The 117,514-nt window shown below is 36.3% G+C and overlaps 5 protein-coding genes across 6 annotated transcripts in view; 2 read left to right on the forward strand and 3 right to left on the reverse strand.

The window, feature by feature from the left end:
• LOC137404229 (neurocan core protein-like) overlaps nt 1-12,014 on the forward strand; it is a 25,394-nt gene extending 13,380 nt beyond the window's left edge. For both annotated transcript variants that reach the window (XM_068090393.1, XM_068090392.1), the window contains 7 exons: nt 1,833-1,952; nt 4,232-4,360; nt 6,771-6,935; nt 7,100-7,159; nt 8,645-8,726; nt 10,353-10,549; nt 11,192-12,014. In XM_068090393.1, coding sequence (XP_067946494.1) covers nt 1,833-1,952; nt 4,232-4,360; nt 6,771-6,935; nt 7,100-7,159; nt 8,645-8,726; nt 10,353-10,549; nt 11,192-11,484 — 1,046 coding nt within the window. In that variant the 3' untranslated portion in view covers nt 11,485-12,014. The remainder of the gene's footprint in view (nt 1-1,832; nt 1,953-4,231; nt 4,361-6,770; nt 6,936-7,099; nt 7,160-8,644; nt 8,727-10,352; nt 10,550-11,191) is intronic.
• A 35,342-nt stretch (nt 12,015-47,356) lies between these two features.
• Nucleotides 47,357-48,133, reverse strand: LOC137405262 (apolipoprotein A-IV-like). Its single transcript, XM_068091489.1, has one exon. It carries the CDS (start codon nt 48,131-48,133, stop codon nt 47,357-47,359), a length of 777 nt encoding a protein of 258 aa, XP_067947590.1.
• A 12,866-nt stretch (nt 48,134-60,999) lies between these two features.
• LOC137405263 (homeobox-like protein HDP1) lies at nt 61,000-62,327 on the reverse strand. The gene is made up of 2 exons (XM_068091490.1): nt 62,324-62,327; nt 61,000-62,237 (listed from the first exon to the last, which is right to left on the reverse strand). Exons 1-2 carry the CDS (start codon nt 62,325-62,327, stop codon nt 61,000-61,002), a joined length of 1,242 nt encoding a protein of 413 aa, XP_067947591.1.
• Nucleotides 62,328-62,498: 171 nt separating this feature from the next.
• On the forward strand, nt 62,499-106,151 carry LOC137405264 (polycystin-1-like protein 2). Its single transcript, XM_068091491.1, has 38 exons — nt 62,499-62,541; nt 62,690-62,911; nt 64,110-64,283; nt 66,515-66,625; nt 70,210-70,388; nt 71,625-71,732; nt 74,016-74,379; nt 75,744-75,968; nt 76,173-76,300; nt 78,604-78,733; nt 80,386-80,478; nt 80,620-80,807; nt 81,285-81,452; nt 84,398-84,552; nt 84,693-84,823; nt 84,917-85,023; nt 85,666-85,846; nt 85,962-86,119; nt 87,524-87,611; nt 87,791-87,947; nt 88,744-88,876; nt 89,819-89,933; nt 90,262-90,398; nt 91,709-91,849; nt 92,084-92,242; nt 93,114-93,299; nt 93,976-94,196; nt 94,276-94,462; nt 94,595-94,766; nt 94,869-94,982; nt 100,111-100,256; nt 100,646-100,781; nt 100,908-101,071; nt 102,022-102,180; nt 104,174-104,429; nt 104,756-104,913; nt 105,246-105,360; nt 105,686-106,151. The coding sequence occupies exons 1-38, from the start codon at nt 62,499-62,501 to the stop codon at nt 105,847-105,849; spliced, it is 5,973 nt and encodes a 1,990-aa protein (XP_067947592.1). The 3' UTR covers nt 105,850-106,151.
• Nucleotides 106,152-106,269: 118 nt separating this feature from the next.
• Nucleotides 106,270-115,487, reverse strand: LOC137404370 (transmembrane protein 272-like). Its single transcript, XM_068090566.1, has 6 exons — nt 115,358-115,487; nt 115,044-115,172; nt 109,605-109,724; nt 109,197-109,256; nt 108,860-109,111; nt 106,270-106,837 (listed from the first exon to the last, which is right to left on the reverse strand). Exons 1-6 carry the CDS (start codon nt 115,404-115,406, stop codon nt 106,635-106,637), a joined length of 813 nt encoding a protein of 270 aa, XP_067946667.1. The 5' UTR covers nt 115,407-115,487; the 3' UTR covers nt 106,270-106,634.
• Nucleotides 115,488-117,514: the final 2,027 nt, after the last annotated feature.

Below are 117,514 nucleotides of genomic sequence, written 5' to 3' on the forward strand. Positions count from 1 at the left end.
ATCCCCTTATCCCCCACTGCAATTCTCTATCCCCTTATCCCACACTGCAACTCTCTATCCCCTTATCCCGCACTGCAATTCTCTATCCCCTTATCCCACATTGCAATTCTCTATCCCCTTATCCCACACTGCAACTCTCTATCCCCTTATCCCGCACTGCAATTCTCTATCCCCTTATCCCACATTGCAACTCTCTATCCCCTTATCCCACACTGCAACTCTCTATCCCCTTATCCCACATTGCAATTCTCTATCCCCTTATCCCGCACTGCAATTCTCTATCCCCTTATCCCACATTGCAATTCTCTATCCCCTTATCCCACACTGCAATTCTCTATCCCCTTATCCCCCACTGCAATTCTCTATCCCCTTATCCCACACTGCAACTCTCTATCCCCTTATCCCGCACTGCAATTCTCTATCCCCTTATCCCCCACTGCAATTCTCTATCCCCTTATCCCACACTGCAACTCTCTATCCCCTTATCCCGCACTGCAATTCTCTATCCCCTTATCCCACATTGCAATTCTCTATCCCCTTATCCCACACTGCAACTCTCTATCCCCTTATCCCGCACTGCAATTCTCTATCCCCTTATCCCACATTGCAACTCTCTATCCCCTTATCCCACACTGCAACTCTCTATCCCCTTATCCCACATTGCAATTCTCTATCCCCTTATCCCGCACTGCAATTCTCTTAATTTCTCACTTGTTTCTGCTACTTTTTAAATTCATAAAATAATAACGCCGCAAGTATGTATGCAACCTTCATGAACCTTTGATCGTCTTGTATTTATTTGGAGTTATCCCCCTTAGCGTGAGGTAACTGTAAGGGCATTGAATGATGCAAGTTCCTGTTAATCATGTTTGCCATTGTTCAGTTGCATTTTACAAAGCTAAGCACTTCTTCAGAGTTGCTATATAGACTTGAGTTTCGCATCAAATTTTCTTTGCGGATAAAAGTTCTGCCATAGTCTACAATTTCGAGTTCCACAGCTATGCGGTTATAAATCCATCACTTCCTGTGGCGCTATCCTCAAATCATTTAGTTTTGCTACCCAATATTCGGTGGTTGAACAAGTCACTCTCTCACGTATGTCTGGCTAGACCAAGTAAGATCCATTAACCTAGAACTAGTAAGAACCATGAAGTTCACTGTACTGATTGGTACTGAACTAGTTACCTACTAGTTGTGCTCCAATTAGCATGGCATGAAGATCAGATAAGGCTTCATGATGATACTGTATTAAGATTACTCGAGCAGGCTGTTGGCTGAAGTTAGCCACAGCATTGTAGCAGGTAGTTTACTGCCTTTGTTTCATTTCTTATATTGACCAGATCGATTTTATATGAATACATTTAACTATATATGTGACAAACCAACTCCAGAATCCAGTACGTCTGACAATGAAAGCATTTAATTAATTACCTGCAGCATTAATGATGCCATTTGTGTGGTTGTTTGGTTTGTATCTATTTGGATGCATGTGTATTACCACTGCAACGGAGTTACCATAGGAAGGGTTTTTCATGTTCAGCTTATGTTCTTCTTATGCTAGAAGCATACGCCCCGCTCAGCGCAGGGTGTATGCTTCTAAGCATCAGTTATAAACTTATAATATTAGAATAATGTAATGAAGCCACAAAGTTCATTATGCTAGCTTATTATCTTTCTGACTCATAGTTGGTGTTTCAGCGTCCGGCTGGACAGGATATGTGATTGAATGATGCCTTTCAACATTCATCTAGTGCAATGCTGGCGCATGCCATGCACCATTATGTGTGCCAAATTACTTTCTCTGTGTGGTTACTTTTATGGTTACTTTACAGAATTGTGTCCACAGCAGCTGCAAGGTGAGGTGGAAGAATTCCAATGTAGATGTTATGAGTTCCTGAATTCTAAAACATACTGGGATAATAATATATGTGCCACGAATGGAGGCCACCTAGGTAATAGCATAACATCTATTCCGCTGATCTTTGTAACTGACAATTCAACTCTGTAAGCTATATCTGAAAAGAAAAAGCAAATTCAAAATTAATTATAATTGTATTTTATTGTATATTATATATACTATGTGCACAATTATTTGGCAATGTCCAGTGTGGCCGTATGGTGCAGATGTTACTTGCATCGCGCTACAAGCCAAATGTCACGAGTTCGACTCTAGAATGATGCCATCTTTTTTCACCACTTCTAGTTGTGCCTTCAGACAGACATGGCTCTCATTATAGTTAAGATCAACCTACTAGTGGTTATTTTTTCATCTCCCTTTATTATCAGAGCGTTCCTGCTTCAAAACTTCATTATTATTTTATTGCCATTTTTATCACCGAGGTTGGGTTGCAACTGGGGTTAACCTATTTTGGGATCTCGTGCGTGCGCAGTTTTAGGAGAATTATGGTAGTTTTCACATAGATTGAGTACATGAGGGTACGCTCTAACCGGTTCTATAAATGTATAAGAATATGCATTGACGAGGATCTTTCTGTGAAAGCATCAGCTCAAGTTCCTTATAAGTACACCTTTTAATGGTTTTATGCTGCAATAATCAAATTCTTGCCTCACAATAAAAGCGTTCAGTCTATGCTGAAAATGTGATGTTGGATTTGTTTGAAAGTCATTGATAGCATAATTACCATTCGGCCATATACAGCTCCTACAACGTAAATAAGCCATTCTTGAAATGTTTATGTTACAGGTATTTAACGATTTAAACAGTAAAATACGTGTAAATTGCCTAATCCGTTCTAAGATCTTCCTAAACTCAGCCCCTTTAGCCCTTCAAAATGGAAAACAAAACTAGACTTGGTGTTTTAATTTAATAACTACAGTAATTGTAGTATTATTGGTTTGTATCAACAACTTTTCTCATTTTTCTTATTACTTTCGCGTGGTTCATGGTCCATGATTACGGTAAAATTACAATAAGTTAAGGAGAGCGAATACTTTTCATGTCACTTTACATTGAGTTTTCACCATTTTTTTTCTAAACAGCAATGCCTATTCTTCAGAAGAGAAATAATAAAAACATTTTATACATCTAAAATAAGGCAAAACAAAAATATATTTTTGCTATCATAGCTGCGGTGTTTGTCCGTCCATCTATCCATCACCAGAGTTAGAGGCTAGGATAAAATATTCGTTTCAATGAGACAACTCGTGACATTCAGTTTGGTATATCGACACTCTAACATCTCCACCAATCGATCGCCTCTAAGTATTTGTAAATAATTGCGCGGCCACTTATTCTGTGTGATCTATCGACATGCTTAATGGTCTCTCATGGTGAACTAGACTGCCAGGGTACTAGCTTATATAATAGAGATAAACCCAGGCGTCGTTTTTTTGCCCAGGTGTGGCAAGAGAAAAAGCGATATTTTTAAGGCTAACTACTAGATTACCATTATTCAAATAGTATTTGTGAATTTTCACTGACATGACACTACGTTATATGGAATTTTTATGTAGTACGAAGCCAAAACTTCGCATGAACCCTTTACGTTATGGGTGTATACATTATAGTAGGTATATTTTTAGAAGCGTCTACTGTATTACTGAAAGTAACGTGTAAAGGTTAACTCTGTGTTTAGAAATATGCTTTTCGATATTTCGTCGCATGCACCCTTATAGGGTACGCGTAAAGAATTTGAAGGTATACTTAAAGTAGCTCATTGTCTACTAAGATGGGCTGATTTTTCTTGTCATAGTCAATTAACACCCCTGCTATAGATATAAGAGATGAAATCATAGAGCTCGTTGTATCAAACATGGCTACCATTATATTGGTAGATGAAATTCTAATAAACCGTTTGAACTTCTCGAATAAAGTGTATTGTTCACCTGGTTTTGGTCCTGATACGACATTTTGTAGTCTAATCATTATTTACTCGTACATAGAGTTGTTTAATCTGTTCATATAAAAAGGACAACCAGTCATCAACCATTTTCATCTCTTGGACTTTGCACACATTCCGGTATATTCTATACAATGCCACCTCAGGGAACTTTATATGGCACCCCTCATGAGCTATGTGTCATCAGTGCTCATACTTTGCACCAGCTTGTTACTTAACAACTTAATTTGTTACTTATCAACTTAATTTGTTACTTAACAACTTAATTTGTTACTTAACAACTTAATTTGTTACTTAACAACTTAATTTGTTACTTAACAACTTAATTTGTTACTTAACAAAACTGTAACCTTTGAGGATTAAATTTGCAGCAAAAATTGACACAAAAGAAGTTGACAGCTTCCTCCGGGATAGGTCACGAAAGTATTTCTCCAGTGAGCTGGGCGTCTGGATTGGGGCATTTAGAGAAACCGAGGAAGATGAATTCTTCTGGACAGATGGTAGGTCTGTTAAAGTTGTCTCATGTCAGAACATCCTTTGCAGTTATGAGTGCTTTAGGATTGTCTTCGCATACGGGATGAAATTATTCGCGGAGTTAAATTTCGCGAAAAATGTCTTTTCATGCATACTCGCGGACTAATTTATTTGCGGATGAACACATTCGCGAATAAATTAATCCCTGAATGCAGCTAGCAATAGAGTAAAACCTTCACATGCTTATACCATGTGTTTAGGTTTCTACTTAGCAGGGAAATTTATGTTGATCATGCTAATCTATAAATTTCTGGTTGCATCCAGAGGTTTTCATGAATATTCATCGATTTGGAAGCCTTTGGTCAACCAACAACTTGGGGTAAGTTATGAATTTTTTCAACTTAAAGAGCTGCAGGAGATATTTTTGCGATGACCATGCCGTGCCGAATTCCGAATAACTTGCGACAACCTTAAATAATTTTGTAAAGAAGTGTGATGCATTGGCAATGGCCTTAACTCAAAGCCCCGGCGATGGTTTTAACAGTTTCGAACTCATCTACGTTTACTAACTCCGCTTAGCGGCTGGTTTTTAATTTGAGGTTGTAGTAGTTATGCTCCCTGCGTTAAAAAAACTATTTGCGGATTTTAATAATTCGTGGAATTGACTCTACGCGAATTATTAAATCCATCGAATAATTTCATCCTGTAGAGTTTTCGATAAACGATAAATGATTTGTAGAAGATGTCTTGGCAGTGACTAGGCGTATGCGTCTCAATACACCCTACAAGACCTTTGCTCGAGATCTTTGTAACTATTATATTAGTAGGGTATGACAACTGACTGCTATCCACATAACAGGCGCTCAATAAATGTCAAAATGTCTTCTTTTGATTCATAACACAGGTCCTCTATCAATCACATGAGTAATTACTGCGACAGCCACAAATAATTGAAAGCGGCGTGTGTGTATCTCCAACAGCGGGTCATCATGTATCATCATTCAATAATAAACATTACTTCTCATGCACTTTAGGGTATGCATAGGCAATTCAAAAGCACCATATCCCTGTATAGACCTAGGACTGCTCAAATTATATTTAAAGAAATCTGCGGCTAGGTCTGTAAGGAAAGACTCCGATTTTGGTGTTTGCGTTTGCCCTATTAATTTTACTGCCTCTCTTCCATGAAGTCATATAGAGCTATATATAGCCATATAGTTTCTTAAAAAACAAGTAAACATATTCGATATAACATGAAATTAAGTAATAATGACGGGTAGTATGAGTCGAATAACAACATTTGCTGGTAATAGAGATAAATTTGGTGTCAATAATACAGAGATTGTGAATGGTGTTGAGTAGTTGTCCTCCCATAGTTTTTTTCTTGTGAATCGAAGGTAGGTTAACAAAACAACCAAATGTAATGTTAGCACTCTCAGTCCATAATGCTGAATAGCGTGACAACTGAACGTCAAAGGTCATCACAGGTTGAGTGAGGCCGATTACTAGTCAAACCCTCATCTGTTTTCTCTCTAGTGAACCTGGTCCTTATATATGTTTTTTTGTAACTGATCGCTGGGCGTAATGGTAATAAATAGAAGCAATGGACTCGTCATACTTCAAGTTGTGCAGTGATTAGGTCTTGTAAGTGATTCTGTCGCTCCAATTGGTCAGTACAACTTTTGTGCTGATTTTTGAGGTATTGGAGTTTTCTGACACCTGCATTCTAGATGGTCTTTTAAACGTTTAACAAGTTAACTAATGAATAAGATTTGCAAATACCGAAAAGGCATTTGAATATTGCAGTTGTGACCCTAGCAACTTTGAGTGAACTTTAATCCTTCATCTGCACTTTCCAATACATGTATACACAAACATCTGATCACTCAGCCCATTATCTGCTCATGTAAACAGTGAGTCGTCAACATGTTGTTAGGATTAACTGCAATCAATGATTAGAGCCAAAAAGTGAGTGTTGAATTATCTGGCCGTGTAGGCTGTGTAATCGCATCGCTACATGTAGGTGATGTAATCCCGTTGTTCTAGGATAGTTAAAATGTGCTGTTCTGATTGGCCGACTCATTCCCGCTGTCCTGATTGGTCATCCATGATGCACGCCCAATGCATTTAATTTTTTGGGGCTTCCCTATTTGACATAGGTTTTGAACTTCGTTTTCTTCACATTGATACAGGATCTGTTTTTCAGAACCATTTGTATAATTTCTGTTATGTTTGGATGCATGGATTCATTTAAAAAATCAGACTGGCTAAAGTTAATTTTGAGTACACTAATTCTGCAAGCTCTCTCACCAATATGCCCATAGTGACAGAGAAATACACATTTGCTTCTTCACTATGGCCAAGTAGAAGTTGTCATCTCATGGCTGTTGTGCCACTAGGAGGGATTTCAGCTGATGATGTACATGTATGTTGTAGGAAGTCCATTAGAGTTTAGTAATTGGGCTGATGGAGAGCCCGACAGCATCATAGCTTTCTCTCAAAACTGTGTCTACCTAAAAGAACAGCATCTCTGGACATGGGCAACACTTCAATGCACTGCATTAGGATTGGGACCTCCGCTGCCCTCTATTTGTCAATACGGTACATGCGTACTCTTGTACATAAGCTTTTCTACTTGTCTTGTCAGCTTTTCGACTAGTTCACAATTTTGACATTTTTGAAGTTGTTCCCTCTTACATTGAGTTCATATTCCATGCTCTTTGCTAGCTGGCATAGACTTACCTCGCAATCTTTGCTTATTGCAGAAATAGATGACTGCGCTGTTGATGAAGTGATAAATGGAGGCGCAATAAACACTACAACACGTAAGATTCATTGAAAACTGTTTTTGTTCATTTTAGCCATAATGGCACCCGTCTAGTAAAACAAATTCTTTCTTGTAACTTTGTAAATCTTGAAGTCACAGTTTACTCTATAAGTACATTCAACAGTAACAGTAGGCTACAGTGAGCTTTCACTTTTTTACCAATAGTTCATTAGAATTTTTTTAGTTTTTATCAAATAAAAGCGATGCAACAGTTTATGCATACTCATGTTTCTTTTATCATTTTCAGTGTAAATTCTGTCTAGATTTGACATGTACTTAGCACAGCTGCAGATTTTATAATCGTAAATTTGTAATCGGTAACTTTTTATTAGTTCACAATTTACAGATTTCTAACATGAAGTACATGTTTATACATAAACGCTTAAAAATATTATCCTTCACATGATTATAAAAATTGAATATTTTGAATATGCTAGCCTAGCAGTAAAATCAAATGTATAGCATGCAGTGTCAATGTTATGAGTTTGTATAGCATGTGGTGTCAATGCCATGCGTGTGTATAGCATGTGGTGTCAATGCCATGCGTGTGTATAGCATGCGGTGTCAATGTCATGCGTGTGTATAGCATGCAGTGTCAATGCCATGCATGTGTATAGCATGTGGTGTCAATGCCATGCGTGAGTATAGCATGCAGTGTCCATGCCATGCATGTGTATAGCATGCAGTGTCAAAGCCAGCTGTGTAGCTAATGAAATATTGCTAATGAATTTCTAAATAACTCCTTAACATTAATCGTTTGCTAGCTTGTGGTAAGACGTAGCCGTCTTCTCTCAAACAAGTTATTTAGTGAAATCGAGCCAAGGAAGGCCAAAACAGATTTCTTTTTAGTTGTTATTTCAGGTCAAAGTTTTGCTTCTTATTAAAATTTGTATGCAGATCTTTTTAAATATTCAACACATCAATTTGAAAACTGTTCTTCTCACAGAAATGCTTTTCCAGTTTTGGAAATGCTCTAATGATATTTTCCCTGACCCTCATTATGGCATAAAACACAATGGAACTCATCAAGTCAATCGGCTGCGCTTTTGATCAGGCCTGTCTATTAATTTGTAGCAATGAAATGAATTCGAATTGTATGGTTTAGCAGTCTGAGGAGAGATTTACATTTGAAGCTGTAGAATTTATACCTTCAGTAAACTAATAGAGAGTTTAGACCTGGCGGAACTAACAGAACCGCGACGAAATGAAAAAAATTTAATGAAATAAAAGACACTCAGCGAAATCTCTAAGTTATACTGCAGAGTTGTTGGCTATTAAAGCAAAGATCTCTGACTACCCAGTAAAGCTACCAGGTTCCAACTCTAATAAAACAAAAGGATATTAGATTAATGTGAACTTAGTATTTATTCATTCTTCTCCATATACCGATCATCTCTCCGTTAAGCTTGCAACAACTTTTATTCCCATTTCTGTTTTGTCACTCCGTAGCGTGTGACTGAGACCCTCCGATTGTTTGTTGCAGTGATAGTCATCATTGTATGCGCTGGTATCGGAGCCATCTTATTGCTTCTTATTATTAGCTGCGCCATCATCAAGTGTAGAAGGTAAGTATCTGGAGACTTGGCCTTCCAACAAACAGTGTCAACACTGTTAACAAGCAGTGTTAACACTGTTAACAAGCAGTGTTAACACTGTTAACAAGCATTGTTAACACTGTTAACAAGCTGTGTTAACAAGCAGTGTTAACACTGTTAACAAGCAGGGTTAACAAGCAGCGTTAACACTGTTAACAAGCAGTGTTAACACCGTTAACAAGCAGCGTTAACACCGTTAACAAGCAGTGTTAACAGTTTGAAGCCTGAATCTGAGATCAGCCCTCGGGATGTGATTTTCTCATCGGATACTATGCCCTAAAAAACGCGGCTCCCTAGTTTTGTTTTTTTTCATTTCCCTACTTCTGGTTTAGGTAGGGTTACAACATCGTAGCCTCTTTGCGGGTAATATGTTTTTGGTGTTTCAAGTTAATTTGACTACTAATTCTTGAGATATCGTCGGAATATTGAGGACATTTCAAACTGACTGGGAAGAAAAGATGGCTACCGACAGGATATTAGTTTCTAATGACACACGGGCTCAACTCCTTGGTAATAAAAGATCTAAAATAGATAAAGTTAGAAAGCTTCTTAATCATCAGAAAAGGCGATAAAACTAGTTATTGTTCTTTTCATAAAAACTATTAAAAAAACTTTGTATTCACAACAAACATACACGCACTATCAGACTTGGTGTACAGTCATAATGCTGTTTTTTTCAGTTACCTTTAAAACTTTGAGAAAGTATAAACTAAGAACTATTCACTCTATTTATGTCTGTTTCTTTCATTGTTTTCTACAAGTTTAGAGATTGATTTAAAATAATTTCAAAAACTTTGTAAAAAAGAATTCAAAATGGTGTTCAGTTCAAAAGAAGTTGGGATATTTCAAGTGCTTTTCCAGTCGATGGACAATTGTTAATATGGTCTAGGATCAGGGGACCTGCCTGTATATACAAGGGTAGAATTTAAAGAGTTAAACATTCAAACAATATTGTGGAGCCACTCAAAGCTATTTTACCAATTGTATGTAGGAAAAAGGTTGGTTTATGAAAATTCTAGCTGGATGTCCGGCATTGCTCGGGTAAAAAAAAGGATTTGTACAGAAAATTTCCTTTTAATCAACTTTTTTTATTCTTACTTTTAAATGAAGGTGTTTGTTTATTTCTGCATACTGTGCTGTTTCTATTTACTCTGTCTATCTCTGTGTAATTCATACTATACCGGCTGCAGTGCCTACTGCAGATTTATGGTCTACTGATGGCAATAATCTTGTCGGCTATTGTTTGCGTATGGCATGCGTTTCTCTTCTGGTATGGCTTCAGGAATTTTTTTTCGGTATGGTTTCACGTATAATGCTAGCTAGTTTTTAACGTGGAGCCATAAAGGATTGGCATGTGTTCTAAGTATTTGCCCAATTTAATCTATGGTATAGCATTTGGTCAGTGTAGTGTACTGGATAAATGGCTGTTTGTAGAACTGGAGGTTGTGAGTTCGAATCCAGTTTGCAGCAGTTGTCTCATTCTTAAACTTTATTGCTATAGCTGGACAGACAGATGGACAAGCATTGAGATTTATATATATAGATTTGTATTTATAGTATAAACAGCAAATATTGCTCATGGTTGCGTTCTTACAGTCGGTACAAACGGTATCACAAAAGAAAGAGCCAACGGAGATCGGTGAGATACTATAGTCGTCCCCCCTCCACAGTCAGGCAATCTGTTGTGGAGCCACGTCTTCTTACTGAGACACACGAGCCCGAAGAAAATGATCTGAATGAAAAGCTTGTGCATGGAGCTGAGGCTGCTAAGGGTGATGAGCTCAACGTCAAAGGTATCCTATTGAGAGTGATGGTAACTGTTACAGTAGTAGTAACAGTGCTAGTAAGACTCATTCTGTGTCAGCAGTCTTACCAGGCTGCCAGTCAAAAGACGACCTTTGCATTAAAGATGAACTCACACTAATTTCTAGTAGATTTCATCAGAAAGTATCGACATTTTTCTATCATTTGCGATTGTTTTTGATGTTTGAGGTGATCTTAAAACCAGGATGTTTTAAGATTAAAAACGCCAAAATTTCATCGCAGTTAAAATGCTCCGATTAAACGAAAGTGCGATTATGATGTCTATAGCCTCAAAAAGACTCACAGAATAGAGACACGTAACGCTGCAACTTGAATAAAATATCCAATATCAACTAGTGACATCAATTTGGACATATTTTTATTTCGAGCGTGTTAGCCGCGATCAAGTTTTGTTGATTTTAATCTTGAAACGTCTTGGCAATCAGCTCACCTCAACCATCAAAAACAATCGCAAACGATAGAGAAATACTGAAATTTCTGATGAAATCTACCAAAACCTGGTGTAAATTCGTCTTCAAAGCAAGTTAGTGTTTATCTCTACTGGTTGTTGTTCTTCACTACAATCGTGTCTCTGTTTCTGCGCCTTTCAAAATGGTTTTTTGCTTTTGCAGGTTCAACATTACCAACAGCTAGCAGTATTGCTGCTGCCGCGACGAGCGGTCTTGTTGTGGATGTACATACAGGCAGGTCGACTGTCAAGCGTATCAACACACCTGCAGAGAGTAAAACTTTGCTGGAGGAGGCGGATGGCTCGTTGAAACCTGCAGACACCTTGGTTGATGCCGAGAAGGTATCTATATCATATAGCTTGGATTCCAATGAAGAGAATAGCGCAGTAACTTCGAATTTAGATAATATGAACAAACCCTCTAGCAACCCATCCAAGGATGTCACTTATAAGTAGGAGAGCTACTTGTTCGATATAAATGGCAGTGAGGCGTTATATTGTGCAAAACTGTTTGCCTGGTGCTCCATAAGCCTGCTGTCAATTGCTCATCTTATATAAATACAATTATGTTCATTTTGTTTCTTATCATATTTGCTTTTTTAATAGACTACACAGGCTTGTTTCATTAATCAAAGGCCTTCAGTATGTATTGTAGATATCCATATAGTTAGACAGCTGCTAATGAAACCTACGAAAGCTTTTACATGATATTTCTATCGTGTGATTATGTATGCAGATCTTCCATTTTTACAGTTAAATTTTTATTTTACTCGCCAAACAGGCTGTACAACTCAGTCTTTGATGACTTCCAGTTCTTGTGAGTCTCTTTAAAGTTCAAGCATTTGATTATGATTTTTGCTCGTGTACATTTTATGCATGTCTATGCACTTCTTGAATTAGTTTCTTAGTAAACCGAACTAGAATTGCTTCTGCTTTTCATGTAGCAGTCATACTTTATGGAAGCAAATATACCAGCTATCATACCATCTAACTTTGCTAGTATGTTAGTCTCTTCCTTCAATCGCATCAACTATCCTCTATCTTATTACGTATTAACTATGCCTGATCTTACTACATCAGTAAGGGTGTAGATTGTATATTTCACTGTAGAATAAATGGAAAATCAGTCATTCATGTCATTTGTTAGTTTAGTCATGTGTTGTCTTACACCTTTAACAAATGAATATTGGGGATATTTTAGTGAAAGGAAAAAGATTAAACACAGTTTGAAACTGATTAAAGTGTGCACCAACTTAACCTCAGTCCTCAAGTTTCTACAGATTAAATTGCCATAAAAGTATCTTCTAAATAATCATTATGATAAAGAAGACAATTCACAATTTTCTGAACCAGCTGTCATTCAGGTTGCTCATGTGAATATGAGAGCAACCATAACCATTAGCAAGGAGTAAGTTGGCTCACCGTCTAATCTAATCTAAAATTTTCTCACTACACCCTTCTAGAAAGAAGGAAAGGTGTGGGAACTCTTTTGTTACAAAAATTCTTTTGTCCGTTCTAGCATTGAGTGTCACCTAAGCTAGTAGTTTTTAGAATGTGGCAGCAATAAAAAATGATAGGCTAGTAAAGAAAAGCTAGAGGAATGTACTAGACCAGAGATTGCGCTACACCTTCGATTCTATTTTAGCATTGAGCTTGTCATTTGAATGCACCTGCCAACATTTCAAAGCATAAAACGTTCATTTAAAACTGGCTAATGATGGAATTACGTATTTAGTCAAAAATATAAAAGAGAATAACCCGCTAAGTTAAACAATTCTGTTAAACAACTTCAATGGACATAAAATTTCACTTATGTAATCAATGATTTAATAGAAAGCTGTACAGAAATTGGATTAGAGGTAGGCCTAATGAATTACATGACCATGTTCAACTGATAATAATTATTGATGTTTTTCGGTATGAATGGTTTGCTGACCACTTCGTTGCGTTGGCATTTCTGGCAGTGATAAAGGCAGAACAAACAACGAAGTCGAGCGAAGGCGAAAGCATTTTTATAATGAAATGATCTAGACCAATTAAGGTAGGTGATATATAGGTAATAAAAATATTAAAACAAATTTAACTCTAGCGATTGAAAACTTTCTAAAAGCTAACATGCCAAAAAACTAGTTCACTAAGCACAATATGACTGATTCCTCTGGTGTGCTGTAGATTCTTCGGTATATTTGGTGAATCAGAGTAAGCCGGTCAGATTTATCGTTCTAACATTTGCAACATAAATGAATCCAAATAAAATAGATATTCATTTTAAATAACGGCTTTCTAAAACAATTTTTAGCAACTCTTTATGTGCCAGCAATTAATAGTGTCTGTAATTATCAACGAATGGATCCAACGTTTACAACAGACCGATCCCAAAGTGTTCACAACTCAAAACTAATCTAATCTAAAATTTTCCCACTTCACCCTTCTAGAACGAAGGAAAGGCGTGGGAACTCTTTTATTACAAAAATTCTTTACTAAAAACCTCTCAGGTCTCGAGTTGTTCTCGGCCAAAAAGAATTAAAAAACGCATTTGTCCGGATTGTTGGCACAAACAGACCTGCTTTCTGTCGAGTGTTGTGGTGCTTAATAGTATTTTTAAAATCAGGGACCGTAAAGATCTTTTCCACTGCTTTTAAATAAAATGCACACCTAATATCTTTTCGCCGTTTAGCTAAACTCTCGATCCCTGTATTTGCTCTTATTTCTGTAAAACTGACTTGCCCCTTTAGTTTAAAAATGAACCTTGAAGCGGTGTTCTGTATTTTCTCAAATCTTTTGATATCTTTTTTCATAAACGGGTCCCATACCGTGCAACCGTACTCTAAAAGTGGCCTCACCAAAGAAAAATAAACAATCTGCCGAGTTTTTGTGTCAGCTTGCTTTAAAACTCTCCTTAGCGTATGTAATGTTCTATTAGCTTTGCTTATTATTTTTACATAGTGAATTTCCCATTTCAGGTTATTTTGCAACTCAATGCCAAGATATGGATGTGAATCAACATTGTCTAAACGTTGGTCACATAAAAAATAACTTGCTTTTGAATTCGACTCTCCAACTGAAAGAACAGCACATTTAGAAACATTAAAAGTCAATTGCCACTCATTAGAATACTTTTGGAGTACCCTAAGGTCTTGTTGCAATACCGCTTTGTTGACGCGGGAATTAAATAAAAGAGTATCGTCAGCAAACAGTCGGCATTTTGACACCATAAGGTCTGGCAAGTCATTAACGTACAATAAAAAAAGAAGGGGTCCCATAACTGACCCTTGGGGCACTCCTGAGTTAATTGGACAAAATGGAGAGTTGGCATCTTCCACGGAAACAAATTGCCTTCGGTCAAAAGAATGACTTGACTATTTTTATCAGATGGAATCATACCTCGATGAATCTCTCTGACAACGGTCAGATTGCTTTGAGCAATACAAGACTTTCACTAGATTGATGAAGCCTTTGATCATCCAAAGAAAGCATGGCGTCCGACTTGGTTATGTTCTACTCTTGATTATATAAGCATATCTTGAATATTTGAAAAAACTATTTGCTTATGACCTTATTGTTTGCTGATGTCATATGATACTCTAATTGACCTGGCGTAATATATTCTGTCTTCCCTAAAATGACACTCGGTTCTTGTGATAAATGAAGGAGGCCATCTAGAGATGGCAGCCATCTACAGGTGTCAGTGCGTGCCTGTGTAATTGATCCAGTTGCAAATAAAAGACCGAGCTATTAATTGATTTTTAACATTAATTGGCATTGTCTTAAGAGCTGACCGAATATTTGTTTATTCCATATAGTAGTGATATTGATGAGCCTAACCGTATAACATCTGATACGCTGAATGTTTGTACGCGTATTGGGAATATTCTGCATACGTTTGTCAAATCAAGGCATTTACAGTAGGTTCCTTTTGTATTTTCAACAAAAGAGAATTAACGTAAGATGTATTGATTCACTCTCTCCTCCTTTGGCAACGGGTTGTGGCTGTTAACATCATATTGCTGGAAGGCTTAAGAATGAGTGACACGTAATGACGAGTTACATAAACTTGTAGACACATTTTACTTGCAAGGTTTTCCGAGGTAAGTGTTAAAAAATCCAACAGTATTAAACATTGGTGAAATTGTTGGCTCAAGCTGTAATGTAATAGATCAGGACATTGATGCTATGAAGACAAAACTATGAGAGCTTTAATATGAGTCACATGAAGATAGCTTTTAAATCATTTTCTTTTTAAGTTTTGAATTTATATGAAGTGAAATTTTTATTGCTATGAAAAAGAAGAAATGCTGTAATTTTTATAATTCCTTTTATAGTAATGCTACTCAAAAAGAATTCAAAAGTGAGTAATACACAAATATTCCTTTTTTTCTTATTTAAACCTTGTATTTTCATTAAATTGTACATGTCAGCGAATGGGTAATCAATAATCCACATGTACATTCATTTTTACCTACCCTTTTTCTGTCACAAATTGATCTTTTGAAAATTCTCTGAATGAACCAAAATATTTGGCGGTCTCTGGGATAAGCTGCCCACTAATCATAATCGATGTTGCAGAGTTAAGAAAATTAACAATGACCTTCTTTAAACCTGTTATCAAGGTTCTCTAAAAGACCAGACTTCATCTAAAATTGGGCCGATAAAATATTTTCTGTTAGTTCTTGATATTCTTTGATACTAGTATGGAATCACTATTTATGACTTTTTGTCCTAAAAATTCTAGTAGCCCTTGCAGGTTTGTATGTGGTGGTTTGCAAAATTTTTTACCTCTACACCTTTTCATGAGCCCTTTAACTAGATAAAAATCAATATTTAAAATGCTTATCTCTGTCATCAGCATTTATTTTATATAGTTATAACATTATAGATACATATATAATATTGCATATTATTACATATGTTATAGCATTATATTGCCACATAATAGAAATCAGTTTTGATAATTATGTAATTGTTACACTTTTTAGCGTCTGCCACAAAAAACTTTTATTTAATAAAAACTTTATCTTGTGGAATAAAAATTTTGTGGTCAGTTATGTATGATCTACTATAATGTGACTTGTTAGAAATAGTGTGTGTGCAAAGTGAGATGCAGGAAACTTTAAAATTAACAATCAAAGTAACCAGAGTGATAAGCCAGTAAAAGTTACAATCTTCTTTTACAGTTTTGTATATGCACCGTTGTTGTACATTTTCTTGCAAGTATTGCTGCTGCACACTTTTGCGATACGCTGATGTTAGCCATGCTTTCTACAAATTTAGATAGTACAGACGCATAAAATCTACATATGCATTTTATTTTTTAACATCCCGGTATGCTTGTGTTTTCGTCATTGAGAAACCTCTCTGTACTGTCAAAATATCTTACATTTTAATTTACCTAAATTATAACATACTATTTATCTATAGCATAAGAGATAACACAATTATCTGTTAGAATATTGGACAATGGAAACGTGCAACAGACAAAAGAGCTTTTCACATTCAGCAATTGCTTTGGTTTTCTTCCTGTTGGTGAGTACATTTATATTTTTAGTACATTTGTAAAACATTCGATAGATAATGTTAAATATTTCTTTATTAGCTTTGTTTTTGGGTATTTTACACTCATCGTATTTTTCACTTCATAGCTGTAACGTTTCTAATATCGTTACCGGCTCCAATTTTGTTACCGTTTATCTTTTATCCGTTTAAGGCATTGCTTCTATAAAATACGTATTGCACTCAGATCTACTTCTCTTAAAAGATAATATAATATTGATGGAAACCTTCAAGTAGCTATCTAGTGGATATAAACAGCTGTTGTATTGTTTATAATTGGTTGTAGGTGGTAACAGTGGAAGTTGCACACTCCTATGATGTCAGCGTATGTAAGTGTCTATCAGGATGCAGTTCACAATCATTTTTTTCAGAAAAAATTTGTTTTACATATGGTGACACAAAAAACCTATAAATAAAAAGGTACTGCCATGCGGTGTCATAAATGCAAAAACAAAATTTATGCAAGGAAGGCATGAAACTTTTTAGTTTAGGTGTGAATATTACCTTTTTTTGAAAAAAGATTGAATGAATTAAAAATACAATTGATGAGTGCATCTTTTGGTAAATCATCTTTATATAGCGCTGATAAGCCATTAACTATTTTGTGTTCCAAAATGTGTTTACTGGATTTTTCACCGTTTTTCTTGAGAAAGCTTTGGTACAGCACAATTAAATATGCATGAAAATCTTACAGATCTCTTGCAAAATGCTATGTTGAAATGCTATGCTATGCGAGAATTTTATGTTTCTTTTGTAAGATACATAAGATTTGGAAATAATGTATTTAATTTTTTTATAGTCAGTGATGGTTGTCATAAATTTCCGACTAACCACTCATTCTACTACCAGCCACCGCAGAAGATGTCAACTGTTACTGTTGAACAGTGTCGTACGGACTGCAATCACCAAAAGTAAGGAGAATCAATAGATTATGTCTAGTCGACCAGTATGTGTCAACATTAGCAGATCTCTTTAATGACGAGCATGACAAAATTTTATTACAATTTATCAGAAACTAGGAATTTTTGCAGAAGTTGCAGCAAATACGCTGCAAATTGAGCGCAATAGCCGATATCAACTATAGCAATTAGTGATGTCATTTTGCACTTAATTTTCTTTAGAGCATTTTAACTGTGGTTTGACAAGTTTTGTCGATTTTAATCTTGAAACATCCTTAAAACAAGCTTAAAAATTCTGGCAGTCAGATCACCTCAAGCATTAAAAACAATCATAAATGATAAAAAAATACCGATACTCTCTGATAAAATCTACTGAAAATTTTTGAAAATTAATCTTTAATGACCATTTACCAGTTACTTGCATGCTAGAGTTACTTGTGTATACATGTGCCTGCATCGAAGCACATAATTAACTCAGTCATAGGATTAGCCAACAATAATTGTTAAGTGTTGGCCTTGAACTTGGTGAAAAGGTTTTAATACCACAGATAGCATATAAACTACTGGCTTTGACGGTGTTGCTTACATGCAAAGCATGACTGGAAGATACAGTACGTACCTGTGATTTTAGGTACGCTGCATTATGGCTAGGCAGTTTGTGCAGCTGTTTTGAGGAGATTCACACAACAGCTGAAAGTGATGCACTTTGCACGAACCCCTGTAATGGTAAGGGGACAGGTTTCTTTGCATAACCTTCTTCTTTGTTCATTACAAATTAACAGTAATGATTACGTTAGAAGAGAAACTTTTTATAGTTTTGTCCTAAAACACTAATTAGCTAGACTGTTTGTTGCATACACTTTAGTTTCAGAGACAAATTGTTGTTTCAAAGTTTCAAAACAGTGTAATATGGCCAATATCGAAGGAACATAAGCTAGGTTATCAGTCTTTCGCTATTTGGCTACTGTTAACTCATTCGCTACGGTTAACTGTTAACTCATTCGCTACGGTTAACTGTTAACTCAATCGCTACGGTAAGCCTTTATAACAGCCTGCGTATATCGTTCACTCTGCCGGAAAGCCTTGATGGCTTGCCTTAGTACCTTGACAAAAAACAGAGCAACCCAAAATGTCGCTGCAATGAATTTAGGATATTAGGTTATCATTTTGCCAACAAAGGGGGGCCAGTTAGATTTTTTAACTCAGAATTCACTGTATAATATCGTGGATTCGAGTTTTGTCTATTTTCGGTTTAGGATGGATGAAAAGAAAAATTGTAACCATCAACCTAAATGTATTTCTGTGAAATTCTTCAACATTGGGCCTCAAATATTTTTGATAACTGTATTTTTATATTAGAGAATTGGGGTCTGCATTTTGGTCAAACTGGAAAAATGATAGCGTTTTGTTTTTGTGCAAAATTTTCAGCTGATTCTCAAAAAACTTTAGATTAAAGCTATGACAGAAACGCTAGTTTTACTGGAAAATTACTGAGTGTACGTCAGCAAAAGTTTTTGGCATAGATTAATTTCATCAGCACAATCAGCAACAAATTGCGCAGTTAAGGAGTCAAGTCTACTTTATTTAAGGTCTACTTATTAAAAGAAGGGTTGACTGAAACGAATGAAGCTTCCTAGATTGTCTGCCTATGAATATGCTTTAATTTTTAGGATTAAAATTACCTATTTTTGCTCAAGAATCCCAATGACCGTATGATGATTTTTATATAGCACTTTACAGCACATAAGTGCTGCATATATGTGTATGTATGTGTATGTGATTTTATCAACTAGTAAAAGTATAAAATTAAGCAAAATAAATGAAAGCTTAGTTTCTGCTTGTTAAGGCATGATGAGGCCCACATGCGCAGTAGCACTGCAGCTAGTTGAAGGTGAGCCCACTAGTATTATATATGAATTATATATAATACTGTCTGCTAAAAGCATAACGTTATATCTACATTTATATGATATTAGATAAAGACTATAAAACAGCTATCATATTATTATGATGTAAGTTGCCTTGACCTTGAGAGATGTCTCAATGTGTTGTTCATAAATTTTAGTGAATATTGTCATACGTTCTTCGTTGCTATATAACATTCCTTGCCACATTAAACGCAACTTTATGATACAGAAATGTGTATCATACAAGATAGAATGGTTAAAGCTTTTTATACGGTATTGGGCATATTTTTGTAAAAACATGCAAATATTCTATGCAGGGAATGGTGGCCAACTGTGTGGAAGCGATGCCTACATGAATGTGTACAAGGCAGAGGTCAGCGATGAACGAATACCGAGTCAAATCGCTATCACAGACGGCCTAACCAATGGAAATGATCCTCTCGGTAAATTTGAACACTTCAATTTAATGACTAGAGCTTACACTGCAAAGAGACTGTTTGGGAGTTGTCACCCTAATTAGTTTGAGTATAATAAACTTTTTCAATTTTTTCCAGAAATGAACAGTTGGTACACGCATACCGCGACAGCAGAGGGAGACTTTGACACCCTCGAGACTCCATCACATCTATTGGAGATTTCTGACGGTAAGTTCGATTTGGTGTTGTATTGGCTGTTTGTATTGGCTGTTTGTATTGGCTGTTTGTATTGGCTGTTTGTATTGACTGTTGAAGCGCATTGAAAAATTATGGATGTAGGATATGGGTAGTAGGATATGTTGAAGGTTATGATTGGTTGATGCAGCTTTTTCAATCTTTATATCTACTTGTATGCTGACACTCTCATGTGCCATGAGCGATTGTCATGTGTAACAAGTATGTGTACAATTATTCTTAGTTCTGCAAAGGTGGTTGAGTGGCACAGATGGTAATGAGCTTGACCACTAATTGAAAGATCCAGGTTTGATTCCATATGAGATAATCTTTTTTCCCAACCAACCATCTTACGGCAGCATGGCTTTAAATAGACGAATGCAAATGGCTCTTATTATAGCAAAGATTATCTGCAACTTATTGGCTAATTATGGATTGCATTTTGCTGCGTTTTTTGGAGGAAAATTGTCCAATTGTATTTATAAATTAGGATGTTAGTTTATTTAACATGATTAGTGACTTCTATGCATTTGTTTAATGAGCAGCAATAAATTTACCCCTTTCACTTAAATTTAGCAATGAAATAGTCATAATCTAATACAAAAAGGATAGTTACTGGTCTTCCATAGACTAATTTTTATGGCACCGATTAAAAGCAGTGCGCAAGTTTTGACAGAATCTAATCAAAGATACTGTTCTGAGACATTTTCTAAATATGTTTGGCGCTTTTTGCCAACAATTTGTTTTTTGTCAGTTTTTTAAGAAACCAAAATGGTTGCTAGATAGCTTAAACACAATGATTCCTGTAGACTTAGTGAATCTTATGTTACAGGTAGTGGGCGACCCGTAGACCAAGGTATTCACTACGTTAGTGAGACTGGGGCCCTGAGCTTTACCCTATTCAAGTCGAGCCATCAGTATGAACTCTGGTACACTATCACCGATGCTGACTCGGTGTCTCTGCATTCTACCACTCTCGTACAGGTGTGCTTAAATCTTTTTGTAGAGCATCCATTTTTACACTTTATTATTTTGCTTTGAAGATAACTTTTCCGAAAGCGGCATAGAATTACTTTGTTTTTTCAAAAATGTAGCTAAAAGATTCAACCCTGATTTGGTCTCAAGTTTGTATTTGCATATGAATTGTGTGTGTGTGTGTGTGTGTGTGCCACAAGCACTTCTTGTGGTTTGGCTTGAGACAAATATGTAAAACTATCTACTGATGTACACTTTTCTCGATATAAAGTTTATAGGAGCTATGATGTCTATGTTGTTCAGTGTGCTACTGATGCAAACCCTATTGACTTTAATTTATACATAGAATCTTGGTTACGCTTACCAGCTTGCTTTATTGTGTTTATGTGGTATTAGCTAATAATAGAAATTTCTTGGCTAAGACACATGTATGTACATCTAGTTGTACGTGTTAATATTGTTATCTAATACTGCAGAACTATCCGTCTACAGTGTCTCTTGTACTGTATGTGTCTTCTCTTTAGACTAAAATGAAGATGAGGGACGTGATGGTAAAATGCCCTCAGTACGCTGCCGCCACTCATGAAATAGAGTGCACCGCTTCTGCCACTGGCAACAAAATGACACTTCGTCTTGACTTTGGAGACGGAACCCAGAGGACGATGAGTCTCGGAGGTAAATGATTATTGAATTAATTAAAATTTAATTAATAATGAAGCATTTAATTAATGAAGGCCTCCTACACCAACAACACCTCCTAATATTCCTCAGATATCTCTCCGCGTACTCTTGGTTATGATTATAGATGCCATAACAGAGACAGCGGGTTCTGTAAATGACTACGGACTACCCACAGCTACGGAAATCGTTGCCCATGATCTTTATTTCCTGCCCAACTCGGTCTTCAAGCATCGCGGCAAACTACTCGGTTTCAAATTTCATGCTGGAGACTTCCACACTGCTGTTGCCATTCAGGTGAGAAAATGTTAGGAAGTTGACATATAGTGGTGTTTGTTCTTGTTTCTTTGTTTCTAACATGGACGAAGATTGAGTGAGCAAATATGTAATATATTATTAATTAGACCTGTGCTAGCATTAGTAGCAGCTGTGACCTACTGGTCCAGAACTACAGAAACAAACAACAGGGCAAGGTTCAATTCTTAAAATAGACACTGATGGTGACAGGAATGATATTCAACCTTAAATTACTCTCTGCAACTTGGCATTCTCCATTCCTCGAGGTTCCTTTGCCACTGGACTCAGACATGTCATGCGAAAATCACACAACTGTTGTTTGAGCGACAGTTTTGTGATTTTTTCTTGAAAAACATTCACAACCTCTGTTCGCAGCTGGCTAAGCTGATATCATGCTCGATCCTTAAGGTTTGATCTTCAAGGTTTCCATCTTCGAGGGGTTGATCACACAGTATTAGGAAGATTTTAGATCTTTTAACCATTTATATCGGTATAATTAAACACTCTAAATAAAACAAAAACACGTGAAGGTCAGAGAAAAAGAATGTAAATAGCGACATTGCTATTAGCTGTTGGACTATGCCATGCGAATGTGGTCAGTTTTTGGATGAGTTTTAAAAGCCAGGCTTTGCCAATGATATCCGTAAAAAGGTGCACTTGATGTTAAAGGACTTCTTATGTATCTCTTAGAGCATATCAACATGGATAGACAACTCTAGAGAGTGTATATCCATCTGGTTGCGTTCCTGCAATACATTTATTACAACAATGTGAGCCGCTGATTGCTAGCGGATGAAAACCAAGCTTGGCCAGAAATTCGCTCTCCTATTGGCCTTGGATTCATTATCACATATCCTAATAATATCACATTAAATATTATTAGGAGTCAGATTTCGTATGAACATTTTGTTATTTTATTTATATTTTTTTAGCTTGCTCTGTTTTTTATTTTATACTGCAAGCCAGTTACTTGGCAGCTCAGTAATACAAAATATTACTTTGAATTTCATATTCTACTTCTAATAATTCTGGGTTTAAAAATGCATAACCTGTGGGTGCAAGATGAAAGCATAGAAATGTGCTTGTTACAGATCTTTCGACCTAGCTGTGACATGGAGACCACTAACACCTACTGTTACCATACTGACTCGTGTGTCAATGTTAACCATACTTGTGATGGTAACTTGGGCACACGATCTACTATGTGCGCATCAACACACGTTTGGAGCTTCTCTAGCCGAAGGTGTGTCGACAATGGAGGGGTTGGCCAGTACAACAATCGGCTCTGGGCAGGTTAGGAGTTATGGCTAAGGTGCAAGTAAACTGATAAACTCTTGCTTAATATTAATATTTCTTTGCTAAATTTTCTTACTTTAACAATATTCTTTGTGGGAGTTATTATTTGATTACTGCTATCTTAATAACATGCGGTAAAGAGCCTACTAGCCTTTGCTAGCCATATCACTAAGTACACACTACAACAGTTCCATTATCTTATTTTGTTTAAATGGTTTGAGAGGTTTTTGCGGCAGCAGTATAATGTCTGTTCTGACTTGTTCTTCAGAGATTGGAGGCGACTACTTTGAAATGGTGCATGAGTTCCTACCACACATTGTGCAGACGGGCTGGCAATCTCACGCCGACTATGAATGGTTTGAAATTTTACCAGGTAATATGACTTTTGTATAAGGCTGGTTAGCAACACTACTCAATTCCATATTTCTTGTCTTATATACTTCCATTATCTCTTCTTTACCTTTAGGCTAATATTGCACCATCAGCTGATGTGACACTCTCTTTGACCTCCTATATTGATTACTAATAACTTATGATTGGGGTCAATATTTGTACAGGACCTCAATTATGTATATCTAGTCTTCCATAAAATATGTACAATGCTAATCGATCCACTTATTGGGAAACAAAGTTTTTGTATGGGGATGTCTGGCATCGATGGTTAGATGGTGAAGTGGATGAATTATTCTCCTATTTGGTATGCTCTTAGAATGATAGGCAAATGTTCTCTCTATAGTCTTTGTTTCTGATCCTAAGAGTTTTTGTAGGATAGTCTAAACAGGTTTTATGTTAAGAAATTTGGTCTCAATTAATGATTTCTACTTACGTGAGCAGGTACTTATCTTGCTGAATTGATCAGTTGATCATTTGCTCCATCTTGTTTATTTGATTGCTGAACAGGTGCTCCATCTTGCTGGTTTGATCTGTTGAGAAGGGCTCAATCTTGTTTGTTTGATCAGTTGGGCAGGTGCTTCATCTTCTTAGTTTGATCTGTCGAGCAGGTGCTCCAACTTGTTGGTTTGATCTGTTGACCAGGTGCTCCATCTTGTTTCGTGTGATCTTTTCGAATATGAACACTGGTTAGAAGATTGTAATGTGGCAAAAAAAGTAAATTTTTATGGAGGTAGAAATGCACAACATTTCTTGAGTTATCAAAAACTCAAATGCTGTAGGGGACATGATTGGAGTAGTGCAAGATTCGGCGTCCGGCGCCATCAGCTATATCAACAGACAGCTTGGCACAAGAGGATACAGGGGTGTCCCTGCTGACCCATACAAACTTGCTTTCGCTTCACTGACTAGCGAGTTCACCACTGACTTTCTTCTTGAGGCTTACATATCTCGACCTGTAGACGTGATTGTGAAGAAAACTTTTGCATGTAAGTACGCATTCACTATACAATAGGTGTTATGATAATTATTACATTGTGCACATTTATAAAACATGTACATTAAGTGTTACGATAGTTATTATATTGTGTACATTTATAAATCATGTACATTAAGTGTTACGATAGTTATTATATTGTGTACACTTATAAAACATGTACATTAAGTGTTATTAACTTTTAATACTCGCATGTGATCATTACTGTTCTTTCCTTCTCTGTCTGGGTAACTTTTAATACTCGCATGTGATCGTTACTGTTCTTTTCTTCTCTACTTCTTGACTTCCTGTTTCCTGTTATTCTGATCCTTTCACCTTGGTTTGCGCTGTTCACCCGTATTCCTTCCTTTTGTTTACTCCCTGCTCACTTTACTCTCTCTTCAGTAACATACGTGAACAACCTAGTTCCTAATCTATGAACATTTTGCTTGCAGATGAGATTGATGAGGTGAATGTGACAGCGACTCTAACTTCAACCGAGCACGTCGGAATCGAGCTCTTCAACTACACCCATATAGACGTGCAAATCGGAATCTCCGGCGTCTACTTGATCAGTGGATATTCTGGTAAGACATTTAGGCTTCAGAGTATCATGAGCTGACAACTCTTTTAATATTTAAAGTTTATAAAACAAACATCCTATATTTGATGCTTATGCCTTGTTCATAAGTCTACAACTTTGATGTAAGTAATAGAATGGCCTTGAGAATCATTACGGTAACATCTAAATTTAAAAGTTTTGTTGAACTTCATGCATAGAAAAAATTAAATCAAATTGTACTACCAAATGCTTTTTTAGCTCCCAACTGCTATCTGAACTTACAGTACACTAGTACAGCCTTTACCATATTTTATTGACTGTACCTCTTGTTGTAGATGATACTTGTTATGGCTCTATGATGAAAGGTAAGATGTGGCATTTCTTAATTCAGACTTCCTTTAATGCACCTTGGTTATATTTCTATGTTTAGTTTCTACAGCTGAATCTACATTAAGTGAATGTATGAATCTATGAATTTATGCATTTATGAATTTGGTTGTACCAGTAATTTTATTTGTGTACTTATCTTTTTTCACAATAATCAAGGTTATCATTTCACTACTATCTAACTTGATGTACCCAACAGGTATGACAAACTTGTCACACCCATTTATAATCCCTCCCCATGAGGGCGAGCTACCGAGATACACTCTCAAATGGGATGATGGTACATACCGTCTGAAAACCAAAAGTCAAGATTTTAGTCATACCTTCTCCCGAGCTGGAGTCTACAATGTCACTGTCTATGCAATGAATGAAGTCAGCGACCAGATGAATTGGGTTAGTGAACTGCTGACTTCCTGTTATTATTGTTTTATTGTAAGGAATTATTCTGTAATGCATGGAAAAATGTGTCTGATGAAGTAATGAAAACTTTTGTACTATTCATCCAAAATTTTTACATAATTTTTGGCTTCAACCGTAATATAAAATGTCTTTTCAAACATCCGACACCTAGCAAACATCTTGTTTGGTTTATCAGACGACAATATCCATACAAGATAAGATTCAAGGATTGGCTCTCGACAAGGACTACTTCATCACAGCCTTGGACAATCAGTCGACCCTCTACATCTCAATAGACCAAGGAACTAATGTTACATATACAATCACAATCTATGACCTCACAGGCACTGAGTATGTTCTCTACCATGACTCGGACAATGCACTCGTGCCTGGAGAGCACTTTGGTAAGCTGATGATTGTCTCACAAGCTATGTATACTTATAGCTTCACTGCTCTTATCTGGATAACATTATCATCATCTATATATATATATATATATATATATATATATATATATATATGTATATATACATATATAAATACATATTTATATATATACATATATATATGTATATATATATGCATATATATATATTTATACATACATATATATATATATATATATACATATATATACATATAACTAACTAGAGTGTGGAATAGGTTAATTTTACTTATCTTTATTCCAGATTGATGTTTTATTCTGGGTCACGACAGGTCTGTTTCGTGCTGGTGCACTCTTCAGGTGACTTGTGTTGAAATTTCAACACAAGTCACCTGAAGAGTGCACCAGCACGAAACAGACCTGTCGTGACCCAGAATAAAACATCAATCTGGAATAAAGATAAGTAAAATTAACCTATTCCACACTCTAGTTAGTTATAACACTCCGCACTTTTTAGAGCGTAGAGTGCTGTTAGCAGTAGGCCTGACCACTTATCTATTATATATACATATATATACATATATATATATACATATATATAAAATTGTTTCCTCACCCCGGATACCCCGTATGGGTGGTAAATTCTGCTCTAACTCAGGTCTCCTACCAGAGACCTGGGAGTTTGAGCACTCGCCTCAAGATCTTAGCTGTTCCCAATAGCGCACTTTTTTGCAACTCACCTGAGTTGATTGTTGGTATTTGGGCAAGCCACATTTTATGCACCGGTGTTATTGCGCCCAGTGCCCCAATGACTACTGGGATTACAGTTGTTCTTACATTCCAGCATTTTTCAATCTCTTCTCCAAGAGGGAGATATTTCTCTACCTTTTCTTTTTCTTATATATATATAGGAAAAAAAAATATATATATATTTTATATATATATATATATGTAGACATATATATAAATATATATATTTATATATATGTAAATATATATATATTTATCCCATGACCAAACACGAGCGAAGCGATTGTTTAGGAGATTTATGATAAATGCATATGTGCACACAACTCACGAAAATTATTCATCATCACCGTCGCAAACCCTTATACCAAAATCTCATCAACAAATTTAACCATTTTTCAATGGAGTAATTAAGTATAATAACGATACAAAACACATATAAACCTATTTAAATATGTTACCAAGTCTTTATTATTTGTAGACAATATCCTAAACCTTACCCATCTGATTGGATTATACACAAATAGACAGATTAATTTGGCCTAAAATCGCAATAAAACACTTGAAAAGCTTTTTTTAATCATAATTAAAACCGGCCAACGATGCGCCAATAAAGCCGTGTGACAGATAGTAGAACTATTTAGCAGTGCGCATTTCACGAGAAAAACGTGCTCATTTCACCAGACTAGGGCATTGTTTAATTGTTGAAGGTTTCTAATATTTTTTCATTTTTAATATCTTGCAAAAATATTTAATTATAAGAATAATTATTCGATTTTATAAAATTATTATAATATTTAATTATAAGAGCATTTATTCGAAGGTTTCTGTAATAGACGTAGACCGTTTGAGGTGTAAACCGATTTACAGGTACGAAATTGTGGTACACAGTTTATCAGCCTATGTGTTTTTGTCCAAATACCGAAGGTTTCATTAAATTATCTAAAACATTAGCCAAATTTCTTTACATCTTATGTACAAGCTAGGGCCGAACTACAATGCCCCTTTATGACGAGAACATTTTTTTATTTTGCTCCATTTCCAGAAAACTTCCAGACGCGTGAACGCTCATACTTGCTTTCTGTTAAAGATCGCTATCAAAACCATTCTACATTCAACACAACCAACTTTGAAACTGTGTATATTACACAGCAGCTTGCCATTTTACTACTAATATTGCATTTCAGAGTTATAATGAACATATTTCCTTATTGCTGTTGTTAAATTACATACATTATAGTAGGTTAGGCCTACAGCTTTAATTAATATTTATTTTATTATTTTACTGAACTTATCTAACTTACACTGTATCTATATTTGTTAAAATTGTTAGTTGCACCTTTTTGAAGTTGTGATCCCTCAAATTTGTTTCATATCATCTCGAACAACTCTCATTTACACTATACTCTGTCAATTCGTGCTGACAACTACTTTGTCAACAACCAGCACTGCCATTTCTTTTTTCCGTTATCACTTATTCCATTATCAGGTCGTGGGCTGTATGACAGGGAATTTCTAGTATATACGTGTATATAAAGTATAAATAAAATATATTGTTTTATTTATATTTTATATATATTATTTTATATATATAAATATTTATGCATATAAATATATATATATGTATATGTATGAGTGCCTTGTGAGTGCTCGGCGTTGCGACAGATACTCACATTTATATATAAAAAATTGTTTCCTCACCCTGGTTAACCCATATGGGTGGTAATTTCTGCTCTAACTCGGGTCCATTCAACTAGTCTCAGTCTAAACTAAAGTCACTGGATGCACCCATGCGTTTTTACTATATGGTTGCTTGTTGAATTTTAAGTATTCGTATTTCTATCATTGATTATGTCTTACTACACTTACACGTGTGTAACGTGCCATTACTCCTATGCATATAAAGTTTATGTGTGCCAACAGATGAGGACAAATCCAGAGGTATAGTATTTAGAAGATAATTTCGAAGCTTCTCGTAAACTTATTTACTGCCAACTGCACATTTACGAGTCCAACGCTTATAGCGCCGTTATATTGCACAGATTTATCATCTCTTAGTCATTGTTTGCGAATCTTCATTTTGTTCATTTACCTACTTGACCTGGAAATATTACTTTTTTATCAATGCTATAGGTCTCAGCTAGACTTCATCTCAACATAGTACTATCAGTTGTGGTAAAGTTGTCCCTTTCACACAACAAAGTTATACTCTGACTGATGCAGCTTTTACCGTGTTTGTATTTATGGGAAACAGTTTGTTTGACTACGGGCAGCACCAGTTTGTAAGACTACTAAGATAGATTAACTATCCATCTCGGTACACCTTTTAGTTGTTTTATAACGGAGCTTTTACATTCCAGAGATTAAAGGAACTTAAAAAACTTTTTTTTGAGGAAAAATGCATTTTATTTAGAAAAAGCTGGTGTTTGACATGAAAGTTTTTTTATGTTTTGCCGCCAGGCTTCAATGCATACATCAACTACACGTTTGGAATGGCTGGCAATTGGACGATGAAGGTCGTAGCGGAGAACTGCATTAGCCGGAGTGAAGCTATTCTTTGGTTCAAGGTTGAAGTCCCTATCATTGGACTGGACATCATAGAGGTGCCCCCAATAGCTTATGGCAACTCCACCCTCATCTACTTCTCTATTGGTATGAATGACACTGTGATCAATTTCATCTGTCATTTCTATGCTACAACAATCATTATTTAGAATTTAAGATTCTTGAGATTTATGAGCTCCTCTAAGCATTGAAAATCATATGACTTCATAAGTTTACTTTGAACATTACGTTTTCTTACAGTGAACGGAACGGATATAACCTTTTGGTCTACATTTGATGGGCTGCCTACACGGGAGTGGGTGATGCACGAAGCAGGAATTGTTGGACACCAATGTAAGTGAAGCATCGGTTAAAGTACAACGAAGCCTTTTGATTTATGGGGTTTTCGCTCGATGGCCTATAGAAACCTGATTTGTACCAACTATTTGGCGGGGCCCCCAATCACAAACTATGGAGAGGCAAGGTCACACCGTAATAAATCATGGTTAGATTATGAACATAAAATGGTTCAACTCTTTATTCTGGCAACTTTCACCACTGAAGCATACACTTTGTTTTTATGACGATTAATTCACAAGTTTGCATCTTCCGCAAGATAAAAATGGCAAAAATCCAAGAGTCAAACGAGTTTTATTACTCTCAAATTTTGACCGAATATTTCATTCATGCGAAATATGAAAACGGTAGTTGCAAATGATGGTCAAAAAATGCTGCACAAGGTACGTATTACATCTATATATATATAACTCTCAAGTTTATTGTTCATCGTCATTCAGCATCTGTCCAGCTATAATAATGAAAATCTAAGATTTAACAATGCGCTACGTAATGGATTTGAACATAGGAAGTTTGCTACCACGAGTTTGTAAACTTGTGCACCGAACCACAAGGCTAAGCCGTTCTTGTCATTACCATGCTTTTACCATATACTCTGTATCCTTTTCGCGATTGCGCACGCTAAATGTGCACTTTTGTTATTGATAAATATTACCTTTTGCATTTGTTATTTTTTCAAGGTTTTGACAGGCTAATTTTTTCCCACAATTACCTATTTTTTTAATTTGTAATTTTCAAATGTGCCGTTGCACTCATATGTTTGGTTTTTCCTAAGGTTTGATTGCTAAATCTCTAAAGGCTAAATACTTTTCACGTAGACAATTGTGTTATCTCGAATAGGAATAGCCTCTACATTCTCTCTCCGTTTGGTTAGACAAAGTACCAGACAGGGGCAGTCTGATATCCCAATTTTAGGTTTGTAACAATATCGAGAGGTACCAGTATCATCGTATTCAATGTTTTGATAGATAGTTTTGATGGATTCAAAGTTTCTAGACAGCTTCTGTTGCTACAGTAAACTTTTTTACACACACGCTTCTATGCACTAATTATTATTATTATTATTATTATCAATTTAACATATTTGGAATTTTTATTTTGTTTTTGCAGTTCATATTAATTGTATCATTGCCAAACGATTTTTTATTGCAAAACAGTCTTTATTTAGCCATTACTTGCTAATTATTTCACAATGACATTTACACACTTACAGTTGTTTGATTTTTTTTATTTATTTACTTGCACAAAACATTTTTCTCTTGATATGAAGTTTAAAAGCTAGACCAATTTTGAAAACCTTTACAGTTGTTTTATTTTTCTCTTAATTTATTTAAACTGCACAAATCACTTTTCCTCATGATATGAAATTGAAAAGTTGGAATGGCAACCGTCATATGTTTAATAGAAATAAATTTGCTGTGCAAAGACTTTTTATTACTCGGGCAACGCTGGGCATTCACTAGTTTTAAATTTTTTCAGTAAATCAAGGTGTGCACAACTCCGAATGCACATCATCTATGTCATGAAAATTTAGTGATAGGCTACTGCATGGGGGTTGCTGTGGTCTTTCTTAAATGACAAAGTTTAAAATTCTAAACATGGTTATTTGTATTGCAGATAACGATGTCGGAGTCCTCAAGGCCACTCTCATATACAACCTCATGCATGACTGGATTATGGGCGGACGTATCGGGCCAGTGCCGATATCAGTGGCTGAGGCCGAAGAGTTTGGTCTAGGTGAGATGGTAACAAAACTGGCGTCTTTGGGTCAGTCTCCATTAGAAATGTTGGCTGGGCCTATGGATCCGGTGGTTCTCAGTGATGACAACAATTTCAGTTTGAATGACTCATCCCTGCTCAGCAGCCTGGAGGATATGGCAGCTGCTCAAAGAGAAAAGGCTTCAATTAGGTGAACAATATTATGCGGCTTCTGAGATTTGTATAATGGTGGCCATTTTAATAATAAGATCATTTTATTCTGGCCATTTTAATAATGAAGCTAGCACACAAATCAAGTTGTAAAATATCAGTGTTTTTGCACATTATGGTCCATACCTTTCCTAACAGGTTCTCCACGGCTGGCTCTGTATATTTCATCCTAAAAGCTGTCACAGGCATGGCAGGTTCTGTAGGTTTTGTTGCATAGTTGCTCTAACCTACACTCATGACATTTATCACAGGTGTCCACGAGATTTAGACGGTTGCTCATGGCATCACGGCATGGCTTTTATCATACCAGATGACTACAATGTCACTGGACCACATCTTCTCGAGCTATTTGCTGAAAACATCGTAGAGGTGAGGTTGTATCCATTTATATGTGCGACTGATTATGAGCATTTTTTATTTATAGCTAGAATAGTTGGCTATCTACCTGATCTTCAGATGTAAAACAAATGGTTAATGTTTATAATTTTATGATACTCAGGAAGGAGTGGTGAGTGCGAATACTACACTTTGGGTGGAATATATCATAGAGGGCCTGGTAATGCAAGCTAATGAGACATTTGTGAAGACAAATGATATGGTTTTGTTCAACGTGACTGTCTGGCAGCTGTCTCGAGCAAACACGTCCATCTATTATGGTGACTCACATGTAGACATGGAATGGAGATACGAAATGCTAACTAGTAAGTAATGATTTTGTCTTCTTTTATTTTGTATTCTTTACTTATTTTACTTTTATTGCCTTTTTTTAATTTTATTCTTGTGATAATTCCAAATAAATAGTTTGAATAAATTACTTTGACTCATGACCGTTATGAATTATTATATATATATTAATCATGAATTTGAACAAACTAATTTATTCAAATTAATTTACTCAAAATAATTTGAATAAATTGTTTTGTAATATTTATTTGAATAAGTTTTGATATTTTTTCATTAGTATCTGCATTCCATAACTATTCTGTTTTTTCTTGTTTTTATGTTCTACAATACTGCCATTTACTTTCATACGATATTTATTTTTTATTGTAATCATTTTTTCTCTTTCTCCCCATTTTTATTTCAAAACATCTCACTGTCTATTAATACAAGGTAAAAATCAGCCACACAAGTTATTGACTGAAAATGTTGAATATTTTTAGAACTGCCAAAATTGTTTAATAGTATCGAGAATTATAAATTATTTTAACCTTGTAGGCTAATAAAATGTTAATGACTCACCCTGTTTATCTCAAACTTTATTAAATTAATAAACAAAGTGTCATAATATTTATAATACGAGCAATGTTACTATTGTCTCAAGTGGCTTATTCTTTTTATATCTGTACGTATTGAGGATAGCTAAAAATCAATTAATTCAATAAATCAATTGGTTTTTTTTATTTTTCCAGATGACACCATTGAGTTCTACCATGCTTTCAACGAGTCGGGCAACTACACCGTAGAGGTGCATTCTGTGAATAACATATCTGAGTCAAAGGACTATGTCAACATGACCATACAAGATCCAGTGACTGCTGTCTATCTACGCACAAACTCTCCTGTTACGCGACCTTGGGAAAGAGGTGGAGTCGCTCAGTTTATGATTTACTGGGACCCAGATGAAGCTCTCATGCCAACTGGTATGGCTTTTAATTCAATCAGCTGCAAGATTTGCTTGAACTAGTTCTCAAATAGCCCCAATAGCATTCAACTGTTAAACTAAGCTTGTTACCTTCTCATGTTCAATGAGCTATCTTAACTAGCCTTTTCGCAACACTCTGTTATGACCCAAAACAAAAAGGTTCACCTTGTTATTGCTGCTAAAGCATTTCAACACCATCATAATTGGTCTATTTGTGTGTTTTTAATTCAAGCTTTTTTGAAGTTCCCAGAGTCCTTGAAACTCGACTAGCAACTTCAGTTCTTTAAATTAAGGCTCAAGTGTACTAAGGACTAAGTACTAGTGTACTAAGAACAATTTTATGTAACCAAAACTTTCAAGCAAAGTTGTAGTTCAACACGCATTTGACTGCTGATGATGTTTGTGAATAGTGTAATAATCTATTTTTGTAACTATCACAATAATAATATACAAATTGTTTCATACTATATTATTACAATTATTACAATAATCATATGCGAATAGTGTAACAACATCTTTCCACAGATGCCTTCATCTGGATATCATATGGAGTCGATAATCTTTACACCGACGAGTTTCTCGGCTTCGACAATGTTCGGCATAACTTAACCGTTAGTAGCGACGAATCCCTTCAGACTGAGTATGACTGGTAAGTGCCGATAAGTATAATACATATTTAGGAGTTAGCTCTCCTTGCTTTGTGAACAGAATCAACACTGAAAATGAACTTTGTAGGTTGCTAGAATTAGCATCTGATGACCCGACGGATCTGGGATATCTCGACGAGTCGGAAGAAACCAGGTGGTATCAGATAAATGCCTTTCAATCTCTCACCGAGTACACGTACTGGGACTATGGAGACTATAATGTATCTATCAACGTTTCTAACCTGGTCAGGTCAGTGCAGCCTTCTGGAGTTCTGCTTGTACTAAATACTTCACTGTCAGTGCAGCCTTCTGGAGTTCTGCTTGTACTAAATACTTCGCTGTCAGTGCAGCCTTCTGGAGTTCTGCTTGTACTAAATACTTCACTGATAGAGAAAAAGTTTTTGTAAAATCTGTTTAATGAATTTGAGATAGTTAAGAAAAATGTCAATTACTGTAGCTTTGTATTGTATAGCCTTTGGTGTTAAGAAAATGTCTTTACGTAGAACACTCGTAGTTTTCTGCAATTTTCACCGATTCTAAGTGTTTTCAAATTTGTTTTCGCCTAAATTTAAATACGTATGTTGGCTGAGTAAAAAATTACTACGTTGTCTTTATAAGTTCATTTGACTAAAAACAATTCTTTCGTAAAAATAGAATGAAGGTAACCTCAAGGTCACACTAATCTTATAAAAAAAACCTTTGTATGTTCCTTTATTTTATCTAACGTCTGCCTTTATTTTACCTCATCTGGTGTTATTATTGTTGCAGTCACAAAAAATGGGATTTTGTTTTGGTGGTGGATCAAGATGTTCTGGATCTGGACATTCAGTCAGATGTATACAACCTGACCTTTGGGTTTCACGCTCGGTTCGATGTGACAAGGAGATGGGGGTCAAGGATAAACCTTACATGGTCAGCATCAAGTAAAAGAAGTCAACATGGTTTTAGTACAGCCGGAGCATCAACATGCGATCGACATCACATACTAGAGCTGTTACTTTGTGTGCTTTATTATTCTTCGCTAGTACGCTAGGCAGTCCCAGACACTGTGAGAGATCGTCATGACTAATCAGGATGTTCATAATTATTCCGTGAAATGCTAAGGTGGCGAAGTAGTGAAGTGGTTAGTGAGCCGGTTTGTAAAAGGAAGGGTATGAGTTTGATTCCCTTGTGAGACAATTTTTGTTTTTAACGCTCTTAGCATGGTTTCGGACAGACGGAGGGACAGACTGAAACTGCCCTTATTATCATGAAGATTATTCTTCATTATTATTCATAATGCTGCTCTGCTCATGCAAGGTGATATTCATATCTAGTGCTAATGAATATGTTTTTGGTTTACAGGGACTACAGAGACAGCCACCCGAATGATACTGCACAGTACAAACCGGATGAAGAGAACTTCATGATTCACACCTTTGATGAAATCGGTGTCTTTTGGGTAAAAGTGATAGCGGAGAACAGTGTTGGTATTTCGACAGCAACGCTGCAAGAACCTATTATAGTGCAACATCCGGTCATAGGCTTCTCTTTAGAATGCTGTAAGTATGCTTTCTGTGGGCAGATCGTACGTCAAACAGACACGTGTTTGTCTCTCGTGAGGGTTTGTTGGAAAGCAGATGACAAATTTGAAGAATATACAGTGGTATGCGAAATAAACTCGACCCCTTTGTTGGAAAACTAATATTCTCATTTACAACATAGTTACCCATTGTGGATTTAGTCAATAGATATAAATGTATATGAATAGAAATAGACAAATAAAAATGTGTAGTGTGATTATATCTGTACATATTGTTATCTTCAACCGCTAAAAAGATTAAATATTCAGAATTTAGTCTATATAATCATTCAAAACATAATTTTACTGTTGTTTTGTTTACTTATTTGAAATCAGGGCAAAATGAGAATTCATTTAATATATAATTTATGGCTATTGACTAAATTCATAATGAGTAAAAATGTTGTAAATGGCAATTTTATTTCTCCAATGAAGTGGTCCAGTTTACTTCGCATACTAACACATACTAATAGTATCCGTTAGCATACTAACGCATACTAATAGTGTCTGTTAGTATACTAACGCATACTAACGCATTCTGTAGGTGTTAGTTGTCCGGGTAGACTTTACACTTACTCGAGTAGTTTTAATTACAATTTAACATTTTTTCATCATCATCTAAGCTTGACTTGAACTTTACAAGCCCTAGTAGTAAGCTTAAATGAATGTACATATTGCATGGTGCCTTGACAAGATTTCTAGCTCTGCTAGTATGTCTCTGTTGCAGCCTTGGAGATGGTACTTCTCGAGCATTCGAATTGGGCCACACCTGTTGATACCTATCTATTCCTCGACAAGAAATATCCATTGGCAACCAATGTCACAGCTGTTTTTCATCTTGACGTGAAAGATAAAGACCTGAGGCCAGTGGTGGTGGATTTGAATGAAGCATACGCCGCTTGTGACAAGTCAAGGGAGAATGCTACTCACTACCACATTCTGACTATCAACCATGTCTATGCCCTCGGTGCCAAGTAAGAGTTAATTATTTTCTCCCTAGTCGGGGGATTAATTAGACACCGACTCCTAGTGTCAACAGATGCCATGCGCTGCAAAAGCATGTCATGAGTGATTTGGTAATCCCATGAGTAAGATGATAATCCCTCCTCTTTCACGGGATTTGCAAAATAGAAACTAGGTTTTTTTAAGTGTGATCAATAATTTTGTGCATGCTTTTTTGTCATAAAGTATTTATGGTATGTTGAAAGCTCTTAAGAGGTTAAACACTCTCTTTTCAAGGCGATATCTCGGAGTTCAGCTGTTCAACCTCGTGTCAGATGAATTCTATAATGATACTCTCGACGTTTTTGATGACATCCATAACCTCACACTCGGCGTCTTTTCTGTTCTTCCCGAGCACGAGCTTCAGTATGAGGATGAGAAGATATGGCAATACGGTTTGTAGCAAGTTTGCTCTGAAAACAATGTATTTTCTTTCTGTAACTCCAGTTTTGATAGCACGCTATATCTTATATCGCTAGTTAGTAGTTACTAGTTACATTTAGAGTACAATCATAGTGTGCAGCTTAACATAAAGTTTATGCACGAAAGTGATTCACCAAGTAAAAACATTATTGATTTTATGAAAATGCTATTTAGCCTAGACAATAGTGCTTGGAGCACCATCAAACTACAGGTCTTGGCTACCTCGGCAAGTAAAGACAACTCCTAAGAATCAACTTGCTTCCTGTAGTCACATGAACAAGATGGTCGCCTTCCTACACATTGGAAGCGCAGAGGGCTGTGATAGGATTTTTTAATGTTAGAGGAGTGAGTATGTGGAGCTGAAATACACAGCAGAATGTCGTACTACTATATCGTGTACCTCGGTGCTCAATACAATATCGCTGAGGCACATTTTGCGACTTTATACATGCAGATTATGAAATGTGAAATTTATCCATTATTACTATAGAGTAAACTATTATTATAGTGTATGTCTATTACCTTATATGTGCATGGCTAATCGTGGTGCTTATATTTTACCCACAGTATAAATACCTTACTAAAATGTATACAATATGTATTACTGTTGTGTGTTATCTTATCCTATATATATGATATATATAATATAGTTGTTTTAGATGTTATATATATTTTATATATAATATATATTTATATGTATATATAAGCCACATATGTCTATACATAACTACAATGCAGTGTACATTATATTACATCAATGAACATGTATTATGTACATACTTATAGAGTTATGGATTATATTCGCATATACTAGTTTATTTACATCAGAGAGCAGCTGTAACCTTGTGAATCCATGGCCTATGCTACAACATTTGTTATGCTTTATATGTATACTAGCTGTGCTACCCGGCGTTGCCCGAGTGATAAAAAATGTTTTGGACAGAAAATTTGATTTTTATTTAACCTATAACAACATTTGCCATTCTAACTTTTAAACTACATATCATGAGAGAAATGTTTTGTGTGGTTGAAATAAATTAAGAGAAAAATAAAAACAACTGTAAAGGTTTTAAAACTTTGTCAAACAACCGTAACTTTCAAGCTGTTAATCAGGCACATTGCCAATGGAAAATTCTAGTAAGCTGCTTAATAAGATAGGCTTCTAATGGCAGTAAGCCATGACTTTACGTCTGCATTGTTGTCCAGCTACAACTATTCTAATAATTGCTATAGCCGGACAATCAATCCTACAAACATATGACAAACTTTGAGAAATATATATATAGAAGAAGCAGTGTTACAGTAGCTGTAACACTGCAAGCACACATGCAAAGGTATCGTAGCTGGGAAGTTGCAACTGCGCAGGGAGTAACTGGCAACTTAGTCTTGGATGAATGAAATTGAAAAAAATAAACGTGGTGTAAGTTAAAAGGATGAATTGGGCTGCATAAGCAGTTGACAATTGGAGTAATAAATACAATTAAAAATGAAGTAACAAAAAAAGGGATTGAGAAAAGTGTTAGGGAAAGAAAAGAGAAGGCCATGCAAAGTACGTGACGAGCCCATTTATTGTGTATCATTGCTGTAATCCCTGTACATGTATATCACAGGACATACTAAGTACGTGACGAGCCCATTTATTGTGTATCATTGTTGTAATCCCTGTACATGTATATCACAGGACATACTCCCTTGATGAATAGATTCCCTTTGGATGAGCTCATCGTTATCTATGCTAACATGTATCGGGGGTCCTTCATCGACTACATCTGGGACTTTGGTGACGGCACCACAAAAACTAACTACGAGACTGATATAGAGGGAAAATACTACTATGAAGTTGGTGAGTGCTTGTTCTTGAGTTCTCAAACCACAAGTGCTGACAAAATCATTCCTTCTCCATCTAATCATTTCTAACTAATTAACTAACTAACAGCCGCATTAAAAGAATAACTTATGAGTTATTTATATATAAGGTGCCCAACTGTCATTAGCGCAAGTTTGCTGTTGTAACCTTTCTATAATATGCTGAGAGTTGTCTCCTTTTTGTTTGTGTGGTAGAGGTCATTAGCCTCATGTGAGGTAGTAGTTGTTCTTGGACTAGTTCAATTGCTTGGGGTGTTTCATGAGGCTTCAATCCGGCTAAATAATAAAAAAAATCTTAGCTTACATCTGATCAGAGGCTTTATAAATATGAAGCAGGTCTTTGGTTTTTCAATTTTTTTATCAGATAACATAAGTTAATAAATGAGGAAGAGAGAAATATATATAAGGATAATAATAATAATATATAATAACGGTGTATATACAAAAGGGGAAAATGTCATTGTTGAAAGCAATAATGATTTGCTATTGGCTGTTTATTCATGGAATTGTAGTAGTTGGTAACTGAAGATAGTAAAACCACTCACAGCATGATTTATTGTAAACTCTCGAAGCTATTTAAGGGCATACAAAACTGCTACAAATAGTCATTTGTTTCTCAGATGTTTGAGATTCGATCAAGGTCATAGCCTGTCTCATAGCCAATCTCTAACTATGGACACTGTACACGTGATTGTAAATATTTGACTAACAAAAATTTTCTCAACCAATCTAACCAAGCAAGGTCATATGTTATTTTCAAGATATATAATATCTTTTGAAAATAGCATATGACCTTTAAATAACCGAAAAAGTTTGTCAAATATCAGTTTCAATGCCAATTTTAGAATATCCACCATACCATTTACACGTAGGTGTTGAAGCGATTGTACAAAAGTTATCAGTTGATGGGATAAGAGTACAAAGTAAAGTATACCTACATGATAAGAGTACAAAGTAAGGTATACATAATAGGAACGCGGAGCATCAGCTTACATTGGACAGCATGCATTTGAATCTGCTCTAGCACGGCTGTCTTGATCTTCTCCGAGTTGCAAAGGGCTGACCAATCGTCTGTCGGTACGCCAAGCTGCTCAGAAATTGCGATTAGGTTTTGGTAGTGAGGTACTACGATACAGACTATTTGGTGCTGGTTGACAATCACACACAGGTCATCGACAAAAGGAGAGGATTGGATTACTGATTCGACAATAGCTGAAAAGAAATATATGTTCTTTGTTAGATAATGTTATTGACCAAATAGCTATCCGTATCTTTAAACTAAGATATGCAAGTGCTCCTGGTCTTGATCAGTGAAAGTAAACTCTTCATCGTTTACTTATTTAGCATTTTCTAGTTAACTAATTATGTGGAATGAGATAAGTTATATTCCATTGGTGGAATAGCGCTGTGTTAAGCATATGATTGGTTAGAATAACACTGTCCTAAGCATATGATTGGTCAGAACAACACTGTCCTATGTATATGATTGGTCAGAATAACACTGTCCTAAGAATATGGCTGATCAGAATAACTCTGTTCTTTTAATATGATTAGTCAGAAAAACAATGCATATTCTGCTTACTTGGTGATACATACTCTTCTGTGCCCATTGCGATTATGCTATCTTTTCTTCCAAGGATAGTGAGAGAAGAATCCAACTGCAGACTGGCTATATCACGTGTCGCAAACCATCTTATGTATCCTCTTTGTAGAAACTCCTCTTCAGTTCTCTCTGGTTCTTTGTAGTATCCTAAAGCTACATTAGTCCCTCCGATCCATACCTCTCCTCGTGGGTGTGGGCTGTCTAATGTTTTGTATCCACCCTCTTCCCAGTCCATCAAGTTTATAAAGTTGCAAGGCAGTGGTCCCCCAACACGACCGACACTTAGATCATCCCAGTCAGTGATTGCGCACATGCCCGCTTCATTGAGACCATAACTCTGGAGAACCGGGCAGCAAAGGGTCAACCTAAGATATTCTTGGGTACTTGGATTCAGCGGTGCCATACCCGATATTATTTTTTGAAGGTTTCCTCCAAGAGTGTTTCGAAACTGCCTCATAATCAAAGTGTTGAGGAGGGGTGTGTTGGCACCGTGGTGAAGCCATCTCCTCTTGTATGAAATGCTAAACTCAAAGATGGTTTTGAGTAGTGTGTTACTGCTGTTGACAAACTGCCGTAGATTAGTATTTATTTTCTCCAAAACTGCTGGTGTGCTCAGCATTACTGGATGAAATGAGGAAAACATACGGATGAGTAGTAATTATGTTCAAAGACATGTACACATGCATTATGTATAAAGGGCGTTTAAATTTTCTATGCATACTTTCGGAGGATACGTGTGATGAAATATAAAAACAAAACTATCGTAAAACGGGATACTCAAGTATTAGCTTAGTTGTACAAGTATCCATAAACAAAGAGTTATTTTCTATATGCTTTGACCGAAACGATGATTACTCTATTGATGAATTATGAATCAATCTAATCAAACATTCTTAGCATACACCAAACTCATTTATGGTAAAGTAAGAATTGGTTGTTGTAGCCTAAAACAAAAAAAAACATGTATCTGAACTTATATACTGTCAACTGGATTTACCTGAGCTGGTTACAAGCTAGGCAAATACTACTGCATTTCTTCTACATTTATTAGGGGTATAATGTTAGAATTTGAATGCCTAACGTGTGGCTTGATCACTTAATTCCAGGGTGGGAATCCAAAAACACCCTAAATAATCTTTGCTCTTACAGTTCAAGTCGTCACATCAGAACTCTCACACGCAAGCAGACAAGATATCAAAGTTGAACAAGTCATTCGTTCTTTCTTACCAGAATCAATCTGAGCGTTTCTTTTGAACCAAAATTGTACTAACCATGAACTTACCGGTTGGTTTAAGTATGGATATGTCACTAGGAAATTCTTTAATAATCTCGGGTGGTCCACCGATGAGAGATGAAATATCGCTGTAACCAATTCTAACTCCCAAAAACGAGCAGCAGATCTCAGCCACGAGCTCGAGAATATGCGCGAGGGGCAGATGAGCTATGTACGTATCTCTAACTCTATAACAGACAGTCTTTGTTCATCTTTCTTTCTCTCTTCGATGTCCCTTCATGATACTGATTGAACAAGATCTCCAAGTGCATAGTTCACCAACAGGTTACAAACAAATACAATCTACTGATGACTAGACATGAAAATGAAAGTTGAAATGAACATTTAAAAAATCAGGCCCAAGCTGAGTCTCACTGCGGGGCAGTCCATTGGCTGATAAATGAATACATATATACTTACTTGTCTACAATTATTTCAAGAAAGTAATTACAGACTATTTATAAATCTAGTAGAAACAGGCTCTACTCAAATAAAATTCATGAACTGGTAAGAAAACAAATTTCTACCCAATGTTTATCTTTGCCATTAGGCCTGCACAAGATGATAGAATGTTACTGTGTGTCAGCATGACTCCTCTTGGTTTATCAGTGTCGCTGCCTGCACTGCTGTACATGATGACTGCCATCTGCTGTGGCATCACTCGCTCTTCCTCTTCTTTTTCTTTCTCTAGTATCCTTCCTCTTTCTATGGTCTCCTTATAACTGATCATGTTTACCACTCTTTCTAAACAATATGCAAGTCCTCCAGTAACATTGAGTGTCTAAACACAGCTAAATAACTCTTAATAGCTAACGTTGAAGCTAAATATGTTACCCAATGGCAAAAATTGACTGAAAGCAATTTTTAAATCTGATCCTAAGAAGGTTGCACAACCCAAAGTATTTTGAGCTTGGGTTCCAGTTTTTGTATTAAGCCTGTTTTAAAGTGGGAGCTCTGAGACAGTCATGAGGTATAAATTCGGATAAATATATATATAGGCCTATATATACATATATATATATATTGGCCTATATATATATGTATATATATACATATATATGTATATATATACATATATGTATATATGTATATATATACATATGCTCCTATATCTGTTGAGCACTCTTAGCAACACTTCGTTAAAATGGAACGTATTAGCTTTGACGAGTGAAGTTCCACTTATAAATATTTTATAATTTAGCTCTGATTTATCATTGAGCACTCTGTAACGAACTGTGCAGCGTCCACTTTGTCTATATGTATATATATATATATATATATATCAGGTTTATAGAGGTCTGATAGTGTAAGCTGTTTGTATTGTTTGCTCAAGTTTCTAGTGGATGTAGAAGATATTCTATTTTCATCTAGAAACTTCTAGAAAGTAGAATACTTCTACTGTTTTACCATTAAATTCATGAAAGTTCACACTTTGGTCATCTATAGCATCCTTTATCGTCACTATGGTGGTTACGTGGCTGAGCATTGGTAACAGAAGGAGAAGTTTAGGCACATACTCATCTGATGTTATTACGACAGCAACCTGTGAAAAAAATCCTATGTAAGTGTGTGTGTAAGTGTGCGTATTTGTCTCAGTAAGAGAAATAAAATGTTTGTATATGTGCTCATGAAAACTGATGCTGACCGAAAAATACATAAATAAAGTAAAAATGCAAAACTATAAAAATCATATTACATCTTGTTTTAATAGTAGGTAGCGTAAAACAAATGTTCAGTTAAAATTGTTTGTGCGTAGAAGTGCTGCTTTAAAACTTCGCAGACAGGAAGAGGTTACATTCATACCTCTGTCTGTTTTGCGATATACACGATGTCTGTATCGCTGAGTGTGGTGTAAAGAGTAACCAGAGTGATGCCTTTTCTAAAGCAAGCTTGAGCTGCCACAAACCACTCTGGACATGTTTCAGCAAAAATCATGACTTTCTCCCGTGTTTCTACTCCCAGAGAGTTCAGCCCTGAAATAACAGTTCCTACTTCTTTATTACACAAATATGTAATATGAATTATGTGCAGGCAACGCGAAACCAGCATTGTCTTTTCAATCATTACATTTCAAGTGTAGAAACTAGATTTACTCGTGTGGAGTAGTGAACCGGCTAGTTATAAGATGTTTAGAATATAAGAAAAATATAGCGGACCTGTAAAGATGATTTTAAACTTCCCTTGGGTTGGTGTGAGAGTAGTAACATCTGATTTACTACCTTACCATTTCCAAAACATGAGACCATCTCTTCTATGTCACTGTATGTGCTCCAGACATACTTTCCGACATGCTTAGTTCTTTTTGTTCTTATAACACTACTGACTTCTTGTTCTAAGGTACATTCTCTTCTTCCTGTGAAAGAGTGATCAAAGAAGTGCACAGTTTGCCTGGCTATTACTTCTGTTGATCCAGTTTTTTAAGAGATTAGGCTTGATAACCTATATCGGTTCCTATTGATAACCTATTGATAACCTATAAGTTAAGTATTTTACCTCTCAATAAAGTTTACCTAGTGCTGGCATATCCAGATGCTGCCTGACAGCCTTTTGAAAAAGCTCATCAAGAGTTGCGCAGTCTTCATCTGGCGTGCTCACCAAATCCACTTCTTCAATGCACCTCAATGGCCCTGTTGAATGCTCTCTATCAACACTAACTGCCTTCTGCCTGTCAACAAGTGTCATGAGCTGCAAAAGCATCTCATAAATGATTTGCTTGTAATAAAATCTTTGAAAAGTTGGTAATCTTACCTCTTTCGTAGGATTGCATTGATCCCACGATCAAACGAGCGGATGCGATGTTTGAGAGTTTTTATGATAAATGCATGTGCACACAACTTAAGATAATTATTCATCAATAATGAGACGAACCCTTGTCTTGAAATCTCATCAACAAATTTAACCATCGTTTTGTAGAGTCGTTAAAGTATAATAACGATACAAAACACATATAAGCCTATTTAAGTATATTACCAAGTCTTAGTATACCGTCGGCATTATCTTAAAACTTACCCATCTGATCGGATTATACACAAGTAGACAAATTAATTTGGCTGAAATTCTTCTCAAAACGCTTGACAAGCTTGGTTTAATAAAAGTTAAGACCGGAAATTGAAACGCCAAGCGACAGAGAATAGAATGATTAAGTCGTGCGCATTTCACGGAAAAAAATCGTGCACATTTCACCAGTCTATAGCATTGTCGAATTGCCGAAGGTTTCTGTAAGTAACGTAGGAGTACTGAAACCATTTCATTTCGTGAAAGTTTTATTTTTGCCGATTTCAAAGTAACTGACATTTCAGACACTCTTGAGTGCTTTGGTATTTTAACTGATGTCCAACGCAGTGTAAGTAAAGGAAAGGACAATGATTTTGTTTCTAACGATCCTTATGAAGTATTTACAATATTTAATTATAAGTTTGGATGACTACAGAACAATGACTACGTAGTACAGATTTTCTAAAAATCGATATAAATATCACAACTTTTTGATATTGCTAGCTATGACGTTTTGAAATGTAAACAAAATTGTGCATTGGTTTTATATTATTACTATATTGATAATATTGGTTATTCTAATAATATCAGTGCATTTTACTTCTAATATTGGCCAATATTGCATTTCTCCTATTGCAGGGGGTGAGATATAAACATATAATCTTTTCCTTTCATTATTGCTATTAGTTGTATATAATAACACCCAATACACTACAGCTACCATTGCAGTTATCCTATTGCACTGCAGTGCCATTTGACTGCTAATATTGCATTTCTCAACCATCAGTACTCTTTCTTTTTTTCCAATATCTCTTTGGTCGTGGGCTGTATGACAATGGAATTTCTAGTAGGTATTTCCACAAAATAGAAATTAGATTTTTTCAACTGTGAGCCATAAGTTTTTAACACTTCAGAACGTTTAAAATACTGTTTAAACTTTCGATTACTATAGATAAAAGCGCATATACATGTCCTTGTACATGCGGCATATATTATATACTAGTCGAATGCTTGGCGGTGCCTGGGTAATAAAATAATTATTTGATAAATTTAAGTAACTTCCCTGGAAAGCTAGATTTTTACTAAAATCATTACTATAACAATACCAGCGTTTTAGGGCTAAATATTCTTGAGGCATCCAGCATCAAGATAGCAAAATGATGAAAAGTGATATCAAGGTATTCTCAGAAGAGATTCTAGTTTTTCACTGGCATCAACTATCTCGTTGCTAGGGAGCTTTATATCAATATACTATGCGCTACCATTCATGCCAAATAAATGAGACAGACAACATATCACAGGGTAGTTGTATACAAATGAAGGCCACCGGAAACCCACGATGCAGCCAAGCTGCTATCATTGAAGCTGTCATCAAGAAAGGAGATTACTGAACACCAATATATATGTGACATCAACAAGTTGACAAACGGTGTAAGTGTGTAAGTTTGGTGTAAGTTTGTAAAAAAGCCGAAGTTTTTAATAAAACTAGGGTATTTAATAAAACCAGCTTTCTCTGAGAAGCAATATCTTATCTGGTATTCTTCAGAGACATTAAAGATCTGCGTGCATTTATACTGATCTCACAGAGACGCATCTGAGCTTTGCTCAAAATACAATGCTTGAGTTGGGTGGTGCATTCAGGCCCATTTCATATTTTCTAGGCCCTGACCCATCCAAGTTCAGGTTTCATTTCCCAAGCATTCAGGCCCATTTCAGGTTTCATTTCCCAAGCATTCAGGCCCATTTCAGTTTTCATTTCCCAAGCATTCAAGCCCATTTCAGGTTTCATTTCCCAAGCATTCAAGCCCATTCCAGGTTTCATTTCCCAAGCATTCAGGCCCATTTCAGGTTTCGTTTCCCAAGCATTCAGGCCCATTTCAGGTTTCATTTCCCAAGCATTCAGGCCCATTCCAGGTTTCATTTCCCAAGCAATCAAGCCCATTTCAGGTTTCATTTCCCAAGCATTCAAGCCCATTCCAGGTTTCATTTCCCAAGCATTCAGGCCCATTTCAGGTTTCATTTCCCAAGCATTCAGGCCCATTTCAGGTTTCATTTCCCAAGCATTCAAGCCCATTCCAGGTTTCATTTCCCAAGCATTCAGGCCCATTTCAGGTTTCATTTCCCAAGCATTCAGGCCCATTCCAGGTTTAATTTCCCAAGCATTCAAGCCCATTTCAGGTTTCATTTCCCAAGCATTCAAGCCCATTCCAGGTTTCATTTCCCAAGCATTCAGGCCCATTTCAGGTTTCATTTCCCAAGCATTCAGGCCCATTTCAGGTTTCATTTCCCAAGCATTCAGGCCCATTCCAGGTTTCATTTCCCAAGCATTCAAGCCCATTTCAGGTTTCATTTCCCAAGCATTCAAGCCCATTCCAGGTTTCATTTCTCAAGCATTCAGGCCCATTCCAGGTTTCATTTCCCAAGCATTCAGGCCCATTTCAGGTTTCATTTCCCAAGCATTCAAGCCCATTCCAGGTTTCATTTCCCAAGCATTCAGGCCCATTTCAGGTTTCATTTCCCAAGCATTCAGGCCCATTTCAGGTTTCATTTCCCAAGCATTCAGGCCCATTCCAGGTTTCATTTTCCAAGCATTCAGGCCCATTTCAGGTTTCATTTCCCAAGCATTCAGGCCCATTCCAGGTTTCATTTCCCAAGCATTCAAGCCCATTTCAGGTTTCATTTCCCAAGCATTCAAGCCCATGCCAGGTTTCATTTCCCAAGCATTCAGGCCCATTTCAGGTTTCATTTCCCAAGCATTCAGGCCCATTCCAGGTTTCATTTCCCAAGCATTCAAGCCCATTTCAGGTTTCATTTCCCAAGCATTCAAGCCCATTCCAGGTTTCATTTCCCAAGCATTCAGGCCCATTCCAGGTTTCATTTCCCAAGCATTCAAGCCCATTTCAGGTTTCATTTCCCAAGCATTCAAGCCCATTCCAGGTTTCATTTCCCAAGCATTCAGGCCCATTTCAGGTTTCATTTCCCAAGCATTCAGGCCCATTTCAGGTTTCATTTCCCAAGCATTCAGGCCCATTCCAGGTTTCATTTCCCAAGCATTCAAGCCCATTTCAGGTTTCATTTCCCAAGCATTCAGGCCCATTTCAGGTTTCATTTCCCAAGCATTCAGGCCCATTTCAGGTTTCATTTCCCAAGCATTCAGGCCCATTTCAGGTTTTTGAGATTATGTACATTGTGCATAAAAGTGCAAAGATTTGAATTTGAGCAGAAAAAGGTTGAGCTAAAGTAATACAAATCCAGCTGCCTAATTGACGTACATGGCTGACACGATACAACTCCATAAAACTATATTATTGATGACCTTTCTATTACGCTCACTCTATGAAATGTCTACACTAGCACTCATACTTCACTAACCTGCGTGAGAGCTCGAGAACTCTCCTCGGCTCCTGAATAAAATAGTAGGGTATGTATGTGAAGATGTCATAAATAAAGACGATTGTGTGTATAAGTGAGATGATTATGGTTTGCAGAAATCGCATGAGGAATGTCGTGAGCAGTCTGTGATACTAACTAGCTTAATGGCTGTATAAATAAATGTGTAATGCTCTGAGCAACATTGCGGGGAAGGCAACGTTTAACAATGCTCTTCTAGAAAAGGCCTGTAAGAAATAGGATGTTTTTTCTCATGCTTTGTATGCGGAAGTGACCGCCAAAATATTAATAAATGAATGGTTAAATTTATGAGTTGCTATACTTTGTATAAATATTAATTTATAGGTTGGTACACAGTCAAATTAAACGCCTCGAATCCCCTTTCAAAGGCTTATGCAGAGATAACCTTCGAGATACTAAGAGGAGTGGGACCTGTTTCCATCTTTACGCCAACACCTCTGACCAGAAACACCACTATTGAAATGACTGTTGACCCCGGCTGGATTGGCACGGATGCATGTTATTTTCTCGACTTTGGAGCAGAGATATATTATGGTATGCGTTACATTATCTGTTACCTGATGGTAGTGCTAACCACATGTGAGGTCTTCTATAAGCTGCTCAAACAATTACCTTTTCTATATTAAAACTAACAATCTGTATTTAGTGTAGTTTTTGTATTTAATATCAATTGTATTCATATGCGTTAACAAAGTTTTGAATATCTATAATTCTTTCAGCCAAGATTTCTTATTAGAGTAGAAGTTAAATTAATAGCTAATGAAAAATCTAAAGGTCTTGAGATAAATGCTGGTAAAATAAATGTGTAACTTCTTTTCATGGACCTGTTCGGCTTGTCCTTGACTTGTTCAGCTTGTCCTTCACTTGCTCAGCCTCCCATCGGTATATTTAGAGATTCATAGACCTGTTCAGCCTCTCATAGATATATTTAGTTACTCATAGACCTGTTCACCCTCTAATAGATATATTTAGCTATTCATAGACTTACTCAGCCTCTGATAGATATATTTAGCGATTCATAAACTTACTCAGCCTCTCATAAATATATTTAGTAATTTCGTATTACATATTTAGTATTTAGTAATTCATAGACCTACTGAGCCTCTCATAGATATATTTTGCAATTCATAGACCTGCTCAAACCTTCATTCACCTGATCAGCCTATCCTAAAAAGGTTTAATATATTTTTGTAGATGATATGCACTATTACTACTTCTTTGGTGATGAGTCCTACTGTGTCGATATGTACAGTAACCTGTACATGGCAGATGAACCTGAATACAGGTAAGTGATACCGACCCCGTGTCAGCTCAAGTCTTTCTAGAGGTAGGGCAGAACATAATGCTAGTTCAAGTTTTTATCGGGTTACTACTACTCCACTATGTTACCTTGCCAGACACGACTACGACTTTGATCAATTGGAAAAACGCCGGCTGCTGGATTTAACAGAAAATGCCAACTTCACTCTTGAGTTTAACTATGAAGAAATTGGAGTGTATAAGGCTACCATTGAAGCAAAGAACGAGGTAAAATTTGTCTACTTTAAACTTGTGCTATTGACTAATGGAATACTGTGTAGCATATTACCTTTTGCTGTGTTTGGAATACCCGCAAAAGGTAATATTAACTGCCTACTATTGACTAATGGAATACTGTGTAGCATACTAGCAAAAGGTAATATTAACTGCCTACTATTGACTAATATAATACTGTGTAGCATACTAGCAAAAAGAAATATTAACTGCCTACTATTGACTAATGGAATACTGTGTAGCATACTAGCAAAAGGTACTATTAACTGCCTACTATTGACTAATGGAATACTGTGTAGCATACTATCAAAAAGTAATATTAACTGCATGATATTGACTAATGGAATACTGTGTAGCATACTAGCAAAAAGTAATATTAACTGCCTACTATTGACTAATATAATACTGTGTAGCCCACTAGCAAAAGGTAATATTAACTGCCTACTATTGACTAATGGAATGCTGTGTAGCATACTAGCAAAAGGTAATAGTAGCTGCCTATTATTGACTAATGGAATACTATGTAGCATACTAGCAAAAGGTAATAGTAACTGCCTACTATTGACTAATACAACACTGTGTACTGCACCAGCAAAAGGTGTTAGTACTTTTCTACTATTGAACAATACAACACTGTGTTCTGCACCAGCAAAAGCTGTTAGTAACTGTCTACTATTGATGAATAAAACACTGTGTACTGCACCAGCAAAATGTGTTAGTACTTGTCTATTAGTGAATAATAAAACACTGTGTTTTGCACCAGCAAAAGGTGTTAGTACCTATCAGTGAAAAACGATTTATTTCAGTAAAGGCCTGCCTATAACATATTTTTATAGCATAAAGATTTGTTTCGTATTAATGGTAGAAAGTTGATTGTAGGTGTCACACACCAAGTACACTCTGTTTGTCGGAGTGACTAGGGGCCCTTGCGAATGGCCGTTGGTGGACTTGAGGATCAACAGCCAGTGTCTTCTAGAAGCATTGTGCGGAGAGTTCAGAGGAGAGCCTGTGAAACAACATTTTCGCTCAGAAATGTTAGAGGTTAAAGCAGCAATAACTGTCAACTGCTCTTCTACTAAGATATACCACCATACTTGGTGGGTAAGTACAAGGGTAAAGTTGAAGGAGCCATAGTTGTCAACTGCTCTCCTTCTGATATATATCACCATACTGGGTGGGTAAGTACAAGGGTAAAGTTGAAGGAGCCATAGATGTCAGCTACTCTCCTACTGATATATACCACCATACTTGGTGGGTAAGTACAAGGGTAAAGTTGAAGGAGCCATAGTTGTCAACTGCTCTCCTTCTGATATATATCACCATACTGGGTGGGTAAGTACAAGGGTAAAGTTGAAGGAGCCACAGATGTCAGCTACTCTCCTACTGATATATATCATCATACTTGGTGGGTAAGTACAAGGGTAAAGTTGAAGGAGCCATAGTTGTCAACTGCTCTCCTTCTGATATATATCACCATACTTGGTGGGTAAGTACAAGGGTAAAGTTGAAGGAGCCATAGTTGTCAACTGCTCTCCTTCTGGTATATATCACCATACTTGGTGGGTAAGTACAAGGGTAAAGTTGAAGGAGCCATAGATTCAACTACTCTCCTACTGATATATATCACCATACTTGGTGGGTAAGTACAAGGGTAAAGTTGAAGGAGCCATAGATTCAACTACTCTCCTACTGATATATATCATCATACTTGGTGGGTAAGTACAAGGGTAAAGTTGAAGTAGTCATAGATGTCAACTCCTATGCTATCACTTCACTTTATAAGCTGCAGAATAAAGATGAATAAATATGATACTCTGTCACTTGAGAGCCTGTGTATAATTAAGACTTATGATCTTCATTGACTAAAGTCTTTGATGTTATAGCTTGATGAAGTCGACCCCGTTACTGGTGACACTATCAGATCAGTAAAAAACACAGAGCTGGCGAACTCTCGAGGAGAGATTCCCCAGTTTTACAAGAATTCCTCAATTCCTTCAGTCGTTGTTCCTGGAAACCGTCTTACCTACGGTCTTTACAGATTCAGCCTTAACGTCAGTATGGATGGCGAGATTGGTATTGAGACGATTGACTTTGTTTACATCGAGATTGGTGAGTAAATAGAATGATTCAAATTTTAGCGATGCAGTAATTAAAGTTGCACCCTTTCAAAGCTTGGTTCACATAGCTGCCATCCATAATTGCTCCACATCTCCAGTGTTTGACTTATACTCTGTTTGACTTTACTAACATCTCTATCCATTTAAGATGAACCTACTCAAAATTTTAGTAGATGTTTGAGTTTATCTGACTGCCAAAATGTTTTAAAGACTAATTCAAGCGAAAGTGCGATTATGACATCTATAGTTGCACTTCGGCAAACAAGTCGATTGAATAGAACCACATAACATTGCAACTTGAACAGGGCACAACCTGAAGAGACAGGCAACCGCAATACTAATGATGTCATTTCGGCCCGTATTTTTTTCTGAGCCTTTTAACCGCCATCAAGTTTTGTCGATCTTAATCTTGAAACATTCTGGCCGTCAGATCCTCAAGATGATCTGACTGTCAGGATGTTTAAAGATTAAAATCGACAAAGCTTGATCGAGGTTAAACGCCCAGATCAAGTAAAAGTATGATTACAACGTCTATAGTTGCAAAGATAACGACGAAATAGAAACGCGTAACGATGTGGCTTGAACCCAGTAACCAATATCAACGATAGCGACAATGACAGTTAGTGACGTCATGTTCCACGTTATTTTTTCTGAAGCTGTTAACCATGGTCAAGTTTTGTCGATTTTAATCTTGAAACATCCTGGCAGTCAGATACCCTCAAGCATCAAAAATTGTATGCAAATGATAGAGAAATACCGACACTTTCTGATAAAATCTACACAAACTTTGTGTAAGTTCCCCTTCAACTACTCAACATTGGTTCATATGTTATTGACTACCCATTACATATTCCATGCTATAGTCAAGTCAGACATAAAGGCGGCTGTGGTGGGAGGCGTGAGCAGACGTAAGGGCTGGGGTAAAAATGTCACATTTGATGCAATATCCGAATCCTCTGACCCTGATTATCCTTCGGACAAGACAGGCTTTACGTGAGTACACTATACTTATCTAGCATCAAATTACTCATAGAGTAATTTCTACAAATGCAACACATTTTTCTAAGCAGAGCAAGCAAGGTTTCACTTATGTATTTCACACAAAGACAGAGGCAGCAATATTTGTTAACTACGTAATCAGTGAAATTCACAGCATGCTTTAGCACCTTCCTTTTTATTGCTGCTAGTTAAGATGACCCAAAATATTCTATGACTTCAACCTAAGTCTGCTAGTCATTTTCCATGTTGTTTTACTACATATTTGTAGTAGTTTGTCAAATTTCAGGCAATATTTTTTAGGTCAATTATTTTTAGGTCAATATTTTTAGTTCGATATTTTTTAGGTCAATATTTCTACAGTTCATGTATCTTTTGAATCTGAGCATATGCCTTCATTGATTTCTTTTTTGTTTTTGGAGTTGGTGGTACAGCAAGAGTTTGCTAAAGCCATCATTAGCCATCCTTTGCATGCGGCCTAACCATCTTAGATGGAATCCTACTATAATATCACTTTTAAATCTTGGTTAGCACAAGACAGAATATTATTGTTATATATCTTGTCGCGCCACTGCGTCACTCATCGGTCTCCGGATGTGTCTGAAGTTGTTTGTCGCTACTCTGTATATTGTCAACATTTTCACATCATATTTGAAGTGCTGCATCAACCCAGCTTTTTAGATTTCGCTCATAACTTTCATTAATATATGCCTAGTAGTCCATATAGTAGCTGATATTAATAGCCGAGTTGCATTGGTTTGTCTGTTGAAAAACTCTTTCATCAATGTGTCAGATGCTTAGAACATCACAGCCTAACAATGCATTTTCATCCGCAAACATTGTGTGAGATTTTTTATTTGACTCAACTAGTTAAAAGGCCTATTCAATGTCTCGTCTGTATTTACATACTTATCATACATCCTTAAAGGTGATATCAAGCGTAACAGTTAGGCATGATGAGAACAGTGTTAGTGTGAAGCCGCTTACCCTTGAATTACCTTTCCTTGCAATCCTTTGTGAAGGGCATCAGTCAGGGTTGTTAAGTATTCCGTCTAGCTAAATTTTTTTGGTAGTTTCCAGATGTCTCCCCATGACATCATATCGAGTGTCTGAGACCTAAACCTTCATTATCTTTGTAGATGTATTTGGCTGTGCAAGCGAGAAAATGAGAGCTGGCCAGTTTACAACGACGATTACTCGGTGGAGCTCATACCTTTTCAGGTTCTGCGTCCCTCTTACTACTATCCAGATGACTCCGGTGGTTGCTTCAGAGACTCTGTCAACTCTTCAGGTTTGTTCTTTATTTTGCTTTTTAGTCCCCCCCAATAATGATCTTAGTCTTTCAAGCTGTTTATTTTGGCTGAATAATATTTTTTTAAGTTTTCACTAGGCGAGTGAACGCCTCGCGTGATGACTTGCAACAAGGTATTTGTCTTTGAATTTGAGTAACGCATTATTATTATTATTATCATTATTATTATCATTATTATTATCATTATCATTATTATTATCATTATTATCATTACTGTTGTAAAGGTTTTTTTTCACAGTCCTGTGGTGGTAGGTGACTGGTTGTAGTCCATGTTGAGTCCGGGTCTTAACAAAAGGCCCAGGGATCCAACATCTTCCTCAACTCCACTAAGAGAGGACCTTCCTCAATATGTGAGCTGTTCCTAAGATGGCTGTCTTCTGTATAGTCTCAAAAGACATGTTCACTCCCACCTCCTCCAAGTATGCTATATGCCTCATTGATATTGTTCCGAGTGCACCAATTACTATTGGTATCACTTCGGTCTTCACCTTCCACAGTCTGTTTATCTCGAACCCAAGCTCTTTGTATTTACCAATCTTCTCATCTTCCTTCTGTACTACCCTTGTGTCTCCAGGTATTGCTATGTCTATGACCTGACATTGTTTGGTTTCTTTATTTATTAGTATCAGGTCAGGTCTTCTAACTTCAATAACCTTGTCTGTCTGCACATTGAAGTCCCATAGCAGCTTCACACTTTCTCGTTCTCCAATACAGCTTCTGCACGGTGGTCGTACCATTTTTCTGTGTGGGGCAACTCATGTTTCTTGCATATGCTCCAGTGCACTGCACTTGCCACTTTGTAATGCCGCCCTTTATATTCTGTCTGTGTGATCTTACTGCATTCGCTGACCATGGAGGAAACTGTTTCATCTTTCTGCTTGCACAATCTGCATTTCAGATCGTTTGTTGACTTTTCTATCTTGGCCTTCCTATAGTTGGTTCTTAATGCTTGATCCTGGGCAGCAATGATCAGGCTTTCAGTCTCTCGTTTGAGACATTCCCTCTTCATCCATTGCCATGTCTCCTTTGCAGCCTGATCCTCTGTCTGTCTTAGATGTTGCCCGTTCATTGGCTTATCATGCCAGTTTTGCTTTCGTTCAGTTTTCTGATGGTTGCTAAACTCTTGTCGTCCATCTTCACTGTTGGTATTTATGATCTTACCCGCTGTTCTTATAAATTCAACCGGGCTGCCTTCTGTGTACTTTTTCGGACTGTGACTTTCGTAATTTACAGTTTCCTCAACACTCATTAATCCTCTTCCTCCTTGGTCTCTTTCAATATATACTCTATCTACATCAGATCTTGGATAAAGATCTTTATGCATTGTCAACAGTTTCCGCGTCCTTCTGTCGAGTTGCTGTAACTCAGCCTTCGTCCACTGAATAATCCCTGCTCCCTATCTGTACAAGGACACAGCCCATGTATTATCATTATTATCATTATTATTATTATCATTATTATTATTATCATTATCATTATTATCATTATCATTATTATCATTACTGTTGTAAAGGTTTTTCTTCACAGTCGTGTGGTGGTAAGTGACTGGTTGTAGTCCATGTTGAGTCCGGGTCTTAACAAAAGGCCAAAGGATCCAACATCTTCCTCAACTCCACTAGTGTGGACCTTCCTCAAAATGTTAGCTGTTCCTAAGATGGCCGTCTTCTGTATAGTCTCAAAAGACATGTTCACTCTCACCTCCGCCAAGTATGCTACATGCCTCATTGATATTGTTCCAAGTGTACCAATTACTATTGGTATCACTTCGGTCTTCACCTTCCACAGTCTGTTTATCTCGAACCCAAGCTCTTTGTATTTACCAATCTTCTCATCTTCCTTCTGTACTACCCTTGTGTCTCCAGGTATTGCTATGTCTATGACCTGGCACAGGTTGGTTCCTTTATTTATTAGTATAAGGTCTGGTCTTCTAGCTTCAAAAACCTTGTCTGTTTGCACATTGAAGTCCCATAGCAGCTTGACTTTCTAGTTCTCCAATACAGCTTCTGCACGGTGGTCGTACCATTTTGCTGTGTGGGGCAACTCATGTTTCTTACATATGCTCCACTGCACTGCACTTGCCACTTTATCATGCTGCCCTTTATATTCTGTCTGTGCGATCTTACTGCATTCGCTGACTATGTGGGACACTGTTTCATCTTTCTGCTTGCACAATCTGCATTTCGGATCGTTTGTTGACTTTTCTATCTTGGCCTTCCTATAGTTGGTTCGTAACGCTTAATCCTGGGCAGCAATGATCAGGCTTTCAGTCTCTCGTTTGAGACATCCCCTCTTCATCCATTGCCATGTTTCCTTTGCAGCTTGATCTTCTGTCTGTCTTAGATGTTGTCCGTTCATTGGTTTATCCTGCCAGTTTTGCTTTCGTTCAGTTTTCTGATGATTTCTATACTCTTGTCGTCCATTTTCACTGTTGGTATTTATGATCCTACCTGCTGTTCTTATAAATTCGACTGGGCTGCCTTCTGTGTACTTTTTCAGACTGTGACATTCGTAATTCACAATTTCCTCAACACTCATTAATCCCCTTCCTCCTTGGTCTCTTTCAACATATACTCTATCTACATCAGATCTTGGATGAAGACCTTTATGCATTGTCATAATTATTATCATTATTATTATTATCATTATTATTATCATTATTATTATCTAACTTATTCTAGTGAGAGGAATTGCTTGAAGAAGAACTTACACAGAATTTTAGTAAATTTTATTAGAGAGTATCGGTATTTTTATATCATTTGCAACTTTTCTTTGCTGTTTGGGGTGGTTTGACTGACTGACGGAATTTCAAGATTCAAAGTGGCAAAACTTGGTCACAGTTAAAATGCTCAGAAAATGCTTACGAAAAGGCAAACAGAATTGAGACATGTAATGCTGCAACTTGAACGCAATAGTCGATATAAACTAGCACAATGATAACAACTAGTGATGTCATTTCGCATGCATTTTTCCTTCTGAGGCGTCAAACATAAAAAAATTGCGATTGATAGAAAAATGCCGAGCTTTCTGATAAATTCTTTCACAATTTTTTTGTAAGGTAATTTTTAAGTCAAACAATTATTAGCTCTTGTTTAACTGTTTATACTCTAGTGCATGCTCAACACCCGCACAGATGTCTGGATTGTTGAAGGCGCTGAAGGAATAAGGTTTTTTCACCAGAGTTTTAGTACTCATGAAAGTTTCTTGCATGTGAATTCATATTTCAGGGCGCTTTCCCATCCCGCCTTGGGGTACTCAAGATGAAGGAGGCTGTCGCTTCACTTATGACTTCTTCTATGCGTATGAAAATGAGAAAGTAGAGTTCAAGGTCATTGTTAAAAAGGACACTCGAATGAAAGAAGTGCACACATATGTAGATATAACAGAAGGAGATCCACCTGAGATAGACATTACATCCGAGGCGTAAGTCTACTAGCACTTACCTTCAATTGTACGTCTTCTTCATCTGTAAGTCTTTTTTAGCTATAAGTCTTCTTTAATCGTAAGTAAATTATAAATCTTCAATTATTTATAGGCAATGTTTGTCAAACTGCGGAGACAAGCTGAACTATGCAGCTAAATACACAGTAGAAGCCCGTGTGACAAATGGCCGAGTTGGTACCATTTACAGCTATGAGTAAGTCTACCTATATTGACAATAGATTACTAATGAATCTCACTTTGTCATTTGTTAGTCCGAATAAATGTTATGCGTTTTCATGATTTTTGGCTGATTACATCCAAGCTTCACACACATATACTGCCAGTTTGTTAAAGATATTTGATTTTAAAACTCTGTCTGGTTCCTGAGAACCATTCCCTTAAACGCACGCACATCCTCCTGATGAAAAATTCAAGAATGCTTTTTTACATGCAAAAAGAACAATTGCCTTCAATGAAAGCAGTGAAAGCGGGGTAGCAATTTGTCTTAAAAATCTACACGCGTTTTGTGGGCTATCTGATTTGAAATGAAAAAGTTCCAAAGGAACGGCTTGTCTATATTATATATGTAGACACTACATTAGTTTCTGCAGTCATAATGTCTTCATGACAGCTGCATAAAGCATTTGAAAACCATCATTCACACAGGTTTAGCGTGGTTTCTAAAAATCATAGAATTAACCCTCGTTCTAGGTCTGCCATGCTCTGTAATGAGTCAAACAAAATGTAGTCAGGTACAGAAGTCCCTCGATAGGAAGTGGATACTTGACAGTCTCTAAAACAATGAAAACAAAATTTTATGTACTGCAAGCAAATGACTTTCATATACAGTCAAACATGGATAACTCGCCTACGGATAGCTCGAACAGATGGTTAATTCGAACGGTTTCTTTGGTCCCTTCCCACGTAATGATAAATTGCTATAGATAACTCGAACTCAACACTGTTAACTCGAACTGTTTTTTTCCCAACGGCTACCGAAACGGTTGTTATCGCTTTAGAAAATCACTTTATTCCAAGCCGTAGAGGTAAACCTGAACTTTTCGTAATTCATAGGCATCGTTATTACCACCGTCGGCAAAATATTTTTGTCAACGACTTTTCTAAAGGTTTGATGAAATTTGATTTATACCAAACATCCGCTTAGCGATCGCCCTTCGGAAGTAAGGTAAAGTGAGGTAATCGTTGCATAAGCTTCAAGAAAAATCGGCTAAATTGATCATGGGTTGAAACGCTCACAAGAAAAAGATGTCTTTTCTTTTGAGCATTTCAACAACGATCAAGTTTTTCCGATGTCAATCTAAAAAACGTCCTGGCAATAACATCACCTCAAACAACAAACCAATCTCAAGTGATAGAAAAATCTCTATACTTTTTGATAAAAACGTTTACATTAGAAGCATTTAATTTGAAACAAGCCATTTGTGCTTTTGGTTTATGTTATAGTTTGTATATGTACATGTATCTACTAATAAATAAGTAAATACATGGACTTGTGACAGTGCTCTGATAACTTGAACGCTCTGATAATTCGAACACTTTCGCTCGGTCCCGTGAAGTTCGAGTTATCCATGTTTGACTGTATGTCAGTGGTTCATTTTTACCTGCAGATGGAATCTCGTCCAGTATGACGATGTTGGAGAGGATGTGAATCCTTACTTTGCTTACCAGTTTGCTCACCCTGAAAAAACGTTTGATAAAGAGAAATGGCGCAACTGTGCTGACTACAGTGACCTTACCCTAGAAGAAATTGAGTCAAAGCGAGCGGAAATCGGCCGGTTCATAGGTGAGTAGGTACATAGGTGAGTAGGTACATAAGTATGTAGGGGCTTAGGTACATAAGTACATTCATAAGTGCATAAGAAAGTAGGTACATAGGTGTGTAAGCGCATATGTACATAGGTACATAGGTATGTAGGCGCATATGTACATAGGTACATGGGTATGTAGGCGCATATGTACATAAGTACATGGGTAAGTAGGCACATATGTACATAAGTACATGGGTGTGTAGGCGCATAGATACATAGGTATGTAGGCGCATATGTACATAGATATGTAGGCGCATATGTACATAGGTGTGTAGGCGCATATATACATAGGTACATAGGTATGTAGGCACATATGTACATAGGTAAGTGGATGCAAGTACTGCTCACGCCATGCCTTCTGTTTGTAGTGTTCAATCGTTCAGTTTTAACGTTTGCTCACTTACTTTCAGATTTCTGCATGGCTGCTTCTACTGGATTAAACAGGCAAGCTATAACCATAGAGAAGAACCTGTTTACAGCTGCAGATGCTACTTCTACATTCTTTCTGTATGTGAAAGTGAACAGACCTCGCTCAACCACCTTTGGTTAGTAACAGTAATTATGGCTCCCAGCATACTTGTGTTGGCATAAAACAGCTCCTTACTCCGTCTTCCTCTTTTCCTTTATATCTTCTTTTTCCCTCACTGTCTTTCTTTTTCTCCCTGTCCTCTTTTTCCCCTTTCCTATCTTCCTTTTCCCCTCTCTATCCTCTTTTCCCCCTCTAATCCTCTTTTTTCCTCACTGTCTTTCTTGATCTCCCTGTCCTCTTTTTCCCTTTTCCTATCTTCCTTTTCCCCTATCTATCCTCTTTTCACTTCTCTATCCTCTTTTTCCCTCACTGTCTTTCTTTTTCTCCCTGTCCTCTTTTTCCCCTTTCCTATCTTCCTTCTCCCCTCTCTATCATCTTTTCCCCCTCTAATCCTCTTTTTTCCTCACTCTTTCTTGATCTCCCTGTCCTCTTTTTCCCCTTTACTATCTTCCATTTCCCCTCTCTATTCTTTTTCCCCTCTCTATCCTCTTTTTCCCTCACTCTCTTTCTTTCTCTCCTTGTCCTCTTTTTCCCCTTTCCTATCTTCTTTTTCCCCTCTATCCTCTTTTCCCCTCTCTATCCTCTTTTTCCCTCACTCTCTTTCTTTCTCTCCCTGTCCTCTTTTTCCCTTTTCCTATCTTCCTTTTCCCCCTATCTATCCTCTTTTCACTTCTCTATCCTCTTTTCCCCTCACTGTCTTTCTTTCTCTCCCTGTCCTTTTTTTCCCCTTTCCTATCTTCCATTTCTCCTCTCTATTCTCTTTTTCCCTCTCTATCCTCTTTTCCCCTCTCTATCCTCTTTTTTCCTTGCTGTCTTTCTATCTCTCCCTGTTCTTCTTTTCCCTCCTTATTTATTCATGCTCATGCATCATTTTTTGGCAACTCATGCGAATAATTTATGAGGAACAAAACTAGTTGGCTTGCAGATTTTTGCCATTTCCATCTTGTAGGTGACACAAAGTTGCGGATTAACAGCATTAACATAACCTAACTCATTAACAGCATTAACATAACCTAACTCATTAACAGCATTAACATAACCTAACTCATTTACAGCATTAACATAACCTAACTCATTAACAGCATTAACATAACCTAACTCATTTACAGCATTAACATAACCTAACTCATTAACAGCATTAACATAACCTAACTCATTAACAGCATTAACATAACCTAACTCATTAACAGCATTAAAATAACCTAACTCATTAACAGCATTAACATAACCTAACTCATTAACAGCATTAACATAACCTAACTCATTAACAGCATTAACATAACCTAACTCATTAACAGCATTAACATAACCTAACTCATTAACAACATTAACATAACCTAACTCATTTACAGCATTAACATAACCTAACTCATTAACAGCATTAACATAACCTAACTCATTAACAGCATTAACATAACCTAACTCATTAACAGCATTAACATAACCTAACTCATTTACAGCATTAACATAACCTAACTCATTAACAGCATTAACATAACCTAACTCATTTACAGCATTAACATAACCTAACTCATTAACAGCATTAACATAACCTAACTCATTAACAGCATTAACATAACCTAACTCATTAACAGCATTAACATAACCTAACTCATTTACAGCATTAACATAACCTAACTCATTAACAGCATTAACATAACCTAACTCATTTACAGCATTAACATAACCTAACTCATTAACAGCATTAACATAACCTAACTCATTTACAGCATTAACATAACCTAACTCATTAACATCATTAACATAACCTAACTCATTAACAGCATTAACATAACCTAACTCATTAACAGCATTAACATAACCTAACTCATTTACAGCATTAACATAACCTAACTCATTAACAGCATTAACATAACCTAACTCATTTACAGCATTAACATAACCTAACTCATTAACAGCATTAACATAACCTAACTCATTAACAGCATTAACATAACCTAACTCATTAACAGCATTAAAATAACCTAACTCATTAACAGCATTAACATAACCTAACTCATTAACAGCATTAACATAACCTAACTCATTAACAGCATTAACATAACCTAACTCATTAACAGCATTAACATAACCTAACTCATTAACAGCATTAACATAACCTAACTCATTAACAACATTAACATAACCTAACTCATTAACAGCATTAACATAACCTAACTCATTAACAGCATTAACATAACCTAACTCATCTCAGCACTCAGTTGCTGGGTTTGTCCTTCTCTCTATCTTACTCTAAATGTTATGGGTTTTTTAACATTTTCTGCCAAGCTGTCTGTCTGCATAACGCTCTTTATTGCTTCAATATAAATCATTTCCATCTATTAAAAACCTCTGTAAATTGTTAGTTTACTATTCTATAAATGCTAACTCTCACAGTTGAAGCGTATGCGCTAAAATGGCCCTGTACTAATCTGAGTTGCAGCAATTTACCGTAATGCCTCCATTTTACTGCCATAGCACTCTATTGTTCAGCCCTTTCCATATAATCGCAATTTATTAAAAGGTTTTACGGTGTTTCCTAGATTCTCTAGACAATGTTATTTTGTTTCAGGCGAAACATATAGAAGATTCAATGTCAATACTCCTCCTTCTGCTGGCGAATGTAAGCCAACTCCAGAAAATGGATCGGCCATTGTGACTAAATTTAACGTTCACTGCGATGTTCCATTTGAAGACGAGCACATGCCACTCTCGTATGAGGTGACATACGCTGCTTCCGATTGCTGCCTTGATGACCCATCAGCAGAACCTCTTTGGAAGTATTTTCACCGAGGTACATCCTAGTATTTACAATAGCATAGTTTATTACTATTGAGTGTGTGCCACTCAGTGGTAATAAACTGTATCATAGTTTCTACATTGTTTGGCTGATTTTGTCCAAAATTGACACACCTATGCTCCGTGCCTTTCGTCAGGGTGCCAAAATACTTAATTTCAAGACTTCATTAGTTTGCTGATAACCAGCCCTTGCAAAATACATATCTGATTAGAAACTCAAGACAAGTGCCTTCAATGAACATGTTCTGTAATGACCAATAACAGCTTACATTTGTTCTGTAATGACCAATAACAGCTTACGTTTGTTCTGTAATGACCAATAACAGCTTACGTTTGTTCTGTAATGACCGATGACAACTCATGTTTGTTCCGTTTTACTGTTTGATCAATTTATATTTGACATTAGTGTCATAGTGGTTCTGCTTTAAAGTTTGTCTAACTTGTTTGAGACCATTTTAAAAAGGTCAGTTCTTTCCTGCCATTGGCTATTATATATTGAGACTAGCTGTGCTACTCGGCGTTGCTCAGGTAATAAAAAAGTGTTTAATCGGAAACTTGATTCGTATTTAACATATAACAACATTTGCCATTCTAACTTTCCAACTACATATCATGAGAGAAGTGTTTTGTGTAATGAGAGTTGCCTGGCAGATTGCCAATGGAAAATTTTAGTGAGCTAACTAATGTCACTTACTTGCGCAGTCACGCCGCTTAGAATGCAAAGCTGTTGGGTATTTGCTCTAATATAATGACTTATATCGGCTAGCTTGCAACCCAATCTTGTTGGCCTAATGGGTACGATATCGGACTGGTGGATGGTTGGGCTGAGATCAATTCTTCTTTGGTACAGATTCCTTATTCCAAGATTTTAATAGCTATAGCCGGAGAGCCACACTTACACACATACTTTAAAATACGGTATAATTCTAATATAAAAATAATATATATATAGATATATTTGTTAATGCTGAAAAGTAACAATATGCCTATTACAGCTTGTTAATTTTAATAATTTTTTCAAAAGATTTAACAGCGGAGAAGGCAGTTTAATTTGCCTGGTCTAAACCAGATGCTTTAAAAGTAAAATCCAAGACATGTAAAATTTGTGTACCGCTACAATATTACTGGTAATGCCAAGATCAGCTGCTTGGCAATGTTTTTCAACACTGTCAGACCAACATGCTGTCTTGCAGGCGATAATCCATACTCCATCAATGGTGGTGTCTTATCTGAAGGAGATGCAAACAACGACTACATTCGTCTCCTCAGAATTAGATGCTTTGATTCAATTGGATCGTGGACAGATGTTTATACCTCTGTTTACGTAACGCCAGCATCACCGGAAGTGATTGCTGAACAGGCTGCATGTATGTACCTACTGTTCCATATTTTTTAAAATCTTGCATTCTCAGTACCTCACTGATTAAGTTCACAATATTATATCAGGCTATATCTTATCCGTACATCACGGTATATATTCACAGTATTATATCACTACTCTCTTCTGTACTGTAGATTATATCTTATCTGTACATCACCGTATATATTCACAGTATTATGTCACTTCTTTCTGCTATACTGTAGATTATATCTTATCCGTACATCACCGTATATATTCACAGTATTATATCACTACTCTCTTCTCTACTGTAGATTATATCTTATCAGTACATCACCGTATATATTCACAGTATTATATCACTACTCTCTTCTATACTGTAGATTATATCTTATCCGTACATCACCGTATATATTCACAGTATTATATCACTACTCTCTTCTCTACTGTAGATTATATCTTATCTGTACATCACCGTATATATTCACAGTATTATATCACTTCTCTCTTCTGTACTGTAGATTATATCTTATCTGTACATCACCGTATATATTCGCAGTATTATCTCACTACTCTCTTCTGTACTGTAGATTATAACTTATCCGTTCATCACCGTATATATTTGAAGTATTATATCACTACTGTCTTCTGTACTGTAGATTATATCTTATCCATACATCACGGTATATATTCACAGTATTATATCACTTCTCTTTTCTGTACTGTAGATTATATCTTATCATTACATCACCATATATATTCACAGTATTATATCACTACTCTCTTCTTTACTGTAGATTCCATCTTATCATTACATCACCGTATATATTCACAGTATTATATCACTACTCTCTTCTGTACTGTAGATTATATCTTATCAGTACATCACCGTATATATTCACAGTATTATATCACTACTCTCTTCTGTACTGTAGATTATATCTCCTCCGTACATCACCGTATATATTCACAGTATTATATCACTACTCTCTTCTATACTGTAGATTATATCTTATCCGTACATCACCGTATATATTCACAGTATTATATCACTACTCTCTTCTCTACTGTAGATTATATCTTATCTGTACATCACCGTATATATTTGAAGTATTATATCACTTCTCTCTTCTGTAATGTAGATTATATCTTATCCATACATCACGGTATATATTCACAGTATTATATCACTTCTCTCTTCTGTACTGTAGATTATATCTTATCATTACATCACCATATATATTCACAGTATTATATCACTACTCTCTTCTTTACTGTAGATTCCATCTTATCATTACATCACCGTATATATTCACAGTATTATATCACTACTCTCTTCTGTACTGTAGATTATATCTTATCTGTACATCACCGTATATATTCACAGTATTATATCACTACTCTCTTCTGTACTGTAGATTATATCTCCTCCGTACATCACCGTATATATTCACAGTATTATATCACTACTCTCTTCTATACTGTAGATTATATCTTATCCGTACATCACCGTATATATTCACAGTATTATATCACTACTCTCTTCTCTACTGTAGATTATATCTTATCTGTACATCACCGTATATATTCACAGTATTATATCACTACTCTCTTCTGTACTGTAGATTATATCTTATCAGTACATCACCGTATATATTTGAAGTATTATATCACTTCTCTCTTCTGTAATGTAGATTATATCTTATCCATACATCACGGTATATATTCACAGTATTATATCACTTCTCTCTTCTATACTGTAGATTATACCTTATCTGTACATCACTGTATATATTCACAGTATTATATCACTACTCTCTTCTGTACTGTAGATTATATCTTATCTGTACACCACTGTATATATTTGAAATATTATATCACTTCTCTCTTCTGTACTGTAGATTATATCTTATCCATACATCACGGTATATATTCACAGTATTATATCACTTCTCTCTTCTGTACTGTAGATTATATCTTATCAGTACATCACCGTATATATTCACAGTATTATATCACTACTCTCTTCTGTACTGTAGATTATATCTTATCTGTACATCACTGTATATATTCACAGTATTATATCACTTCTCTCTTCTGTACTGTAGATTATATCTTATCAGTACATCACCGTATATATTCACAGTATTATATCACTACTCTCTTCTGTACTGTAAATTATATATTATCCGTACATCACCGTATATATTCACAGTATTATCTCACTACTCTCTTCTCATTGTAATTCATGTGTTGCAGTGATGATGAGCAGTGCCGGAAGTGACCTGATGAGCAACCCAGAGATTGCCAATAATCAAATTATGGCTGTCTGCATCACGATGAATAAAGCTAAAAGCAATTGCACTGAATGTGAGTTTGTCTTTGATTTGTGACATTTAAAAATTAATAACCCTGTTGTATTGCTATTTTTTCTGTTTACCCATTTAGCATCAAACAATAGTTGCAACTCAATTTCATATAATTTTGTCAGTTAGTTAAATACCAATAAGGCTAATATCTGGAATGTCGGAAATGTTGTTTCCGAAAAGGTTGTACAACACTTTCTTTTACAAAGTTTCAATAAATGGTATTTCTCCTTTAGCTTTTAAGCCTTTACAAATTATGAATTTTTTTACTGACATGGTCAGATGGTAAATGTTAACTACATCCAATGGCTTGTAAGATTATTCAGGTATGTTCGTGCTAACAAGAAAGATTTCTAAACGCAAATTTACACATGTAAATCTGAGATGTTTCAAATTTATGTAGATGTAATTAGATTCAACAACAACATAATAAAACAGAAAACTACCTTATTTTCTATTTCGAACTCATAACATACATGTAGTTAAATTGTAGTTCTTAAGTTGTATTGTACGCGTTTATATGTATATAATTACAGTGAAACTCGGCTAACTCGCCCTCGGATAGCTCGAACACATGGTTAACTCGAACGGATTTGTTTGGTCCGTTCCCACGCAATGATAAATTGCTTTAAATAACTCGACCTTAACTTCGTTAACTCGAACAGTTTTTTGCCCAACGGCTACCGATACGGTTGTTATCGCTTTAGATTATCACTTTGTTCCAAACCATAGAGATAAACAACAACTTTTAGTAGTTCTTAGGCGTCATTATTACCACTATCGCCAAAATATTTCCAATAACGGCTTTTCTAAAGGTTTGCAAAAAATCAAATTTTAACAAACATCCTCTTGGGGATAGCCCTCCGCAAGTAAGGAGAAGCAAAGTAACCTTCAGATAAACTTTAAGAAAATTCGACAAAACTGGTTTTTGTTCAAACGCTCAAAAGAAAAATATGTTTCTTTTTCTGAGAGTTTCAACCGCGATCAGGTTTTGCCTATTTTAATCTGAAAATGTCCTGGCAGTCACATCACCGAAAACAAACAAACGAATCTCAAATAATAAAAGGAAAATATTTATACTTTCTGATAAAAATTGTTAAAACATTACATGAGAAGTCCCTTAACTTGCAACAAACAATCAATAGTTTTGATTTATATAAAGTTTGTATATATACACTGATAAATACACTAATACATGCACTTGTGACAGTGTTCTCATAACTTGAACGCTCTGATAACTCGAATACTTTTTCTCGGTCCCCTGAAGGTCGAGTTAACCGAGTTTCACTGTATATATATATAGAGACGAATTAGTCGTTTCATGGCAGGAAGTCAACTCTCCTTGGCAATGAGATTTATCTCTCTTGGCTGCTTTGTATATATACCTATATATATATATATGAATATATATAAAAGTTGTTTCCTCACCCCGGACACCCCGTATAGGTCGTAATTTCTGCTCTAACTCGGGTCTCCTACCAGAGACCTGGGAGTTTGAGCACTCGCCTCAAGATCTTAGCTGTTCCCAATAGCGCACTTTTCTGCAACTCACCTGAGTTGGTTGCTGTTGGTATTTGGGCAAGCCACATTTTATGCGCCAGTGTTTTTTGCGCCCAGTGCCCCAATGACTACTGGGATTACAGTTGTTCTTACATTCCAGCATTTTTCAATCTCTTCTCCAAGAGGGAGATATTTCTCTACCTTTTCTTTTTCTTTGCTGGCTATATTGTAGTCATTGGGTACTGCTATATCTATTATAGTAGCCCTCTTGTTCTCCTTGTCCACCACCACTATATCTGGTTGGTTTGCTAGGACATGCTTGTCAGTCCTCTTGGACTTCTACATGCAGTCAGCTGCATGTAGAAGTCCAAGAGGATCTTAACGCGGTCATTTTCATTGACCTTACCAGGAGCTTCCCACCAGTGTTATGGTTTATTAAGGCCATACTCATCACATAGACTTCTATACACAACACCTGCGACATGATTATGCCGCTCAGTGTATGCTTTTCCTGCTAGCTGCTTGCATCCACTGATGATGTGTTGGATGGTCTCAGGTGCATCTTTGCACAGTCTGCATCTAGGATCGTCTCTAGTGTGATAGATTTTTGTTTGGAGTTGCCTTGTTGGGAGCACTTGCTCCTGGGCTGCCATGATTAGCGACTCTGTATTGGTCGTTAGGTTTCCTTTGTTGAGCCACATATATGTCTGGTGAAGATCGCCAACCTTAGATATTTGTCGGTGGTAAGCACCATGAAGAGGTTTCGTGTGCCAGTCAATTTCCTCATCATCAGTGCGTAGGTCCGTTGTAATAGCAGCTGATTGAAATTAAGCTAGCAACTTATCTGAAGTGGCCATAGAGGCTGCATATGCTTCAATGCTTTGCTCCTCCTCTTTTACTGTCTGCTGTACACTTTTGAGTCCGCTACCGCTATCTTTCCTATCGAGATACAATCTAGTAGTATCAGATGTTGGGTGGAGTGCTCTATGCATGGTCAGCAAATGACGAGTTGCTATATCTGTTTTCTTGATAGCTTCCTCAGTCCACTTTATTATGCCTGCTGGATATCTTATTACTGGGAGTGCGTAGGTATTTATTGTCATGACTTGGTTCTTTGCATTGAGCTGGCTCCGTTATATATATATATATATACATGTATATATATATATATATTATATATATTGCTATTATAGGTAATTAACACCTTTTAATTCTTGACCAACATCTTTCCATAAACGTGAAGCCCTCTAACAGTGCAATAAAAATCTAGCTGAGACATAGCATGTAAGTATATTGATGCAAGGGTTTAGGAATTTTAATTCAAACTTGGAAGTAAAAGAAAATTATTTTCACGTGTATTGATATAGCCTGGTTTTTTATTAAAGAGGAAGGAAGTTTAGCGAAACCCGTCTTAACATTCGCGCTCTCGAAGGGGGTCAAGGACGACAAAACCTCGGTCATTAGCCGCGGTCTGTGGGCATACGTGGCTTGTTGGAGGATTATTTTTTCTTTCATGAGTCATCTGTTTTTTGAGCACAAGCTACGCGGCTTGAGCATGAGGACTTACGGTATATAGGTGTATATATAGGTATATATATAGGTATATATATAGGTATATATATAGGTATATATACAGGTGTATATATATATACATGTATAGGTATATATTTATATATAGATATATATGTAACTAGAGTGTTGGAATAGTTTAATGTTATTTATCTTTCTTCCAGATTGATGTTTTACTCTGTATATATATATAATGTTATATATATAATGTTATATATACATATATAAGTATAGAGTGTTATAAATAACTAGAGTGTTGGAATAGGTTAAAGTCACTTATCCAGGTTTTATATGTATAAACATATCCATATGTGTAAATACATATACATGTATGTATAAATATTCATATCGTATTACATTGTGTACAACTAATAATTCATATACCTTAATATTTTAGATGTTGTTTATGCTTATCATACTTGCAAGGCTGGTCAGATGTTCAATTGGTTTAGCATAGCTAAGTTAAAGTTGTTTACCCTTGCTTGGTGTCACAGCGACATGTACCCATTTGCACTATAGGTGACAAGAATGATTACGTTGGCCTAATCCCTGAAGATGGAGATGAAACACCCGAGGAGTATGCCGAAAGACTCTATCAACACTGTAAGACTGCGGAACTAGACTGTTGGCATGAAGTGCTGCGTAATAAGATGACTGTAAAGGAAGCCATGTTGGGAAACCTTAAAATAGATGAGCCGGTCAGCTAATACGCTTTATGTCTTTAATGTATCGTAAAGGTATCAACTTGACTAGTTAGTTGTCTGTAGTTGTCTGCTCTCTGACTGTTAGTTGTAGTGTTGGCTATCATTCTCCTCAGTCTGTAATCGTTTTAAGATCCATATCTCTGAGTGTTCTCTCTGTCTCATCACCAAGATTCATCAACCCGAAAGCTCTCGAGCCAGATCGGGATGCAATCTGGCTCGAGAGTTTGCATGGAGCCAATCGCAATTGCATCGCAATTGTGCGTTACTATAAGCTCGCTCTCGCTAGACTCCGCCTTGTATTCATACACTTTTTCCGTAAATAACTGCGAATCAACTCTTTACAATTTGCTGCCATAGTTTGGTTTAAAAATCTAACAAAATAAACTCTATGAATCTGAAAAAAGTGTTTTTAAATGGATGTGAGATGTAAAGAGCACCGGTGAGCAGAGCCGTACGCAAATGCTAGGGAATAAAAATGCGCAGGCAAGCGCATAGGCATTGAGCTTCATTAATTATTTTCCTTTTTCTATTATTCCTTAATCTGATTAAGTTTGTTACTCTCATACAATTTCAAATTATGCTTGATTCTTGTTTTTATTTCTTCCAAAACTCTATAAAAAAATTTGTACGAAGCAAACTTGGACAAATAACAAAAAAACATGGGAAGACAAAATGATGCAGATGTTTGCCGTAATTATTGTTTTCGTCATCACAGCTAATAGTTATGATGTCACAGTCTTCTTTCTCTACCTTTTTCTAAATCCGCTAAGTGAAAAATGGAAATCACAAAATAAATTTTAAATTTAATTAAAATTATATGAGAATTTGCCCTCAATGTGCCAGCTTGCAAAGATTGTGTAGAAATTTACAACAAATCAATTATTTGTGTATCTGTTGAATATATACACTGACGCTAAAGATTATACATTATATAATGAATAAGTGAAATATAAAATAATAATTTAATAGAAAATAAGTAATATTACTCGCTGCTTACTTTCACATTATTAATTTATTTTCACCATTAAAATAAAAGTTTTATTGCTTCTCGCGCAATATTTATATTTATTTATATTTAGTTTAATATAGTTTAATCACATTATATCAAGTTTTTGTTACAAAATGTCTTATTAAATGGCTTAAATTCTCTTTATCGTAAATCATTGCTCTTGAAGCTGCCCTCCAATCCTAATACTCAACTGCATGCGCTAATAAAAAACTGCATTGTAGAAAACGGTTGCTGGATGTGAGTTGAAGATGGCAACTCTGGTGGAGGTCACTGGGAATCCTGAAGAGCTGAGTGGAGATGCCCAAGATGAAGTGGCCAGCCAGTCGAAGGTAACATCTAATTACTTAGTTACCTTATGAGAAAACTTATGGAGCAGTGTGACTTGAAGTTGTGCGTGTCATATCAAATATGAGAAAATTATTAGAAAACTTGTTCATTAGTCTGAAAGTTTGACGTGCGCAATTTACGATGATATGCAAAAGTTTATTGCTGAGGCAAAACATTGTATGGCTGATCTGTAAGTTGGAACTAGAATTAGCCCCTCGCCAGCTGTTTTGCCACATAAATCAGTATGTGAACTAGTTAACCTCAGACATGGTTGTGCAAATATTATTAGCCTACTAGTGCACTTGCCAATCTTTATCACTGTGAGAGATTGTCATGAGTAGGCAGTACATGTGTAATGGCAGAGGGTAGTTTACCAGGGCCGTAAAAATAATAAATTTCTTAGCCAAACCAAAACAAGTCCGGCCATTGGGAGGAGCTCGAGTTATCTGCCAACCTTGGTTGGCTGGCAGGACAGCATCTCTAAGTTAGCCGGCCACTCTTTGGCACACAGGAAGAACCACCAGCAAGTCTGGTTGACCAGGTACACTGCGCTGCCGCACTCGGTCGTTTGATATATGCAGAAACAGAATTTTTAAAAAGCAGTCGAGGCAGTTTGAGGACGTTTTGACCATGGCAAATGGCCTTGCTAAAAAGTCGACGACCCTGCGTTTTGCTGAAAAAAGACCAGGAAACAGCGACAGCAGCAACAGAGAGCTTCCCGCAGGCCACACAGCAGCCTGACTTGTACGAGTCTAGGGGCACGCGACTCCCTTCCAAGAAAAGAGTAGCCAAGATGACGGCGCCGGTAGAGAACTTCTCTACCTTGTCAATTCAGCCTAAAAGCCGGGTGGAGAGACTAATCAGCGTTTGATATCGTTTGAAAATCAGAGTTCGTAGCGCACACGCTCTCTGCATGTACGTTCTTTGATTGTCATGCATGTATATTCATTTGCTGAATATATATATCATTGCCACTTAACACGCAGTAGCGTTATTTGACTATCTTGTGGAAGGTAAAGGGAACTAGCAGGCAGTTTCCTTTACACAATTATCCCATAAAGGGATAAGGTGAGTTGAGTGGTAGTATGCTTGCTTAAAGGTTCACTTGCAATTAAATTCACATTACAGTTATTTGGTATCATAAAATTCACCATGTTTTACTCTGTTGTGTTGTAGGTCCAAAATATATGTGTGATTACAAGCTCTTAAAAGCTAAAGAACGAATTGTTAATCGCAGCCACACGAGACCGCCGTAGTTTGGATTCTCTTTCCAAAACGGCTCAAATGGGACGTAGTTGTTACAGGATGGTTTCTGTTTACACTTTCATGCAACCTCATTCGTCGAAATATTTTCGCAAATATACTTCATGCATTCAATAAAACCATGTCTATTGTTTTTTCGCGTCTGTTTTATCGTCATTGTAATGCTGTCACTTTTAGCACTGATATCTTATAACTTATCGTAAAAAATTGTTAAACCTTTTAACCTTAGCTCGAAGGAGTACATATCATTGTTTGATAATCATGACGAGCCTGTTGGTCACCTGTGATAATCGAAAAGTGCTGCAAAAATTATTTGCGAAGTATTGGGTCACGTGATCAGATTACGCCTTGACGATTGAATAATGCCGAAACAAAACTGTATAGTAGCGAGCATCTATATTTGATACGGGGTCTTCGGTAAAACCCGAAGTGTTTGTCATAAACTAGTGCTACGATAAGTTTTATATTGAGCTTTTTATTGGCCTTTCAATTCACGTGAGAACATCACGTGACAAGAGGCTAACCAAACTGTAATGACTACGTCAGAGAAATAAACAGATTCCAATCTACGGCGGCGTTTCGTTTTTGAGCTTTTAAGAGCTTTTAATCACATTTCCACATATTTTGCACCTACAGCACAACCGAGTAAGACATGGTGAATCTTTTGATACCAAATAACTGTAATGTGATTTTTGTTGCAAGTCAACCTTTAATGATTCAGAGGTTGGATTCCACACGAGATTTTTTTTTTTTCTAATGCTCTTAGTATGGCTTCAGACAAACAGACAGATGAACACTGCTCTTATTATAGTAAATATTATGTTTGGTCCAACAGAAAAACCCACAGAGGGAGATTTGCTCAGTTTTAGAAGTTTTACTAGTTTTACTAGTTAAAGAATTTATACAGAGAAGCCTGATTAAACCAGAATTACAAAAAGTTGAAAGTTATACTGTTAAAGAAACTAGGAAATTTAATATAACATGAAAGAAATCTATGCTTTTTATTTTTTCTTGTTTTACAGTACTGTGTCCTGCTTTTGGTGAACACTGATCAGAAGTTAGACATCACTACAACTGAGAACACAGCAAACTCAGCCTTGAGCACTGCTGGTAGCGCTATGATCTCGGCACATCAAAATCAGAAAGACGAGCAGGAAGAGCAGTTAGGTATAGCGTCTCAGAGTGAAGCACACGCAGAAGTTAGACGACGTAGAAAAAAGCGCTCTTCAGGTCTTACAGCTCAAGAGACCCAGATGGATCTTTTGAAAACTGTTGACTCTATCGGTAGTATTGTTGGGTCGTCGAAGGCTGCTGGAGAAAGTCCTTCAAAGTTCAGCACTCCAGTCATGAACCTTGCAGTGAACAAAGCATGGGGAGATAAAGCATGTGAGTGAACAGTTTGATTACTTCTAATTGCCTAAAAATGCTTTTTCGTTGTTTTTTTAAATCTCTATACGCGCCAATTAGTTTCATTTTAAAAATATATTAGTCTTATTAGGATATTTGTAGGATATTTGTTACATAAAATGATTGCCGCAAGCTGTGATTTTAGATGTCAAAAATTACTTTTTGTGTTGTCAACATCAGCAGTTAAGTACTAATTTTATCACCATGGTTAATGGATGTTTCATTTAAGCAAAGAAGCTCAAAAATGTATTAAAAGCGTTTTTTCTAAAACTCATCAAAATGCACTATCTCTTCAGTTGTCTTTAGAGAAAAAAATGTAATCACATAAAGCCTGACAATTTACTAGCATTTTTGTAGAAGCAGTGGATGTACCAGCAGTTGTCTTTATTCTAATAGACATTGCTGTAGTAACAGCAAATGCATCAGCTGTTGTTTTTTCTCTAATGGGCATTGTTATTGTATGAGTAGATGCAACAACGGTCATGCTCTCTTTAATAGACATTGTCACAATAAGAGCAGACACACCAGCAGTTGTGCTCTCTCTCTAATACACATTGTTATGGTAACACTTGATGTACTAGCAGTTGTGATCTCTTTAATAGACATTGTCACAATAAGAGCAGACACACCAGCAGTTGTGCTCTCTCTCTAATACACATTGTTATGGTAACACTTGATGTACCGGCAGTTGTGGTCTCCTTAATAGACATTGTTGTAAATACTAGCAGATAAAACAGCAGTTGTGTTCTCTTTAATAGATATTGTTACAGTAGCAAACCAAGCAGATTTTGCTCCAGCAGTTGTGCTCTGTTTCTGATGGATATTGTTACGGTAACAGCAGGAGTAACAGCAGTTGTGCTCTCTAATATACACTGTCATAGTAATAGTGGGTGTACCAGCAGTTGTGCTCTCTTAAACAGACATTGGCACAGTAACAGATGTAACACCAGCTGTGCTCTCTCTCTCTCTCTCTCTCTCTCTCTCTCTCTCTCTCTCTCTCTCTCTCTCTCTCTCTCTCTCTCTCTCTCTCTCTCTCAGCATTCATTAAACTCTTCAAGGATGCAACAACATAAATTATCAACAGACTTACATTCACCAGGTATTCACAATTGTTCTTTTCTAATGTTTTAGCGCTACACCTTGTCACGCAATCTACTCAAATAAACAAACTATCATAAAAAGCATCTCTTTACAGTGATACTGCAGTTTCTAATGGACAACTGTAATAAATTACATTATTGATTTTAGTTACCCTTTTTTTAAATAAAGTTGAGGAGTTGCAGAATTCCATCAGCTATTTTTCAACACGCTTATTGTAGGCTGATGATTTGTTTATCTTACAGCTAATGTACCGGCTGATGATGGCAATGGCTTTAACTTGCCTTCCTCTGACAGTCTCTTTCCGGATGCCAATGACACGAGTCAGCTGGTTATGTCATCACAAGTCGTTTCACAGCCTTCTAACCCATTTGTTGGCAAAAATGACTCAAGCAATGACACACTGAGCATAAACAGCGCTGTTGTTATGCTTAGCCTTACCAACTCTACTGGTGGTAACATAGATCTGGGTGCGTATGACCAGCTTTTTACCAAAGCTTTCTATAGCTGTTAACGCAGTTTGAAAACCAAATAATGCTTTGATTTCTAAATTGCAATCTTGTTATCCAACATCAGTATCGATTCATCAACCCTCTTTTTTTCTTTTATTGGAGCCTTTCCAACTGCTGACCCTTAAAAATTGGATAACATTGCTTATAAACATTCTCTTTTAGGAAATTTGACTAAGCCAACCCATGTCTTCATTAAACGTGACAGGAACGATGTCTCTATTGAACGAATAGTGCAAAAGGCTGGAGAATATGAAAATGATGGTGACCGAACTCCTTTCATAATACACAAGGTAGAGAATTCTTAACCATTTTAAAAGCTGCTACAAATTTTTTAGAAAACGCTATCAGCTTTCTATTGTATTTTTTGTGATTCTTATTATTATTGGTAGCTAGTGCAGCATGATGTTAAGCTGGTGTTGATGTCTCTGGAACTTGGGTCAGAACAACTAACCTGGGCGATCTAAAATTTTCCTGAGTATTCTAGACAATCCCAGCAGCACAGCAAATGACATTTTTGGGAATTCATCCTTGTCAACATTCAGTTTGATCAGCTGCTCTTCCACATTCATGACCGCGCCATGACCGTCTTCCAGACCTTTCTCAATTCTTTTGCCAAATCCCTATACTTTTCCACCATTTCCTGTTTTTGTCTTTTACTCTCCCATCTCCTGGTATAGCCATATCAATCAGCCATGTGTGGTCTAGCTCCTTATTCTTCGATGCAATATCTGGTCATCTAGCCTGTATCACATGATCTGTTTGAATGCTCATTTCCCATATACTCATATAGGGTAGTATCTTTGCTTTCTCATTCTCTAAGACTGTCTCTGTCTGGTGGTCGCACCACTTCTTAGATGTTTTGAATTCACACTATATAGATAGATTACAATACACTATTCTTGCCACTCCATCATGTCTTTTTTGTACTCTGTTGCAGCTATCTTGCTGCACTCACTTATAATTTGGAATGCAGTTCCTTTTTCTTTTCATATAGTCTACACAATGTCTGGTCTAATTGCTTTTTAACACGTTTCCTTTTCCATCTAGTTAGTAGTCCCTTGTCTTGAGCTGCTGTCATTATTCCTTCTCTCTCTATCTTCATACAGCCATTCTTTATCCTTGCGTATGTCTGTTTGCCTTCAGTGTCTGCCACTAGCCAAGGATATTATCCGTGTAATGCTTGTTTTGGTCCAGTCTTTAGTTTTCTTCTCCTTTCTTTCCTCTTTGTATTCTTTTTTGCTTTTCTTTCTCCGATAACTTCAACTAATTTTTAAATAATTTGACATTCCGTGTTCTTCTTTATGTATTGTTTCTTCTATTGATGTTTATCCTTTTTCTCCCTCAGCTCTGGGTAAGTAGAACCGTGACATATTGGCTCTTGGATGAAGCATTCTATTCATTGTCATCAACTTCACTGTTTTTCGATGCATGATTCTCATTTCTTGTTGTGTCCAGTTAAGAATTTCAGCAGGGTATCTGAGTACAGCTACTGCCCATGAGTTGATTGCCTGTATATTTCCTTCATTTAACTTTGATCTCAGTATTAATGTAAGTCTTCTTATGTATTATTTCATTACTTTTTCCTTTCATACGTATCATTATATAATCACGCCTCTCATCTTTCTCCAGATCTTTTCTCACCTTTTTCAGCCAAGAGGCTTTCTTATTATGGGCTGTGGCTTGCTCCCGAATTCCTCTATCAAAATCCATAGTTTCTATCTACACTGTTAGGTGTCTCAGTTTATTTCTGTTCTCTTTGTATGTCTTGATAAAACCTTTTCTGATTACCTTTAAATAACCTGTCGTGCTGAAATTGTCATCTGTCATCTAACTCTGTCATCTAACTCTCATTGTTCTATCCTATGCTCAATCTCAAACAGTTCAACATCCATTAGCCATTGTTTCCTGATGAGAGCCCCTGCTTGGCCTGCAAGTCTCTGATCTGGTATTATCACCCCCCCTCTATCTTACCGCAGTTGGGCCATCTTCATGTATTCTTTTTTATTGGGCTCACTATTGTAATAACACTCCTTATTGTGATATTATTCTGCCTCATGTACTTTATTCGCGTTGTGTATTGTGTCCTGGCCAGTATCTTGTTAACGACCGGTCCCTGCCTGGTTTGTGTCCACACTTGTCACAGGTGACCTGCCAAACAAGGCTTCAATAACTCGAAAATGTCTACCACTCACGCAGTTAGCGTTTCTATTCTAATTTTGATTCATCGTAGGTATGAGTGTTTGATTTGTTTGAAGTTTTCTCATAAAGATGCTGGTCAATGACATATCCCATACATAAATGGTTTCTCATTTTATGTTGGGGTTGAGTCCCCTAGCTTTTAGGCGGAACAAGACTACTACTGCAAGGCAGCATGAACCAGTTGATCTTGGTGGGTTTGGTGAAGCGTTGGGTACCTAGTCAATATTAGTGGAAATCCACTAATAGCGCAATTATTATTATTATTTATACATGGTTCTTTACTATTATTTTTTGCGCTACTACTGCTTTTGTAATAGAAGAAATAAAGAAAATGTTTTTAACCATCCGATGGTTCTATTTTTTATTTTTGTACAATTTTTTTGTTCTTTGACAGGTGAAAGTCCCGGCAGCGTCTAGTCTGCACATTCGAGTCGTCCAGACTTGGCAGTTTAACACCACCAACTGCTCAGCCATCAATCTAACAATGGCTGACAATGAAACAATGGAGTATTGCAACTGGACCAGTGAGTCACTTTGTCTCCATGTTTAAACATTTCTATGTAATGCTTATCTCTCATTCTCATTTTCTACCTTATGTTATGATTATACAATGTACTTGACACCTGCAAGCAAGCGACTATGTTACTTGTCAGTCTGCTATCTGTAAGCTTTGTAAACATTAAACTATGCTATTTGCGAACAAACCATCAGCATGTTACTTCTGAACAAGCTACATATATGTATGTTTCTTACAAATAAACTATCTGTATGTTTGTAGCAAAAAAGCTATCTGTATGTTAGTTGCAATCAAGCTAACTGTAGGTATCTTGCAAATATGCCAACTGTATGATACATGCAAACAAGCTGTGTGTTACATCCAAGCTAACTGTATGTTACTTGCTAACAAGCTGTCTGCATTTTCACGTAAATAAGCTATCTGTATGTTTGCAGCAAATAAGCTGTCTGTATGTTACTTGTAATCAATTTATCTGTATGTTACTTGCAAAAAAGCTGTGTATTACACACAAACTACCCGTGTGCTACCCGCAAAACAAACTATCTCTATGCTAGTAATCGAATCACAACCAAGAACATTCATGAAATAGGATGATTGTTAAAGCTATTGTCATCATATAGACTATAAACTTGGAGTAAACCGAACTGAAAATTAACTCTTTGAGAATGGGTGGCCTTGACAATGCCCCCGGTGGTGGAAGACAGAGCTTAGGTGAGGTATGTGCAAGGAATTTAAGAGAAGAAAGAGGGAGACAGACTATCTTGATGTATATGGAGAAGAGTTATGCCATTGTGGATATCATACATTATATTTTTGTTTGGCTGGTGTATATGTTGAAAAAGAAATTTTAGTTGAACAGAGAAGTTCTAGTTTAGCTCTCTCTAGCTGCCAAAAACCATTAATTTAGTTCTTTTTTCACTTTCCAATTCGCCCTCGTACATCATATTTTTCACCAAGAAATATGTTGCATTATATGGTAGCTCATATTTGTCAAAGCGTTCTTCACGAGTCTGTTGGGTTCACATTCCTAAAAAAGTGAATTTTGTTCTGTCGATTCTGGACTGTAGGCTATATTTGTACCTCAAGAGTTATAATAGAAGTTCATTAGCTACTGGGTGGGTTGTAATGAACCCACCCAGTAGCTAAGGTGGGTTCATTACGACCCACCTTAGCTACTGGGTGGGTTGTAATGAGCCCACCCAGTAGCTAAGGTGGGTTCATTACGACCCACCTTAGCTACTGGGTGGGTCGTAATGAACCCACCCAGTAGCTAAGGTGGGTTCATTACGACCCACCTTAGCTACTGGGTGGGTTGTAATGAACCCACCCAGTAGCTAAGGTGGGTTCATTACGACCCACCTTAGCTACTTTTTAGGCCAAGGTGGGTTGTTACCCACCTTGGCCTAAAAAATGCTGAAGTTTCTTGTCTCCTATCAAGTGGCCCACCCATGTTCGTAGCGCTGCTATTCTAACAGGAATGTTGGAAACTGTATTTACCTGCCATTGCAAGTCTAGGCCTATTACAAATACCTATTTTCTTAGCTATCTTATGTTAGCAGACTGAACTTAGATTTTGAAGGTGAATACATAGTAGTTTTCCTGCATCTAGTTCTGCCTTGAGACTTCAAGAGATTTGTACAGAGTACTTTTCAATTTCAGGTACACTGGAAACAGCGCCTCAACCAACCTGGTTGGACGTCTCCACTTCCAAACCTACTACTGTATCCACTCAATTCTTCACAACTACCTTAGGTGTGTAAACTATGAATTACGCTACTGGGATTGTAAAAAATAGCCCAAGACTACTTTTGACCTAATATTTTTTGACTTCGCATGTCCATTTAATTTTCAGTATACTTTTCTGCTGTATTGCTACATACGGTAACTTTTCAGCGGATGTCCTCACAACAACAAACACAAGAGCCATCATGACCGATAATCATACTAGAAGCTCTACAAGCTTTGGCTCTACAAACTCCGGTGCTGATAGAACGAGCACCTCAGTTCCTAGTACTACTACTACCGCCTCAGTGCCAGGCTCCACTTCAACGCAAGCATCTCAGAGTACAGGCGCCATTTTGGTAAGCGCTGACTTTATCAGCACTCTACTTTGTAAAAGTGTGAAGCCAGGCATGGTTCACAGGTGCATACGTATGGCCGCAATTATTACAGTGATTATGACAGTGTATAATAGCGGTTAGTGTGCTTGTCTGCATACCAGGAGGTCGTGAGATCAAATCCAGTGCGATGCGGATTTTTCGTTCCTAAAACTTTATCACCATAGCTGTAAAGTCATAGCTGACAGACACTGGGATTTCTATAAATTGAGCTGTGTAATGTTGACATAAAAACAGAGAGGTATCCTTCACCAATAAAAAGCATGAGTGTAATTAAGCTATCTGATTGCCTAAATCTATCAGCATGGCTTTACATTGCTGAGGTTTAGCCATTTGTCTTGTAGAAATATTGTACCCACAAATTTTCATTTAATAATTTAGCTTTGTACCGTTGGAGCAAAACTAGCTATATTATAACCCTTTAATCAAATTTATTTGTAGGGCGGAGAAACAACGATACTATCTTTTGATGTCACACCTAATTGGATACAAGAGAGTACCAACAAAACTGGTTGGATTCTGTACATTGGTCAAGGATCTAGACCAAGTTTGTCGCGGCCGGAATCATACATCACATGTGAGCTTCCATTTCTCAACGATCAGATCAAGGTTTGTCCTCTTTTTATTAAATCTACATGTATATATATTTTTCTCAAAGTCGGTCATAGGTCCGTTGGTGCGTTCAGCTATAGCAATTAAAATCTTGGAATAATGAATCCATATCGCAAAATATTTTATCTCGGACCTTCCTGTTTGCTATTCCGATGCCTTACTAACTAAGCCGAAGAGCTCGATCGATTAGCGAGGCGATATATGTTGGTATATGGAAGCAAATAGGCTAGTGTTTTTGGTCATGACATGAAGTCATGACGTAGCTCCATAGAGGTTGTAGCTCTTATTAGTAACCTTACTCAAATTTTCCATTGGCAATGTGCCAGGCTAATAGCAAGTGGCAGGCAACTCTCATTACCTCTCATTGTTTATAAGCTAATTTTTAATACCCGGGCAACGCAGGGTAGCACAGCTAGTTATGAATAAAACCATGATCTTTCCAATATCTTTCCAACAAAACCAATGATCTTTCTAAATCTTTGCATTTTTTTAATTTACCTATGCTAAATGTTTATTTTATGGCAATTAAAGTTTTTAAAATATTTCACGGTTTGCATCTTCGCTTTTTACATGACAGGTAAAGGTTTTTAACTCATTTCAACTTACGTTATAAAAACAAATTGCCTACATTTAACAATTAGTTTGAAAACATCATTGCTAGCTGCTTTAACAATCTTCCAGCTAATATCCATTCTCTTAGCAGGAGAAAGGTATTTTTAACGCAATATCTCAAACCATTTATTTGATTTTAGTGGTTGCTTTTTTTTGTTTTCTTTGTTTTAAAATTCTTGTATAGCATAATTTATAAAACATTTCTGCTTGAAATAAAATTGTTGCCAGTAGAATAATGCATCTATAGTGTAATGTATAATATGGAGACTACTCGACTGTTGGTAATCACGACAGATCTGTTTCAAGCAGACATAGGCCTGCTCTCATCAAGTGCTAGTTTGAAAAAGATGGATTTCAAAATGGCTATTAGTGAGTGTGGCTGTGTGAGTATGAGTAATGGCTGCTCCTCACACTCGCTAGAAGCCATCATGGAATCCATCTTTTTCAAACTAACAAAAAAGAGAAAGATTCATTACAAGATGGCTATGTCCCATGCTGGTAACCAGATCTGTTTGCCAGATCTGGTTACTAGCAGAAAAGTACTCGCCATATTATACATTATACTATAATTCACGCAATACAAATAGTGTATTGAGTACTTTTTCTTTATTATTCTTTACGAAACTAGAGTTTCTAGCAATAATATATATACAATATATATATCTATATATTTATAGTAACTAAAAGCAGGTGCAAAAGCATAAAAAAGAGAACTCTACACTAAAAACCTAAAAGATAATTAGTGGAGTATGAAATATTTGAAAAAAATATTAAGCAGAAAGTAAACTTTTAGTAATTACGCTACAAATTTGTTTCGTGCGATGCACTCATCAGATGTGGTTGTACTACATAAAAAAAAAGATTTTTTTTAGTACAACCGCATCTGATGAGTGCATCGCACCAAACAAATTTGTAGCGCAATTACTAAAAGTTTACTTTCTTCTTAATATTTATTTCAAATATATGTATTTAATACTATTTATATATATTCCCATATATATATTTATATACAGGCCTGTATTCACTGGTTGCATGTTGGGGCGGCTAATGTTAGGCGACTAGTTATGAACACCTTGGGGTGTAGAGGGGGGCGGTGTAAGCCCCCCAACAGGTTTCTCTCATGTAGGGCCTCCAGTCAGGCCTTTCAGGTGAAGTTTTAAAAAAAATTATCGGAATGTCTCAACATTTCTCTATTGTTTGAGATTTGTTTTGTTTTAGGTGATGTGTCTGCCGGGAAGTTTTTAGGTTAAAATAGGAAAAACTTGACCGCAATTACAAAAAAAATAAAAACGACATCTTTTTCTTTAGAGCGTTTCAACAAAGATCAATTTTGCCGATTTTATTTTAAGTTCATCTGGAGGTTTCCAGTTTCCACGCTTTTGAAGGGACATGGCCAAGCGGATGTTTGATAAAACTTGACCTTTTGCAAACCTTTATAAAAGTTGTTAATAAGAATCTTTTGCCGCTGATGATGATAATAATGACGCCTAAGAATTACTAAAAGTCGATGGTTGTCCCTATGGCTTGGAATAAAGTGATATTCTACAGCGATAAAAACCGTCTCCAAAGCCGTTGGGCAAATAACTATTAAAGTAAATGATGCTGAGGTCGAGTTATCTGAAGCACTTTATCATTGCGTGGGAACGGACCAAACAAATCCATTCGAGTTAACCTCGTGTTCGAGATGAAATGTTACATTTTATCCGAGGGCGAGTTATCAGAGTTTGACTGTACTTAGCTGCGGAAAATTCCTAAAAAGTTGAGGCGGCTCAGCCGGCCAGCCGCCCCAGGGAATACGGGCCTGTTTATATATATATAACACTAGTGGAATGCCCAGTGTTGCATGGGTATTAAAAATCAGCTTATAAACAATTAAAGGCATTGTGTGTAGTTGCCTGCCACTTGCCATTGGCCTGGCACATTGCCAACGGCTAATTTGTGTAAGCTTACTAATAAGAGCTAACTACTTGCTTTCACTGGAGAGCAAGCATAAAATTACATTACGCTGTAACGAGGAGCGTTAGCGTATTTTTACCCACGTAGTGACATGCCCAGTGAATCCATCAATCTCGTGTAGCTATTATACTGGTAAGGTATTTGCCCAGCATACCTCCAGGTTCCGAGATCAAATCCTCGGCGATAAGGATTCTTCATTCCAATATTTTAATAGCTATAGCTGGACAAACTGAACTACACACAGGCTTTGAGATTTACATATATAAACATTTATAAATATATATAAATATATATATGTATATTTATAAACACAGTGTATATCTTTAGATTGTTTTCAGTTACCTCAAACCTGCATTATTTTTGCTAAATTACAGCTCTTACAGAGAGATATACGAATGAATCAAGTAGATCAGAACAATGCATCCATTGTTCTTAATAATACGGATATTCCTGATTGGCTGTGGAATCTTCCAGCAAACTTGGAAAAAGATCTGGATACTTGCTTTTTCAGCAATTCCTTCTTTGATAGGTAAAAGGGGGCCAATTTTTTCTGTTATTTTTTAAAATTATTTCATTTTGTTCTTTATCCATTGCTCAGAAGTTGCCCTACTATGTAATAAAGTAGAACTATACTTAAAATTAAGCACATGCTATCTAATGTTATTTTAGTACTGTTGAAATGGATGTATATATTGGCATCAAATACCTTCCTCCAGCAAATGTCAGCTCAACATCCAATGTTTCCGATTGGTTAGAGTCAACAACTCCTGCCCCTATGAGGAAGAGACGAGAAGCAGCGGGTATGTTAATCAGACCAACACATACTTTATGTGTAAACTTATAACGAATATGTCTTATGAGCAAGTCAGTTTATGCTCCCTCTATGTTTACAGCAAATGAGACGGATCTGACAAGCCAGATGGAAGAGCTGGTACAGGATGTTCTGTACCAGCTTGAGTTCTATACAGCCCAGTGCAAGATCTGGAACCATTACATACAAGTATGTTTTTTAGCATTCTGTAGCATCTTATATGCTGTCTAGAATCTTCTGACGCATAATTTGCGGCGCAAGACTTTTTGGCTGATACTTTTTGACATCAGACTTTTTAGCACTGCTTTTTTTCAGACATAAGAAATTAGTTATGCTTGTATGCAGTAAATAATTAACATTATGATAATAACAAGCAAATGCAAAAGACGCTATTCTATTCATTAAACTTTATATATAATACGTTTTTCTTCAAAATATATAAAAATAAATTTTTACATTCATTTCGCCAAAATTTGATTGAAGAATCTTATAACTACATCTGTCAGATACGTAATTGTAGCAGTTATGTACAAATTTTTCTCTTACAATTTTGCTTTAAATGTGTTGAGCCGTAAGTCACAATTAAAGATGAATAAACTCTAAACTTGTAATTTGTGCCGAGAGGTCCTGCACCAAAAATCATCCCACCAAAAAGTCCTGCACCAGAAATCATCATACCAAAAAGGCATGCACTGGAACGTCTGCGCCAAAAGCCTCGTTTCGTCTTATATGTGGTTTAACTGATGCCGCTGCTGTAGATGAATTCCTGCTCTCCTCCAGAAGCATAATTTAAGACTTCACAAGTTCCTCTATCGAACAATTTTACTTTAGGATTGGGAAACAGAAGGCTGTGAAGTTGGGCCCTACTCTTCACCGACAAACACCCACTGCATCTGCACGAAACTAACTCGTGATCCTCCAGATGACTGGGTACCTCCACTTCCTCGAATTGATCCTATTTCTGGAGAAGAAATACCTCCTGCCTCCGCTCCTCCAATGTCTTTTGGGGCAGGTCAGACAGCAAAGTCTTTGGTTTATTTTTGAAAATATTTCAGTTAATCTGTTGCTAGTACATGATTAAAGAGGTGCTTGCTATTCATCTGATGGTTACTTTTGCTATTCCACAGCCTTGGCAGTACCAACAAATGAGATTGATTTGTCTGGAGCAGCGTTTGCCAACCTTGGAGAGAATCCTCTTGTATTCTCCTTTATGGTATCCCTCATGTGCCTTTACCTCTGCCTCTGCATCTGGGCTCGTGCAGCTGATATCAAGGATGAAATTAAGGTTACCACCATGATTTACATCATATCTGTCTTTTCTTTAGCCTCTGTGCATAGATTTGCCTATTCACCAAATAGATTAACTGGTACCTAGAGGCTCTATGCATAACCTTTGCTATTGTTACTAGCAGATGTAGTTTACACCTGCAGTTCTGTGTACTTCTATATTTGTAAGTTTCTTTAATTTTAAGCTAAACTTTTTAATGTTCGTTTAGCTGGAAAATATAGTTGTAGGTCATCGGTCACAGGTTAATATAAGATCATTTGGTTGGAAATTCTATAGATAAAACAACTCTATATGTGTGAACATCAAGTATATATCTCGGTTTCACCTGTTACATGCACAATTGTGCCCAAATATGTACAGATGTGACCGTTTCTGTGTAATTTACCTGTGTACTGGTGATAGTACTCTCTCTAGCACCAACTGTATACTTGTAATAGTACTCTCTCTATCATCAACTGTATACTGGTAATAGTACTCTCTCCAGCACCAACTTTATACTGGTAATAGTACCCTCTCCAGCACCAACTGTATACTGTTTATAGTACGCTCTCTAACACCAACTGTATACTGGTAATAGTACTCTCTCTAGCACCAACTGTATACTGGTAATAGTACTCTCTCTAGCACCAACTGTATACTGGTTATAGTACTCTCTCTATCACCAACTGTATACTGTTTACAGTACTCTCTAGCACCAACTGTATACGGGTAATAGTACTCTCTTTAGCACCAACTGTGTACTGGTAATAGTACTCTCTCCAGCACCAACTGTATACTGGTAATAGTACTCTCTCTAGCACCAGCTGTATACTGGTAATAGTACTCTCTCTAGCACCAACTGTATACTGGTTATAGTACTCTCTCTATCACCAACTGTATACGGGTAATAGTACTCTCTTTAGCACCAACTGTGCACTGGTAATAGTACTCTCTCCAGCACCAACTGTATACTGGTAATAGTACTCTCTCCAGCACCAGCTGTATACTGGTAATAGTACTCTCTAGCACCAATTTTATACTGGTATACCGCTGTTGTATTGAGCTCTTACTAGCAGCTAATTAGTTGCCGAATTTGCTGTTGCTGGAAGTAAAAATAGGCAATCGGCTTGTAAAAAAATGCTTTATAATATCAGAATTTTCTGACATCTGACACCAACATCTAGTACTGACATCTGACACCAACATCTGGCACTGACATCTGACAGTGACATTGAAATTAGTATTTCGGAGAGGCATTTGTATGAAAGTCATGCGCTGAACATCATGTGTAATGTCATTCACCAGTTTAGTATGACTTTATGCCATATGCTTGCACAATATAAGTGTACATCAACACATTCACCTTCCTCATCTAACATTTAAACATTTGAGTTTAAAATTATTTACATGTATTGATTGCAGTCATCAACCTCTCCATTGCTAGACAATGATCCAAGAGACAAATACTTCTATGAGCTCATTGTCTACACTGGCTCTACAAGTGGTTCTGGTATGCTCATCTATCTTATTTGCTCAAGTTCCATGATTGTGATTGGTTCATTTGATCGCTTATTCTAGGATGACTGCTAAAGTAACCATGATCATGATTGTTGGTCTATTTCATTGCTTGTTTATGGACAACCAAAAAATGTTCATGATTATAGTAGGTTTATTTCATTGTTTGTTCAGGAACAACCGCTAAAGTTTCAATGATATTCTCTGGTGATGAAGATGAGACGCCTCCTAGACTAATTTTTGATGACAAGAAAAAGGTGTTGGAGAAAGGTGGGATTGACAGCTTCATAATGGCTGTCCCGCAGTCACTCGGTTCGCTTAACGTCTGCAGGTTTGTATGAAGTTGGTACATTTTTCCATTCCTCTCCTAACACTACCAAGCTATCGCTCTAAATTTAATTAGCTCTACTAATAGCCAAGCGCGACTATTATTTTTCACTTTATTGCATGATTTTCTGTTTGTTCTTGTGCACAGCTGAAGCCTAAAGGCTGGTTTGCAGTGTATTGCTGTTAATCTCACAATACATCGGTGATCATCTGTGATAATATTTCTCGTAATATTACAAACTCATCTGTATATTTTCTGTAACAAATATATATAATATAAAAATATAATATATAATATATATAATATAATATATAAATATAACAAATTTCTGTATACATCAGCGAATAGTCTGCGTCGTTATATAATGTGGCAGCAGAAAATGAAGTATTAGTCCCGCAGCAACTATTATGAAGAGAAATGTAGATCAAGCTATTCGCGCCAGCCAATCACCGTCACCCAAGTGGTGCACATTGCGCAGACTTTCGTTGCTGCATGGTAAAATATCGAGAAAGTTTGACAGCTACAATGTTTCTCGACGTCTGCATTGCCTCGGCAATAGCATCGGTTTACTTTGCACGCACAAAGTTGACAAATAATAGCCGAGAGCACAACCCTGACATGCGGAGACATAATGCGACCTAGCCTTAAAGATCACTCCGCTCACACATGACATAGTCAGCTCACCGTATAGTTTATCTCTATAAATAGAAAGGATAATTCTAGCGAGATACCTTAATGCGCATTTAAATAGTGAAACTAGAAAGACTGGTATGTAAAATGTAAAACAACATTATTGCAGAGTGTGGCATGACAACAGCGGAAAGAACCCATCATGGAACTTCTCACGAGTTCAAGTAACAGATCTCCAGACGAATGAGAAGTTCTTCTTTGTTCTTGATAGATGGTTGGCTGTGGATCAGGATGATGGATGTGTGAGTCAGCAAAAACAGACTACAGTGGAACCTCGGTTCTCGAACATTATCCGTTCCTGAAGGTTTTTAAAAACCGAGTTGTTCGAAGTCCGAAACAAATTTTCCTATTGGAATTAATGCATGTTAATCTATTCTTTAATCTGTTCTTTACTTGAATCCGTTCCAAGACAAGAAAACAACTTCGGTAAAGTATGTTTTTAACATTTTACACCATAAACTGTACTTTATATAGCATACTATAAATAAAAGTGGGTAGATATACGTAGATTGTGTTAAATTTCAATAAAAAATCTTCAATTTATGATGATGAAAAAAGAAAACAAAAAGTAAACATTTTGTATGTTTTGCTTTTAAAACATCGAAAACATTAAAGGTTAAGATACAATATCAAAAATTGCAGAAATTGATAATGAAACGGAAAAAATGCAACAGATCTGTTTCATCAAAAATCGTGTGAAAAAGAAAATATAAACAGCAATGACACATTTATTTCACATCTTTGAAGGAGAATCCTCCTCCAAAACAATATTGGGTAACTCAACTGGAGGAGTTGTCTCTTAGCAAATATCTTCGGTAGAGGAGACGTTGTCCCAGATGGTTCTTTCTTTGTTGTAAAAAATTTATGAAGCGTAACTTGCTTCTCCCTTTGTTAACGAATATTTCCATGCTGTTTCCGGAGCTGTTCCGAATGTTTAATTTCAATGTCATGCTCCAGTTTAGTCGAGAACCGAATTTATGTTTGAGATCCGAGATGAACAAATCTCAAATTTTTTAGCCGAAAACCGAGTTGGTGGAGAACCAAAGCGTTCGAGAACCGAGGCTCCGCTGTATTTCTTTTGTACAGGAGTCAGTGTACATTAGTGAGAAATAAGCTCAGCACAAGACTATATCATTGTGTCTATGCGTGTTAGTTATTACTATCTTTATGATTCTTCTATACAGATTGATAGAGTTATACCAGTGGCTGGAAAAGAGGAACTTACCAACTTTAATCTTGTTTTCTGGAACAAAGCGAGAAGAGATATTACGGATGGTCACATCTGGTTCTCTGTTTTTGGTAAGCATTTTGCAGCCATGTTTGCACAACTTCTGTAAATGATATTATTGGCATCTAGTCATGTATCAAGTAGTATTCGGAAAGTCTACAAACTTTAATAACAATACAACGTGCATTGGCGATACCGCTGGAATAGAATCGGTAAATAATTTTATATTGACATAATCACAATAAAGCTTGCTTAGAAGTACTAAATACTATTTATAAATAAACACCGTTGCACCTACGCTAACATAGCAACTTTCCTAATGAGACCTCCTACAGTAAAAATATTAGTAAGATAAGGTCTTTTATTCAAAAAGTAATTTTCTAATGTATCCTGGTGCAGGGCGGCCACATCGAAGCAGATTTACAAGGATTCAGAGACTAACCTGCTGCCTTTCGCTGCTCTTCTGCACTATGTTTGCCAACATTCTCTTCTATCAGGGAGACGAAGCTCAATCAAGTTCCTCGCCTCCCATCAAGGTACTTGGGAGGCTTTCAAGTGATACTATTTTTGTTGCCATACTTCAATTTCCCTTTTGTACGTTTTTCCTTTATCAATTTTTTTGGTCGTATCATCCTGTTACCTTTTTCATACTAATCAAGTGCATTTTCATTACATGTATGTTTGCCTTGAAATTACATAGAAAGATTTTGAAGAGTATCAGTTCTTTTTGTCTATTGAACTTTGTTTACTCCTCAAATCACCACATTTCTTACAGCTACTTTACTTCTTTGCTCGACAACCCGTTTTTCTCCTTTTAGCATAACCTTGTCACACTTATTTGTCTGAGCGGTTTTTGTTTCATAATGCTATTTATCCTCCCGTTTTTTTCTCGACCTTGTCATATCTCATATCACTTCTACTGTCTTCCATTGCAACTTTCTTTAATAGATTAGTCATCTAAATATTATTGCTCACTATTTTACCACTTCCCTTTCCTACCGCCAATTTCACTTTAACACAGCACACAATATAAATATTTGCTTAACAATTCCGGTGTAGATTAGTCCACTTTTGAGCAATTTATCTAAACATAAAATTTTCAAGTAATATCCGTGGCAGCATTTTATGGGTGAAGCAGACGTAACTCAAGGTTCACTGCTGTTTGATTTTCTGATCAGACATTGGCATAAAGTTGCAGTTGCAAAAGCAGTGTGAGTGGTTGTGGTGTGAGGCTGATATTTGTACATGACTTTGTATATGTACAAATATATACAAATATATAGATACTTTGTATATGTACAAATATATACAAATATATAGATACTTTGTATATGTACAAATATATACAAATATATATATACTTTGTATATGTACAAATATATAAAAATATGTAGATACTTTGTACATGTATATTTGTTTTGCCGTGCCAAACTAACAACACTTTACCCTCCCAATGTTTTATCGGCCTCAATGTTTGTAGTCGACAGATGATGACAAACATTGAGGTATATATAGGCTATATATTATTAGTATATATAATATATATATTATTATACATAAATTATACAATTATTACTTTATTAGCAATAATTTCATTTTAAACAATTTTTTTCAAATTTTGCTGTTAAAAAATCATTGAACATAAAAGAAAAAGGTCAAAAATTAGCCACTAAAATCAACTAAATCATAAATGTCATAGTCTAGGACAGTCTAGGTCAATGGACAGTCTAAGATAGTTCAAGTAGGAGATTTTATAGGTTTTTTCCATACCAACTATTGTAGTATGAACTGTGTTTATAGAGCAGCATTTATGGAGCAGGATTTATTCTGTGTTTTTCCATTTTAGATTGGTCCAATTTCATTAACTCTGCAAATGCTACTGACTGGGATATACGCATCCCTCATTGTCTTTCCAATCAACTTGATTATCGTTATGGTATTCAGATACAGCGGAGATAGACCCAAACGCCTGCCTACAGCTGTCAGGGTATGATTTTTACTGAGCCAGAGTGTCTATTCAAGTTACTGGGGTTCTTTCTCACTTTTGATTTTTAATAAATAGAGCCATCTATCCGTGCAATTGTGAAAGGTTCTTAAAAAATTACATTAGGTCACAAAAGTAAGATTTGCTTAATTTGAGAATGAGTAGCAATGTGTATGACTAGATGATCGGTCGAGAAGCGAATTGCTTTTGATAGATCTATGAGTTTACTTTTACTAGGAAAAGAAAAAGAATGATGAGAAAATGCTTAGTCAGTCTACACTAGAACTGCGACAGCAAGCTGAGTACCTGACATCAGGAGATGACAACAACCGGTTACTGACTAACCTAAATACAACTGCTGTTGATGACTGGGGAGCTACTAACAAAAAGCAGAAGGTAAATACTATGAGAATCTCGTTGGATTACAGTTTTCTCTCTAGTCCACTCAACAGCGTCATGAGTGATGGTAATGACTCTATGGAAAGGCGTGATGGTAATGACTTTATAGAAATGTGTGATGGTAATGACTCTATGGAAATGTGTGATGTGATGGTGATGACTCTATGGAAATGTGTGATGGTAATGACTCTATGGAAATGTGTGATGGTAATGACTCTGGAAATGTGTGATGGTAATGACTATGGAAATGTGTGATGGTAATGACTCTATGGAAATGTGTGGTGGTAATGACTCTATGGAAATGTGTGATGGTAATGACTCTATGGAAAAGTGTGATGGTAATGACTATGGAAATGTGTAATGGTAATGACTATGGAAATGTGTGATGGTAATGACTCTATGGAAATGTGTGATGGTAATATGGAAATGTGTGATGGTAATGACTCTATGGAAATGTGTGATGGTAATGACTCTATGGAAATGTGTGATGGTAATGACTCTATGGAAAGGCGTGATGGTAATGACTATGGAAATGTGTGATGGTAATGACTCTATGGAAATGTGTGGTGGTAATGACTCTATGGAAATGTGTGGTGGTAATGACTCTATGGAAATGTGTGATGGTAATGACTCTATGGAAATGTGTGATGGTAATGACTATGGAAATGTGTGATGGTAATGACTATGGAAATGTGTGATGGTAATGACTCTATGGAAATGTGTGATGGTAATGACTCTATGGAAATGTGTGATGGTAATGACTATGGAAATGTGTGATGGTAATGACTATGTAATAGCTATTAGCCAATGCTTGTAATTTATGGCACGCTGAGCCTAATCTTATTATTCATTTTGCTCTATCTTGTAGAAGAAGTTCATGCTGCCATGGTGGTTTATTATTGTGGGCTACCTCATGTGTCTCGGTTCAATCATCTGGTGTTTTATCTCTGTGGTTGGCGTTGCTTTTAACTTTGGACCTACGAAAGCTGCTGAATGGCTGACCTCATTCTGTTTGTCATTTCTTGAATCAGTCCTCTGCACTCAGCCACTTAAGGTTAGTTCTTTAATTGAGTTACTAAATACTGACTGTTTCATCTCACCAAGCTTGTTAAATACTGTCTGTTTCAGCTCCCAGAGCTTGTTAAATACTGACTGTTTCAGCTCAGCGAGCTTGTTAAATACTGACTGTTTCAGCTCACAGAGCTTGTTAAATACTGACTGTTTTAGCTCACCAAGCTTGTTAAATACTGTCTGTTTCAGCTCCCAGAGCTTGTTAAATACTGACTGTTTCAGCTCAGTGAGCTTGTTAAATACTGACTGTTTCAGCTCACAGAGCTTGCTAAATACTGACTGTTTTAGCTCACCAAGCTTGTTAAATACTGACTGCTTTAGCTCACCAAGCTTGTTAAATACTGACTGTCTCAGCTCCCAGAGCTTGTTAAATACTGTCTGTTTTAGCTCACAGAGCTTGTTAAATACTGACTGTTTTAGCTCAATAGATCATAGCTGCAACTGCTAACTACCAATAATTGCTGGATGACTAAAAACTAAGAAAAGGTCCAAGTCGAATGTTATTGTAGAATAAAATTTATAATAAACAATGCTGGAACCATAGACTATCTGCAATGGCATATGCAACAAAGACTCTGTTAATTTTATATGACACAATATTATATTCAACCTTAGTCAAATCTATCTTACCATTTAATCAACTGCTGAGTAATTTTTAGGTACTAGGACTGGCTGCCTTCTATGCCTTGGTTATCAAGTCACCCGCTGTCGAAGATGAGGATGAGAGAGATCCAGAGCTACAGAAAGATGAAGTGTATGTACATGAGCACAAACGAGCGAAAGACATTCACAACCCGAGATTCAGGCGCAGACTGAAGAAGTTTACAAAGATTCCACTTCCTCCAAGTGAAGAGTATCTGAAAGCGGCTCGTCTGCTCCGGTAAGGCGCTGCCTGATGTTGCTTCCAGAGAGTTAATCAACATCAAGTCAGTTTTGAAATTGAATGTTTTGTTTTGTAGACACAAAGAAGTGAAAATGATGGATCTGTTAAAGGAAATGGCTCTCTATCTTATCTTCATATATCTACTGCTAATGGTTGGCTATGGCAATAGAGACCCTTGGGCTCATCACTTCTACAAAAATGTTAAGAACCTGGCTGCCCATGGCATCTGGAGTCCTAATAACATGGGATATGATATTTCTAATGTATGTTTGTTTATGCATTGCCATTCTCCAGAACTACATTATGTGAGATAGTTCATGATGTTTTTTCGATATGTACATGTATGTTAGTATTTGACTTAGATTGTTTCAATGTGCTTTGACAAATGTCTACAGGTAAAAGACCCAGGAACATTTTATCGCTGGTTAGAGGACACTTTGGTTGCCTCATACTACAGCACTGAGGTCTATGACGGAGAAAGGCACTGGTGGACAACCAACTTCTCTGCAGACTATAACTCAGTGCCTGCTGGCAAGCCACGTCTTCGCCTTCTTAGAACCAAGGATTGTATGTCACACTTCCCCAAATCTGAGCATTTCTTTTTTTTAAATGTTTTCACCAACCATCTTGCTCACTGTATATGTCAGACCTTTTTGTGGTGTTTCGTAGACGAGTGCAACATGCCCGTCTATTTGTATGAGAAGAGATGTAGTAGACCCTACTCAATGTCAGGTGAAGATAAGGAATCTTATAAAGCCGGTTGGGTTCCACTCAACCATACAGGTAACTTTTTAAAAACATTGGAATCACGACTTTGCTGTATAATCAAAGAGCTTTATCTAGTTGTTTTTTTAAGAATCAATTGGAAAATCTATAGAACAGCAGCTTTACTAATACTTGCTGTGAAGTATTCTTTGTCTGACCTATTCTTTGGACGACTCATTCTTTGTATTACCTACCCTTTGTACGACCTATTCTTTGTACGACCTATTCTTTGTACAACTCATTCTTTGTACGACCTATTCTTTGTATGACCTATTCTTCGTACAACCTATTCTTTGTACGACCTATTCTTTGTATGACCTATTCTTCGTGCAACCTATTCTTTGTACGACCTATTCTTTGTACAACTCATTCTTTGTATGACCTATTCTTTGTACGACCTATTCCTTGTACGACTTATTCTTTGTACGACCTATTCTTTGTACGACTCGTTCTTTGTATGATCTATTTTTTGTATGACTCATTTTTTGTATGACCTATTCTTCGTACGACTCATTCTTTAAAGAATGAACTCATCTCAAAAAAGCTTTTTTCGAAACATCTAGTTTTTAAATTTTAAACATTTTCATACGTCTACGTAGATTGTGAAGGACCGATGTTTTTATTTGAAAACATGTTGGCTGTTTCTGTTGGTCAATATGCAATTTGTTTCTTATGCGCATGTTAAAATATTGCGCTCCTCTATGCATACTAGTTGCTGGACATTCACTATATTCAGATTTAGTTTACAAATAACATCAGCAACTTATTATTAGGTTCTATTTTTTTTCTTTATGATGGTTACCTTTGACCTGTTGAAGTCTTTATGATGGTTACCCTAATGTGAAGCAACTTTGACCTGTTGGTAAATCTGTTGAAGTCTTTATGATTGTTTCCCTAACGTGAAGCAACTTTGACCTGTTGGTAAATCTGTTGAAGTCTTTATGATGTTTTCCCTAACGTGAAGCAACTTTGACCTGTTGGTAAATCTGTTGAAATCTTTATGATGGTTTCCCTAACGTGAAGCAACTTTGACCTGTTGGTAAATCTGTTGAAGTCTTTATGATGGTTTCCCTAATGTGAAGCAACTTTGACCTGTTGGTAAATCTGTTGAAGTCTTTATGATGGTTTCCCTAACGTGAAGCAACTTTGACCTGTTGGTAAATCTGTTGAAGTCTTTATGATGGTTTTCCTGACGTGAAGCAACTTTGACCTGTTGGTAAATCTGTTGAAGTCTTTATGATGGTTTCCCTAACGTGAAGCAACTTTGACCTGTTGGTAAATCTGTTGAAATCTTTGTGATGGTTTCCCTAATGTGAAGCAACTTTGATGTGTTGGTAAATCTGTTGAGGTGTTAATATTTCATCAAATACTATTTACTAGCTGGGCAATGCTAGTATATGTGAAGCTTGCGAAAGTGGTTCAGTTTTTAAAATTTGGTGTTTTATTTTAAATAGCTAATTCATTTTCATGAAAACATCTAACATTATAGATAGTTTATTTTACAAGGTTGCTTTCTACGTTTATATTACTAACACTGTTACTTGAGTCAACTCTGATATTGTTAAGCAAATCTGATTGAGATGTCAATTTTTTATGAAATAGTACTTACTAGCTGTGTAATGTTAACCAATATTTAACTTTTAAAGCACCTATCTATATATATATATATAAAAAAATTGTTTCCTCACCCCGGATACCCCGTATGGGTGGTAAATTCTGCTCTAACTCGAGTCTCCTACCAGAGACCTGGGAGTTTGAGCACTCGCCCTCAAGATCTTAGCTGTTCCCAATAGCGCACTTTTTTGCAACTCACCTGAGTTGATTGTTGTTGGTATTTGGGCAAGCCACATTTTATGCGCCGGTGTTATTGCGCCCAGTGCCCCAATGACTACTGGGATTACAGTTGTTCTTACATTCCAGCATTTTTCATATATATATATATATATATATATATATATATATATATATATATATAGATATATATATATATAGATATATATATAGATATATATATATATATATAGATATATATAGATATATATAGATATATATAGATATATATATAGATATATATATAAATTTGGTAAGAAATTTATTAAAATTTGACTAAGCAAAAAATTACTAAAAGTTTCGTATTACACAAAAGGTGTGTAACACTCATCAGATAAAATGCTTAGTGAGGACTATACACAAGATTCTGCATTAGCTGGTAAGCTGAAATAAAAGCTCAGGTATTAAAAGCTAGATGGATAAGATCTATTATGTAATGCTATTTCGTAAAAGGTGTTTCTTAGCATGTCTACATGTAGATATAAGTTCACTACGTTTGTTAAGAGTTGCCTTCTCAGGTCTGTAAATGATGAAATATTTTTCTAATGTACATAATCTGCACTTTCCGGTGCTTTTAGAGTATGGCTTGGCGTGTGATAAAATCTTCCAGGCTATGTTGTAGTCAGCGCCGCTTTCCTTGAGTTCCCATATGTGGCTGCTTAGCTCGGTAGAGTAGCGTTTAGAAATGTCCTTGAATGTGGATTTGTGAAGGTTATATCTAGTTTTGAAGCTGTTTTCGGTTAGCCCTACATATGTGGCTGCAGGTTTATTGTTATCAGTGGTAGTTACGCTTGCCTGGTATATCACTGATTTTGCTAAGCAATTGTCTGGTAATGGGCAGGTGTTCTTATTCCTGCAATTGCAGCCAGGATTAGTTGTTTCTTGATGGTTCAGTGACAGCAGCCTCTGATTGTGAGAGTTGATAGCCTGTTTCACATTGTTCATGCAGCTACCATGAAAAAGCGGATACCAACACAAGCTAGAATTCTCTTCACCTAAAGCTACACCACTAAAGGCTAGACATAGACAAAGAAAAAGAAACATAATCTGGTATAACCCCCCTTACAGCAACACCGTACACACCAACATCGGGAAAACTTTCTTTAAATTAATCGATGAAGAATTCTCTACTGACCACAAGCTACACAAAATCTTTAACAGAAGTATTATAAAATTAAGCTATAGCTGCATGAACAATGTGAAACAGGCTATCAACTCTCACAATCAGAGGCTGCTGTCACTGAACCATCAAGAAACAACTAATCCTGGCTGCAATTGCAGGAATAAGAACACCTGCCCATTACCAGACAATTGCTTAGCAAAATCAGTGATATACCAGGCAAGCGTAACTACCACTGATAACAATAAACCTGCAGCCACATATGTAGGGCTAACCGAAAACAGCTTCAAAACTAGATATAACCTTCACAAATCCACATTCAAGGACATTTCTAAACGCTACTCTACCGAGCTAAGCAGCCACATATGGGAACTCAAGGAAAGCGGCGCTGACTACAACATAGCCTGGAAGATTTTATCACACGCCAAGCCATACTCTAAAAGCACCGGAAAGTGCAGATTATGTACATTAGAAAAATATTTCATCATTTACAGACCTGAGAAGGCAACTCTTAACAAACGTAGTGAACTTATATCTACATGTAGACATGCTAAGAAACACCTTTTACGAAATAGCATTACATAATAGATCTTATCCATCTAGCTTTTAATACCTGAGCTTTTATTTCAGCTTACCAGCTAATGCAGAATCTTGTGTATAGTCCTCACTAAGCATTTTATCTGATGAGTGTTACACACCTTTTGTGTAATACGAAACTTTTAGTAATTTTTTGCTTAGTCAAATTTTAATAAATTTCTTACCAAATTTATAGTAAGCTCTACTTTAGTATCGAGCACTTTATGCTGACTTTTAGCCTATACTTTATTGTAGATATATATATAGATATATATAGATATATATATAGATATATATATAGATATATATATAGATATATATATATATATATAGATAAGACTTTGAGATATAGACATTGAGACTCATAGACATTGAGATATATATAAATCTCAATGTCTATGATTCCGTCTGTGATTCTGTCTGTCTAGCTACAGATATTAAAATCTTGGAATGAAGAATCCGTATTGCATAAGATTTGATCTCACAACCTCCGGTTCTCTAAATGACCAGCTGATCAATTGAGCTTTGCAGAATGCATGGTTCCATTATGTGATGTAAGAATCTATCAAGGTTAAAATACACATCGCGACTGCTTTATTGCGCAACTTCATTAAAGCTTGCTCTCACGGCTCTTATTAGTAAGTTTAGCAATATGGATACTAGCTTACTCAAATTAGCCAATGACAATATGCCAGGCAAATGGCAAGCAACTACATTACCTGCAGCTGTTTTTAAGATGTTTTTTATTACCCGTACAACGCCGGGCATTCGCTAGTATGTCATAAATTAATGTAAACCCCAACAAATTATGGCTCTTAGCGGTTACCTCTATAGAATTTACAAGTAACTTTCTAACATAGGGAACAACTCAGAATTTGTGCGATTAAAGCAAGTTTTCATTTTTACCTTACGAGTTGCTTACTGCAAGTTGTGCAAGAAAACTTGGAAGAAAATTACATATATATTGTAGATGATGATTGATATATGATATATAATTACACATATTGTATATGATATTATGTTTACAAGGCATAGGGTGGCTGCAACAAAGATTTCTATCTCAGTAGAATTAGCCTGATTTACATTAATTTTAGCGTTTGAAGCCTCTGGATACAGTAAGACACTTTTTTAGAACAACACATTTTTCCACGGGTGTGGTTCAGTCTAACCGTCCATAGAAATGGTCACTGTCTCAATTCATACTGTTCTTTGCAGACTTTCACACATCTTCCTCTTTGCTGTTAGACAAATAGACTAGATATGTTATATATTACAAATAATCAATTCACACATACGACTTAGATATGTTATATATTACAAATAGTCGGTTCACACATACGACCTAGATATGTCTTATATTATAAATAGTCGGTTCACAGATACGACCTAGATATGTCTTATATTACAAATAGTCAATTTGTATATATGACCTAGATATTTTATATATTATATATAATCGATTGACACAAACAACCTAGATGTGTTAGATATATATGTTGCATATAGTCAATTCAAGCCAATCTGTTCAGTTTTTAGTTATGTAACTGCATGTCACTATCGGTTGGATTGAGGAATGAAGAAATAAATTTACTCAGCATAAAAATTGTAATGACTTTCCAGATACTGAGCTCATGTATCCAGATGAAGGATTCACGTACAATACCAGCCTCAGTCTCTTTGGATTCCCTACATCAGGTGATACAGCTACTTACGGTGGGGGAGGGTACGTTTTTGACCTTTCTCACATCCAGTCCAAAACATACGAGGTAAGCTTGTGAGATGATACATTGGTCCTCTGTATAAAAACAATACATCAATATCTAACCTGTAAGGTCATTTATACTTACAGCATTCTATTAAAAAAGGTCAATTGTTTTCAAGTCATACCAAAGGGCTGACTATCTATGATAACAAATAGCAGCAAATATAATTAAGCTTCAAGTTACAATCACCTCTACATACAAATATTTTGATGCAGCCTTAAAAATGAGCATTTTGACATAAGATGTGTTTTTCAACATACTAAATCCAATGCTGTTCGAAACACTCGTTTGTTAGTAAATGTCGAAACGCTGGTAAAATTTTTAAATGATAGTTATTTTTACCTTTAGTTAGAGTGTGACTTTTGTTTTATCATGCCGATGTTTGACTGCAGCGTATACAGTACCTCAAAGATATAGAGTGGATCGACCCACAAACTCGGGCTGTTTTTGTCGAATTCAACCTCTACAACTCAGCTGTCAACCTCTTTGCAGTCTCCTACATTCTATTTGAGTTTCTCCCGACGGGCTGTGAGTGTGCATTAGATAATTATTAAACTACTAGCTTACTCTCTGTGTATCACTACCGTCTGCTTGTAACTCGCTCATTACGTTAAACAAGCTTTCTACTGTTTTGTTTGCTGTTTTTATTATCAGCTATCATCCCATCCTTCAAAGTTCAGATCTTCAGACTCGACAGATACATTGGTGCCCAGGCGCTGACAACAATGGTCGCTGAAATCCTTATGACCCTCTACATTATTTATTACCTTGTACGAGAAATAAAATCGATCCGAAAGTTGAAACGGGAATACTTTAAGGTAAACACCTCTCTTTCAATAATTTCAAATCAGTTCAATTCAGCTCAAACCAGATCAAATCAGTTCAACTCAGCTTAAACCAGATCAAATCAGATAAACCAGTACTATTGAATGGTCTTAATTTATGTCATAATCACCAGTGCTAACAAATAAAATATTTTTCTTATCTCTTTTTCAAACATTGTAAATATTGACCCGGATCTTTTGAAAACTGCTCATCAAAACTGGCCTTGAAAAAGATCTGGCAACATATGGCGATGTACATGTAAAAAGCAAAAAATCTTTTGCAGTTTACCTTCAAATGTGTAAAAATATGTTTGAATCTTTGCAAGTGGATACAATTACAGTTGCATTATAATACAAAACTCCAAACTTGTACTTCTATTGCTAGGGTTATGTTAATTCTTTTGAAAGAACATTCTCATGATATTAGTGTGATTACACATACCTATATGACAATAATTTGCAAGTGATTTTTAATATTTGAAAATTAGATTTGACTTCCTTCATCTGACAATTGCTCAGTCCTACAATCAAGCAATCTTGTCTAAGCGATTATTGTTACCATGCCATCATTACTATAGACCTATATAACAAAAATTCAAACTGCTTATGTATTTTGTGATTGGCTGAAAATTCAAACTAATTATAAAATGTTATTTAAACGTAAATGGTAAAAAAGGAACTGATGAGCTTGAAGGCAGATGAACAGGGGTTGAGGTGATGGGTGATGGTTGGGATGATTATAACTTTATGGTCTCCTTTACCCAATAGCAAATGAACCAGGATGATTTCTCAAACAGTTTTCAAACTTTTATTCAAACTTTCAACTATCTCCAACTTTTATTCATTTTATTTACATTCATAATGACTGTTAAAATAGGCTTCCTTTCCTTTGATCCTTAATGTTTCATATTGTTACCCGCAACAAGCAATACCTTTTTTTGTAGAGCCTATGGAATGTATTTGAAATAGCGGTCTTGATTGCTTCCATGTTCTCTTTCATACTTTACTTCATACGACTTTACATCTGTCTCACCACAATGAAACGCTTCAGGTCAGACAAGACTGCCTTTCACAATTTTCAACTTGCTGCAGGAATAGACCAGGTAATATGTTAAAAATTATATCGAACTATATTTAATATTTTGTCATTAAATACCATGGTTATCATTATGTAACTAAAGTATTAAACTAACTCGAGAACTTATGTCAAAAATGAACTTCAAGCGATTGCTTTCCCGATGGCATCAAATGTAAAAGTGTACGTTATTACAAAACTAGGTGAATACCTGGCCTTGCACAAGAAATGTATGTGTAAAGAAAATTTATTTTTAATCAGCATATACAACATTTACCATTCTAACTTTTAAATAAAGGTGTTCGTTTATTTCTGTGTGCGTCCAGCCAATGCATGATTCAAATACATTGTATTGGAAAGAACACGGCATAACTGAAACAGATTGTTAAAAAAAATTTCTTACTTACGCTAAAAAATTTAAGATGCCATGCTCAAGATTTAAAACAGCTTATAAACAATGGCAGTTAATGAAGTTGCCATTAGCTAAGTTTCTTTACCCAATAAGTTTGAGTAACTTAAGCTAGTAACTTAAGCTAATCTTTTAATCTTTACTATACCAAAAGTCATGCCTGTCTGAAGCAACTGAAAGCGCTAGGATAAAAGATCGCACCTCAAAGGAATCAAACCCATACTTTTGGATGCACAGATGTAAAGCTAAACTCATTACCACTAAACCATGCAGCCACCTTGCCACGCTATGAAATAATTGTGCATATAACTATTACCCATCATGATCTCTCACGGCACATTGCAAGCATACGTATTTTAACCAACCCCTGTTAACAAGCCATATGAACGACGACAAACAAACGCTCTATTTCATATATATAAATGTGATGCTCACTAAAACTTAAAGCTTCATGATTTCCAAAAATCACCAGAATGCCCGTGTGAGTGGAAGGCCATGGAATCAGCTTATTATAGGACTAAAAGGCCCGTGAGTTTTAATTCCAGTGTCGCTCACTCTGAAAAGCGTCAGGTGTTAGATAAATCGCCTTTACACAATTATATAATTTATACAACTATTAATATCTCTTTAAATGGCGCGATTTTAAAACTGCGCACCTTAAAAATCGCCACCAAACTATTAAATTGCCATATCACGAAGCGCTACTAAAAAGTGACACTTGCTAGCAGATGATACCTACCAATGAATGATGCTGACTTGCTAAACAGTGACACGTACTAATAGATGAGGCTCATTACAAGGTGGCACTCACTAACTGGTGACATTTAGTGACAGGTTATGCATAACATAGCAGACTCTCAAAATTGAAACGAAGCCAAAAATGTTTCAGGCTTGCGCTTGCTAGCAGAATTAGTGTACAACCAATCAAGACCCATCGGGTTCAGGCATTTAGCCTAAGTGAGCAAGAAAAATGTAGCAGGCAAATTCAATAAATTATACTTTTCCTATTTGTGGATATCTCCCTACTTTATAGCTCTGATAATTGCTATTTGGAATTTTTGCTCTTGAATTGAATTCAATGCATAATATGATTAGATAATATTTGTTGGTGAACATTAAAGAAATGTATGACTGGCTAATTACGCTATCTTGCAAGAATAATTTTTACATGATTGAGGTCATTGATTATCTGACCTATTTTTAAATTACAATCCGTTTTGTTGTTGCTTATAGCAGTTATAGCTTTTTGAGGTGACACTGTTTCTATGATAAGAGCCAAAAATTTTTGAAAATATATATTCATGTAGATAAAAGTATATAAAAAGATTTATTGCTTGAAAAAAGTGACAAACACTTAGATTCTTGAGTAAATAAATTTGGGTCACAAAACTACGTAGTGAAACTTTCTCATTAAACTTATTATTTGTTTCAAGTCTGTTGCTCATGGTTGGTATAGTGTTGTGTATTCCAAAAATGTATTAGACGAATTACCAGATGAGTAAGTCAATCGGAACTAGTCAGTTGGAAGTTTTATGGTGAAGTATTACACAAATCGTCAGATGAATAGGTCAATTGAAACTGGTTAACTCAAAGTTTTTGGAATATGTTGTAGCTCTATGGATTCTTTATGGCCTTCATCCTGTTTGCGTCCACGATCAAGTTCACAAAGCTACTGAGGTTCAACAAGCGAATCATGACCCTTGCTATATCTATGGTCGCCATCTTCAAACCTCTTGCTGGATTTGGAGTCATGTTTGGCATCAGTTTCTTCGCTTTCGCCCAAATGGCTTACATGATTTTCGTGAACAATCTTCTTGCCTTCAGCACATTTGGAGCATCTATAGGAACGCTCCTTTCCATGATGTTGAGTAAGTTCATGAGCATCCTGCCTGTATACCGGCAGCTCAGCTGGTAACCTTATTGTTATGATAAAAGTTGGTTGATCTCACAAGAAACGATACCGTAGCTATGAATGGTTCTTCTTATTGCAGCAAGTATGTTTGTGGTACATCTAGTATATTTAAATTTTGACAGTTGCTAGCCAGTCCTGCATTGGATGTAAAATTGTACGATGTATTTATCTATATATTTATATTTATCTATATATATATATCTATATGTATTTATATATATAAATATATATTGTATTTGTATATATATATAAATATATATATAAATTGTATTTATCTTGCAGACAAGTTTGATTATCCTGTCTTGGAACGAGCGAATCCAGTCTTTGCTCCAATCATCTTCTTGGCCTTCGTTGGCATGATGACCATGCTGATGGTCAACTTTCTGCTCACCATCATAATTGACACTTACACAGAGGTGAAGAGCGAGCTGATGCAGCAGGTGTGTCACTTTATCAACCTGCCAAACCTCTAGTAAATTAGTAAAAAATCAGTGAATAACCGGAACACAATATAGCTAATTACGCACCAACCTAAGCTAGACTTAGAATACAGTGAAGGTCTTTATTCAGCATTCAATGAATTCACTGACTATCTAAAGTCTAGACTAACTACTAAAAGTTTCTGAAATTAGCCTAAATGTAGCGATAAATAAACCTAGCCATAATGTTCAGACTACACGCGATTTTATAAGCTAGGTTGCCATAGCAGCAAAAACTGATGAGTATGCCCGGATGGTTATTCTGTGATCTCAACTAATATGATATTCTGTAGGAGAATGAGTACGAGCTGATAGAGTTCATAACCGGAAAAATCAAAGGACTAGTGGGCAGAGCTCCGCCTCCAAAACTGCCAAAAATGAGAAACGAAGGAGATGGCTTTGTTGATGGTGAGTTTTACTTTTGAGAACTTAAGAACTGGTACTCTTAAAATTATGTAATTTTAAGATAATCACGGGATAAAAGATTAGATGATTGATGGAGCTTTTCCAAACAGCTGTAGCGTTTGGAAAAGCTCCATCAATCATTGGAAATGCTTTGTATTATTCTGCTCAAAGATCTGTTTAGTACCTCTACATGATGGTGCACTATAAGATTATAACAGTAGAGATGCATCTTTATGTCTGAGCTACTGTCGAAGCACGAGTCCTTCCAAATTGCCAGGCAGCCATCTCAGAAACTAGCATGGATGAATGTTTTTAATGCCCATTACAGACAAGCAAGTGGAGTTATCTTCTCGTGTCGAGGAGTTGATGGACAAGTTTATGGAGATTGTCACCTCTGATCCCCAACAGCGCCGCTTGGCTGATGAGATAGAGCAAAAAAGGAAGTTTCTCAAGAATGGTGTTGGAGTGAAGCGAAAAATAGTCACTGGGTAAACGTAAAAACTTTGTGGAAATTAGAAAGTGAAGAAAGGTTGGCTGTGAAGTTGTCAGCCAATAGCTGAGTTTATTCGGTGGTTTTAAATTCATTTATTTTTATAAGTAGAACCCTCTAATTTTATAATACTTACCTGTACAAGTGACATGTTTTGTTGAACTTGATGTTAACACTCAAGTTAGCACTCACTGTACGCACTCACTAATGCCTTGTGACAATGCATTGAAAATGCTGCTTTAACCTGTTGTTTTACTTGAGAACATTGTAACATTTCCAAATAACATATGCAATAAAAGCAAATCAAGAATTTTCCCAACATTGATACAGACAATAATAATAATGATTGATTGAATTACTTTAGTAGATCCCCGGTTGACAATATAAAAAGCTGAAATGATCTGAGGGTTTGTGCATCCAGGACAAAGCATTCAACAATTTATTGAAAAGTAGATTACATTCTATAAGAGTCTACTAACATGCTTTGACAAAACAAAAGTAAAAAATGATCCAATACAGCGTATACGATATAGTATATCGTGTATGTATATAGTATATAGGTATAAAGTAAAGAATATTTCTTGCTATTAGGAATATAATCTTAGGAATATTTCTTTTATTATTGCATAGTATACGCGCCTAGCAACAAAAAGTAAAAATTAATAAAATACAGCGTAGGTGTAGGCATCCATCGCAGAATAAGAGACAACTCATGCACAAAGTAAAGAATATTTTTTAGATAATAAAATAGGTCAGGTGATTCTTAGCAAAAAGATAATAGAACTAGTCAGCGCTTGACACAGGCAGCGATGCAGCTAAAGCATATACCAAAACAAGTGCAGCAGCCGCACAAGGCATAAGTGCCGGTGATGAGCCAAAATGAGAAGAGAAGGAGGATGGGATCGCAATAATCAGTCTTGGTTTTGCATCGCAACTTTCCCTTCTCACATTCCGGACTGTTTGACCACGCGGAATAGACATAATAATTCCCTACAAAATGTAGTTAAAATGTATTATTTTAATTAACATTGAACAACATCCAGCCATGGATGATTGGCAGTCCAACGCTGTTTGAATCATCGTGCCAGCATGTCTTGAAAGATAGGTAACTGATATAATATAGCCATGGCTGATTACTCAATGCTAGACACATTGACACGCTAAAGGTACAATTTAACCGAGTCCATAGCCAAATGGTCTGTTAACACCATGTTAAGCCTGGTTCCCATTTACGTTGCAAAGCACCGGCGACAGCACCGCAGGCTATTAGCGGTGAAATGGGAACCTACGCATCGAGTACCGCCGAGGACCGCCGGTGGCATTGCAATAATTTAGCGTTGTTCAAATTTCGCAAAAGGCAGCAGGCAAACCCTTCCCGAAATGCACTGTACAGGTGAAGGTCACCATTATTGAAATAGCATGGCAAGCAAACATTTTATTTGATTACACGATTATGTTTAGCGATGCAGCTTATATGTGAACATATGCGGCCGAGCCTAACGTCGCAAACGTTTTGCTGCGCAAGTTACCGCCGGAGTCTCGCAATCGATATGGGAACCAGGCTTTAGGCAGCAGTTTTTTTACATATGGTCAACCAATTCGTATATATTGCAGCATTATTGCTTGTGCGGAATATCATCAGCCATTATTTATGTCAGCGGACCAATAAAATGCCAGCGTAAAAATCTTACATATAGAAAGAACACTTGGGTAAAACTGGTAGCTGAATTTCTCACAAATGCTATTAAATAACTGCAGAGGCGAATAAGACCCCACTCGCATTCACTTTGATAATTGCTAATAATGTCACTCTTGTAACGAGATTGTAAACCTTTTAGAAAATAAGACATAGTTATATGGATGATGTATATCTCATTTCATTCCATCCCATTCATTGTACTTTGACAGGCAATCGCAAGCAGGTATAACCATTTTGAAAATTTCATAGCATTTGTAAACAAAGGCACATCAAATTATACATACATCATCAACTTACAAAAAGACCGATGATGATCTATTTGTGAACTAATGTACGACTTTACTAACAAAACAGCTCTAAGTTAAAATATTGACAATGGCACGGAACGACGTGGAATTTGACCTTCAAAGACAAATTTTCCCCATACATAGCAAGTATATCTTACATTGAAAAATCAACAAACTAATCAAGATTGTGATATTACTAGAGATTATCGAATGAGATGTAAGTGGGATTGCCCCTTATTCGTCTCTGTGAGAATTTAAACTTATTCAAGGACATAAGTGACAAACCCAGCTACTAGTCTTCCTCAGGTGTTCTAAATGGAAGGTTGGCACATGGCTGATTCATTGGTCAGCTGACATAAACTGGGTGATTCATTGGTCAGCTGACATAAACTGGCTGATTCATTGGTCAGCTGACATAAACTGGCTGATTCATTGGTCAGCTGACATAAACTGGCTGATTCATTGGTCAGCTGACATAACTGGCTGATTCATTGGTCAGCTGACAAACACTAACGTGTGAGATTACACATAAGTCATCAAATGACTCGTTGAAACCAAGGATGTTATTCAAGTAGCGACCAGACACAGGTATAATTTATGAAGTTACAAGAAAACCACAGCTTCAAATAGTCTGAAATTTGGTGATTATATGTAAAAGACTTCATGACCTAAAAGTGTATAACAATATTTCACGCGATCATAATTCAATAGGACTTTAAATACATATTTTTCAAGTTATTATTGTCCAATTTTAAATAAACAGAATAGGTTTCTGTATTAGTCAGTTCATAAGCTGAAGCCAGACAATGAAGTATATCTAGTTGGGTACCTACTAATATCCCCACCATGAAGCCATGACTACATTAACATTAAATGTAGTCATGCCCATCGGAAGGCATGACTACATTAACTAGATAACTAGAAAATTGAGATATGCATGAACCTTACAATGTGATTGTTAATTTTACTTTGGTCAACCAAGCTTACAAATCACAATTAAAAACTATGACTGTGAACATGACATACCTGCTATAAACCACGAGATCATAAACAGAGTAAAGATTCCGTCACAAATGTTACAGAATACATTTGTTTTTATTTTCGTGTGAGACTTGGCAACAGGAGACTCATCATCCCCTTCATCTCCTTTTTGTCTCCATTTTCTGTATAACTTTCTGACGACCACTAGCAGGATGTAAAAGGTGGTGGTGGCACCAGCAACCACCAGATAGATAGGGATCATCTTTTTCTGAGGGCAAGCGTTCAAAAACACCACACCTAGACAACAGTGATAAAATCACAATACATAACAAAGATGCATAGAGGCTAGATGTCAACATACATAAGAACTCCATACACTTACCCAAAACTAGCATAACCAGCGGAAGGCCGATGAACAGAAGAAAGCCAATGATCTTCATCACTACAAAAATAGGGTAGATCTTGGAGGAGAATTAGGATGTGAGATTACACACAGACACAAGTTATCACAATTGTAAGGAAGGTATTGCTCACGGATGCTGCAGAAAGTGGACACACAGACACAAGTTATCACAATTGTAAGAAAGGTATTGCTCACAGATGCTGCAGAAAGTGGACAAACAGACACAAGTTATCACAATTGTAAGAAAGGTATTGCTCACGGATGCTGCAGAAAGTGGACACACAGACACAAGTTATCACAATTGTAAGAAAGGTATTGCTCACGGATGCTGCAGAAAGTGGACACACAGACACAAGTTATCACAAGTGTATGAAAGACATTGCTCACGGATGCTGCAGAAGGTGGAATATGCTTTTTGTCTGCAGCCGACCCTATCCAAAGATTCATCCTTCAACTTCTTTACTTTGCCGAAGATTGATTCATAATCTGGTGGAGGAGCTTCTTCACCTACAGCAAGCGTTATAATTTATGTGAATGCCAAGAGACAACCTGCCAATCTACGACCAGACTACAGCCAGCTGATCAACCAACTTACAAACCACCTGCCTATAGAGTGGTAACATAGAAAAAACGATATTACAAATAGCCTATCTCTTACACCTAATATATACCAATTGTGAAGGACATCTAAATGATTTAGGATGCGCATAATATGATTATTATGATCGAAAGAAACTATGGTAATCCAAATAGGTAAATCAGATGTTACAAAACCTTCGTAAACTTTTAATAAACGGCAAAAAGTTAAATTAACACAAGATTAAAAAAAAAGTATTTAAAGTACTATAGAATACTGCAGAAAACACTACAGAAAGTGTTATCGAGCTTGCCTCTTATTGGATAGACAGGAATAGCACATGCGAAATAAGAAAAAACAAAAGTTATTCAACTTGGTGATTCCAGGATGGCATGAGATCATAATGAAACCCCCACCACCAAATTAGTTTTGTTACAGACTAAAGTTTACATTTTTCAGGCAAAGCAACCAAGTAAGATGTTGATGACCTGTGATATTAACACTATGTAATATCATCCCATGAGTCATTCATCTTGCCACAGTCATACCTCGACATACGAGCTTAATGCATACTGGCGCTGAGCTTTTATGTCAATTTACTCGCATCTCAAGGCATTATTTCCTATATATAATAACTAAGTAAAAATGAATCCGTTACCATATTATAAAAACCACCTAAAAAAGATATTACGATGGAAAAAGTGTTTTAATTGTTATAATTCAGTACTTAGGCTAACAAAGTAACCTACTCATTTAGTTATTATGATCTGCAATAAAATGTAACAACACTATGTACACTACAGTATGGAATTTTCCCCTTCGAGACAGACATTGTGGATAACGGCGGCCGTGTGAGAGCGACTTGAGAGAACCTGTTTGGTACACTAAACTTTTGTGACTGTGGTGGTAGCGAAAGTGTTGATAGTTCTGGTGTGGCACAAAAAACAAAGGGCATGTTGTATTATGAGATTTGTTAGGCACAGGCTATATTGGCGTCTGAGCTTAAAGCAGTACAGGTGGTCTTGGTAATTCAGTGAGTGATAAAGCTGGTGGGTAAAGCTGGTTGGGTAAAGCTAGTGAGTAAAGCTAGTGGGTAAAGCTAGTGGGTAAAACTAGTGGGTAAAGCTAGTGGGAAAAGATAGTGGATAAAGCTAATAGATTAGGTAGTATAAGGTAGTATTGGGAGTATACAAGGAAGTGGAACAAAAGACGGATTCTCTTCTTCTTTGCATCAGTTCATGTAAGTCCATTCATATATACAAACAACATTATTAACAAACAATTCACTCTTTGTCCAAGTGAAAAGCTTTTCGCTTTTTTCGTTAAAACTTTGAAAGCAACACCATAGAAATAATCAATAACGGTCTTAGGCTAATAGTACTTCCTTGTTTAACGCGGTCTTGATTCTTCGAAGTAGATGTACTTATATGAAAAAATGGTTTAAAATTACGTTGGTAGATGAACTTTGAAAGAACACCATAGAAATAATTAATAGCCGTCTCAGGCTAATAGTAGTTCCTTGTTTAACGCGGTCTTTCTACTTCGAAGTAGCTTACATATATAGAAAACGGTTTAAATTTACGGTGGTGGATGAACTTTCAAAGCAACGCCATAGAAATAATTAATGTCTCAGGCTACTTGTAGTTACTTGTTTAACGCGGTCGTAATACTTCAAAGAGCATGCATATAAAGACAGTTTGAGAGTTTTGGGCCGAAGGTTACGTTTAGCAAGCAAACTTTTACGCGCTGCATTTCATTTGTGCTGAATGCAGCGCGAAGGCAGCAAACCTGTGCAAATTTTTTAGCACAGGTTTGCTGTGCTAAAAAATTGTTTGGACGCTAATATCGACTAGTTCAGCAGTGCAGAATAAGAGTTGAGGTCAGAAGATAGTGTGGAAGGTATTGGACAACTAGAAGATGTTCGCTCCATCAAAAGCAACAATCAGATCATAGCCATTCGAGAAAACAATGGAAATACTTTTGTTTTAAAAATGTCAATTTTTATTTTTGCATGTAATATAAGTATGGTTCGCTTATGTCACTTGTTCATGAATATATATTCGTATCATTTGATAGATTATCATTACATAACTTTGTAAATATGCAGATTTATAGCATGTTAATTAATAGCATCCTTGCGGCTATCTTAACACGGTTTACAATGAATCGATGCTCATAACTACGCTTCTATTCCACATAAAAAGCTAGTTTTGGCTGCAAGCTGTAGCAAACATATCAATGAATGCAATGAGCTTTTATGCAAGATTGTTAAATATAGATATAAAATAAAAATATGTTTTTAAATTAAGAATGAAATGAAAACTGAAAATGCCAACATATTGCAAAGGACACAGGCTATAATATCATCGCAGGCCAATTGCAAGCAATAGATATCAACTGGTAGAGATATTTCTCGGTTTTGTGATGCATATTTATTAAAAGATCTTAGATCAGAGGTAAGTTAGCAGATTTATTGTATCCAAAAGGTTTAATATCGCTCCATTACAAAAAGAGAGCAAAACATAGGCGACATTTGCTTCGCCCGTAATAGGTCTAAATTTATTTTCCGAAAAACTTGACGAGCCATTTGAAAAACACACTGCCAGCCTCTATTTGAACATCGCCTCCAATTGATCGCCACTATAGCGGAAAAGTTGAAAAATAAAGCGCCACGGCGTTCAATTAGGTTTTACAGCGAGTTAAATTCAACGTTTATGTTAAATATCTGCCTCGAAAGTAAGATCTCCCTCTGATACATAATGCCAATATTACATTGTAACATTATATTTTATTGCAAATCCTAACCACTGAATACACTGAAGTTACTGAGGTTAACATATATTATTTTGTTACTAATTTTTAATATGTACAGTATGTATATACAATTTTAATGATTTTTACCAGGGGGTGTTTGCATTGGAAATTTACTAAGGGTTTTTATAACCCTCTATATGAAATTTTCCCTTCCGATGCCAACACTGGAACGAACTAAAATCGTTTGGCGAGGGACCACTGCATAGTGTAGTAGCCATCGAGAACCGGCTCGTATCTCAAAGATTACTCATATCTTAAAGAAGAAACTTGTTTAATATTTAGCTCATATCTTGAGTTTTGCGTATTTAGAGATATGATTGTATAGTCGAAACTATATAATAAGTTAATAACTCACCCAAACACATAATACGCTTTACTTAATATGGAAATTTCCACGTAGTTCGAAGCAAGAGTTTTACATTATGTGGAATTTATCGTATGTGAGATATACGTTATAGGAGTGTTCATATACCGGTATCTACATATATATATATATATATATATATATATATATATATATATATATATATATATATATATATATATATATATATATATATATATAAAGCTCAAAGTTTTGTCATCCGTGATTCAGTCTGTCCATCTTCAGCGATTAGTACCTAGCAATGACAAATCCGTATCACAACATATTCGATTTTGAAACCTCCCGTTCACCAGGCAATCACCTAACTAATTAAGCTTTGTGAGATGCATTGGGCTAATCGGGCAATATAAGTCGTTATCTGGATTAAAATACTCTGCATTGCGTAAGTCACTAAAGCTTGCTCTCACGGCTCTTATTACTAACTTAACCTACAACTTAGTCAAATTAGGCATTTGCAATGTGTCAAGGTAATGGCAAGAGGCAGGCAGCTACATCACCTGCTACCGGTTAAAAGCTGTTTTTTAATACCGGTGCCATGCCAGGCATTCGGCTAGTATGTATATATACATATACTAGCTGAATGTCGGGCGTTGCCAGAGTAATGAACAAAGTCTGCACAAAAAATTCATTTTTATTGAACATATACAGTATTTACTATTCAAACTTTTAAACTTCACACCATAAAAAAAGTGTTTTGGGCAGTTTAAACAAAATGTGAGAAAAAATAAAATAAGTGTAAAGATGTTGAAGTGTGAAACAATTAGCAAGTAATGGCTAGATAGTTTGTTTGCTACAATTAGCAAGTAATGGCTAGATAGTTTGTTTGCTACAATTAGCAAGTAATGGCTAGATAGTTTGTTTGCTACAATGATTACAATGAAAAATGATTTGACATTGATATAATTAATACGAACTGAGAAAACAAAATGAAAATCATGAATATGTATAAATATCGTGTATTAACAATAACAATGACTAGACAGAAGGGTGTGTATAAAAAAGGTTACTGTTGCAGCAGAAGCCCCTGTACTGAAAGTATTGTTAGATGATACTGATACCTCTTGATACTAGTACAAATGTAAAACTGATATATCGGACTGTCTATGGCTGATACTTTATCTTACTGCCCAGAGAACAAATATAGAGGAAACTCCGACTAGAAATAATACAATTTTCCTATTTATTTAATTTTCTTAATTATTACAATGAAAGTATTTAGCTTTTATAGATTTAATGATTGGACCTTAAGAAAAACTGAAAATTAAGAAAAACCTTAATTAAGAAAAACTGAAAATAAGAGTGTGGGACACATTAGAAATTGAAATTAGAAATTGCAACGACACATTTGATAACTACCAATTGCAAGAATAGGAAGTGAATAGTGGTAAAAAAGCTTTTAAAAATTATTCAAATAAAAACAAACGGGTAATATTGAAACAAGTAAAATTAGGGTAAAGTAATAATACGCACAAGGTAATATTAATTAATAGTAAAAAGTAAATGTTTAGCGTGCGCAATCACGATGAGGATAAATATAGAGTCCAGAATGTTAAGAACGGTATAGCCTAGTGGTAACAAGCGCTTATTAGTAGACTTGCGGTTTGAAATTCGCGAGTTCAAACCCAGAGCGAAGGTGATGTTTTGTCGGTATAACTTGACAGACAAATGACAGACAAACACTGAATATATATATTTGAATATACAGCTTATGCTCCTATAACCTATACATTTTACAAAGTCTTGAATGTATGATTTTTTTAGTCTGTGAGACAACGTAGTTTTTTCATAGCAAAACGTCAACTATCATTGGTACTGGGAGTTATCACCCTCGACTATTCTGAGCTGCGCTAATGAGGCTTAAATATCCGAAACAGTGCAGTCTGTAACATATATGTATATGTCGACTACTCAAGCTTTGCTACTGTTCCTGTTTTTACATATTTATTTTGCTGTAATTCAACTTATAATTTCACTAATCCAAGTTTTCTATGTTATACTTGAATAGTTACGAATTATTGTTATAATGATTAAGAGTGTAACTAGCTGCTACCTTGTGTAGGTCTAGTATACTTTGGAGGAACATCTGTCCGCTTTAGGCATAAGTCCACTTGTGCTACAGAGGATTGCTGTTGAACAACGGGCGCGGCCTCCGAAGCTCCGATTTCATTCAATGCTAAATCTACAGCAGCATGTGGTCATTTAAAACACAATCAAAAACTCAATCATCACTAGCAAGGGTGTAGACGCTAATGCTAGTTTGTCTGATGATTAAAGTTCTACAATGTATAGCATTTTGCACTATTTATAAGTTTAAATTTCTGCATGAAAGTTTTAAGATCTTAAAAGATGATTTTGGTAACTAACCTTCTCCGTTTGTAAGCTTTGGAAGACAATTGTTTTCATTTACATCCATTGATATGAGCTTGTCTGGTCACTAGGCAATCAGTACGCTGGTTGGTAGTAGGACTCAACAATTTGGCAATGGCTGCTGCAATACATGTATCGATACTATGATCTCCATTCTCATTTTTTAGCTTATCCTTAGCACATTTGTCTTCAATGATTGAAGAATATGAAAGAGCTAGCAAAACAATAGTTTTAGTGAGCAAACTTGGATTCTCTTGCAGGAGGCTTTACATTCAAAGGTTGATTCGTATGCGTAAGATTAGAAATATTTCAATGGAAAGTGTACATTACCAATGTAATAGCAAGCAAACTTGTTCCACCCAATTTTCTGCTGATTAATCAGGCAAAAAGCCTAGAAACCCTCCCAAGGAATTTTGTGTGTTTACAGCCTCTCATTGCATGATGATACTATACTGATGCAATACTGATAGCAGATCATACATTTCAGTGAAGTTGATGCCTTTAGTAATTTAAACAATAAAAAGAGGAATCTAAAGAGTTATTGCAAAAATTCAATGCAGATGAATATCAGCTAACATGAGTTTATAACAAATGAGATTTTTGCAGAAAATAATTTCTAAGCATCGCTTGTTTATTTCTGCTTGTCTAAATGTTGAAATTAAAATTGAATCATTTATTTTCAGTTTATCAACTAAATATATAATATAATGTAATATAATATATAATGCTTGTCTGAAAGCATCAGTCATTCCACATGAAAATTATTTGTTACTTTTAATGTTTTTAATAGTCGAATTCTGTATAGCTTGGGTAAATTATAGGTTCGTATTCATCTTTTGTATCCATATTGCTGTAAGACTTACAAGTAATCCATGTAAAAAGATTAGTCAGTTGTTCTTCATATTAAAATTTGATTGATATTGTGCAAACATATTTATTGCGTATAAATCAAACCTTGTAGGATTGTGTGTATAAATCAGACACAGAATGCTTGTACACAAGAATTTTGCGTCTCTATCTTGCGTCTAGATTTATACACACATTTCTACAAGGTCTACACTATCCAACAAAGTAGTAGCACTACTTTGTTACACACTACAGCAACAAAGAGAGACCATGAGCTCAATGATGTTCTCTGTTCAAGGATTATCTTGTAAAGCATAAATACAGTGTGTGCTACCTTTCATAAACTTTTTAAAAACATAGACATGGTGACACTACCTACAATGCAGTATTAGATTTTGCAAAAGCATTTGACAAAGTGTCCCACTAACTGCTGATGCAAAAGTTATTCACAGTACCAAACATTAGCAGCCAAATGCTGATGCGGACACACAGATTCCTGTTTAATCGTAAACAAAAAGTTGTCATTAAAGTCAAACATCTACAGAACTCCCAATTACATCGTTCCACAAGGCATTTCACAAGGCTCTGTTCTTGGCCCTACGTTTGTGTTAGCTTACATCAATCATTTACCTACTCATGTTGACTGCGGTATTAGTCTATCTGCAGATAATACTCTCATCTACGAAGTGGTAAATAATCACACTGACAAACAGGTCTTTCAAAAAACATTAATGCCTCAGAGTTCTGGGCTTCAACCTGGTGCATGTCTTCCGATATAGACAAGTGTTCTGTCCTCGGTTTTAATCCAAACCATAAATCACCCAAACGAACTACACACTACTGCATACCACACTAAATGTTGTGCAGGAGACCAAGTACCTTAGTGTTATCTTACAATCCGGCTGGCAATTTACCATTCACATTGACAATAAAACATCAAAGACAAAGCTCCAACTTGGTATGATCAAACGCACTTTTTAAAATGCTCCGGAGCAGGCTACACTACTGACTTGCGCAAGTCAGTGTAGGCCGCATTTACAGTACAGTACAGCGGTGTAGGACTCATGCCAACTGTATCAAGTGTGCAATACAAAAATGGTGCAACATACAGGAAGAGAAAGCATAAGCAATGCTTGTGAAGCATCAAATCTAGAAACTCTAGCATCAACATTAAACACAACATTAAACACAACTTATGTATAGTCTTTTAGCAAAGGAGGGAAATCACACACCTCTCATCAGCTCATACCATGAATTAATGAACAATAAAACTGAAGACCCTTTGAAGACCAGAACTACAACGAGAGA

The sequence above is a fragment of the Watersipora subatra genome, chromosome 9 (genome assembly GCF_963576615.1).
Source record: "Watersipora subatra chromosome 9, tzWatSuba1.1, whole genome shotgun sequence".
Taxonomy (NCBI): Eukaryota; Metazoa; Bryozoa; class Gymnolaemata; order Cheilostomatida; family Watersiporidae; genus Watersipora; species Watersipora subatra.

Bases quoted from the DNA above. Each gene is read 5' to 3' on its own strand.
- LOC137405262 (XM_068091489.1), bottom strand. From the start codon at position 48,133: ATGGGCCTGAATGCTTGGGAAATGAAACCTGAAATGGGCCTGAATGCT.
- LOC137405264 (XM_068091491.1), top strand. From the start codon at position 62,499: ATGCTAACTCTCACAGTTGAAGCGTATGCGCTAAAATGGCCCT. The intron at 89,934-90,261 runs GTAAGCATTTTG...ATCCTGGTGCAG, and splicing joins CATCTGGTTCTCTGTTTTTG to GGCGGCCACATCGAAGCAGA. The intron at 100,782-100,907 runs GTGAGTGTGCAT...TTTTATTATCAG, and splicing joins TGAGTTTCTCCCGACGGGCT to CTATCATCCCATCCTTCAAA.
- LOC137404370 (XM_068090566.1), bottom strand. From the start codon at position 115,406: ATGGATGTAAATGAAAACAATTGTCTTCCAAAGCTTACAAACGGAGAA. The intron at 109,725-115,043 runs GTAGCAGCTAGT...CGCTTGCTGTAG, and splicing joins GTATACTAGACCTACACAAG to GTGAAGAAGCTCCTCCACCA. The intron at 109,112-109,196 runs GTAAGTGTATGG...ACTGTTGTCTAG, and splicing joins GCTGGTTATGCTAGTTTTGG to GTGTGGTGTTTTTGAACGCT.